Source organism: Vicugna pacos, chromosome 27 (genome assembly GCF_048564905.1).
Source record: "Vicugna pacos chromosome 27, VicPac4, whole genome shotgun sequence".
Classification (NCBI taxonomy): domain Eukaryota; kingdom Metazoa; phylum Chordata; class Mammalia; order Artiodactyla; family Camelidae; genus Vicugna; species Vicugna pacos.
In genome coordinates, this window is record NC_133013.1 from 25705007 (window position 1) to 25841230 (window position 136224).

The 136224-nt window shown below is 53.4% G+C and overlaps 2 protein-coding genes across 13 annotated transcripts; one reads left to right on the forward strand and one right to left on the reverse strand.

The window, feature by feature from the left end:
• Positions 1–10218: 10218 nt before the first annotated feature.
• On the forward strand, positions 10219–22480 carry CYP11A1 (cytochrome P450 family 11 subfamily A member 1). The gene is made up of 9 exons (XM_006213724.4): positions 10219–10548; positions 13448–13603; positions 15446–15645; positions 16622–16825; positions 17596–17753; positions 20512–20678; positions 20950–21028; positions 21530–21727; positions 22087–22480. Exons 1-9 carry the CDS (start codon positions 10280–10282, stop codon positions 22216–22218), a joined length of 1563 nt encoding a protein of 520 aa, XP_006213786.1. The 5' UTR covers positions 10219–10279; the 3' UTR covers positions 22219–22480.
• On the reverse strand, positions 19347–111270 carry CCDC33 (coiled-coil domain containing 33). 12 transcript variants are annotated; one of them, XM_072951014.1, is made up of 21 exons: positions 110871–111270; positions 104968–105131; positions 90890–91023; positions 87287–87396; positions 86259–86375; positions 85528–85619; positions 84066–84186; positions 78677–78806; positions 77885–78018; positions 76758–76829; positions 64317–64511; positions 29881–30046; positions 29522–29628; positions 29191–29322; positions 29005–29095; positions 27823–27989; positions 27334–27429; positions 26693–26779; positions 25152–25265; positions 24472–24569; positions 19347–19748 (listed from the first exon to the last, which is right to left on the reverse strand). In XM_072951014.1, the coding sequence occupies exons 1-20, from the start codon at positions 110889–110891 to the stop codon at positions 24498–24500; spliced, it is 2322 nt and encodes a 773-aa protein (XP_072807115.1). In that variant the 5' UTR covers positions 110892–111270; the 3' UTR covers positions 19347–19748; positions 24472–24497. The 12 variants fall into 12 exon arrangements, with proteins under 12 accessions (XP_072807115.1, XP_072807114.1, XP_072807119.1 ...); XM_072951013.1 differs by having other exon boundaries at positions 19347–19751; XM_072951015.1 differs by lacking the exon at positions 19347–19748 and adding an exon at positions 24089–24107.
• Positions 111271–136224: the final 24954 nt, after the last annotated feature.

Genomic DNA, 136224 nt, shown 5'->3' on the forward strand with positions numbered 1-136224 from the left:
TGGGGGGTTGGACCACGTGATTCTGCACCGTTTTCTTCATTCTTACAAGGGGATCAGGAGACATTTGATTCTAGGCCACAGAAATCCCAGCCCAAAGTAGCTGAAAGTATAAAGAGGCTTCATCTGCTCATGTAACTGTAAAGTCTCAGAGTAGACCTGGTTTAGAGCTGGTTTAATCTAGCATTTCTGTAGTGGCATCAAGGGCCTGGTTTCTTTGTGTTTTTCTAAAACTGGCTCCCCTTTGCTACTGCAAAGACAGTTGCCCAGAATCTTTGGAACTGCAGGCTTCCTCAGTGCAGACTGGAATATGTCCACAGCTGCTCTCCCTTCTGAGTAGTGTGGGCTGCCTCGTGTCTATGGAATGTGGATCTCCTGGGCCCCTCTGTCGCTCTCTCTTGCCTTCGGAGACGGCCCACCCTCTGTCTATGGAGCATGTTTCTCTTGAAATAAATCTACCTTCACTCTAAAAACAAACAAGCAAAAATGTCTACAGATTCCTTGACACTGCCTTTAAAAGGTGGAGCCTAATTCCCTTCTCCTTCAGTGGGGCTAGACTGAGTGACTTGCTTTGAACAAATGAAAGAAGCTGAAATGACAGCATGAAACTTCAGAGATTAGGGCATAAAAAGAGAATGCAGTTTTCTGCTTGCTCTCACTCAGGTCACTAGCTCTGGGGAAAGCCAGTGGCCGGGACACTCAGGCAGCCCTGGAAGAGGCCCATGAGGTGAAAAATTGGGACCTCTGACCAATAGCCAAGGAGAACTGAGTCCCCCTGCCAACAGCCACTGAAAGGTCTTGAAGTAGTGCCAGTTTCACCCAGGGAGCCTGGGAGCTGATCCTCGGTCTTGGACGGCCCTCAGGTGGCAGCAGCCCCTCCAGAGACACCCTGAGCTAGAAGCCGTCCAGCAAGGTTGCTGCCTGGCTCCTGGCCCACAGGAATGTGAGGTGAGCATTTGCTGTTTCAAGCCACTAAGGTTTGGAGGGGTTTAAGCAGCAGTAGATAACTAACACCTTCAGCCTTGTCCAGGGAGAAAGACAGGCTTCTAGGAGCTCTTTCAGAAAAGTGAAGATGCCTCCCTCCCAGAAGCCGCCCGCAGACACTTCCTCTCGCCTCATCGGTCTGGACCAATCACAGGCCTGCTCTTCCACCAGTGACTGGCCAGCGGGTGGGCGGAGGCCCGCAGCCTGCAGCCTGGGCCACCCCTGGGGGCCAGTGCCCCAGACACACGGGCTGAGGGGAGCGGTGGAGGCCTGTGCTGAGCTGGGGCGCTGCCCACGAGAGGACCTGAGGCTTTCACTCCATGCCAGCTAGGACTCTTCCGGGGAGGGCTGTGCGGCCACTTAAAACAAGGAGATTGGCTTTCAGTTGGAAATTTCTGAATTTCCCCCTGGTTCTGAGAGTCTGTGAACAAAAACAAGTTGACTGCTTTTCTTTGTGAAAACTCACTGCCCCGATGCTGCCCGTGAGACCCGGCCTTTCCGGCTGATGTCATTCCAGGCTCAAGGTCATTGGTGAGGCAAAGCAGGCTCCCTCCAGACTCTTTATCAGAAAATCATGCCTGGGTGGGGCAGCTGTCACTCCCCCAGGAGAACAACCACCACTCTTAATAAGTGCAAGTTAGAAAAAAATGTAAATATAAAATATAATACATATGAATATAAAATACGTATAAATATTAAAATTAAAAAATAGATATAATTTCCTGAAAAACTTCTGCTCCAAGTTTGTTGGAGGTGGCCCTACACTGTTGGAATCCTGGGTCAAGTGGCTGTGTAGGAACAACTTTCACTGTCCCAGGGGGTCTGTGGGCTGATAAACAAAACAGAATGGTTAGGAGGATGTCAGCTTGTGAGCCTGTGTGTATGGTAACAGCTTTGTTGAGATGTAATTCGTATGCTACACAACCCACCCACTTAAAGTGTACAATTCAGTGTTTTTAGTGTATTTGAAGAGTTGTACAGCCAGCACCATAGTCAAGTTTAGAACATTTTTATGTTCATCACCCCCAGAAGAAACTCCATCCCCTTTAGCTATCATCTCCTCAGCCCAAAGCAACTGCAGTTCTGTTTTCTGTCTGTTATATGTGTGTTTTAAATATAGCCTTTATTTGCCAGCAGGTAAAATTTTGGAAAAAAAAAAAAGAGAAAAATCGTATCATCCGACGTAAAATGTAAGGTGTGGTGTAGATTGTAGTCATGAACCGTGCTGCATGGCGTGTGAATGCTTCTTGACATACACACTTTTATCAGCTGGGCTGTAGTTTTGTTGAAACCCTATTATGATTGATCCTTGTTGTCTGGGGAGGTGGTGGGGAAAGGGAGGGGGCATGTAGAGGGGCTGGGATGGGTCTGAGGGTCTGGTATGGTGGAGAGGGTTTGTGGAGGCAGATTACGGAGGAAACAACAGAGCCTGTGTGTGGACAGGAGGCGGCATCCTAGATTCGGGTGGTGACCTTATTTGCCAAGATCTTGGAGTGAGTCCAGGGTGGCTTGGCCACAGACCTCAGCTCAAGGGCCCTGGGACTCCTTCTGATTAAGCTATGCTGAGTCACGACCCCAGATCAGGGCCAGCTGAGGAGGGATGACAAAGAATGGGGTTCAAGGTGAAATTCCTTTGCTTTTTCAAATTCTTCCAAAGCCTGAGGGATTAAGGCCTTCTCATCACCTCTTCTTCTTGCTCTGGCCACCCCCACCCGACCCCGTCATCAGCCAGGCACCTACTCTGCGGAAGTCTGCAGTGACTGCCCAGCTGGCCTCACACGGGGCAGGCTGCGGGGAGGTGCCAGCCATGCCTCTCCAAATGACCGCTCTTGTCTTGGGCCCCTGTGGCTCTTCGAGGATCTCGAGGCCTGGCTTCAGGCCTATCTCTGGTCTTGATTTGCTCAAGTGACCCAGGGTAGGTCTCTTTCCCTCTTTGGACGTCAGTCTTCTCATCTGTACAATGTCTAAGACCAAAGAAATGACGCCTAAGTGCCCTTCTGGGTCTCTCAGCCTGTGAGACCTAGTTCAGCTAGGGTGACGTGGTCACCGTTCCACAGTTTGCAGGGTTTCGTCACGTTGCCCTCTTTTAGTGTCCTCAGGGCCACTTCTCAACTGCACCACAACAGGATCTGAGAGCCCAGGCCAGGGAGAGGGACTGCCAGGGCTGAATCGGCTCTGTAGCTGGTTAGTGCTGTGTCTTTGGGCAAATACCCATCCTGTCTACACCTCAGTTTCCTTATCTGTAAAGCAAGGACAGTGCTAACCTACCTCGTAAGGGTGGGTGTGAAGGTGAAGTGGAATAACGCGTGTAACGTGCCCTGCACGTGGTGAACATTCACTACATTCCAGCGGTACAGACTGGGAAAGTTCGGGGCTTGTCCGGGTGTGGAAGTGGAAAACCAGGCTCTTCTTGATTTTTCGTGAATCCAGATGCTTGAGGGGCAGGCAGCCTGGGAGCACAGCTCTCTGCTTGTGCTGAGGCTGGTCTGGTTGGCCCCCACCGGCAGCGTGTTGAAGAGGGCCGTGGAGGATTCTGGAGCCACGGGCCAGGAGGCCAGGGTGAGACAGGGATACCAGAGGCCTGTGGGGTGAGCGTCAGGCAGCTGAACAAGGCTGTGTTCTGCTCACTGGGGGCCGAGTTCTTCCCTCTTGTGGGGTGCCGTGTGGTGCGGGCAGGGCCCCAGGTGCAGATACAATCCCCAGGGAGTCATTTCCTTTCTTGCAATTCATTTCTCTCCTCCCTCATGCCGAGACCTTCTCGTCACTGCCGGGCATGATGTGACTCAGAAAAACTTTCCCTAGAGCTGATCTTCTTGACCCCACTGGCCTTGCCCCAACTCCCTCAATCCCCCTCTGCCTGGGCTCCAGGCCCTGCCGCCCCCTGGCCTCTCCTTTTCTCTCTGCTCCTCTATGTACACAGGTTTCCCTTATTTTACCCCAAAGAAGAAAAGAGAAAGGCACCGTGATTGGACCTTTCTGCCCCATCCAGGAACTGTCCAGTTTCCTTCCCCCATCACCTCACTCCTCCAAGGTCCACACCCATGATTCTTGGAGTCCAAGGCCTCTGCAGAGGGTTCTGAGGACAGTGTTCACCGACTTCCGATGACCCTGTCGGGAACTCATTTGACAGAGACGGACACCCACTCTCACTGTCTCGGGGCCCCAGCTGGTGAGAGGCAGAGACGTAGCTGACCTGGTCAGCTTGATTCCGAGCTGTGATGTAACTCCTCCCTGTTTCATCCTCTCCCACTCCCTTCTCGTTTGTTTCCTGGAATTGATCCTTCAGTTGTTGCTTTGGACAGGAGGAAATTGGCATTAAACCAGCAAGCAGTAGAAGGTCATTCTTCATTCAGGCAAACTCCGCCCTGATCTAGCCCATACTGCAAAACAGCTCAGCATCAGGGCACAAATGGCACAAAAACTCACAGGACGAAAAATGCCGACACCGAACAGCCCAGACCCACGGCCCCTCCCTCAGTAGGGTTTGACAGACATTCCACTCTCCTCTGGAAACTTGGACCTGTGGCTCTCTCCTGGCTCTCTCCTGCCTTCTCTGTGTGCTTCTCCTGTCTCTTTTCCTGATTCTCACTTGGGGGTCCATGAGCCACCAAACATCAGCCCGCAAATCCCGCTCATACCTGTCCTTGGAGGCCGGAGTTCTTGTCTTCCCCACCTCATGGCTTTCTCGCTGCCTCTCCTAACTGTGCCCTCCCTGAGGCTGGGGCCTGCACGGCCCTTGGGCCCGTCCTCCCCTCCTCTAAGCCATCACCTGGCCCAGTGTCTCTTACAGAGCTGTCGAATGCTGTGCGTGTGGGAATAAAGAAATACACCTGTCCCCTCCCCTTGGTTGTTACCTGACACAATCTGGCCCTACCTAATCTCCCAGTTCAGCCGACCTCTGACCCTCAGAGTTTTGTGCTTAAAAGAATTAGGCACGGATAACCTCATTCACAGAATATGATGCAGCTTTTCCAAGAGATAGCTCGGGTGCATTTAATAAAAAATGAGACATGCTTATGACAGTTTTGGTGACAACGCAGCACACACAGAACCGTATGAGCATGATGATCACAGCTGTATGCACAGAACGCCCAGAGCGTGTTGAGGTTTACTCCCTGGATTCATTGAACCATGAAGGCTCCGGGCCTGGGGACAGCGGCCACAGTACGGCAAGTGAGAGGTCTCACGCTGAACGTGTACAAGACTCTTCCTCAGGGAAACGATCAGCCTGAGTGCGAAGTCTCATAGCTGCTGACACTGGGGCCTGTCGGCGTCCTCCCTGATGACCTTGCCCTAAAGCCACAGCGGGGCAAGCCCAGATCACCTGCTCCAAACTGGTCTGTCTTTTGGGTCCTGACTATTAAATTTAGAGTCTAGGCAGGACTCCTCAGGAACTGCCAACAGTCAGTGGACATTTGAGGAAACTTCTAACATGAAAGGTAGGGACCAGAACAAACAGAGAAAGGAACTCAGAGGAAACAGAGATAATACAGAGAACCAAGGAAAACTGAAAACAAAATCAAGAAACTCTAAAAACAGCCCTTCAGAGATCTGGGAAGCTGTCAGGGCCATATCGTGTCCACAGCCAGATACAGGAAGGGGCCCTAGAGGACTGAAAGATGGATGGTGGGAATGAAAATTGCAAAAGAGGGGTTCATATCTGAAGTAGGTGGGATGAAAAGACAAAGAAATGTAATATGGGAGTGAAAAGAAAATATATATATAAATCCAGGAGGCTTACATATAACTAGTAGGAGTTCCAGAAACAGAGAAAAGAGGAAATAAAGGGGAGAAATAAATTATGAAATAAAATATAGAAGAAAATGTCCAGGAATTTGAGGAGATGAGTTTCCAGATTTAAAGGGTTTCTCAAGTATCCAGCCCAAGAACTAATGTGACAAGACACATTGCGTTAATCAAAGCAGCCAAAATAAAGAGAAGACCCTGTGAGCAACCAGAGTGGAGAAAAGGGACAAACGGAAGGGTTCAGGAATCAGAATGGCTTTGGACTTCTCAATAGCAGCTCCAGAATTCTATGCCCAGCTAAAGTCTCAATCAAGGGTGAGAGAAGAATTAAGACATTGTCAGATGAGCAAGAGCTCAACATTTTCCCGTTCATGCACTTTCTAAGGAAGCTACTGAGAATGGGAGAGACATGTTGTCCAGGAAGCAAGGACTAGAAGGAAATACATCAAAATGTTTTTAGCAGGTGGAAAACAAAGAATGTTGCCCACTATCCAGTCCTATCTACAGTACACCCTGAAAGGAATTCATGGCAAAGATCAAGAATGAGTCACACTATGCTCTGGGGAAATCGTAAAAACAGGCCCTCAGAAGTTAGATATTTTCAGGAGAAAAGTGTATGAGCACAGATCCTTGCAGCTTCTCATACTTAGCAAAGCACTAAAATCATTAACTGAGGGATCTGTTCTTCATGACTAACTGTAACCTTCTACCAAGCTGTGTGTTTGCATGTAACCCCTTCTCCAAAATCGCGTGTATACTGACCACCCCCACCCCACCTCTTTGGAGCAGTTCCTTAGAGCTGTCTCAGAGGCTGTCTCCTGGGCTATAGTCCTCTGTAAGTCCCCAAATAAAACTGAAACTCAGCTCTCACGTTGTGCATCCCCCCACCAGTGGACATGGGGTTTATGTTTATCTCAGGGTGATGGAATCACAGGTATTACGATGGCAGTCCCCATAACAAACCTGTGGCCCTCTGTTTCCTTCAAACACCACTTTGTTATGAGACTTTCTCTCTTTGGTTCTCAGACTGTCCCCTTAATGAGTCTATAGGGCATACATTAAAAGTGGAATGGTACAAAATGATGCAATGTAGCTGTATTAATTTAGGTGCAAACAATGTTTATCATGTAGGAGTGTGACGGACTTTTAGCAATATAATTAATTGTTTACTGTGGATTCATTTAGAGTTCTTAGTTGTTAAGAATGAATTCACTCTAGCTAATATTTCTCAGGAAAGGAATTTATCAAAGGATACTGTATAGTTCTTAAAATCTCCAAGAGGGTAGATAATCAGGCTTGGATGCCAGGAACATCAGCTGAATCCCATCCCATGGCTGCCTTGGTGGCCACCCACTGACCCCTACAGTGTTCACATGCTGCAGCTGGCCCAGGCCAGAGGTCTCTGCCACCCTACGTGCCAGCTATGTCCACGTGTTGCCTGCCTCTGCATGTCACTGCATTCTCAACCAAAATTTCACAAGAAGGGCATCTGATTGGTGAAGCCCAAGGCATCACCAGCCTGTGTACCAGGTACAAGGGATGCTGAGAAAGTGAGCTTCTGGCTTCTGCTTCCAGAGGGTGTGTGGAGGAGAATCTCCCAAAAGAAAGCAATGTGTAGGCATTTGTGCCTGGACAGCCCAGCCCTGGATGCCCAACCATTTTCGATAAAAGCCAGTTTTTAATTTGTCACCCCATAAACTGTGAGTCTGATGGCTGCTTTCTGGGCCAGCAGGATAGACGTTCAGGTGTGGCAATGCTGTCATCCTCGCTGGGACCCACTGAGCAAATCACCATCCCTTCCCTGCCAGATGGCAGTGCCATGCAGAGCTGCTCAGGGCCAGGGCTTCCCTGTTCTCTGTGCTCTGCCCGCAGTGACTATTTGATCACTTTCAAGCCAAGGACATCCTTCTTTCTACTGTATCTACGGATCGGGGAGCTGCACCAAAGCTTGATTTGGGTTTAACTCCTGCTTAGTGAGGCAGTGTCCACTTTGTAAAAGCCCATTGTTTTTATTTTTATAGGGAAAGGAATCTGTTCGAAAAAGAGAAGTTTTTCTCTTTACATTTTAATTGTGGCGTATTCCATAAAATGCAAATATCACAGGTTTGTGGCTCAGGTGAATTTTTCATCCATAAACACACAGATTAAGACAGAGAATATTTCCAGCACCCCAGGAAGTTCCCTCTTGCCCTCTCCCAGGTATTATCCCTCAAAAGAACCACTTCTGACACCATAAATTCATTTTGCCCCTTCTTGAAACTTGTCAAAGCGGAATCCAATAGTATATATGCTCTTTTGTGTCTGGCTTCTTTCACTCAACATGAAAGACTCAAGAGATTTTAATTTTTCTTGTTTGTCCTTTTCCTTAGTGTTCTGCAGTGAGTAAATATGACTGTAATTCAGTTTTTAAAATAGATAATAGTATCTTTAAAAGTAATAGTAGCAATACCTATCGATTACAACATTTTCAGAAAATATGGTTTTCCTGTGTGCAGAAAAAGTAGAAAAATTTAAATATTATGAAACGATACAAGAACAGTTTATAGTCATATATATACAAATAACAGGGCCACAACTAAGATGTATATTGCCCCAAAGCTGCAAGGTGGCTCTGACTTCCTCTTGGGCCCCTCAGACCCCCGACCCCAGGCTATCAGCACATCCTCATGGATGTCTGCCAGCAGCTCGTGTTACGGATCCAAATTTGGTTCCGCTTGCTGATGTGGGACAAAGCCAGCCTGCTATGCTGGGTTGTGGTGAAGGAAAGCACAGTATCTATGACAAGACGCCAAGCAAGGGAGTGGGAGACAAACCTCAGATCCACTCCCACCTGGTCTTTGAGTTATGGTTTTGTCTTTCTAAAGTGTAAGAACAAAAAGGCTGGAATGACTCCTGGCCTTGCAACACTTCTGTGACATTTCTTAATAATAGTTTTGGGAGTCAATTCTGTGGCCAAGTGGTCTATGGCTTGGGGGTCTGTTAGCTTATCTTGACGTGGGGAAGCAACTTGAGCTTGCACATTAATGATGATATCTACAACAGCAATTTTGGTACATTAATGATGTTATCAACAACAAGAATTTCAGCCATCTGACTCTGATTAGCACATTTAGCACAAGATTGAGATCAGAGGGGAGGAGGAAGGGAATGAAGTTTTGAATAGAGAGATTAATCATAAATTCGGTAAGGGAACTCAGTTTTAGGGGAACTCAGTTTCAGTGGGTCCCACAGCAAGGGTCAGCAGGAGGCCACAGCAGAAGACAGGCACAAATCTATAATATTTCTGTACCATTTCCAGGGCCCACTGGGGCTGGCGCTGGGGAATGACAGGCGTCTCCTTGTGCTTTGGGGAGCCTCTCCGACTGCAGGAATTCCAGACGAAGCCTTGGTGCTATCAACTGAAAAAAATATACAACGTGAGGGCAGCGGGTCTCAGGTTTATTTGGGAACTTGACGAGGATTGTTGGGAGGAAGGAATTTTTCTCTACCCGTCTAGCTTCTTCTGGCTGGTGTAAGAATGACGCTAACGCGAGACAGAATAACAGAAGAAAAACAAACAAAGTTTAATAACATACGTACATGGCAGAGACCAGAAAAACCGAGTAACTTGCCAAAATGACCAAAAACTTCACCTTGAATACCATCTTCAACCGAAGACAAAAGAGGATGTTGGAGGTGGGGGTTTAGGACTTCAAAGAGGGGAAAGACAATTGACCTGGAGATGCAAAAGTAAGTGTGTGGTCGGTAAATGTTTGCTGGTCCATGCAGAGACAATGGAATACGGAGAGGTCTCTGATCACCGAGAGTCTTCCTGACCACACTTAGCCCATATTCCTTGCAGGTATCTGTGGTGACAGGTCCATTCCTGAAACAGGCCCTCTACCTCAGTTCTTGAGACAGGCAGGGAGGTTAGTTTCTTCCAGAGTCTCCTGGCCTTGGTGTTTTCAGCTTGAAATTATCAGCATGCCAAAAAGACATTTTGGAATGGAAAGTTTCAGGACTATGGCCTAGGAGAGCCTCTCAGGTAGCTCTGAGGAGAGGTCAGGGAAAAGTCAGGATTTACAAGAATTTTTGGCTGGGAAAAACATGTATTTAAACATAAAAAGATTCCTGCTTATCACAAACAACAGATATCTCAAATTAATGATTTTAGTGTTTTTTTATGTGTGGAAAGATGCAGGAATCTGGGGTCTTTGAAATTTTTCCTTAGATGTACATCTGAACTATCTAGGGGGCACTATATCTAACTGCTTCCTGTTTTTCTCCATCCTGAAGTCCTGAGGGTTCCCCTCAGGTGGGCAACAGCTGCGGCCGGCCGATGAGCTGACCTTTGTAGAACTGGTGTGGTAGGCAACATTCTTTTCTTTACAGTCCCCTGAATCGGGGAGGGGCCGCGCGGGCTGGAACCAGCAGCAGGAGGAGGGAGGCTTCATCAGCTGCTCGCTTAGCCTTGAGCTGGCATTTATAAGCTGGGCCCAGGGGCCCAGGGCCAGAGTCACCCTGTTGAGCCCTGTGCCGTGGGAGCAGGGACAGTGGCAGCTGTGAGAGCAGCATGCTGGCCAGGGGGCTTCCCCTCCGCTCAGTTCTGGTCAAAGGCTACCAGCCCCTCCTGAGCACCCCGCGGGAGAGCCTGGGGCATCTCAGGGTGCCCACTGACGAGGGAGCTGGCATCTCCACTAAAACCCCTCGCCCCTTCAATGAGATCCCCTCCCCTGGTGACAATGGCTGGCTTAACCTGTACCGTTTCTGGAGGGAGAACGGCCCACAGAAAATACACTTTCACCAAGCCCAGAACTTCCAGAAGTATGGCCCCATTTACAGGTAAGCCTGGCAGAGGGTGGGGCTGGCAGGAAAGGGAAGGAGGGGGCCTGGGCGGCCCTGCTGTGCTCCCTGCTCCCCAGATGGTCTGCTCTCCCCTTCCAGGCTCTGGTCTTATTTCTTCCTGCCTGGGGGTGACAGGAAGAGGAATAAGACTTCCCAGACAGTGGGTTCAGTTCCCGGCCCTGAGGGCTCGACACCCGCTGCCTCGGTCCTCGGTCCTGCACCCTTTGAGAGTTTAGGGATGTGGGGGTGCTCTTAGTATCCCCTGACAAGTGAGCAAGTCAACAAACCTTGACAACGTCCTCACTAACTCCGTTGTCCACCTTGGAAGGTAAGTTTATCATCCCTATTGTCAGAGGAGACCCAAGTTCGGAGAGGTTAGGATTTTTGCTCTGGTCACCGAGCTAGATCGCTGTCCTGCTGGGGTGCTGGCCCCACCCCTCAATCCAGAGCAGCTCTGGAGCAGCTGAGTTTGTCCCTTCCTCTAGGAGTGGCTAGAGCCCCTCTTTGACAAGCATCTGCCTGGCTTCCTGCCAGGAGGAAGGGCTTTTGGTCTTTTGCCCTCTGAGCATCCCACCTTCTCGCCCTGGAATAGAGGTGGGGTCTGGGGGCTGCCATGGGTGGGAAGCCTCACTTGTTCTGGTTTAGCTGTTTCTAAGGGGGGTTGGCTTCAAGTTACACCTGGGAGCTTTTCTGAGCGAACAGATGAGGGGGATGGGAACTGGGGGATGGGATGGGCAGGGATGGAGCTCCAGAAGAGACAGTACATTTTACTTTACTTTTACTTGAAGTGAAAGGGATAAGATAGGGAAAGGGTATCGTATGGCATGTTAGCTGGCTGGGTAGGGGGGCTGAAGGGACACAGGCTTGTCTGTGTAGGGCGCCAGCTGCTTGCTTGTCAGGGCTGCTTCTTCCCTCTCCCAGGACCCCTTCTGAAGTCGTCAGTGCCTTTTTTATAGCTGGCTGGAGGCAGGGAGCCCCCCCTACCCGACTGAGCGTCGACCTGGGAGAAGGTTACTCCTGAGTGTCTCTTTCTTGTCTCTCTCTCCCTCTGTCTCTCTCTCTGCTAGGCCTGTCACTGCCTCTGTCCCCAGCCTGACTTCACGGCACTCTCTCTCACTCCCTGCTTCCTCCCCCCACCGCTTCCCGGCTCCCATCCCTGGTAGGAACTCCTTATTTTATAAAGCCTCTTCCTGTTTTCTGAGTCACTTTCATCTGAACCTTGCAACATGTCCTTAAAGTTGCTGTTATCATCCCCATTTTACAGATGGGGAAACTGGGGCCCAGGGTGGAGAAGGGTCTTGCCAAGGTCACACAGCTCATCAGGGCAAAGCCAGGTCTGGAACCCCAGCTGTCTAATTTCTAGCTCAGCATGTCACTGTTCTAACAATAGCTTTGAAATGATGATAAACTCCTAAATAAACACGAGAAATTTAAAATACAAGTTTCATGGTTTTATTTTTTCTTAATGCAAGGCTGTTCTTTATAGAACAATTTAGAAAAATCAAAATCAGGTACAACCTCAATTTTGATAATATTTCTCTACCATTCAGAATGTGAAGATATTTAGACGCTGTGTGGTGCTGTCCCTCAACATATCAAAGACCTCATTTCTCTTTTCTCTATTTAGCATGACTTTAAAAGGCAGCAGAGCAGCCCATAGTGTGGCTAGGCCATATTTTTTTAGCTAGTTCTTTTAAGTGGACAGCTAGCCCACTCTAAGTGTTTCTGCTACTAGACATCCTCATCCATCAGGCATCTTTGTCTGCTGTCAGGTTACTGCCTTGGGCTAAATTCCCAGAGGTGGAATTGATAATAACAATAGTCGTTCAAGGACTTTGCAGAGCTTTTTTTCTTATTCTTTTTTTCTAATGGAGTCAGTGGTGTGAGGATGTGAGGCAGCTGGAAAAACACGGAGGGGATTTTCTGGGAGGCTTAGGAAGTTAGGCTCAAGCTTTATGTTCAGCATTTAAAGCAGTGCCCTCCTCACTCCTGTCCTTCCCTGCCCCCTCCCACCCTTCTCTCCTCTCCATCAGAGGGAGGAGAGAGAAGAGAGAGAGGGGGAGGGAGAGAATTTGGCTTGTACCTGTATGTTTATATGATGTTTTGTCCTAAAGTGTATCTTGAATTATCTTTCTTATGCAAAAGGCAAATGCAAGTGAGAACTGGAATTTTCTGTTTTTTCCCAACAGTTGTATTTTAATACTATCTGCAAAGTGCTTTATGAGGTATATTTATACCTGGGGCCTGATGTCTTAATAGAGACACGTTACTTTGTCCAGCATCTGATTCTTGGAGGCAGGGTGGCCATGCCCAGAATTCCAGTCCTAGAGCCTAGAAGGGATTGGCTGGCCCGGTGTGTGGCCTGCCTAGCGGGCTGCATGAAGTCATGGAGCTAAGCCAGTAGAGGATCACTTCAAGGTGACCTGAAGGTGTCGTGTTTCTGAGCTCTGCATGGGTGAGAGGGTGGAGGGTGCTGAGTGTGGACACACAGGAAGAGTGAGCATGGAGGACCTGATGGTCCATGGAAGGCCCTGCGTGGGGGTGGGCCTGGTCCCAGGGATATGCTGGGGTAGGCAGGAGCCACTGTGATGAGGAGCACAAAGGTGTCACGTATAGAATGTCTCACAGGAGTCACACCCATAGACCGCATATCATCTTATCCATGGCAATCCTGTGAGAATGGCCCAGTGTTCGTGTCCATTTTATAAAAGAGGAAACTGAGACTCAGAGGGGTGAGAGCCTTGCCTCAGGTCACATGGCGAGGAGGCCTGTTTGCTCTGTGCTGTCAGCCACAAGGGGGTTAACAGACAAGCCGTGCCCTGTGTCCTGATTGCCCAGGGTCTGCATGACTCCCCTCAAATCCTTACATCACAGCGCCTCTCCTCCTCTCCTCCAGGGAGAAGCTCGGCAATGTGGAGTCAGTTTACATCATTGACCCTGAGGACGTGGCCCTTGTCTTCAAGTTTGAGGGTCCCAACCCAGAACGCTACGACATCCCGCCCTGGGTCGCCTATCACCAGCATTACCAGAAACCCATTGGGGTCCTGTTTAAGTGAGTCGTGGGCCACCTCCCAGGGGCTGGAGGGAGATGATGGGCAACTGTGGTGGGGGCAGAGGCTGGGGATGAGGGGCTGGGGCCTCGCTTACCCTGCACCTTCTAGCTGGGGCCTCTAGACAAGTCACGGTCATCTTCCTGATGCCATAAAACAGATGATGGTGAGGGTGAACAGCCCTGCCAACCTTCAGGGAGATGGTCAGGTCAAAGATCTTAATGAGTTATTAAAGACCTTAAGTTTTCACTTATTGGTTCATTCATAAAGTCCCATTTTATTGAGCACCTACTACGTGCCAGTTCTTATGCTGGGCTTGAGGTAACAGTATGGCAGGGCTCTGCCACTGTGAGTCCCTGATTGTCTAAATATACGGTGAGAAAGATGACCAAAGTAGTGTATTTAAATGTAATAAATGCCATTTTCCACCAAGTTGCTCATCAAAAATTTAAAACTGTGACCATAGCAAGTGTTACTATGGGGAAACTAAAATGTTCATAGCTTGCGTAGTGGGGCTGAAAACGGATGCCACCACTTTGGGAAATGGTTGGACATTACTTCCTGTGGTTGGATATTCACACACTTACAACGCAGCCGTTCTGCTCTCAGGGACATACTCCAAAGGACATCCCCACCCTCTGAGGGGGACATGGACTAGAATGTCTGCAACGTGGTTGTTCATAACACCAAAACCCAGGAAACCAGCCAAGTGCCTAACAGGCGCGTGAATGAGTGCACAGTGGTGTAGCCCAGTCGGAGAGGACAGACTCGGTGACCCACAGCAATACAGATGACACTTAGAAATACAAACTGGAGTGAAAAAAGCAAATCCTGACAGCTTTTATAAGAAGTTGAAAACAAGTAGACTTTTTTAAAAAGTATGTTTTAGAAATATATGTCAATCAGATAAAACTAGGGGGGAGGGTATAGCTCAAGTGGTAGAGCACATGCTTAGCACGCACGAGGTCCTGGGTTCAATCCCCAGTACCTCCTCTAAAAGTAAATAAACCTAATTGCCACCCCCCACACCAAAATAAAATAGTTAAATAATACAATAATAAAAAATCAATAAAATATTTTTCATAAAAAATCAGATAAAACTAAATACAAAAGCAAACCAGGGAGTCAGGTTGGCGGTCCCGGTCCCCTTAGCTGAGGAGGCAGGATGTGGGAGGACTAGAAGGGCACCTGTCAGTTACTGTCAAGTTCCTGGTTTCCGTGTTGGGCAGTGAGTTTGTAATAACATTCCTGTAAACATACAAAGCCCCCAGAGGACAAAGAGGGCGTTGCACCGAGCTCTTTTCAAGACTGGGCCACAGGCTGAGAATAAGAACAGGCATTAACCCAGCTCTGAGCATCTGAGATTCCCCACCAGTGTGAGTAATGGGGCGTGCTGGGGGTGCAGAAGAGGAAAGATTGGTCATTGTGTCTGTGCAGGGGTCAGAAAAAGGACGTAGAGGGACGCCTGAATGGCAGGAGGGGAGATGGTCCAGGAGGAAGGGGAAGTGGTGGAGAGGGCAGGCCTGTAGCAGAGGCAAAGACTAGAGGGTTTGAAAGTTACTTAAAGGCTCTAAGAATATGAATTCCTGGCTCACAGCAGTGGCAGCAGAGGGAGCAGAGAAGGGCAGGGGTTTTGTCCTCCTTCCACCTTTCTTCCTGTCCCCTCCGCTCCTTGCCAGGCCACACAGAAGGTGGGAGGAGGTGAGGGCAGGGGTGGATGTGGACGTGAGTGCCGGACGTGAGAGCTATGGTCCAGCCTCCTGGGAGAGCCAAGTCAGTCCCCTCTGTGTTTGCCAGGCCTGAGGTTTGTGACCATGAGGGCCTGAGGGCCCGTGTTTTCTCAGGAAGTCAGAAGCCTGGAAGAAAGACCGACTGGTCCTGAATGCGGAGGTGATGTCTCCAGAGGCCATAAAGAACTTCATTCCCCTGATGGACACAGTGTCTCAGGACTTCGTGAGCGTCCTGCACAGGCGCATCAAGCAGCAGGGCTCTGGAGAGTTCTCAGGGGACATCAAGGAAGACCTGTTTCGCTTTGCCTTTGAGTGTAAGGGACTTGTACCTACCTGGCCACAGTCCTGGGGGTAGGAGAACCCAGTGTCCCAACATAGACCCTGAAGAAGTGTTGGGACTGGCGTTTGGGATGAGCTGCTGAACACATTCTCCTCCATTAGCTACCTGGGAGAGCTGCAGGCTCTCATCTGATTCACGCTATGGGGGGAAGGATCACCAAAATGTAGGTACCTATTGCCACTTTCCTCCAAAAGCCAGAGCTTGGCTCATCCCTTCATTCTCCAAATCACCTTCTCCTGGGACAAAGACCTTAGAGGGCTGGGAGGGGAGGGGAGTGTTGGGTGGTTAATCTGAACTGGGTATGGGAGGATGTGTAGGAGTTATACAGATGGGATAAGGAAGTTGGGCAGTATAGGTAAAGGGAACAGCACATGCAAAGGCCCTGTGGCTTGATGGGGATCATCTGATCACTGCAGGAGATTTGGGGTGCCCAGGTTGGCCTGAAATCAGCATTCAAATTCCTAACCCAGGAGGTGGGAAAACCTTGGGGTTGTTGTAACTTCTTATGTCCGGCCAGGGTGGGCTCTGGATGGCCAGTTACCAGGGAATGATGTCCCCTAGTTGTCCATCTGACCTGTTTGAGAAAGTATTCAGCTGCTGTGGTCAGTTGTGGATGAGAAATCCAGGAGGAGAGCCCAGAGGCTGCTGGGAGTGCTGGTGGAAGGAGGCAGGGCAGTTACATCCCAGCCTGGCCTTCTCCCAGCTCTGCTTCCCACTCAAGTGATCCCTTTTCAGGGTCTGCCACAGGACCCTCTAAAGGAACTGAGAGGCTGCCAGAAAGGCAGTTTTCTTCAGCCTTGCAATTTCAGCCCCTTGGGACTCAGGCCTGTTTCTTTACTAAAGGACGCTTAGGCTGGGTGCAGAGGCTCCTATGTGTTGCGGGGGTGGAATGGTTTCCTGGGAGCTGAGGCTCTTAGATGGTCAGAAGGGGTTCCCTGCCTCCTCTGCAGCCATCACCCATGTCTTATTTGGGGAGCGCCTGGGGATGCTGGAGGAGACAGTGGACCCTGAGGCCCAGAAGTTCATTGATGCTGTCTACAAGATGTTCCACACCAGCGTCCCCCTGCTCAACCTCCCCCCAGACCTGTTCCGTCTGCTCAGGACTAAGACCTGGAGGGACCACGTGGCTGCATGGGATGTAATTTTCAATAAAGGTGAGGGCTGTAACCTGGGCAGCCGAGTCTGGGGGCCAGGAGAGCCCTGTCTACCCCTGGAGGTGGGAAACCTAGGTCTAGGTTTAGGGGTTGGGGAAGTGGGGAGAAAGAGGGGAGAGAAAAAGCCAGCTGGAAGCCTCAGGCCTCAGCCTGCCTTTTCCCCAAGTTATCAGTGGGCACTGACTTGCTATGCAGGAAACTCACCCTCTGGTGGGCAAGGATGGGCATCGGGAAGGCCTTGAAAACCCTAGAAATGTGGGCTGAAGGCCAGCTATGGGGATAATTAGATTTTTCTAGAAGAGGGTCAAAGGCATTCATCATATTCTTCCAGACAGCTCATGATCCCCAACATGGGTGAAGGATCAGTGTTTCAGACATGGCTGTGCTTGGTGACAGAGTAGGACTTTGGTGAGAGAGATCGGTAAATTAGGGTGGGGAAGAGTGACTGGGATGTGCCAGACCTGGAGTCAAATCCTGCCTCTGCCCCGACCTTGATCTTGTGATCTTGAGCAAATCTTCACATCAAGCAGCTTGTTTCCTTATCTGTAAAATGGGGGTGAGAGCACTGACCCCCAAGGAGCTTTGGTCAATAATTAAACAAAAAAACAGATATGAAGGGCTTAACAGACTGATGCTCAGGAAAACAGCAGCCTGGAAAGCACAGGGCTCCAGAATCCCCAAGCCCCTGTACCACCTCTCGCCACTGATCATGCTCCTTCCTGCCCTACTGTGGAGAGCCTCACTCTTTTTTCTTTCTTCCTGCCTCACAGCTGAAAAATACACCCAGAAATTCTATGGGGACCTGAGATTAAAAACAGAGTTCACCGATTATCCAGGCATCCTCTACCGTCTCTTGGGAAATGACAAGCTTCTCTCAGATGATGTCAAGGGCAACGTTACGGAGATGCTGGCAGGGGGCGTGGACACGGTGAGGACGCGGTGAGGTGGCTGAGGTGGCTTTAGGAGCACATCCTGTCCCTTCCTGCACCCCCGGACCCTTTCCACCAGCCTGCCTCATTGTTTAAAACCCTGCCTTGTGGGGTGAGTCTGCCTCTCTGACTCCATTTCCCAAATACTAATCTCCTAGGAGGGTGAGGTCAAGTCAGTCCCCCATGGAACATGCCTGGAGGCTGATCCACAATTTTTTCTTTGCCTGTGAGGAGGGAGTGCTTAGGCACAGGTGGGTGACACAGCTCACTCGGAGTCAGGAAAGCAGGCAGGTCCTTAGAAAAGCTGGGAGCCAGTGGAATTTGCCCTGGGCTCTGTCCTCCAAGTCCTTTTGTTGTCTTCCATCCTCCTCTTTCACCACCTCAGTCCCACCCCCAACCGCTCGGATGCCTGAAGGTGTCATCTGTGGTAGCTCCCTGAGGCCCTCTCCACAGGCAGAACAACACCCTAGAAACTTCTGTTTTTGAATATCAAAACTCTGTCCTGTGGGCCATCCCTTTTTTTTTCCCCAGTACCTTAAACTTCCTCACGCTAATATGATGTTGAGGGTTAGTTCTTTAGTGTCTCTTGATTGTTAGTTATGATTCAGGCACTGAGATTTTAGAGATGAACACAGCAGACCTCAAACTTCCCCAGTGGCTCAGAGAGGAAGAGTGTATTAATTTTTTGGTTGCCATGACCAAGTACCGCAGACGGGGGCGCTTAAACCAGAGACACGCATTGTCTCACAGTTCGGGACCAAGGTGTCAGCAGTGTTGCCTTCTTCTGAGGCCCCTCTGCTTGCCTTGTGGATGGCTGTCTTCCTCCTGTTTTCACATGTTCTTCCTTCTCTCCTCCTTCCTTCTCTTTTTACACGAACACCAGCCCCAGCTGATTAGGGCCCACCCACGTGACCTCATCTTACCGTATCTTTTTAAAGGCGCTGTCTCTGGGTACAGTCACATCGTGAGGTACAGGGGGTTAGGACTTCAGCATGTGACTCTGGGCGGGGAAGACATAGTTCAGCCTGTGACAGGCAGGCAGCGCAGACTGCCTACCACGCGGTGTTACAGGGCCGGGGACTAGGCACGTGCCAGGTACCTACGACACTAAGTGGGGGGAGGGGAGAGACGAACGTGGCCTTGCAGGACAGGGGGCGCACTCCATAGAGCCGAAACCAACTTGTCTTTCCTCCTGTTGCCAGGAGGAGAGGGAGGAGCAGTAGCATTTCAGGACGGGAAGAGGCCTGTGTCAGAGCCTCCGGTGAAGGACTTGGTTTCTTAGGTACCACATTTACATTGCGCTTTCATAGGGGAGTTTGGGTCCGTGGGCTGCAGATGGAACTTTTGAGCATATTTTAAACATAGTTCATTGTCAGTCACGCAGGAGAGACCTCCAATAGCTGCACCAGAGCAGCTAGTATTCTTAGGAAACATTTACGAAGCAGGCTCTGCATGGCAGGCAGGCTCCTAAGCTTTTCATGTGTGCTAACGCATTCACTACTCACAAACACCACTGTGAGGGATGTTACTGTTCTCGTCCTTTTTTAGATGAGGAAACGGGGGCGCAGACAGTTTAAGGAACTTAGTCAAGGTCACATAGTTAGCAGCTTAGCTGACTATCTTATTAAACAAGTATCTCCTGAGTCCCCACCTTGTGTCAGGCCTTAGAGGTAGTGAGACAAGTAACACACATTTGATCTGAGCCTTGAGGAAGGAATACACACTTGATTCCCAGGTTGGGGAAGGGAACTGTAGGGGAAAGGGAACAGCATGAGGAAGATGCCTGGGCTTCAGGAGCTGCGTGTAGCTCAGTGTGACTAGAGCATAAGGAGCATGATGGAGAGAGGTGGCGGCGGGGCTGGGAGCAGCAGGCCGGTGTCGGAGGGCGCCCATGGGTCAGGCCAGGGCCTCTGGACTTGATCTGGGGACTCCAGGGAGCCAGGCAAGGATTTCAAGCTGGGAAGTGACTGGATGGCATTTTTTCACAATTGCGTCTGCTGGGAGGAAGAAGGAGCATGTTCAAATCTCGTGGACCAAAATATGATCCTTGGTAAGACAATGTTCCAACAACCTGTGTCCTAACCCAGGAGGGAGGGCTGCTCCAGCCCAGGGTCCTACCCCATGGAATCCGGACTACAGGGCTCGATGAGGATCACTCATACCTTCAGTGAAAGCTAATGGTTGCTACCTCAGGCTAATACTGAGATTACCTGGTTAATATCAGTATGTACCATATGATAATTGCAACACTGACAGAAAACAGGTCTGGTTGTGCCGATTTCAGCATTTCTGAGCCTCACTTTATCGTATGCTGCTACAGGCAGATGCTAAGTCTAGGGGGAAGTTCTACTGGGGAGAGGGATGGCCATTTAACAGGCACTTCAAGAAGAATGGCAGTCATTCAGGAGTACAACCATTACAGAAGTAGGATTGGGCCTCTTAGGGCTACTGGAGTCCTTTGGAAGAAGGTATTAGCTGTGTGGATGGCCTTCTACTGGCTTGGGAGATGGGTGGGCTCTGGTGACATGAGGGAGGAGGGCAGAGACAAGAGCTGCCCCAAACATTCCTGCCAGGGCCATGAGAAAGCCTTCTTGGGTATTTGCCTTTTGAATTGTTTTGCTTTTTTTTGGATGGTGGTTTCTGGATATTGGGATGAGAGTGGGGAGAGATGTTTGGCAATGAAAATTTAGCATGGGTCTGTGTGCCCCAGGAGTGACCAGCCCTCTTGGTTTTCCGCACCTCCACACTCCCTGCCAGACATCCATGACGCTGCAGTGGCACTTGTACGAGATGGCACGCAGCCTGAAAGTGCAGGAGATGCTACGGGAGGAGGTCCTGGCTGCCCGGCGCCAGGCCCAGGGAGACATAAACACGATGCTGCAGTTGGTCCCGCTCCTCAAAGCTAGCATCAAGGAGACTCTGAGGCAAGCCCACCCTCACTGTGCCTGCCCCTCCCACCTCAAATCCCTGGGCAGGGCCAGGGTGGTGCCTGACTCAGGGTTACAAGCATGGGCTGGAAGAGGAGATTGGTAGTAGGAAGTGAGAAGCCTGTGGGGGACAGCTGGGAATGGGGAGAAGGGTCCTGCCCCCCAAGATCTTTCCAGGGTGCTGCAGCTGGGACTGAGGTGCCATGCTGGGTGCAGAGGCTTTGTCCGGGCATTGGGGCATCAACTTCTGAATGCCTTCCACTGGCAGACTGCATCCCATCTCCGTGACCCTGCAGAGATACCTTGCAAATGACTTGGTTCTTCGAGGTTACATGATTCCTGCCAAGGTAGGTGCAGCAGGAGGGCTGCAGGCTCTGTCAGGCAGACAGACGAGGCCAGGGATAGACTGTAGTTGTGTACGGATGGTGGGAGTGGGGCTTCTGTCCTGCCTTTCTTCCTGGAGCTGGTGGGGCCCTTGGCAGCAGTGGTCCAAGTGTGAACAAAGGGCAGAGGTGGTGGACACAGTGGGCAATGTCTTTGGAATGTTGCTGGACCCAAGGGTTAGGAGGGAGATCTCACAGGCTGTCTGGATCTCTGGGGGCCCTCTGGGGCTAGGGGAAGGGTCAGGACAATCCTTGGGCCACCCCTGGCTTAGTGTCTTCGGTCATGCCCATTTGATGGATGAGGCTCAGGGAGGGGTTGGGGCCTTGTTCAAGATCACACAGTGGGCAGTGTCCTGTGCTGCATAGCTGGGTAGCCAGGCTGGGGCCCAGGAGTGGGGATGCTGGGTAATTGTCTGGTCTGTGAGGAGGTGAAGCCTACTTAGACCTTTGCTACTTTGTCCCCAGACATTGGTGCAAGTGGCCATCTACGCCATGGGCCGAGATCCCAACTACTTCTCAAAACCAAGCAAGTTTGACCCAACCCGGTGGCTGGGTAAAGACAGGGACCTCATCCACTTCCGGAACCTGGGCTTTGGCTGGGGTCTGCGGCAGTGCGTGGGCCGGCGGATCGCTGAGCTCGAGATGACCGTCTTCCTTATCCACGTGAGTCTAGCCTGGGGACGTCTGTCTGTCATTACTTGGCCTTCCCTCCCGGACAGTTCCCTGCTGCCTCCTCTTCTGGGCCCTCATCATCTTTAGTGGATACTCATCACCCACTGGTGCTCCCTGACCATCTGTTCCCCTACAGTGGTGATGGGATAGGGGTGCGGTCAGATAAGGTTTTGTAGAACCAAACCGAAAGCCTGAACCAAGGGTCTGGGCAGGGTTTGACAGCAGCTGGTGGTAGACCCCTTGGAGCGTCTCAGATCCCACTCAGCAGGCACTGCCTACAGGTGAACGAGCCTGGCCTAGAGGAGACAGACCCCCCCACCTCTCCTGAGCCCACCATCTCTCTGTCACAGATTCTGGAGAACTTCAAGATTGAAATGCAGTATCTCAATGATGTGGACAGCATCTTCAGCCTCATCCTGATCCCCGACAAACCCATCTTCCTCATCTTCCGGCCCTTCAACCAGGACTCACACACGGCGTGATCTGAGAGGGTGGCCACTGCTCTTCCTGTCATCCAGGCTGGCAGGCATGTGGGAGGGCGGCCCGAGGGGGTGGGGCCCATGGGAGTGTCTGCACCTCCAGTGCTCCATCCCCACCCCTGCTCCCTTCTGGCCAGCTCTGACCAAATGGAGTTGGCACCCAGTGGTCAGCTGCTTCAGCTCAGCTGAGGCGCCCCTCTCTTCCCCCACCTCTTCCCCCTCATTGTCCACCCCATGAAGGCAATAAATGGCTGAACTACGTGAAGTGTTTTCATTTCCATCTGACCCCTGAGTTATCCATCACTCCTGTGGAGATGCTCCCTGACACTGGTCAGCAGACAGATCTGAGCATGAATGGGGGACTAAGGCAGCTGCAATCGAAGCCATTTCTGCTGCGACCCACCCACCTACAGCAGCTCAGGAGCCAGCAGGATCAACTTCCCTGCTGTCAGGGCTGGGGGCAAGGCAGAGCAGGCGGCGGGCTATCGCCCCTGCGCCAGAAGCTACTGGAGCAGCAGGCAGAGGGACAAAGAACTTGGCGGAGTTCTGCTGAGCGAACAGGGTAGCCTGAGCAGTGTGGGCCAATCTTGGCTTCTGGGGCTGGCCTACCTGTTAGGGGTGAGGCTTGTACAGGACTCTGCTTGGCTGAGCCCTGGGTGGGAATTCCCTGAAGGGTCATGAGGACTTCCAGCCATAGTCCAGCCAGAGGCTTGGGCATGGCCAGGGACAGTGTAGTGGAGGAGCTGTGGGTGAGGGGCTGGTGTGAGGTGGCTGACCCTGGAAATGTGAGGGCAGCATGCTTCCTCCACCCCACTGGACTCTTTTCTGGGCTTTCCTAGGCCTTAACTTCTTCTTCCAGTGGACGTGCCCACTTGTCTAAGCTCTGGGTATAGGTCAGGGACACTGGGGTAGAGTCTTTGGTGCATTATTTGGATTGCCTGATAGTGGTCCCAATTTCAGCCTCCTTAACCCCCTCCCAACTTGAACAGGTGCCTGATCCTTCCTGGTTCTTGGCTATCCGAGGCTAAGTCCTGCAGGCAGACAGGGTAGTCCCACTCAGGACAGAGCCCAGCCGTCTTGGCCTCTTCTACCAGGACCTGCGGGTTCTGAATCCACTCTTGGAGCCTTTCTGCTTTTCCTATCACAATCTTCTTCCTTGTTGTCTTTCTCTCTCCTTCCTCCTTACTTTCCTTCCTCTGGGCCTGAGTCATCTTTGATTGAGAAATATTAGAGCTGGAAGGGGCCTTACTGTCAAAGAGGTTAAGCTCTTTGGGGATAGATGGGGAAACTGAAGCCCAGAGAGGTTGCTTGAGTCACCCAAGGTCACACAGTATGCTTGTAACTAGAAGGCAGGCCTCCTAACTCTCAGTAGAGGGCTCCTTCCTCTGGCTCCATCTGCTTTTCTGTCCCTGGCTACATTTGGACACAACACTGCCAGCTCAGCCTAGCCCTGGTGAATGGGGTATTTCATACTAACATGTAACTGTTGTCACAAGCAGGCTTCATTTCAAGTCTTTCCCTTCCCAAGAAACAGATAAACCAAACTTGAAAGAAGGGATTTCAGATATGTAAGATGTTTGGGGGCAGGTAGAAAGTCCCAACATCCCTCACACCTCCCGACAAAGCTGGCCTCTGGCAGTCTCAGTCCTTCTGGGGACCTCGACAGGGCTGTCTCCCTGGTTCCTGCTTTGGGAGGCCTCTTCTACCCGCCCCACCCCGCCTTTCCTGGATCCACTGTGGCCTTTGGCTCTCCGAAGACGGTAGCTTCTGAGACAGGCAGGATGCTATTGGGCTACAGCAGAGGGCCCGGGCCCTGTGAGTGGGGTCTGGAAGGAGGAAGCTTCAGCCCCCCAGGTTGTTCTGCTCCAGGAAAGAGGTGACTGCTCACTGACCTACAGCATTTAATAAAGTCTTTTTTAGGGGATAGGGTGAGACTCCCCAGCACACAGGGAGGGAGGCCTGCTCCAGGCCTCAGGTCTCCTGGGGCTCAGTCTGCTGGGACTTTGAGAGCCTGTTGAGCTTAGTCTCTGAGCTGGGCATCAAGGGGTCCAGCTTGGAGGGTCGCCTTTGGTCCTTAGAGAGGGTAGAGGGGTTCTGTGGTGGGCAAAGCAAGGTGAAGTGAGTATGCCCCTGTCCCTGGGGGATGACCCATTAAAATGCATCTTGCTTGGCAAACCATGACTCAGAGGATCAAAAACCCAGTAGGTCATGACTTCTCAAGGATTCCCAAACCCATTTAACCACAGCAGGTCATACCCAAATTCCCCCAGAGTCTCCGGGGCTCAGTGGGTGAGTTTGCGAAGGCAGCCCTGTGCTCCCCTCAGTCCCCCGTCCTTTTCAGGCCTTTCCAGGAGCTTGGAAATGAGAAGAGCACTGATCATTCAAGGGCAGGAGACATCAGGGCTTTCGCTTTGGGGCCTGGGTGGCCCAGTGCTGCGGGGCAGCTGTAAACTGGCCTATTCGTTCTTGGGAAGCCAGCAGTGTTTCTCTCTGGCAGCGTGCTCCCACCCCTGGCAGGGCTGCAGCACTGCAGTTGCCCAAGAAGGGTGTGTTCCTGCGAGAATCTCAGGCACCGTGGAGTGGGGCGGGGCTACAGCTACTCTGCCCATGAGCAGATCCAGCCCTAAAGGACACAGTGCCAGAGCATGGGGCGCCCTACCGACCACAGCGGTCTTGTCTTTGACTCTCACCACCACCTGAAGGGGAGGTGGTGGTCTTGGCAGGGCTTTCTATTCCCCTGAGACAGGTGAGGGGTTGAGACGGGGCAAGGGCTCTGGCTGGTAGCCGAGCAGAAGTGGAGCCCAGGTCTTCTGACTACTAGTCAGGGAGCAGGACCCCCTGGGTACTTTCTCACAAGGCCCAGTGACTCTGGGAGTGGGGTGGCTGCCAGTCCCGCCACCCAAACACCAAGGAACTCCTCCAGAGGGATCGCTCACGGGCAGGTCTGCGGTGATGGTGTTTGAGGGGTGCCTCAAGCCGTATTCTTGCTCCTGCAGCCGTGTGGCCAAGTCCTGCTTCTCTCGTCCCCAGCGCCGAGCTGATTCCTCTAACTACAGACATGGAGAGAGAGAGGTGGAGAACCACTGGCAGCAAGGCCCATCCCAGAGAGTTGGGACAGCCAGAGCCTGAGCCTGCTCTCTGGGCAAAAACCAAAACCCTGGGCAATATGGGCTTGCTGTCTTTCCAAGAGACCATGGGGGTGGCAGGGGTGGGTGGAGACGGACCAGGTGACAGTTCAACCAAGACTGATGGAACATCTCTGAGTTCCACCAACATCCCGAGCCCCAACACTAGTCAAATGAGCCCAGAACCTCCTCACATGCTGAGCCCCATCCCTCCTCACACAGAGTCCAACTCTCCTCCAGAAGAGAGCCCCAACCTCCTCACACAGAGAGCCCAGACCCTGAACACAGACTGAGCCCTGACCTGCCTGAAACATAGAGCCCCGACCGTCTTCACATGCTGAGCCTCGGCACCGGTCATACATGGAGCCCTGACTCCCCTCTCACAATGAGCCCTGATTTTCTGACACAAAAGCCCTGACCCTCCTCACAAACGGAATTGCAGAACTGGCCACACAATTGAGCCCAGGCTCTGGTCATACCAGGAGCCCCAACCTTGGTCGCACACGGAGCCCTGACTCCTCACACAGTGAGCCCCAACTTGCTGACGCAGGAGCTCTGACCCTTCTCACAAAGGGAGCCCTGACCCTGTAAAAGTGGAGCCCTGACTTCCTGGCACTAGAGTCCCAACCTTGGTCACACACTGAGCCCCGACCCTGGACACGCATGGCCCCGAAGCTCCTCACACATGGGGCTCCGACCCTCCTCACGTGGGGAGCCCCCAACCTGGTCACAAACAGGTCCCTGACCTTCCTCACAAATGGAACCCCAAGACTGGCTACACACTCAGCCCTGACTCTGGTCACATGTGGAACCCAGACCATGGTCACAGAAGTAGCCTGACCCTCCTCACACACAGATACCCAGCCAGGGTCTCATGTGGAGCCCCAACCTTCCTCACACAGGGAGTCCCCACCCTCGTCACACACGGAGCCCTGACCCTCCTCAGACACTGAGCTCAGACCCTCCTCACAGATGGAGCCCCAAATCTTGTCACACACTGAGCCCACGCTCTTCTCACACTTGGAGCCCCGACCCAGTCACACACGAAGCCCTGACGTTCCTCACACACTGAGCCCCTATCCTGGACACACACTGAACCACGACCCTCTTCACCCACTGAGCCCGGCCCCTTCTCACACAGAATGCAACCATGGACTCACCCAGAGCCCAGACATCGGTCACACATGGAACCCGACCCTTGTCACACACACAGTCTTCACCCTCCTCACACAGGAAGTCCTGGCCCTGTTCACGCAGAGAGCCTCGACCCTAGGCGAACATGGAGTCCCAACCCTGGTCTCAGGCTGAGTGGTGAGGCTATCTGAATTGTGTGACCCCTGTACCTCACCTACCTGGCTTTCCAGGGAAATAATCCGGCTCTGAGCGCGTTCCAGCTTGGCCAGGAGGTTAAACTTGTCTGAATTATTGGCAAGGAGATCCTGTGGACAAAGGAGAAAGTCACACGTGGTCCCAGCTGGGGACTAAGTGTGAGCTCAGGAGGCCAGGTGACACTGAGGGAGAAATTAGCCAGGTCTGAGTTCCCAATTCAGCTCCCCAGTGCAGAGCCTCAGACCCAGAGCCAAATCCCCTTCCCAGAGATTCAGGCCTGGTACAGCATGTGCCTTTTTCACAGCTGTTCTCCTCACAGATTCTTAGTGTATGATTTTTTTTGCACAATTTTTAAATGCAAAATGCACTAGGGAGCGCTAGGTTAGTGCCCAGAAAGGAATCGTGAGCTGAGGGTCTTTTTGTAAAGTGAAGGCTCTGTCTGTAAAGCAGGGCTTCCCCAACCTCCGCACTTTACCTGGATGTCCATGCATCAGGTGTGCTTTCAAAAAGAACTCACCTCCTGCAAGTCCCGGGATGAAGAGAAAAGCTCTCCTGTGCCCAGCTCACCCCTCTTTTGTGATTCCTAAGGTCCTGTCTTCGAGTTTGCATAAAGCAGGGGGACCTGTAACAGCCTTGGAAGTAGAGGGGGGCCAGGGACACCCACCTGTGCGGGCAGGCTGCCCTTGGAGTGGCCTGGGCCATCTGTCTCTTGCAGCCTCTCTGCCAGGTCTCCTCTTGGTCCCAACTCCCCAGGGTCCACCTGGGATGGGGGAAAAGGGCTCTCCAAGGCTGTATGAATCCCAGGAAATGCTCCAGAACAGAGTTCTGAGAGGCCTGTGTGGAGCCCAACTGCAGGCCAGCCAGGTGGCACATGGGGCCAGGGGTCAAGGGTCAGCTAGGGGCTCGCTTTCCCTCCCGGGGTACCAGGCGAGGGGAAGGGTGACAGTTTCAGACTTGCGTGTGCTCCCCAGGGAAACAGAGTCAAGGCCCGAGAGCTGGAGGCTCTCCAGGAGACTCCAGGCATATTGGAGACCCTGGGAAATCAAGCTCCTGGTCTTGGGCTTCAGCGGATTGTGCCATAGGTGATCTCTGGGCACCTGGTAGGTAACCTGTGCAGACAGGCCCGTGCCAAGCTTGTGCTGCTGGCTCTTACCGGCAGGGCCTGCTGCTGCAGAATGATGGGTGCTGACTGGTGGCGGTTCTTGTCCAGCTCTGCCCGCAGCCTCGAGTTTTCCGCCAGCAGCATTGAATAAAGATCAACAGGCAGATTCTCTCCCGTAGGAGCCGGGGGAAGGCCAGGGGCTGAGAGCATGGGGAAGGCTGTGAATGTGGCCACACGTGTTCATGAGGTGGGCTTTCCTGCCTCCATGTCCCTGGCCCCATCTGCCTCAGCATTTTACTTCATTCTGCCGCCTCTGCTCCCAAGCCTTCAATGGCTCCCTACTGCTGGTGGAATCAGGTCCACATTCCTTGGGCCATTGTTCTAGGCTCTTCAGAATCTGACCCCAGTGTTCTCCCTAATCACTCTCCCACCATTTGTCCTGGGTCTGCTTCAGCTCTTCACCTCTGTCTTTCCTCCGTTCTCTGCTCCTGGCATCATCAGTCCCTGGGCCAGCACCTGGCCGTTTCCCTTCCCTAGGTTACCTTCTCATCTCTCACCTCAACCTCAGGGTTCCTGAAAGGCAGGCCCAGCTTTCATGGCTTCCTAAAGGCCTTCAAACTGCCCCCACCTCCGCAATGACACCCTCATGCAATGAAGGCTGACACAGGGCTGGGCTCACAGGGGTCCTGGGTGAGGTGGCACAGATGGGCTGCAGGAAATCCTCTGCTTAGGCTAGCCTGCTGTGCTGTGCCTGCTTACCAGCGCCACCTCTGACTGGCAGTTCTAGGTGGCTTTGTTTAACATCAATGGAGAAAACAAATCATTGATTTAACCAAAATATTTTTTGTTCGTTTTGTAGAAGCAGACGCTTTGAAGATACAGGGAAATGAGCAAACCATCTGAAGGGTCCTGAAGTTAAGAAGTTGGGAGCTACTGCCCCAGACAGCCCTCCTTTGCGGGGCAGCCCATCTTTGCCTGCTCTAGTCCCAGGGACTCTCCTGGAAGTTCTGGGGCCCTTTCTAGCCTGGTTCATTCACTGTGTCCCCATGCGCCCTGAGGGGCTCCCTGGCAGGAGAAGGGAGCTTAGGAGACCTCTGGAAGCACTCAGTGCCTGGATGAGCATGAGCAGGAGACCAGCACTTTGGGCTACAATTTGAAGGTGCTCCTGAAACGGACTGGCTCCAGGAAGGTGGGGCCTCCAGGAAAGGGGCAAAAGCCGGGGAGCCGACTCACCCACGCTGGGCTTTCCCTGCAGCCTGTTCTGCAGGGGCTCATTCCTGTCCCGCAGCTTGTCCTCCAGCACCCGCTCCATCTTCTCGATCACCTGGAGGGCAGAGCACAGAGGCTGGGCTGGCCAGGGGGCCCCACACCTTCCTGTCTGGGGCTGGGCCCAGACAGCCTGGCCCTTCCGGCACCTGCCTTCTCCTGGTGCCGTACGGTCTCCTCCAGCGCCTTCATCTTCTGCAGCTTGTCCTGGTACCTCTTCAGCAACGCCGCCTGTGGCTGTTGAGCCTGGTGCAGGAGGAGCAGCTCCTTTTCTCTATCATTCTTCTGATGGTGGGGGAGGGAGGAGGAAGAAGGGAAAGCAGGGGTGTCCTTGGCCCCAAGGGTCAACCCTAGGACCCTCTGTCCAGTCCTCTGCTGCGCTTGCCCCCATCCTCCTATGTCCCTCTTCCTTCTGCCACCAGACACTTCTTCAGACTCTCCCTCCCGAGCCCCCTTCCCCTCTGCCCCCCATGCCCCAGCTCACTCGAATCAGCTCATTCTGCAGATGCTGCACCTTGTCCCTCAGCTTCTTCATTTCCAGCTCACTCAGGAGCAGTTTCTGCTTCATGGACGCTGGTGGTGGTGGAGGAGCTGGTTCAGGGAGGAGGCAGCTCCTAACTCAAATTGGCACAGTTAGGGGGTGGTGGGCAGGTGTCTCTCAGCCCTGGGACTTGAGGCAGAACTGAATTTTCCATTTCCCATCCCAGAAGGACAGCCAGGCTCCTACCAGCCTGAGTCCAGCAGCATGCATGCCTGGGAAAGGCTCCCACCACCCTGTCCTGCAATCCAGATCCTGGGCTCTGGCGGGCACCCAGATGCCCTCAGTGGCCTGTACGCCCTCACCTGGGTTCCGGGCCCTCTCCGTGTTGTTCGGCTCCTCTTCCACCTCCTCCTGGGTCAGCTGACTCCTCAGCATGTGGTTCTCTGCCTCCAGGATACTGGTCTGTTTCCGCAGCGACAGGATGTCCTCTGCCATCTTCTGCATGGCCCGCCGGTAGTTGTTCATCTCCTGTGGACCCCAAGCTCAGAGCTGAGCCCCCAGCCCCACTGTAGCCCCCATCTGACACCTGTACCCACATTTGGAAGTCAGCGGGTCACTCCCAAGTCCAAAGAACAGAGTGAACCCCAAGCAGCGCCCTCAGGTCTTAGCAACTTCTTGGAGGGGTGGTTATGTCAGGGTCTTCCCCCTCCCTGACCTCATGAGAGCAGCCATGCTAGTGGGCTTTTCCAGGGGCCACATCTCCTCCTGGGATGCCAACTAGGGGGGACCCTGCACACAGACACCAGCTGAGGAAGTCCATGAGCCACAGAGATTTGAAATGCTCTGGGCCCAGGTTTCCAGGGCCTGGCTAAATCGGAGCCATTTCTCTGCCTGCTCCTTTCTCCTTTCCCCCTTCTCTAACCCCTCTTCTTCCTCATATCACTGAGAAACCAGAGAAGAATCTCTCAGAAGTCCCACTGAAGGCCACTTGGGAGCTGACCCCCAGCACCAGTCCCTAAGCCAGCCCAGGGGTCACGAAGGGACACAGGGTAGGCCTGGGAGACCCAGATAAGGACTCGGAGTCACAGCTGGGATCCAGGTACAGGACCTAGGATGTGAGGTGAGGCCAGGATATGGGGCTCTGTCATTAGGATAGTCCTAGTATCTGGTGTTCAGTGAGCATTTACTGTGGTCCAGGTGAGGCCCGCCTCCCTCGTTCAGCCTACGAGGGTGGGTACTATTAGCCTCACTTGATGGACACAGAAGACAAGGCCCAGAGAAGTGAGTAACTTGCTCTGTCACAAAACTAACCAGCGGCAGAGCCAAGGGCTGAAATCCCGTCCTGCTGGCACTTGAGTCTGTGTTCTTAAGGGCTGTGCGGTCCTGCCACGATGACCATACGTGGGAACTTCACAAATACGTTGGGACGTAATGAAAGCAGGCTACTGAAAAGAATGAGCAGTATGATCTCAATTTGGGGGAAAAAAATCACGTCTGCCCTTCTCTGTGCGTAGGAGAATTAATAGGCTATACTTACATGCATTTGTTTTATAAACAGATGTTCCTTTCTGTTATTTTAAAAAGGTTTTGTAAAGGGAGTTTCTTAAATCTAAACAGTGCAAAATACAAAAAAGGGACCCAAAATGCAAAGCCAGAAAAGTCTGTAGGAGGGGAGGAGATGGCAGCTAGGTGGGGTGTGGTAGCAGAGAGGGAGGAGGGAAGCAAGACCAGTAGGAGTTTGCTAAGCCCTGGGGGCTTGTGGCCTTCCTTAGGCTGTGGGGGCCTTGCATGTGGGGTATGGGGACTCCTAGGCCCAGCCAGGAATGGTCTCCCAAATCCTCAGGAAGCAGAGCTCTGTCCCCAGCTCCCACCTGGGCCCCATGCTGACTGGGGATGTGACCTGGCTCCTAGCCACTGCCTCCAACCTGTTGCACGGTGGGCCACTGGCTTCCTGGGGAGGGGTTTCCAGACAGCAGGGGCTCATCAGACACCATTTGTCATCTGCTGCTGTCTACTCTTCTGGCTGAACTCCCTCTAAATGGTGCCAGTGCTGGGCCCGTCTCCCCAGCACCTTCCCCAGTGAAGCTTCAGGTCTTGGCTCCTCCAGATCTGCCCATCTGGTGTCCTCAGACAGCATCGTGTGTGCCCAGAGACCACGCACACAGGGCTTTGTGGTCAGGCCCCAGGAAAGGGGCAAAAACCATGGAGCTGACTCACCCACGTTGGGTGAGAAACCCAGCTGGGCCACTGACTCAGTGAGCGAGCTTGGACAGGCCCCTTCGCCTTTCTGAGCCTCAGATTCGTCTTACAGGAGAAGTACGGAACCACTGGAAGCTCAGAGTCAGTGTGTGTGCAGCGGCTGGTGCAGGGCCCTGCCCAGGGCAGGCAGGGCTTGGGGGCAGCGGTTCTCATGCCACCCCGTTTCTGTTCTAGCGGCTGCTTTAATCAACAGGCCCGAGCCCCTCTTCCTCCTTTCTGCCCTCATCCTGGGCTCCCTTGTTTCCACCCCTGCTGTGCTCTTAACCTTTGAATTATAGCAGCCCCATGACAGACAGTGGTCTGCGAGGCCCGGCAGACTGTCAAGAGGAAGTACGCGATACTTTGGAAAAGGAAATTCACCCCTCCTTTCCCTCCCCAGCCTAGTTCTGCCTCTAATCCTGTCTTCTCTGAACAAGTACAGCAGTGTCCCAGTGGGGTTCTTTGCTTTAGGGTTCGCTTTTAGAGGAAAACACACTCATCCAAGAAGACATGTGCAGGGATGCTCCCTGTAGTGCAGTTTGCAGTCTCATTCGACAGCACGCTCGGCCTCTGGGTACAAGCAGTGTTTACAAAGAACGGCCTAGATTCAATTGTTCTGACACAGAGATGCCTGCATTCTATTGTCAAGTGAAAAAAAGGTGGCAAATTAACATGAACCCGTCCATAACTGGCGTGTGTGCGTGCACACGTGCCTGCATACAGATGTATAGTAACTGTGGCTACTGCTCAGTTTGGGAAGAGAAAGGAACACTTGTTTCATCTCTATTTTTTGCATTTTTACTAATGTATCCATATATTATTCATCCACTTAAAAATAATTTAAACCTAAGTACATTGAGGGCCATACCATGTTCATGAATTGAGAGACACATAATTTAAAGAGTTAGTTGTTCCCTAAATTGATTTATAGATTCAGTGCATTTCCAATTAAAATCATAGTGCTCTGTGTATATGTGCAGACATAGACGGGCTGATTTTATGACAAATAAAAGGAGCAAGTGTAGCCAAAAGATTTTTGATGAGGAACAGGTGGGAAGGCTTGCTCCATCAGCTATCAAGACTTGAGGCCACAGTAATTAGGACAGGGTAAAGACTGATCAGCAGCCCCAAAGAAAACAAGAGGGAGCCCTAAGCAGAGCCACACACATATGGGCCCTTAATTTATGGCAAAGATGGTGTTACAGGGTGGCAGGGAAAGGACTGTCATTTCAACACCTGGTGTTGCATCATTTTGGTATCTATAGGAACAAAAAGAAAGGACTCCTATTACATATCACAATCAAAAATAAAACAGATGGATTAAAGATCTAAAAGCAGAAGGTAAGGCAACAGAGCTTCTGGAAGACAAGGATAAGAATATCTTCATGAACTTGAGGTATGGAAAGGTTTTTCAAAACAAGACACACGTATACTAACAAAGTAGAATTGAATTGAAAGGATTGATAAGTTGGGTACATTTAAATTAAGAAATTTTATTCATGAAAAGACATCAGTAAGGGGGTGAAATGGGCAGGAAAAGTGGAGAGGATATTTGCAACAAACACCACAATGGACTTGTGTTCAGATATAAAAGTAACTCCTACAAATTGATAAGAGAAAGATAGTCAATGAATTTTTAACAAAGGAGGCAAGAACATTCAATGGAGAGAAGACAGCTTCTTCAGCAAGTGGTTGGGAAAGCTGGACAGCTGCATGTAAATCAGTGAAGTTAGACTACCCACACCATACACAAAAATAAACTCAAAATGGCTTAAAACTTAAACACAAGACAGGACACTATAGACCTCCTAGAAGAAAACACAGGCAAAACATTCTCTGAGATCAATCTTAGCAATGTTCTCCTAGGGTGGTCTACCCAGCCAATAGAAATAAAAGCAAAAGGAAACACATGAGACCTAAACAAACTTACAGGCTTTTGTACAGCAAAGGAAACTATAAACAAAACAAAAAGACAACCTATCAGAATTGGAGAAAATATTTCAAATGATATGACAGACAAGGGCTTAATTTCCAGAATATACAAACAGCTCATACAACAAAACTAAACAAGCATTTCTCCAGTGAAGGCATACAAATGGCCAACTGGCGTATGAAAACTGATCGATATCGCTAATTATCAGAGAAATGCAAGTCAAAACTACAATGAAGTATCATCTCACACCAGCCAGAATGGCCGTCATGAAAACGTTCACAAGTGATAAATGCTGGAGACAGTGTGGAGAAAAGGGGCCCTCCTACAGTGCTGGTGGGAATGTAATTTGGTGCAGCTATTATGGAAAACAGTATGGAGATTCCTTAAAAAACTAAAAATAGACTTACCATATGATCCAGCAATCCCATTCCTGCTCCTGGGTATACATCTTGAAGAAATTCTAATTCCAAAAGACACCTGCACCCCAAAGTTCACAGCAGCACTATTTACAACAGTCAAGACATGGAAGCAACCTAAATGTCCATCAACGATGATTAGATAAAGAAGTTGTGGTATGTATATATACAATGGACTACTACTCAGCCATAAAAAAGAATAAAATAATGCCATTTGCAGCAACATGGATGGACCTGGAGGTTGTCATATTAAGCGAAGTAAACCAGAAAGAGAAAGAAAAATACCCTATGATATCGTTTATATGTGGAATCTAAAAAAATGACACAAATGAACTTATTTACAAAACAGAAATAGACTCACAGACATAGAAAACAAACTTATGGTTACCAGGGAGAAAGGAGAGGACAGAGGAATAAATTGAGAGTTTGAGATTTGCAGATACACACCACTATATATAAAGTAGGTAAACAACAAGGTCCTATTTTCTAGGACAGGGAACTATATTCAATATCTTGTAATAGAAAAAGAATATGAAAAGGAATATATATATATATACATAAAACTGAACCACTGTGCTGTATACCAGAAATTAAAACAACATTATAAACTATACTTCAATTGAAAAGAAAAGGAAAAGATTATGCAATAGAATAATGGACAAGATATTTGAACTGGCCTTCAACAAAATAAGCCAATAAGGATCTGAATTGGTGGCCACCCTCATTAGTCATTTAAAACCACAAGCAAATACTACCATGCAGCCACCACAATGACCAAACAAAAACAAAACAAACCTGACCACATCAAATGTTGGTGATGACGCAGAGCAAGGGGAACATTTAATCGCTGCGGGGGGGAACATGAAGTTTCACCATCCTTTCGGAGAACTGCTTGGACAACTGGGTGCTAAGCCTACAATCTAGCAATTAGGCACCTGAGTATATTACCCAGCAAAAAACGCAAGTGTAAATGCCTCAAGAAGCTGGTATAAGAACATTCATAGCAGCATTATTCGCAACAATCCCAAACTGGAAATAACACAGGTGCCCATCACAGTAGGACGGTGTGACAATCATGTGATGAGATGGATACTCACAGCAACGCAAATGGATGAATGACAGCCACGTGAAACCACGTGGAGCAATCTCTCAAAGTAACTGTGAACAAAATAAATCAGACACACAACACCTACTCTACAATTCCACACAGATTTTCTTCAAAAATAGGCAAACTTAAGAGAGCTAGAGATCGGGGTATTAGATCCCCTGGTGGGGGGTGGAATGAGGGAGCTTCTGGGGTGCTGGCAATGCCGCCCCCCTGGACCTGTGGGCCTTGTGGGGGTTATGTGTGTGTTCACCTTGTGACGATTCATCACTGTGGATACATTTATGTTTGAGCATTTGTCTGAATGGGTGCTATACTTCACATAAAAAGTTAAAAACATTTATGGAATTAAAACATAAATGAAATCCTGGCTCAAGTTTGGTTAAGTACAGGAAGCCTCCGCAGTGCCACTCCTTCGGGGACCCTCCCAGCTCTCAGTAGTAGTAGGTTCCTTCCCAGCCCTGAGCTTTGGAGGCTCCCCTCAGGCCCTGCTCCTGGGCCCTGACCTTAGCCTCTTCATTCACCTTTGAGGTCTCATCCAGTCCTGTCCTGGAGGGCTGGGCAGATCTGCTCCGCCTCCAGGGCAGGGCCCTCTGAAAATGCGCAAACACACACACTGATTCTTGTTGAAGGCCTCCATGACGCGTCAGAACACCCTGTGAGACTCAGATTAGTTCAGGTCACACCACCTGCAAACGTGAAGCTAGCCTTTGAACCCAGACTCCATGCTAAAACCTGTGCTCTTTGCTCCTGCTGGATTGAGGAAGGCTGGGGCTTCGCCCAGAGGAAAGAAGAACAAGATCCTGGCTTGACTTTGACCTGAATCTATTTACAGAAATTGAGGGGCACTGATGGGGGAGGGGGCCTGCCCTTCCTCCTCAGCTCCACCCACACCCACAGCTGAGCAGTGATTCTAGAATGAAGCCCTGACCTCTCCCCACAGCCTGGGCTGGGCTCCCCGCTCAGGGCCATGCTCTGCGTCACAGCCCAGCCTTGAGAACATGCAGGACACCGTGACCCAGATCCCTGTTGTGGTGCTGCCCATCCCTCTGCTCGCCCCTCCCCCTAGTTCCCAGCCTGTTCCCGGTGTAGAGTGTGGGTGGGACATCAGCCCCTTCCCTGTCTCCTCTCTGGGCGAGCACATCCTCTAGGGACACTGATTCACCTGTGCCTGACCCTGAGTGCCCACTGCATCCCTCACCCACTGACACCCCCCCCAGGACCCCAGCTCTCAGAGCCGGCTGAGGTGAGAAGCATCAGGTGGCCCTGGTTTGCATCACTCCCCTGCTACTGGGCACTGGTGGCCTTTGCTGCACTGACACCTCCTCTCTGGCTCTGGAAAGGTGGTAACTGTGCTTCGAGCCCCAGTGTCCCCATCTGTGGAGTGGGAAAGTAACCCCGCCTCGAGGGGTGGCTGCGGAGTCAGGGAGTATGAGGAGCGCCAGCCCAGCCCTGGCATATAGGGTGCCTGGAGATGCCACCCCTGTCTCCGCATCAGCTTTGGAGTGCTTTACAAAAAATTATTTGTACAATAGCCCTGAGTACCAAGCCCAGAAGGTATGATTATCTGGCTGCTCCCATTGTACAGAAGCTGAGGCCCAGCACCCTCCTTGCCCCTCTGACCTTTAATTAAGGAAGAGGGGTGGTGGTTACCTTTCACAAAAGCCTGAAGAGGGCAATGCTTCCCTCTCCCCTCCACAAATAAGAAGTTCTCATAGTGGAATTGGAGGCACCTCATCCAAGTGGGGATGTTCAAATATACCTGTGGCCCCTACCAACTATATTGACCAGAAAGGTCCTTATACCTTCGTTGTTCAGATGGGGAAACTGAGGTTAGAAGGCAGCAGTGTGCCCAAGCTCACAGAAACTCAGTTCTAAAGCCTTGACTGGAAGCAGCTCAGCAGATAGGAAGGGAAGGGTGGAGGGGGACAGCGCGGTTGAGAAGGGACAGAGGTAGCTGAGGACACGGGGAGGAGGAAAGGTGGGGGTTGGAGGGATGGTTTTCTTCAGGAGCCAGTCAGGGAGAGGTATATGGGGGGTGGGGGCTGGAGCAGGGGGCGGGCTGAGGGGCTGGGCGGGGCCTTGTGCTCCGAGGGGAAGAAAGAATCCTGGGGTGGGGGAGGGGTGGGGGAGTGTCTGGATCAGAGGGACTGCGGGCGGCAGGGTTCTGCAGTGGGTGGAGTGGGTGAAGAGGGTGGGTGGAGAGGCCCAGCCTGGGTGGCGGGTTTGCTGGGCCAGGAACGCACCCTTCCCTTCCCCACTTTGCCACTCCCTGGGCAGCCACCCAAACTCTGGGTCCCCACACCCCAGGGATCCCTGGCTGGCAGGCCAGTTACCTGCCATGTGGTTTGCCTTTGCGGCCAACAGAGGGCACCCGCCTCCCACAGATGCTCTGGCTTCAGGGGCATGAGGCCTGAGCAGGCCCCACAGCTCTTGGGGGCATGCTTAGGGTGCTGCCTTACTGTCCAGCCCTGGGCACACATATCCCTCCTCCAGGCCAGCCTGCCTTCCAACACCTCCTGCCTCGGAACTCTTATCTCGTAGATACTGCTGGGTGCCCTCTGCTGAGAACCACTCATGGAGGCCAGAGGGGTACAGTGACCCCTTCGGGCCTGGCTAGACCTGCTTCCTAGTGATCCTGGGCCCCTACACAAAGACGGGCCACTTCTACTCCCTCATGACCTCCCTCTGCCCCTGAGAAGCCAGCTAATAATGCAGTGTATCCACCCTCCCCCAGGGCTTTCCTCTGCCCAGAAGGGCACAAGGGTGGGGCAGCCCCTCCCACTGTTCCAGACTGTCTGATCGCTGTAGCCTCCTTCAGGCAGGCCTCCTGGATCTCTGCTTCCCTATGGTTGGACTTTACACAGCCTACCTCTCTGGTAGATGGAAGATGGCTGAAAATGCTGTGCGACTCCTCTCATTGAGAGGTGGGGTCTAATTTCCCTCCTCTTATAACCGGACCAGCCTGAGAGACTTTGCAGAACGCAGCATTGCAAGGTTCCGGGACTTCTCAGTCCAGGTCATCAGAAGCCTTGCAGCTTCCGCCCTCTCTCCTGCAGCACTTGCTGTCCTCCTGGGGAAGAAGCCCCACTACCCTGAGACGGCCATGCTGGGAGGAAGCCCAAGGCAAGCATGCAGGAGAGCGATGTCCACGCAACCCCAGCTGCTCCGGCCTGCTGCCCTGTACTCATCTCAGCTGGGGAGCCAGACGTCATGGACTGAGACCAGCCCTCCCTGCTATGCCTCCGCCCAGCTCCTGACTCACAGAACTGAGATACAGTAATAAAAGAAAAAGTTACTGCCTTAAGTCACGAAGTTCTGGGGTGGTTTTTTATGCAGCAACATTCTCCCTGGCCTCTGGAGCCTACAATGGCTCCCATGTGTCCCCATAATAAACTTCCAACTCTGAATTTCAAGGTGGTCTGTCTCAGCACAACTAGACCACCTTTCAGAAATTAGCCCTGGCCACTCTGCCCTTGGACCAGCCTTCCTGGGCTCCTCTCTATCTTCGAAGTCTTACTACTTCCATCAAGAAACCACCCCTGACCTCCCACCCCAACTCCAGCCTGGCACTCCTTATCCCACCAGGGGACAGGGATGTCTGGAAGGACACGTCCTCCCCTCTGCAGCCTCTGGCCGCCGTCCTGAGCTGGGGAAGTAGGGCCAGGCAGACCCCCCGGGACTGGCCAAGGACCGTGCCAGACTTGCCATCATGTGATGGACAGAGCTCCTGCAGTTCCCCTCAGGGTGTCTGAGAGGCCACTCTTGGCCAATCTAAGTTCTCTAATACCTTTAAGGGGAATTAGCCACATTTCTTTAAAACAAAATGGAAATATTCAGCTTGTACAAATTAGCGCTGGCTTCTGCAGTTCCTGAGATCAGAACTCTGAGCAAGAGCTCAGTTTGGGGAGGCTGTCTCAGGGAGGTGTGGAGAGGACAGACGTACCTGAAGACCCGCTGAAAGGGGACAGTGCTTTCCCAGGAGTCAGGGCTCACCGTGGCTAAGTAGCCCCTTACACACAGGTGTACCCAGGCCAGTGCCTCTGGACCCAAGGTCCCTCTGCCCTTGGCCACTGCCACTCACCTGAGCTCCCTTTCATCCTGTCTGGGACAGTGTGACAATGGAAGCCTGTGGGCATGTAAACAAGCTGCTTCCTTTCCTCCGTTATCTCTTACACTTCATCACCACCAGAGGGTGGGCCAGGGAGGTCCGTGAGCCCCACCCGGGAGTGAGGATAGGAGACCCAGAGCAGGTCCACCTGAGGTCAGGCCGCCAGGGCACGCCTGGATGGGAGAGGCTACACTCCAGGCTGCACTGGGCCAGACATGGCAGAGGGCAGAGCTGTCTCTGTGGTGAAGCCTTGTCCCTGGGCGTGGGGGTCTGGAGGAAGCGTGACCCTGGAAGATCACATCTCCACCTGCCACCAGTCTTGAGGTCAAGCCCAGGAGCTCTGCTTCTGAACACAGGGCTCTCTGAAGCCACAGAAGGTCTTAGAGCCAGGGCCCTGCTCACCCCGGATCCCTGCTCCTGCTTTCCTTCTGTAAAACAAAGGCTGTTGCTCCCCATCACCCTGAAAGGAATTCAGGGCAAAGATCAGGAATGAGGCCCTCTGTGCTCCGGGAAAACTGGCAGAACAGGCCTTCAGATAGAAGTTTTCAGGAGAAAATTTTATCAGGCCAGATTCTTGCATCTTCTCATACTTAGAAAAGCACTAAAATCATTACCTGAGATACCTGTTCCTCACGACTAACAGTGACTTTCCACCACGATGTGGACTTGCTTACAAGTCCCCCTTCTCCAAAGCCACATATATACTAACCTCTCCCACCTCATCTTTTCAGAGCAGATCCTGAGAGCTATCTGGGAGGCTGTCTCCTGGGCTATAGTCCTCAGTTAAGTCCCCAGATAAAACTGAAACTCACAGCTCTCACATTGTGCATTTTCCTTTCAGTCAACAGTTCTGGCAACCATGTAGGGACCCAGAGCAGACTTCTGTCCTTCACTGAACTCTATGAGCATCCAGGGTCTTGGTATCAGCAAGGGCCCCTTGTTCCCATCTCCCTCCTCAGTGAGTTCAGGCAAATTTGGCTGTTTCTCCTGGCCTTGGACATCCCAAATATTGGTTGATGATCTTGAGTTTTATTTGTTGGTGTTTAATATGTACTTGTCCCCTTAGCTGAAAGGCACTGGGCTGGGGGGGGCTGCCCCCGAGTTGAAAGGAACTAGAGGTGCCCAGTTGATAGGCACTGGGATTTGCTCAGTTGAAAGGCCCTGAGCGATCTGGACTGAGTGATTAGGTAGGAGGTTGTTCTAACATCTTTCCTCACTTAGGCTACCTTAACAGAATTCTCTGGGTTAAAAGTCAAGATTCCACATGAGAGCTCTCTGCTCTGAAGGAAAGGGACACAGCTCTTTCCAGCCAGTTAAGGCTTTCTCAGGCAACTGAGAAACTTACGAGAGTGGTGGAGACAGAGTCCTCATACTGTGCCGCGGTCTCATAGGGAAACCCATTCGTTATTTAAAAACTTGCTCATCTGGAGACACATGAGATAAGGGTTAGCCACCTCTTGTTCCAAGCACCCACGGCAGTTTTAGGTTGCCAGGGGAGAAACTGAGACACAGAGAAGAGCTGAAATGACCCTAGAGTGACACCTAGAGGAGTTAAGCACACAAGCCGTACACAGCCCAGTACACAGCCTCATTAGCAAATTTTATCCTGACAAATTCAACTCCAAAATGGGAAATAAAGTTTCTCAAAGAAATGAGGGACATCAGGAAGCCAGTCTCCAACTCACACCTCAACCAGATTCAGGTACAATACACAGGGACTTATACTTGCAAGTATTTACTTAATTGGGAACTGAAGGAAACCTTGTCCTGAAAATGGCCAGGATGGGACTCTTTTGACATTCCAAAACTAGTTTTGCAAACTCAGAGGAAGCCAGCTTGATAAAACATCTTTTCAGAATTCTGGCCCTAAGGGAACAAGTCGTTCTAGGAGGAACTTGCATTTTTTCTTCCTGTGACTTTGAGACATAAATGTTCCACCAGGGCTCTCAGAAACTCTTGTCTAGACCACCTCTAATTCCTCAGACTGAGGGGAAAAAAAGAGGAAAGAGGCCTTTCTAAACTCGGGAAGAATTAACTTATTCCAACTGTCATTTACAAACTAGTGAGTTTTATACCATTACACATAATTCATAGTTGTTTTAAAATGAAGCCATGAGATTTCTAATTGTGTCTCTGTATGTCTATGTGTACCTTATAGATATGTCTCTACCTTCGAATGCTATTACCAGTTAATTTGTAAATGATCGCTATTTCATTGGCTTAAAGGGCATTAAACACTTACATAAATTCTCAGAAATACAAAAGAAACTAACTCAAATGAATTTCAAATTCATGTGACCTGGAAAATACTCAATATTAAATTAATATTGGGTATCAAAGCTAGTTTGTTTGCTGGTTTAACACATACAGATATCTTTAGAGTCATCAACATCAAATATAATATTTTTATTGTACCTAGGTTTACTAGAAGTCAAATAATATCTCATGATTTCTGTTACAAAATTTGTCAGCAAGAAAAATTACTTGATATGATAAAATTTTTATAAGTAAGTTAAATGTAAATGAGATATGAGTTTTACGGTGAACTCTTTAGAAATAATTACTATGTTTTAGACTGTCTACTTAAAAATAGTTTCTCTAGATTTTTGGTGACTTGAAACTTCAGAGTTTTGCTAAATTAATTTAAGTGATGAAATTTTATTAAATATCTAGCTCATTCCCCTCCAAATAAGATAAATAAATAAAACATTAATTACTGAATATAGGATTCCTTTTACAGAGAAACTAAAGATATTTAGGGCAATGAGTAAATGTTTGATGCCACACTGAGACATTTCCTATAAGAGAGCACGTGTTTGTAGAAATTATAAATAGTACATATAAGTCTGCCAATCTACAGAATGCTAATGTAAAAGACAGTTCCTAATTGCTTACTTCTTAGTGTTTACTAGGAATTAAGGTTTTTAAAGGTTAAAAATTCTAAATAAAATGTGTAATTAAAACCACTAAAATTAATAAGGAAAACATCTTTTTATGCAAGGAAAAAGAAGGTATAAAGAATGGAAATGCACTTAAGGGAAGAGAAAGTAATTTTGTTCTAAAGAAAAGTTCAAAATAGAAAGAGAAAGGGAAAAGATAGAATAAAAACCTGAAGGTAAAAAAGGGGAGTTATAGAAGGTCTGTGGAAAAGAAACCCTGAGGAAAAAGTTCTGTATGTGATTAGGACTGAATAAGTGTAATTGAGTAGATGAATTTTAATATTAAAGGGAAGGTGGCATGTAACCTAAATTTGGTTTTCTCTCTGTTGAAGAGGATAGTTTTCTTAGACTATTGATCTGCTTTTGATAACAGATTGTAAAATTTATTTACCTTTTAAGTAATCTGTTATAACTTTATTTGCCTTTGAAATCTTTTATTGTCACTTGGTTAAGTGAATAAGTATTATTTCACAGTGACCTATGATCCTGTTTGACCAAATGTTTGAAAATGTTTTTGATAATTTTGACAAGCTTCTCCAAAATCCAGCTCTGAATGGGGTTCTTTTGACCACGAGCTAACTTTGAGGTGTTCCAGAGGGCCTCTGGAATACCTCGAGAGATTTGTTTTCTCTCCTGTCAATGAAAGATATTAAGCTAATTAAGCATATTTGGTATGCTAAATCACATGGGAAACATTGTCAAATGAGCAGTGATAAACCTTGGGTTATACTACATGGATAAATGTTATTAATATAGATATTCTAAAAATGATATGGAATTCCTAAAAATCTGGTTTGTCTTGATATCCTGTTATCAGTCATAATCCTAGTTATTATCTTGGTATGTTGCATGTTACAGCAGTAATCAAGTTTCTTTGTCAATTGCATTATAATCAGATCTTTAGCCATGCCTTTTTTAAGTCTTTTGTCATTTATAGACAGTTATTGTTGTACTCTAATGCTTTTGTAAAAAAGGCTTCATCTTCAAGGAAAGTCACAGAAAGGACTCTTTGACAAGTGCAGGTTTCTGATAACTTTCAGATCATACCGCTGAACTTTGTGAGAAATTAAAGAATTCTAATGAAAAACCTGATGGCTTTGTAAACTGCTAACAAAAGATGAATAAGAATTAGTTACATAGGGCTGTTCAGTCTTTGTTTTCCACATATAAGGAAGCCTCTCCCCTTATGCTAATTACAACTTACAGCAATTGGGTGAATTATGCAATTGTAAGAAGAATTGAACCAATTATATTTTCTCTCTACCTGATCCCTCCAGAAATTGACAACTTTTAGATTCCCAGCAGCTTTATCAGGTGAATAAGAAAGGGTACCTTCTGGCAGGTACAGGAATCTCAAGACATTTTGGAAACCTCAAGGAAAGAGGAACCACTCAAATTTGTAGATATTGTAGGCAGAATCCTATGCAGGGTTTAAAAATTAATCCAATTTTTGGGTTTATGGTCAATTACTATGACCAGTCCTTCTTGGTGGATTTCTCCTCTCTAAGGCTCTTAGGAAATTTATTCGAGAAGAAAGAAGTTGTAGTTCTGTTACTTATATTTTGCTATTTACCAGGTTATTGTTTCTTGCATTACCTAATGTGTGACTGAGCCTCTGATAGAAATGATGATTAAGTGACTTGAAATGATTGGCCAGATACATAGTTCTATATATGATCAATGGTTCTAAGAGCGTAATTCGAGATACGGGAAGAAGCAACAAGAGGGAATCTTTTCCTGGACTGTAACAGACTAGTAAGACACGGGTCCAGAGACTTTCGGCTACTGTTAACAGAGCCTAGTGGTAACACAGTGAGTGACCTATCAACGAAATCCCCAGGTGACCTAGGAATGAGCATTCCGAGTGCTGCGGAACAAACTGGTCATGAAATGCCTCCCAAATCTTGGTCAAATTTATGACCAAAATGGGGGAACTGTAAAACAAAGAACGTTGCCCCCGTCCAATTCTATCTAGAGTCCACCCTGAAAGAAATTCAGGGCAAAGATCAGGAATGAGGCACTCTGTGCTCTGGGAAAACTGGCAGAACAGGCCTTCAGGCAGTTAGATATTTTCAGGAGAAAATTTTTTATCTATCCAGATTCTTGCATCTTCCCATACTTGGGAAAGCACTGCAGCCATTAACCGAGATACCTGCTCCTCGTGACTAGCCGTAACCTTCTGCCAAGATGTGTGCTTGATTGCAAGTCCGCCTTCTCCAGAATCACATATAGACTGACCTCCCCCACTGCCTCTTCGGAGCAGTTCCTCAGAGCTATTTGAGAGGCTGTGTCCTAGGCTATAGTCCTTGGTTAAGTCCCCCCAAAAAGCCAAATCTCACAGCTCTCACGTTGCGTGTTTTTTTTCAGTCGAGACCTCTGAAGGGAAGTCAGCTGAGACCCCCAATCACAAGCAAATCTGCAAATTGCTGTTTAAAACAGGGTCCCTGAGAGGAAGGCAGTTGCTTCTTTGTTCAGCCCAAGGTTACAGCAAAGAAACAAAAGGAGTGAATTCTCCCTTTCTTCTGTTCTCTTTTTCCTTTCCTGCTGCAGCAGAGGTGGTGTCTGGAAAGCTTTTGTGCTTAGCACACTGAAGCTCGGAGGGTGGTGGAGGGGTGGTGAGGTCTTGGCTGCTGACCCCAGCCCCTGCCTAATTGGCCCCTGCAGGAGCCAGTCGGGCTAATTGAGCAGGGCCAGGACAATGGGGCTGGGGGTGGGGCTGGCTTGGGGGAGCGGCATCCTGGAGAATGCTTGGTCTTTCCATTCCCAAATCCCTTTCCAGGCCTCCCAGAAACCTGTTGACCTTCAAGGCTCCACTCTGGGACCTCCTCCTCCAAGAAGATCCCCGGGGCCACTTCAGCTTAGCTGTCAGTCACTCCTCCTCAGGTCTGTGGCCCAGAGTCCTGCCTCTGCTGGACTCAGCTTGAGGTTGGCCCTTGATTCCGGCACAGGGAAGTACAGGGCGTGAGGCCAGGGGCTTAGTAAGAGAACAGACCCCAGCCCTGGCCTCACAGGCCCTGCTTACTCTCCCATAAAAGAACCCCTTCCCCAGTGGTCACCTCCTGCTAGAATTCTCCCTGGTTAGAGCTCTGCTGCCTCTGAAAGCCCCACACTGGGTACAAGGAGACCCCTGGCTGGAGTCCAGAATCTTGGGTTTTAATCCTGCCTCTGCCCACATCTGCTGTATGACTTGAAGCAAAGCCTTCGCCTTCTCTGGGCCTCCTCCTCTGCAGGCTGGGGCGATGATCCCTGTGAGGTGTGCTCTGGGTTCTTGCCACAAAGAACAAATACTTTGGCTACTGGGGTCTGAATGAGAAATCTGTTGTCACTAACCCAGGCAACGCAGGCCCCCTGGCCTGAGGCTGACTCACTTCCTCTTGGAAGCCTGCATCTGCCTCACCCATCACAGCCCCGTGAGCTCTGCCCTCCCAGCAAGCCTTCCTGGCCCGACTGCCCAGGCTAGCCTAGGCCCCTCCACTTTCTAGGGCTGGGGCTGGACTGCCAAGAGGCCAGAGCCAGGGCCCGGATTAGCGGGAAACAATGATCACTTTAAGGGGTTTTTCCAGAAGTCCTTCTCTCTTCCCTTTCTGGATTCCTGGGTGTGAGCTCAGGTGGCCTGGGCTGGGGCTGGAGCCCCACGGAAGGCTCTTGTGACCACAGGCATCTAGGGGCTGGTGTCTGTAGGCCTGATCCTTTTGTCCTCCCTCCATCGGGCCCTGGGAACACCTTTAATGCTGCCAGGCGATACACCTCAAATGCCTGGCTGCTGGGTGAGCCAACCCGTCCTCCCCGACCTGGCGGGCGTGGGGGCAGACTTACAGAGCAGCTGTCAAGGAGGCCTGGGGCAGCCTTGGGGGCTGGAAGGGATGGGGACTCTGGCTCCCTCATCTTTCCTGCTAGTAGTTCTGCTCCCCAGGATGGGTCCCCGGGGATTGTTGCCACAACAAGTGCCTGCCTGGTGACCGAGCCCAGCCCTGAGCTGGAAGCAGGCAGGCCCAAGGGGCCACTTCCCCTTAGTTGAATGGTAGGGGCATCTGGGTGAGATGGCTGGAACCAGGTTAGGCTCATTCCTCGGCCTGGGCACTGCAAGGAGATGGCAGGCCTGGGAGGGCTGTGGGGCCGGGAGGGCTGTGGGGCCATGAGGCCAGGAAAAGGACAGGGCCCTGAAGGGCTCTGGCTTTCTGTCTCCCCAACTCCAGTCCCAGCAACCCTCGCCCTGCCCTGCCCTGCCCTCTAGCTAGACCTCAGTCTCCCCCTTGGTCTCCCCCCTCCACCCCTACTGTCTCTGCCCTTTGGTTACCCTGTACCCTCGGTCTCCTCCTTCCTCTCCCCCTCCCCCTCCTCCTGCTTCTGGCCCTCGGTTGCCCCCTTCTCTGGCCCTTGCACCCTCAGCAATCCCTCCACAGCCACCCAGGCTGGGCTCACGCTTCTGCAGCTGCACAGCAAGGCCTGGGGCCCCACGCCTGCCCCCAGGGCCTTCCCACCTCTGCTTTCCTGATAGTCTGGACAAATTCCTTTCCCTTTAGTTCAGCGGAGACAACATGGGTGGATGTTTTTAAAAGGAACTCACTGGGAAGCAAAAGGAAAACAAACCCAAACAAGGCAGCCCACCACCTAGAAACGGCCTTGGTCGCTAAGGCAGAACCGGCTGCTCTGACCGCCCTTGGCCCGGGTTGCTGAGAGGGGCGTGGAGGGGTCTGTCGGGCTTCTCCCCAGCTGAGCTGGGCTCAGCCTGTCTGTCCCAGGCAAGCTTGGTCCCCAAGCCTTTCCTGATGGCCCCACCCCCACAGCTGCACTAGGAAGTTGCTTGCACAATGCTTGGACTTCATAAATATTTGTTCACCTGTTTAATGAATGGATGAAGGAAAGTCGGGGTCCCTGGGGTTTCGGCGGTGGCACAAGAATCTTCCCTGACCGGACAGTCCAAGACAGCTTGACCTGCTTCAAAAGCCCCAGCCCTGCCTAAGGCACCGCTACCCCTGACTACTGGGTGCTGGCTCAGAGCTCCGCAAGGGTGGGGGCCTCTGGCCCTTGTCAGTGTTGTAGGGAAGCTCTTTCTCTTCTCCTGGGCAGGCCTCACTTTTCATTTAATTTGCTTTAAGATCCCGGAGAACTCACTTTTTCTTGGTGGGGTTTTTCTCCTGTGTAATAGGGATGGGGTTGGGGAGCTGAACAGGACAAGCCTCACACGGCATTGGGGCTCATATCTAAGATGGCTGGGGGCAGAGGGAAGTCAGCGAGCTTTGGATTTGCTCAGTGCTGTGTTCAAGTCCCGCTCTGAACCGCAGTCTCCTCCTCTGTGAGATGGAGAGTGTGACTGTGCCCATCTCCTGGAGCCACTGGGGATGTACTGAGGTTGCTAGGGGTAAAGCTCCAAGCAGAATGCCTGGCATGTGAGTAGCTCCTCTGTGGGACTCATGGGGACTCATGAGGCTCTAATACTTCCCTAGGGAAATGAAAATGAGGCTTGTGATGGAAATGGCCATCCTCTCTGGGCAGCACCAGTCACCCAGATGGCATCCCAGATGTGGTCCTAGACCTTCCTGGTCCTGCCGTCAGCCTCCCTGCAGGGGAAATGGCTGCTGCCTTCTGCTGTGTGTGCCCCTCCTCTCCCCAGACCCTGGGACCAGAAGCCTGAGATAAAGGCAAAGGCAGACTGATACCCCTTCCCAGCCCAGCCTCCAGCCGCCCCCCCACTGAGAGGGGCCCAGGGCTCCCGCACCCGCTGCGCTGCCAATCGATTGAATCTGCTCCCATCCTCGGGCGCGCCATGAATTTTTCATCAAAGGCCTATAGACTTTGGGAAACGCACAATTAGAAGCCCCATCAATAATGCACCAAGCGGAGGCGTTGCTGCTCAGCCAGGCCCTAGGCCCGGCTGTCTTCCAGCGCTGCGCTGGCGGGAGGCAGGAGGGGCACCGCCCTGTGGAGCCCTCAGGGGTCTGTCACTGGACACAGAGCAAGTGTGGGATGCTGGGAGGGAGGGGAAGCCGCACCCGAAGAGCTGAGCCTGCCCCTTGAAGCCCAGGGGGACGTGCCTGGTCTCAGGCTCTTCATCCATACAATGGGTGCTAAGGAGCACCCTGACTCCTTAAAGTGGTGAAGTAAGACACAGCAGAGAGTTGCTATGTGAAGGTCAGGGTTCTCTGTGGGGCTGGGGGATGTCCTTCCTCCATGGAGCCCAGGAAGCAGGGTAGACTCGGGGCTAAGGTGGGGAGGAGGCAGGGGGAGAATGGAGAAGCACTGGAGCTTCCGGTGGCATTGGAGCAGGGTTATTCACTCAGCTTTGCAGTCAAGGTCCAATGTGATCCCAACCCCACCCCCTCTAGCCTCATAGCGCAGCTCCCCTTCCACAAGTGCCCCCCCACATCCACTTCCTGCAGCCCCAGAACTGCTGGGGGAAGGACAGAGGTTCTGTTCTGTCCTGCCTCTGTGCCTTTGTGGTTCCTTCACCAACAGGATGGAGGCGCCTTCACCCTGACTCTGCAGAGCCGTTCTTAAAGAGTCAACCTCCTGACAAAAGCCTTTCTCACTCTCCTTAGCTAGAAGGGATGGCAGCTCTCTTTTCTGAGTTTCTAGAGCCTGAGCCAGATCAGAAGTGCTCACCATGGGCAGGCACTGTTCTGAATACTTACAGATCAATTCAGTTTCATCCCTCCGGTAACCCAGTGAGGCAGCTGCCATCACACCTATTCAACAGAGTGGGGAAGTGAGGCAGGAGGGGGTCAGGAAGCTTGTCCCACTGCGGGAGCTGGTACTGTTAAACATCTGCCCATACCCTGGGGCTGGCTCTCCTGTCCTCAGTAGGCCTTCAGCTCCACCAGGGCAAGGTCATGTTCCCTGCCTCCTCCCTCACTCACTAGGGCTGGGATCTCACCTCTGCAGGGCCCCGGGCATCCCTGCCCCCAGTTCAGGGGAAGTCAGAGCTGGGTATGCAGGCCCTGCTCCCTCCCACGCCCACAGGCCCTGGGTCTGGCTCCTATATGCTGAGGCTGTCCTGAATGCCATCCCTCCCTGCAATAAAGCCACCACACTGACATACAGAAGAGACTGGAGCAGAGGTGGTTTGTACCATTGCTTCTGGTATGTTGCTGGACTTCTTTGGACCCTGCCAAGCTGCAGGCCTCTGCTCCAGTCTGGAAGGGGACTTGTGGGCACCCAAAGCTCTGTGTCTCTGCACATGGGCTGTGTGGGGCCTCAGACACCAGCACCTGGAAGCTCAGCATACTCCAAGCAAGGGCGGGTCCCCACTTCTAGAGCCCTCTCCTGGCAGAAACGCCACCAGTGGGCCTGAAACACACATGGAAGCCGGGAATCACACGTCCCCCCTTCCACCCCCCAGGCAGATCCCAGCTTCAGGCTCCTAGGCCCGATACAGCTTGGAGCTGTTTGCGGCCGGCCGAGGACTCACCACATTCCGACAGTAATATTCACACAGGGGCCCTGCACTGGGCCGGGGCGGGGACGGGTTGGGGGAGGGTGGGCAGGGAGCTGGGTAAAGCCCCTTCCTTGGCTGCCTCCCCGGCTGTGCACTGCGTTGGCCCTACTGAATCCACTGCCCACCCCTGAGACCTCCATGACTACTGGTGGGCAGCCAGGGTGGCAGGAGGAGCACCACCCTCCGTCGACGGGGGAGGGTGAGTACTGCCCTTCCCCCAACCCAGGCTCAGGACACCGGAGTCCATCTATTCAACACACACTGCCTGGCAGCCCCATTTGGCCAGACTCGTACTGGTACACACCGGGTGCACAGATGTGACCAAGACTGGGACCTTTTATTGTCCCTGAGGAGCTTGTCCGGTAGAGGATGTGGCAGCAAGCACAGTGTGATGTGATACATCAGTGTGGTCAGTGCACTAGTGGGGGAGCCCCTCAGCCAGGCCCTTCCCCACCCTGGGGTGCAGGCAGAGGAGTAAGGGAGGGCATCCCAGAGCTGGAATGAGTTTTGAAGGGTGCATAGGACTGCGTCAGGTGATAAAGGACTAAGGAAGGGGTGGGTTCCTGGCAGAGGGAACAGCAGGAACAAAGGGGTGAGGGTGAGAAGCAGCCAGGCACACGGGATGAAGTGCACATAGTCAAGATGTGTGGGGAGGAGGGGCGGTGGGAAATGAGGCCGATGTGGCTGCAGGGCCCAGTCACGGGGTCTTGAAGGCCAGGCCAAGGCCTAAGCGTGGTGCCTGTTAGGGTCGGGCGAGGCGTGCTGGGCTGGAGCGAGAGGCTGGCACCGAGCCTGACTATGAATTTCCCAAGACCTTCCCAGGATAAGGCCTGGTTGCCTTATCAACGTGCCTCGTGTGCTGCAGAGGGCACCAGAGCCCGGAGAGGGCAAGACGTTGCCCAGCCTCCCACAGCAGAGGCAGCTAAGCATTCACAGCCCTTCAGGGCCAGGAAAGCCGGGCCATCTCAGGGATCTGTGTGGAGGGCTGGAAGCACAGTCTATCAGAGTCGGAAAGGGCTGAGACCGGGAAGAAAGAGCGGCCCTGAGAGGAGCAGGGTTGAGATGTTGGCCGCCAAGAACCTGGGAACGGGGAACCAGTCCCAGGCAGGCAAACTTAGGATGCTGCCCTTTCTCAGTTCTCCGGGCGGGCCCCCTGCCCTGGCAGACGGGAGCTTCCAGGCCATGTGCCACCTCGCTCTGAGGGCTGTGCAAGCCAAGGCCCTGTACCACCCTTGACCCATGCTGCTCACAGGAAACAGACTCGGCTACAACTTCTCAGCCCCCTTTCACCCTGTGACTCAGTGATGTCCCTGTTCTTGGAGCAGGGACCTGAAAACCTTGGGCTGCGGGAGCCAGAGCTAGGACCAGGACTGGAGCCCTGCCACTTAGCCCCCAGGGACAGCCAGCCATTTAGGGGATGGCTTCCTTGGGACTAGAGGGCTTCCTCTGAAGGGTCGAGGCCCTGCCTGGCAGAGTCAGGCTCAGAGGCGGCCTGCAAGGGCTTCGGGTCAGGCATGGCTCACCAGGGTGAGAGGCTAGAGGTGGGGAGGGAGATGAAGGCAGAGGAGGACTTGGCCCCACTTTCAGGAGTCCTAGACTGATGGGGGTGCCATGTCCCTGCTCTGGAGCACATCTGAGGAGGAGGCAGGACCCACACACTCCTGATCAGGACATATGAAAAGAACAGATGGTGCCAACAAGTGCAAATTAATTGAGCGAAGCCTGTGTACATAAGGCACTGTGAACAGGCAGGCTGACAGGCCGGGGAGGGGATGGGGTGGGGGGACAGGGCAGGAAGCAGGGAGAAGCTGTAACGAGCACTTATCGATGTCTCGCTGGATCTGCAGTCAGGAGCGCAGTTATTGACAAAGCCTGTCTATAAATCTCCCGGCCATGTCTCCAGAAACCTTAATTATGGGGCCTCATTACCCCTCACACCTTTAGGCACAGGGGACCAGCCTGAGCCAGAGCGACTGCTGACACTATGGCTGGCTTGTGACAGCCAGGCTGAGCCCCTGCAGTAAGAGATGTCCAGCTGGGATGCCTGGGGGACACAATTTAGGGTCCTGAGTGGGCGGAGGTTCAGCCTCCGGGCCAAGGGCAAGGAAGTGGAAAAGACTTTGGTGCCAGAGCTCCGTTTTGGTTTTGCCAGTTACTTTGACTCTGCCAAGCACTTGACCTCTCTGAGCATCAGTTTCATCATCCGTGTAACAGGGAGAGGGCTGGGGTGAAGACTGAGTGGGCAGTGTCTGTCCAGTGTCGTGGGCAGTGCCTGGCACCGGTGTGTGTGTAATATACGCCCCTTCCCTCTCTCCTCTGTCACTCGGCCTGAAGCCACTGAGAAGGAGAGAAGCAGCCCCGCATGTGCCAGGACCCGGCCTGGTACACACAGCTAGACCTTGATGTTCTCCTGTTGAACCTAATTTCACAGGATCATACAAGGGTGCTCTCTGACCAGCAAGACATAAAGACCACTCCGTAATCATGTCTGAACACAGATGTAACATGAACATTGTCCAAACCACGAAAAAGACAAGACAGCAGTCTTTCCTGGCTAATACCAGTGCCTGCTGCTTCTTTACTAAGGACAGTGTAGCCTCATACATTCCCCTGCCCCTGGAAAAGAATCACTAAAACCCCACTCAGAATTATCCTCCTCCTGAGAGCACCCAACCAGAGCAAAGCCCCATGTCCTTCAACTCTCCCCTGAATCACTTAAGAGGGCCTGGGTCCTTTATTTCCTCCTCCAATGCACCTTCCTGATGCTTCCACCCACCTTCTTGGTGATCTTTGGCCAGAGGGAATTGCGATTATCAGCAGAGCATCGTCTTTTTAGATTATCAGGTGCCCTAGGACTAAATTCTAGGCTCTCATTTTCACCCTTCCCCATCCCATCAGATCTGCGAAGGTGTGTGCCCACTGCTTCCTATTCAATGTCCCCTCCCCAGGCCAGGAGGAAAAAGCCCTGGAGCAGGGCTGTGGTGGGGAGAGGTCCGGGGGCCACCTGCCCAGCCTCTGGTGTGGGGCAAGGAGCCCCAGGCTGGACAGCTGGGTCTTTTGGGGGATCCAAGGGGGCTGCGACAATCTGAAGCTGAAGGAGGGACAGTGAAGGGGGAGGGACTAGAGTCAGAGAGGAGCTAGAGGTGGGGCCTCTTCCTTCTCTCAGGACTCACCTTTGCCCCTGGAATGCCAGCACTGGGAGGGATCCTCTGCTCCACGTGCCGAGGCCTGGTGAGCCAGAAGGGGCAGACTCCCAGGGGCTTTCTTGGGGAGGCTGGCATGGCTGGGCAATGCCTCAGGGTACTTGGGGATGGGTCAGATGTAGGTCCCTATCCCTGGAGCTCACAGACCTTGTCTCTGCCTCTCTGGCCCCATCTAGGTTCACCTCAAGAGCCTGTTATGTCCTCTGCCCCCAGCCCGGCGGCTGGACCCTTGCTGACTGGTGCACCCCTCCTGCCTCCATCCCAGCCCTGCGTTGCTGGGAACCGAACTCCACTTCCGCCAGGCTCCAGGCTCACCCCACAGCTTCACAGTGTTTCTACTTTCAAACTCCCTGGTGATGCTTCTGGAAATCCATGTTACACTCTGCCTTTGGAGCCACAAGGCAGTAGGTCCCTTCAGATCCCCTTTTCACCTGGCTGGAGACCGACCACTTTGCCTTCACGAGTCACCCTTCCCAGCCCTGGAAATCCTCCTGGGCCCTGGCCCTCACAGATGCAGGCAGCAAAGATGGGAGGGTCTTCCCTGGGTCGGGGTGTTCCCATTGCCTGGAGGCTTCCTCTGCACCCAGCCTTTCGAGATCCCGTGCCCCTGTCTACATCAGGCCCAGGGTTCAGTCTCAGAATGCAAATCCTGATTAGCCAGACCTTCTTCCCCAAGCACATCTCCAGTCCTGCTTCAGGGCCAGTCCCCTCACACTTTTTATTTGTTTGCCCTCACACTTTTAAGGTCCAGGACCCAAGCCCCTCCTGCTGAGATGGCAGTAATATCACGCACTTTGTAGAGGACTTGGGGAGGCCTGGGATGGGTAGGGCAGAGACCCACACACAGTAGAGGAATGGATTCCCCAAGGGAGTGGCTGATGGTTGTCTGAAATGAGGATCTTGGAGCATCTGAGAGAGATGGAATCTGGTCTCTTCCCTGCTCCCCGCAAACTCTCCTACACTGTCCTCCTCACCTCCTGCTATGAATGATAAGCCACCAGAGGCCCTTCACAGCTCACAGAACCCTTTCCAGGCACCATGGGCATTTTGCAGTCAGCCTGTGGGGTAAGTGTTACCACTGTCCCCATTTCACAGCTGAGAAGACTGAGTTACCTATAGGTGCTGGCTGGGAGCTGAGTGGGAAGCAAACTTCCCATCCCTGACCCAGACCTGTCTTCTCCCCTGGGTCATGTGGTGGCTTAGGAAGGGGTATTTTATGCATCTGTGGACCCATTTACTGAATTCCTACTGTGTGCCAGGCCCCAAGAGTGGAGGCAGGGCAGGGGATATAAGGCAGAGAAAGCAGAGGCGCAAAGGCCTGGTGCTCTGGGCAAGTACCATCACGGTTGGATGTGAGTAGAATATTCTGGGCTGGGGCACAGGCTTCAGAGGTCACAGGGGCCATCAGGCTGAGGGGCTCGTGCTGCAGGTGAGGGAACCATGGAAGGGTTTAGGGCAGGGGCAACACGCCTGGTGGCTGTGTCTTAGGGTGGAGGGGTTCACGTGGGCAAGAGGGTTCCATCTGGACTGTAGACTCCCAGACCCTGAGCCAGCTTCCTGAGGGAGCCCCTCTGGCACTCCAACGGAGTCCCACCTCTTAAAGGAGGTGGGAGGGAGGGGGCCTTCATCTTGGCTTCTACAAGTCTCCCCCCTACTGGCGAAGCAGAGCTCAGAGTGGGCTCCCCATCCAGCCAGAGGAGGGCGTGAGAGATGCCTCCAGCTTCCCAAAGCAGTCCTCTGAGGGGGTCCAGCCACCAGGCCCTCGCCCTTGCTGGCCTTTCCACATCCCTGAGCCGCTATCCAGTCATCCCCTGGGCCCACCGCACAGAGGCCAATTTGCATATCTGAGAGCGGAAAAAACTGCCGCTGAAGCTTAGAGCCATCAGGGCTGCCGAGCCCCCTTTTGTCTGTTTGAGTAAGAGCTGGCTAGAGGCTGAAGGATAATTAGTCTCCTGTGGGCAACGCTGTCGCCCCCCCACCTTGAAGATTTAAAGGCACAGCCCACCTATTCAACCCGCTTCTTACCCACAGTTCCCGCTGGCGTCTCAGCCCTTCTCCCGCGGTCCCTCCCGCCTATCCGCTCAGTCCTGGCTGCGCTGAGGAGGGGGTGTCTGCCGCTGGAGGAGCGATGAATGGGCGTTTTATCTGATTAAACTGGGAGTGAACTGGCCCTTCTCTATTATCTCTGGACCTGATTGGATATTTAACACCAAATGTCTGTGTGTGTGTGTGTGTGTGTGTGTGTGTGTGTGTGTGTGTGTGTGTGTGTGCATGTGCGCGCGCGCACGTAAGCACATGGACTGAGCTTTTCTCGTCCACATCAGGAGGAAACTGGATTGTACTCAAAAGCATTTACTCTAAGCTCAGGAGTCCACCCGAATAGAGTCACTGAGCTGGGGGAGGGACAGTTCTGCCCTTGGCCCTGAACAAGAAGGGCCCCATCCTGGGCCCTGTGTGTAGAGGGCTGCCACCCTCCCCTTGGGGTGAGGAGTAGGTGGGGCCAGGGGATGTGCCCATTCAGAGCCTGAGCACCCTTCTAGACCACACCCTGGTGCCGGGGGTCCCGGAGTCCCCTCCTGCTTCCAGGGCCTGTCCTCCTGAAGGTAATGGTGTACCCTTACACAGGCAAAAGGTCTCACGTGGTCACTGGGTCATTAGGTTGTGGTAGTGAAACTGAGCTGGGTAAGAAGGAAAGGGGACATCTCCTGGGGGAGATGGGGGGGGGACCAAGGGCAGAGGGGTGGGAGCTCCTCTCCCCATGTCACCAGAATCCAGTGTGGAATCTGAGAATTCTCAGGTTGTTTCCAAGTTGTATTTGTCAAGGCAGAAGAGCAAAATGTATTTTGGGCTACACCTTGATTTAGAACTTTTCATTATTTGGGGCATAGGTAACACGGTGTGTAGGCCTCCGCAAGTACCCTCAAAGATTTGGGGGGCCCTGCTGCCTCAGAGCTCTGCTTGGGTGTTTACTGGCAGCCCCCTCACCCAGACAGGCTGGGGAGATGGTGAGTCAGTCTCCGGGCTCTTGACTTCTGTCACAACGCTTGGCCAAGGCGGCTGCGGGAGCAGGCACCGGGCTGAGGCCTCAGACCTGTGATGCCCCAGAGAATGCTCTCCCTCAGTCTTGCCTGGGCCCTGGGAGGGTTACCGAGCTACCAGCAGTTTCCCCAAGTGCAAAATGGGGGTGATCATTGTACGTCCATCAGATTGGTGTAAGGATAAAACAAGATTATGACAAAGTTCTGGGAGAAGAGTAAGAGCTCATTAAAGCTATAATCAGTACTGTTAAAAGGAGGGCTGAGCCGGCAGTTTGCAGAAGGGATGGGCCCCATTTCCCAGGTTAGCAAGTCTCTCCCAGCCACCCCTGCTTCTGTAGTCCTCTCCCACCCTCACCAAACGATGATTTGAGCCCTCAGCAATTTATGGCCTCATCATGGCTTTATTTACAGAGAGAGCTGCACTCCTGCCCCACCCACCCACCGTTTAAGCAAGGAACTGAGCTGGACAGTGACACAGGGCGGCACCAGCCATCTGGCGAAAGAGCAGAGTCGGGAGGCTGTCCTCCCTCCGCTTGCCTTGTTTGCCAGGACGAAAGAGGAAATCATGCAGACCAGGCCCTCACTCCACAGAGGGGGAGGCTGAGACCCAGAGACGGAAGGGGGTCAGCCAGGGTGAGTCCCCAAGTCAGTGGCGGAATAGAAGCTAAACCCCTGGTCTCTGGATGCCGCTCCCATCCAGTGGTCTCCCCCAGCAGTGAATTTTCTCTCCTCCTGAGCAGGGGCTCTGCCCCAGTGGGCCTCTCATCCACACCTTCTCGGACCCCAATCTTTGGCTGCTTGGGGCTAGACCCTAACTTGGCTAATCCAATATTCCATCTACCCCCTCAGTCCTCTCCTCCTCACCCCTAGGACCTTCTCATCCCTCAGAGGAGGGAGGTGTTCTCCCATTTTACAGGCAAGGAAACTGAAGTCCAGAGAGCGAAGGGACTAGCCTGAGGGCCCCAAAGTGCCTCTTGGTGAGACTGCAGGCCAGAGTCCCGCCTGGGAGACACGGAGATACACACAAACACGCAGGTAATCTCCACTCAGGAGATGCCTCTTGCAGGAACAAGTTCACCCACCTACACTTGTACCAGCAAATGAAGGATCTAGCACGGTTTTCACACTAACAACCATCGACAACAGTGCCATCTGTGGACCCCACTCGGCATTCTGTATACGTGTGTCCTGCCAGGGGTGGGGCGGGCTTAGGTACACTCCCCTCTGTGCTCCCACACTCCCCCGAGCAGACCACACCTCAGTCCTGGCCACAGCCTCCTGCTGTGTGAGTGTGTGTCTCCCGCTGAACGGGGTGGGGGCGGCTCCTGAGGACAGGGACGTTTGGAGGGAGTTATCTTCATGTTACTGTAGCTAAGCCTGGAGACAAGTTTCTGGAGAGGAATCAGAGAGAAGGCCGGGGGAAGCTGTGCCGCCCCCTCTGTCCTCCCTCCTTCTCCAAAGGCCCCACGAATGCAGTGACTACTAAGAAGCCTCCTGCAAAGCCGACAGCCCTTCACAGTTTCCAGGGCACTGCCATCCGCTCTTGTGTTAATCCTCTCAAAAGCCTCAAAAGAGTATTCCCTCTTCTTAACTGAGGAAGAGGTCCAGAGAGGTGGAGTGATTCATCCAAGGTCACACAGCTCCTGAGAGGTGGAGACAGGACTCAAACCTCCTATGGCTGCACAGATAAGCAGATGGGTCTGCAGGGGGAGATAAGAGGGCTTGGCACGTAGTAGATGCTCAAAAAGCTGCTCGGATGAATGAATGAATGAATGAACAAGTGAGTACATGAGCCTGACTACAGAGTCAACAGGGAAGGGGACGGGATCAGGGTGTGTGGGGGTGGGGGAGCACTTGGCATTTTTGCTCCCTGTGCTCACAGGCCCCCTTCTTGGCTCCTCAAGCACTGCCCAGACTTGGGGCGCAGCTCTTTCCCCTTCCCAGCCCCTGGGGCGGCGCCCCTTTCTCACCCGCCTCCCCAGGCTGGCTCACTTCCTTTGGCCTCTGCAGGCCCCTCCCCAGTTAGCCTGGGGGCTTTCTCCCTGGAAGTGTGCCTCCCATCTCCAGATCTGCTCCTGACATCTGTGAGGACCAGGACAAGGGCATAAATGGAGGCTCTCAGCAGGTGACCACCCTCCCCGCCAAACAGCCATCCTTTGGGCCTAGGAGCATCCCTCTCAGATCCCTGAAAGCATCCGACCCGCGGGAGTATGGACTTTGGGAAGAGGCCTGCTCGGTCCTCAGAAGCAGGTCCAGTTCCATTTGAGAAGGGAATTCTGGGGTCTTGGATACCCAAACAGCGGTCTAGATTGGGCTCTAGGGAGCATTTACCTGGCCCCATGGATCCCTTGCTCTGGGGAGAGATGAGGCTGGAGAAGGCCCAGAAAGGGCCCTCTAAGTCATCTGAGGATGGTATGCCTCGCTCATCCTGTCCAACACCCCGTTCCATGGGCCCGGGCCCTCTCCCAGGGCCAGGCCACTTGCCCCTCTGGCCAAATTGGTCAGAAAAACAAGCCCACTTCAGTGGCCAGTGGCTTTCCCGGCTGGTCAGCACCAGGCTCGCCACCGACTCCAAGGACCCAGAGGGGTGGGAGATGGTGGGGTGGCAAGTGAGCCCACAAGTGAGAGTATGTGGAGTCGGGGAGGGGGAGCTGCCTGCAGGGGGCCGCGCGCACGCACACACACCGAGACAATAAATCGACAAACACTTAATCTCTCTGCAAATTGAAACGGAGCCGTAAATATCTGCTGCATCCCGGCAGCTGAGTTATGAGCCTCGTTTATTAATCTCTTTAGTCCCAGGTGATGGATGGAGGAGGAGAATGGCCCACTGGGGAGATTCCAGGGATGAGGGGAAGGAGAAGTGGGTCAGGGCTCTGGGAACGGCCCTTCTGGAGAAGGGGTCAGAGCAGGGAGGCCTGAGGGATTTGTGCTCCCCCTCCTCCTTTTATTCTCCATCTCAAAAAGCCTCGTCAACACAGTGACTATTAATAAGCCTCCTGCAAAGTGGACAGCCCTTTACAGTTTCCAACGCACTGTCATGCACTCTCTTGTTAATCCTCCCCACAGCCTCAAGAGGTGGGGGTGGGGGTATTTCCTCGACTTAATAATGAGGAGACAGCCCAGAGAGGTGGAGTGATTTATCCAAGGTCACACAGCTCTTTGAGTGGCTGCACAGATGAAAGGAGGGGGGAAGGGGTCTGCAGGGGGAGATAACAGTGATTTGCATAGAATGGGATCTTATTTCCTCCTTTCCATCTTTCTCCCCACCCTTCCTTCCTCAAATCCTTGGCGCTGTGTATGTGTGTGTGTGTGTGTGTGTGTGTGTTTGTCTCTCTCTCTCTCTCCCTCTCTCTCTCTCCCTCTCTCTCTTTCTCTCTCTCTGTCTGTCTGTGTCTCTCTCTCTAGGAACTGGAGGAGGAAGAGAAGGACCGAGCTGGGAGAGGAAGAGGAGGGGAGCTGGTGAGGGCTCTCAGCCAAGCCTAGGAGCTGTGACTGTTGCACCCTCACAAGATTTATTTTTAGAACGCCCCGGAATGCCAGCACACAGGGCTCACCACTTGGGGGCTGCAGGAGTGCAGGGGAGGAGCTAAGGAGGCTGGAGCCCCGGAGGACACTTCCTGCCTGCAGTAGTGGGGCTTGGGACCTGGTGCCTGTATGTCTTTAGATGGGCCTGGAGGCCAGGAGGACAGAACAGGGATGCTTATGGCGTGACAGAGACAGAAGACTGAGCTGGCACATGGGGCCACGAGCACTGGGCAGTGGAGTTGGGACTACTGAGAGGCAGGTGTTGGAGCAGGAGGGACAGTGGGGTGACAGTGATGTTTCGAGAATGCACCTGGTGGCCTGTAGGGGGCACTGAGTCAGGGGCATCTGATACGAGGCTGTCGAAGTGGGCACTAGAGGGCTGTGCTTTCTTTGTCTTCGTCTCTGTTTCTCCTGTATTTTCTCTGCCCCTTGTGGTCCATAGGATCTGGATGGGGCGCAGACTCTAATGTCCCGGGCAATCTGCCTCCCAGGCTGGGTTCGGTGTCACTCTAGCTTATGGGGGCCAACTCCAGGCTCCCGGGCTTTGTGATGCCATCACCCTGGGCTGGTGTTTCTGCTGTTAGGTGCCACTGCCATGAGTAGTGTCCATACCCCAGAGACCATGCTGGCAGCTGCCTCCTGCTCAGGACCTATCACTGGCCGCCAGGGGGTGCCTGGGGAGCCGAGGCTGGGCCCTCCGCCTCTCAGCTTCACTAGTCTGCAGACCTCATCCTGGGTGGGGGCCTGGGGGCAGGACCAAGGCTCCAGTCACAGCCCAGAAGCCCAGGGGACTTTGGAACATCTGTTCCAACCTCCTTTGCTGACAGAGGAGGGACTGGGGCCCAGAAAAGGGGAGTTCAAGGTCACTTCAAGGAGATGGTAAGAGCGCTGTGAGTGCAGGGGACAGTGCAGAGCTGGGCTGACAGGCAGAGGGTGTGTGCCTGGTGGCTGTGGGGTGTGGAGGGGGTGGAGGGTGCAGCCCCCTTGAAAGGAGCAGGGCTGGGGCAGGGGAGGGCCCATGTCAGTACCCCAACCCAACCTGTCTGGGACTATCTCATGTTTAGCGATGCAAGTTCCAAGCCCTGGAACCCTTTGGTCTGGGGCAGAAAGGGATGGTTGGTCACTGTAGGGCCATGCCAGGCAGACTCTCAGGACCAGGCTCATAGGTGTCTCTGCCACACTGCCAGCCCTTTCTGAAGGCCCCTCGCCTGTTCCACTTGACCCTGAGAGGCAGGTGAGGCACGGTAAGCAGCTCTCCTGTATTACAGATGGAAAAATCAAGGCTCAGGGACACACAGTGTTCCACACCACCCTGGGAAGGCATGGCAGAGCTGGCACCCCTCCGCCTGGCTGGGAGGGAAGCAGCCCCTGGGCTGGGGGGACTGCCTTCCTGTCACCTGCGTCCCCACCTCCGCTGCTGTGTGACTAGGGAGGAGCCACAGCTTCTCTGGCCTTCCTTCCTCTCCTCGCCTTTGAAATGGGTCCCTTTTCCTTGAGGAAATGGTGTCCAGGGGAACTGAAGTCAACCTACCAGGTTAAATGGGGTGGGAGTTGCTGGGGAAGGGGACACAAAGAAACGGAGGGATCAAGGGATCATTCTTGAGTTCAACAGACTCAAGAGGGGATGAGAAACGAAAGTGTTGTGCTCAGAGCAGGGTGGGCATGTGGGGACCAGGAAGGGGAGAGACGAAGGGAGGGGGTCAGGCTTTCAAACAGAGAATGAAAGAAATGAGTTATTCCAATGTGTGAGGTTGGAAAAACTCCACTGAATCTTTAAACAACCCTTGTCAATTATTCATCTGCTGGTACGAGGGCCCTCTGGTCTGCCACAAATCTCCTCTGAGCAGCGAAGGAAAGGGGGAGGGAGGAAACAGGGCCGTGGGGGGGGGTACGGGAGGGAGAGAGAGGAGGACATATATTATGGTGCACCTACTCCATCACCCCCTGCCTGCGGGGGGACTCCCAGAGAGCAAGGCCTTGGCCTTGGCGTTGTCCCACCCCCCAGCCTCCACCCCCTGCACAGCTGGGCACAGAGCTGGGTAGTGGCAGGGGTGGGGAGTTCTGGTTCCTGGTTGTTGAAGGAACTGCAGATGGAGCTGCTGGGGAACAAGAATTCCATCAATGGAAGGGGCTTTATAAGCCCCTGTGAAGGAGCCGGCCCGTCTGGAGGCTGCACAGAGCCTCTCATCTCACTGACTTTCTGGTGTCAGAAGACATTGCCTGGTTCAGCATGAGGTGGGTTCAGGGCATCTAGAGGGTGAACAGGGAACACCCACAAGTGTTGAGTGTTTGGAGAGTTACTATGTTTGGGAAGACTCTTAACGTCTCACTCTTCACCCTCACTTAAAAGCCCACTTCTTCCAAAAAAGACTCTCTGGGCTACGCAGAAGGCAGGTGGAGGCTTCCTCTAGCTCTGCCCAGGTCCTACACTTGACCCAAGATCACACCCAGGGGACGCTGACCCCGCCGGGTCCACTGAGGACTGGAGCTTTACACCACATTGACAGAATAGCACTTGAAAGGCCTGTGTCAAAACCAGATGTCCCAGATGAAGGGAGCCCGAGATGGCACTCCAGGAAGGAGGCGGATCCAAGGGCACGCTAAGGGGAAGGCGCCCCCAGGGGAAGCTGTAGGGGTGGGCGGGCAGGCCCCAGGGCAGCAGGGAGCAGCCGTGGCATCCTCTCCGCAGAGAGGGGACAGATCCTGCCTCCCTTCCACTCCCTTCTCTGTTCCCAGGGTGCTCCTTTCTCCAGAAGATGTTCAATCTCCTCCTAAGCCGCAGTGGGCTCTGGAGGGAAGCAGCAGCAGACTTTTCCCCAGGGCTCTGGGGGGAGTGCTACCAGACCAGGTACAGACTGCGTGCTCCGGAATCAGGTGACACCGAGAGGCTCACAGCCTGATACCGCGGCTGAGAGCTGAGGGACGCACTTAATCGCCTGCTTGCTGCACAACCACTGCCATGTCCTCGGGCCCACTGCCACACCCCCAGGCTCTGCTGCTCATGACCACTGCTTGGCTGCATGTCCAGGATTCACACGCCTTGTGACGGTGCCACTGCTGCCCAGATGTGTTCCAGTGCCAGTCACATACCTTTCACTGTTCTGAGACCCTATGTGAATGCCCCGTGCCCTCTGGCTGCCTCTTCCTGTGACGCAGTGCTGTGTGAGACGGTTTGAGCCTACTGCTATGCGACGGCATCCCACTGCCCCCTGACCATGTCCTACAGCTCATCCTGGTGTCTCTCGGTCATGGGAGCTTGCCCATTGCTATGTAATTTTGTTTGGTTGCTATGGAACAATGACCCACTGCTACGTGCTACCTGTGACTGTCATGGAGCTGTACGCCGTTGCTACCCACCCACATTCTATTGCTTGTGACTGGGCTCTACTGGCTGCACGAACGCTTGCCTGGGACCCACCCTGGTCCTTCTGAGCTCTCATTAGGGAGTAGGAGCTGGAGCTGAGGCTTGGGTCTCCAGGACTCAACTTGGGCAAAGTGTCAGAAGTGGGAATAACCAGCATGGTAAATCTGAGGACAGAGAGAGGAATGATGACTGGCTGGCCCCATCCCTGGGAGGGCCCCTGGAGCTGGAGGGGTGGAGGAAGGACTGTGACCAAGAAGGGAACGCCTTTGCCTCTCTCCTTCCTCCCAGTCTGCTCTTCCCCTTCTTGGCACCTTCCTTTTTCCTCTCCTCCCTGGCCTTTCCAGCTCCTCCTGTCTTCCCTGCACCACCTATGCTCAGAGGCACAGGAAGGGGCTGTCATGAGACCAGGCTGTGGGAGCAGCAGGCATTGGTTTATTCATGATGCCTGAAGTCTCCAAAATCAGGTCTGAATCTTTATTTTTAACCCAACTGATGGCTGAGCCAGCAGGTCAGGCCTGAGAGCCGCTTTCCCAAAGGGCAGAGGTGTAGACAAAGACGGCTTGTGAGTGCTCGGGCACTGGCCAGGGAGGGCCCTGCTCAGGGTGGGCAGGGGTGCTCCACATGGGAGCACCCTGGGCACACCCAGCAGAGAGCACTCCTTCCTATCCGCCTGATGGGATATGTCCCAGGAAGGTGCAGAAGTGCCAGGGGAAGACACGAAGGCTGTCAGTGGAAAGAGGCAGGTCCTGGGAGGAGGAGGCCCAGGGCTTCCCTATGGGCTGGTGGCTTTGGCTCGGGCCTTTTTTCAGGATCTTCCTGAGCAGCGTTCCCCATGGGATCCGCTGTGGAAGAAGGGAGGAAGCCACACATGAATTTAACCATGGTCACTGGGGCAAGACCTCACCTGGGGGCTTGGGTCAGACTGTCTTTCTGGTGGCTTGTCCTGGAGCTTTCTGCATCAAGGGGCTAGGACTCGGCACTGAGCCCTCACCAAGTTAAGGCACTACTACCTCAGCCGCCTTCACCATCCCTTTCCCAGCATCCGTCAACTGGCTTCAGGAAGCCATACCAACTCCCACGATCAAGGGCACAGACTCTGTGACCAAAGACGGTGTCCTCTTTACTTTGAGCCCCAATTTCCTCTTTTGCAAGTTGAAACTAATCTCTCAGGGGGCTTCCCATCACCTAGAGGACACGCTCCCAAGGAAGTTCTGAGCTGACGACTACTTGAGTCAGAGGAATCTGGTCTTACAAGTGTTGCAGGGGTTTGTTTTGAAAGAAATCACATGGGAGTTCATTCAAAAAGTGAAGAAACTCTGTAAAACGAAGAATCCACACTTTTCACCAGTTTAGGGTGACTCATGTAAGAGTGTGCCTAAAGGGGGAGTTTACTCGCCACCCAAGGAATGAACCGGCCCACAGGTGGCAGGCAAGGCCCCTCCCCATGCCCCATCCCTGTCCTGGGTGGCAGGGTGGGGAGACACTCACCGTTTCATGGGACATCCTGGGCAGCTGAGGCTCTTCCTCTGCTTCCTGAGAGGTGGATGTGCTGGAGCCAATCGTGGAGCTCACCGTGGCCTTGGACCAGGACTCACGGATGGTACCCAGCTTCTCATCTAAGATCTTGGGGTCCAGGATGGGCAGAACCTTGCTGTTGTTTGGTGTCAAGAAGTTTTCTGGCCTCTGGGAAGAGAAAGTGCAGAGAAATTGTTCTGTGCCTTTCTATCATCAGCGTGCCCATACCCCCAAGCCTCTCCTCCGCATGGCTTAGGAGGTCCAGCATGCCTGGCCTTCCTCCCCCCTGCCCCCCTTGCTCACTGCACCCTAACCACACTGTCCTTGCCTTTCTTCCAACAAGCCAAGCTCTTTCCTGCCTCAGGACCTTTGCAACTTCTGTTCTCTCTGTTCGGAGAGCCTCAGGGCGGTCCCCTTCTCATCATTCAGGTCTCAGCCCAGATGTGATCATCTCAGAGAGGCCCATACATCTAAAGTAATCCTTCCTCCAATATACTCTAGTCACATGATCCCATTTTATTGTGTTCACAGTAATTACCAGAAAATTCATTTTCAAAAAATGGATTTACCTGTTTACTGCCTGCCTCCCTCCTCCAATCCCCACACTAGAATATAAGTTACCTGTAAGCAGAGACCTTGTTTACCACTAGAGTCTGCCTCATTGTAGGTGCTCAAGACATGTTTGTTTAAAAAGTAAGTTATCTATGCCATCCATGACTCCCAAACTGGGTGCAGTAACAATGGGTGCGATCATCTCCAGTGCCTTTGGCACCCTTGGCTGTGTAGGCTTGCTTTCCATTCCATCTCCTTCATCACCTTCTCACCCATCAAACAGAGTCTCTTCCCTCTCTACCCTGATGGGCCTCTTTCTCCTTCCTTGTTCTTCTTCCTGTTCTCTTCTTCCACGCCTGACTTGACTGCTGCGCTCATCTCTGCTTGTTCAGAATTCAACCCTCCTTAAACACCAGCTACTCCAGGAAGCCTTGATGGCCTCCACCCACGCTTGCTTAAAGTTTTCCTGGTTTCTTCCGTTCTAGCAGCTGACTCTCTCTGCTCTCACACTGTCCTCCAACTGCAGGTTTATTTTGCCAGTTTTTCTGACAAAACGTCAGTTCCTCAGGCTTAGGGACATGTTGTATACTCCTTTTAGGGAGAGGTTTCTTGAAAGCTCTGTTGGAAATCCGTAGTTAGCCTCCAAAGGCTAAGTTCATCGTTCAAAGAATCATGCAGTCTCAAGTTTGTAGGAACCTCAAAGGTGACCTGCTTCCGCCCAGCATTGGCTGTTGGAATCCTGTCTTGGCCACACAGCAGACAAATACTCCGCTGTCTAGAGTGTTGTTCCAGAAGCAAATGGAACAAGGGGCACAGCGCCAACCAGGATAGATGCCTGAATGTCTGACCCTGAACAAACAGAGTGAGAATGAGTGCAGGTGGACCTCTCTTTAAGTGGCTGCTCTATACGAAAATCCACACATATGAACCAGATGAACCAGACCAAGACCTTCTGCTTTACCTCTAGGACCCTTTAAATAACTGCCCTTTAAAAATAAAATCTGGTGTGCAGAAATTCATTAACATCCATTACGTCTTTTCAGGCTTGCATCGACAGATTAAGGGACAGTCATACGAGTACAGAAGTATCCAGCCCAGTCTGGGCATCGTCCCCCCGCCCCCCACCAACAAATGGGTGCTAGGAGACAGCAGCCATGTAAGGACTCTTGGAGTGGGCAGAGTAAAGCATTGGGTGACCCTGAAGCTGACTCTGGCACTGACTGCACCCCACAACCAAGACTTCTGGGGCTGTTGTGTCCCTGGGCATTAGGCCTAGCTGTCTCTCTCACCTGCTCCTCTCAGTAACTTTGGTTCAGGGAGGGTAAAATTCATTCAGACCCCCCCCCTACTGAACATAACCTCTGTGCAGCATCTGAGTCAGATGGTTTGGGGTTTCCTGCTTTCTGTGTGTTTTAGATGGGAAACAGCACCCCAGCTGTCTCCTCCTCAGAGCAGCTGAGCGCCAGGTTGGCTGTAGCATGAAACCTGCAGAATGCACACTGGATGGACGAGTGGGTAGACGGATGCAGGAGAGAGGGGAGGAAAGAAAAACTGCAGGGCAAAGACCAATGTCCCATTGACTCGGTGGCCCCTGGGGCTGGGGTGAGATGCTGATTCAGGACCTATAATGACATTTCTCATTTCCAGGCAGAAAGCCAATCATGATGCCCTGGATTTCATAGACTGCCATCTAATCCAGTTAGGGGAGGAAGTAGATGTAATGAAATCAAGGGAGAGGTCTCAAGAGATGCCCCCATCAGTCTTGAAAGCAAAGACACTCTGCTGAGGGAGTCCCTTCCCCCACAGCCTGTCTCCCTGACATCCACCCTGTGTGGCCCCAGCATGAGCCAGGTCAGCTCAGTGACCCAGAGCTGACAGTGGACCCCTGATCAGAGCTGGGCACACACCAGGTTCTACTTTTACATGGATTTTGAAATTTATTAAGTATAATTCATTTAATTTCATCACAAAGATGTAAGAAAAATGAGACAGACCCCTTAGTCCAGACCAGCACTTTTACCCTATCAGTCTCAGGTGGGCAGGGGTGGTGTTCCAAGAAGGAGGGAAGGGAAGGAAAGGCGGAAGACCTGTGGACTTCAGTCTATTCTGCCCATCCCACCCCCTCCTGACCCCCAGCTGCTCTTCCTGTAGCCCCTGCCAGACTCAGTGGCTCTGCTTTGCTCTGCCCTCTCCATGATTGGCCCTGGCCTATATTTGCCTCCACAGCTGCTTCATGCCAGTACTTCCCCACCCCCCACCCCTGCAGGTCACCTGTCTGCATTTCCAATTCCTGCCCCAATCAGCTTTGCCTGGCCTGGGGGTTGGAGGTTAAGGCAGGTGAGTGACTTTTATAGAAAAATCCTTAAACTTTCACATAATACAGGCCCCTCATGGAAAGCCAGAGGCAATTTTTCTTGTCATGTGAGGTAAGGGGCCCCAGGAGGACCACAGTGCCTCATATGTGCTTAAATTCTCCCAAACAGTTCCCTTTCTCTAGGGTCAACGTTGCCTGTCTAGACTCCTAAGCTTCAGTCTGCCCACCTTTTCAGGAAGGATTGTGCCCTTCCCTCCTTGCTCCTCATGGGAGGGGGAGCTTGTTGAAACTACAGGGTGGAACCAGGCTTCAGGTAGGGGTGGGTCAGGGTGGAGGATGGGAAAGGAGTAATGCTAAAATTCAGGTCCAGCCTTGCCTTGCTCTCCAAAACCCCCTCCCCACTTTCCTCCAGGTTGGGGTGGAGGCTTCTGGTGGAGCCTGCTTATTTGCTTTTCTATTTGGCAGGCTCAGCCCTGCTTGCAGAGGCAGCTTGGGGCTGACAAGTGGCCCCTGGCTCTGTGGCTCCGTGGCTGCAGCACGTCCTGCTTCATTAGCGCTGTAATTGGAGACCTACTTTGAAAGCTCAAAGAGATGCACGGCAGTGCACTGACTCAGACTCGGCTCCCAGCCCACCACTCGTGCTTCCGCAGCTGCCCCACACTACGTGAATGCATGATGCATCCTTCTCTGCCCTCGCTGTTGCCTGCAGAGGAGGGTCTGTTGAGACAGACCAGGCCAATAGCAAAACAGGCTTGAGGCTTCTTGGGTCACCTGGTTCCCCCTCCTTCCCGAACATCTTCTGCCTCCCTTCTACCCACTCCATCCCCTAGATCCCTGATCATGCAAAATGCAACAGTTCCAGCCTGCCCTGGCAATTACAGACTAGCCTGGTTGCAGCTGCTGTCCTCGGTGCTGAAAGTGCCCGCCTTGTGGACTGCCAGCCGCTCGCCCCTCCCAGAGCCTTCTTGCTGGAGCACACAGGCTCTTAATTCAATTAGCTGGCCCTGAACCCTCCCCAGGGAGCCTGGAGCGGAAACTGACAAATTCTGTTTAACAAAGACATTTGTCCCCCGCCCCGCTGGCTTTGGGCTCTGCCCGCCTGTATCCTGCTCATTAGGTATCTAACAAAGTGCGTCCCAAGAAATCTGCTTCCAATCGCTAGTAATTCAGGAGGCCTGATGCAATTTTCTCCCTGATAAGGGTGTCTCGCCCGCTGGCAAGCGCTGTAATGAGCCCTGTGCAGTGGATCTCCGATCAGTCGCTGCTTTGTCATTTCCTGTGGCTGCAACATTGTAGGTTCTTATCTCTTCAGCTGAAGGCGAGGCTCAGACAAGGGGCCCCTCCAAGAGGACTTGCTGCCTCCCCTGCATATTGCAAGCCTCATTTATGAAATCCCACGTGGTCTTGCAGCTGCAGTGAGGTTTGAAGCTCTGAGTCTGTCTGCTAGCCAAGAAGGGCCCAGGTGTTAATCCTCACTGGGGCCACGATTCATTCTCCAGAAAATGGTGTCAGAGGGTTAATCTAAAAGCAAGTTGTGAGGTCAAAGGAAGGGAGCCAGTGACAAAGAATTTTTAAAATTCTGGCAGAGATTTTAGTATTAAACAGAGCCCTGCCTATGGCTCAGTGGCTAGGCTATGGGCTCACTCTTGTTAGCCTGAAACTTGGTCTTTCTGCACTAATCCTTCCCTGTGGGTTCCCCTATTCACATCTAGAGAGACCTTTCCAAGGTATAGGTCAGATCACACCCTACTGCTGCTCAAAGACCTTCCTTAGCTTCTCACTACTCTATGACAAAGTCTAAACCCTGTGTCCAGGCATCCAGGCCCTCCACAATCTATGCCCCATCTAACCCTTTAGTCTCACTGCCCACAACAGCCTCCTCATGTCTCGCGCGCTCCAGACACTGTCATGTCTCTGTGGCTTTGCATCTGTGGTTCCCTCTGCCAGAAGCACCCTTGCCTTGCAGATTTCCAAGCAGAGTGTAAACCATCCTTCTCTATGACTCTTCTGACTTTTGTATGCTCACTGCACCCACGTCAACTAGAACTCTTGGCAGGATAGGTGGTGATGGTCTGTTGGGGTGCTTTACTACTTGGCACAGGTTAGGGATCTAATGAGTGGTTGATGCATTTGTGCTTGAATGACCTTGGCTGGACCAAGAGTGCACATGATTTGGCAGACAGGAGGTCTAGGCTGTGGTAGTCTGGCTTTGAGATGGGGAAGAACCCAAGAGCAGCCCCCACTGTCTGAGAAGTCTGGTCTGGAAGCTGCTGCCCTGTCTCACTTCCTCTCCCCCCCAACTTTCTTCAACCCACTAGCTATGCATTGGGCTCATGCAGAGAGCAGAGCAGGCCAGGGGAAGGCCCGAACGCCCAGCTCCTTAGTCATCCTTGCATCCGGACTCAATCCACTCCATCCATGACCAGGAGTCACAGGCTCACATCACATCACAGGACCACCCCGTGGTGGTCGGTGAGGCATTTGGGATGCACCTGCAGTATAATTCTGGGTCCAGCTCTGCTCACACTGGCAGCACTCCGTCTGTGGCCTGGGAGCTCATAGGCCAAGAAACAGGTCTTCATGTTCCCTACCTCCGCCACAGCCTCCAGCTCAGGGCTCTGGCCTCTGGAGAGATGATTGTCTGTCTCTTCTCCATTTCTTCATTCCCTGGAAAATTGCTGTGAGACTAAATGTGGTGCTGGTGATGTTTATCTTCAGCACTTGACAAGGCCTCCTGACGTCCTTATGGATGTGAATCTGGTGGAGCAGCTGTCGTGAGGGGCGGGTGCCGAGTGATGGATTAGCAGGGCTCTGTCGATCCCCTCCCCCAGGAGCCCTGTCCTCATCCCTGACGAGTTCAGCATGTCTGTCAGCAACGTGGGCGAACAATAGTAAGTGCTGCCTTTGCTGAGTGTCTGCAAGGCTGTGCTGGGCACTGACACACGCCCCCTCATTCAATTTCCACTACATTCCTGGCTGCTGGGGATCACAACCATCTCCTATGGATGAGAAAAGTAAACCTCAGGGTGGCTAAGATCAAGTGGAAGATCCAGAATTCAAACCCAGATCTAAGGATGCACACTTTTTAGTGCAAACTGCAGCACTCACAGCGGCATGACCACATCCACAGATGACCCAGAGCTTGAGGCGGGGGTGGAGGTGGGGCTGTGAATGTGACACATGATGAAATCATGGCCCAGAATGATCTCAAGCCCAGACAATAGGCTGAGATGAAGATGGTGAAATATCACAGGGAAGATAAGCCCTGCTTAAGTTCAAAATAGAGCAGCAGTGAAAAAAAAAAACAAAACAAAATAGAGCAGCAGAGATTCACGGTGAAGACGAGCTGTCACACATGCTGCCTGACAGCGGCTCACATGCCAGGCTGGACTCCCAGGCTCTAAATGGAACCTCACAGCCTTGGTTAGTAATAAAATACAGCCAATGATAGACTTTGGCTGCATCAAAAGGGAGAATATGTTTGGAGAATGGGGTGACAGTCCTGCTCCACCCACCAGTGCTAATCTATCTTCACTGTTTTGGGGAACACTTCAAGAGGAGACAACCAGGAGGATGAGAAGCCGAAACCCAGGGCAACAAAGAGCACACAGAGGAAGGAGAGTTGGTCAGGCTGGAGATGACGTAGTGAGTTTGTAAACAACAACAGGGCTGGCACGGGCATGGGAGCTGACTTTTCTGGAGCCAGCCTCAGGAAGGAGAAGGCAGGACTAGGGGAGGAAACTAGAGACAGGCAAGAGGAAGGGCTTTACAAGTAAGCTGTACAGAGGCTACAGAGGGCTTTCTGAGAGGTAATGAGCCACCTGTCATGAGAGGTGAGCAAGTAGAGTCTGTAAAATCTTGTGTATTGGACGGAGTGTCAAATTCCCTCCCTGAGGTAGGCAGTATCAGAGGGAGTTGCATGATAGCCAAGAGACTACAGAGGGAGCAATATTTGTCCCCAAGGCATGCAACACTACTGGGAAGGGTTCAGGCACTGTGACTCAGGCATTGTGAAAAGCAGGCAGGAGCCTCTTATCGTGGGATGGTGAGCCCTGTCCCAATACTGAGCATCTGTGAGCCAAGGGCCAGGCTGGTCCTGGAAGAGCACAGGTTACCACTTCTTAACCACCTGTGCCCAACTTCCTCTGGTTGTACGGGAAGATCTCTGAATTGGTCCTAGAATCTTAGCAGGTGGGGAAAGGAGTACCTGTGAGCTAGGGAGGGAGAGGCCTGTTCCTCTGCCTCCTGCCATGTGGCCTGGGAGAATGAAGGTAGGGAGGGGAGAGGGCTTAGGGTGGGCTTGGGAGCCTGGGGTAGGGTAGGGAAGACAGGTAGGGATGTTGTGAGGTTGAAGGAGAGGAGAGGGTCTTTTTCTCTGGATTCATCATTGTCCATACAGTAGTGTTTCCAGAGCCGGAGTCTTGGGGGTAGAACAGAACCCCTGGGAAGGTAGGAGCAGCGAGGAAGATGCTGGGCTTCCCTGGATGCGGGCCTTCTGGGCAGTTGGGTTTGGTGAGGAAATGGAGGCTAGCATGTGTTGAGGCTTCTCTGAGGACCAGCCCAGGGTTGTCATGTGTGGCTTTCCAAAAAATCCATAAAAATTCATCAAAAGCCAGCATGATCATCTGCCTGTCCCCTACTCTGCATTCCACATTTGCTGAACAGCCACTTGTACCCACTCTGGGCTGGTCTCCAGAGAAAGCTTTGTAAGTGGTTTGAATAAAAACACCAGGGCAGCCCTCTGTCATCAAAGACCCACCCACCTTCCCTGTGAGGGAAACAGGGAGGGGGAAGGTCAGATGGGACTGTGGGAGCTGCCTCTTCCTTCAGTGGAGAGTAGCAGGTGTCACCTCCATTCCTTCAATGCCCCCTCCCGGTGCCAAATCCAAGAGAGCAGTGGGTTTTCAACCCTCTGGCATCTCCCAGGGCTGTGAATTAAGGAGGGGTGGCCACCCATCTGAGAGGCCCTACCTCTTCCTGGTGACCTGGAGCCCTGCCTGGGCAAGACTCTGGATCCCAAATTCCAGCCCCAAGAGGGGACCTTTTGCCAAACACCCAGATGGCAACATGGACTTGTCTCACCTCATGGAGAAGTACATCTCCAGACAAGGAGGTGGCAGCTGACACAGTGAGCACCTACTGTGTGTGTGCCAGGGTTCAGTCCACACAGTCAGCCTGGGAAACCTGGTCAGCTGGGAGCCTCACTTCAAAGAGGCTGTCTGCAAGCTGGAGGGCACCCAGGATGCTGTGGGATCTTGAAACCTGTTCATTAAAAGAGATAGACTGCTTAGCCTGGAGAAGCACTGACTCCCAGGGGACCAGATCGCACTCTTCAAAGAGAAGAGGACAAGATCAGAGAGGGGATGGAGGAGACCAAAGGTTTATTCGTAATGTGGAGTACCGCAGGCTCATGGACTCTCAGAGCCCAGTGGACCTCCAAGGTGAACCCCCACTGAACAAGCACTAAAGGGAAGTTTTCTAAGTATATGCAGGCGTCCATGCTTTTCTAGCTTTTGTGTATCTGTGTGTAGTTATACATCTACTCTACACAACAACTCCAACTTAAGGCAGATCACTCTAAGCACCATGTGTCCACAGAGAAGTCCCTTCAGAGGGAAAAAACTTAACCCATCACCAGCAGAACCTGCTTTAAGCACATCCCAAACCGGAGACCATTCCCTCTTGCCATTCACTGAGACCGCAGGCTTGGCCGGCTTCGTTGGCTAGTCTGCCTGCGGCACTGGATGGCTTGGGAGGAGGCTCGCTGGGGTTGCACCACAGCCCCAGAGGGCAGAGCCAGGAGCCTGGGGCAGCGGGAGGGCCCCTGAAGGCAGGGTGGGCTCAATGTGGGGTGAGGGTTTCTCTCAGCTGTAGCCACTGAGCCATGGGATGGGCTGCTTCTGGAGGTAGTGAGCCCCCTGATGGCAGGGCAAAAGGAGGGGCCGGGATGACCACCCGTGGTGAATGTCAAGGAGATTCCTATCCAGGGTGGGCTGTTGAGAGACACCTCTGTGGTCTCTGCCTATATGGAAATTCCACAGTATTCTTGCTCCTAGAGCTCTGAGAATGGGTGACGTGGAAGCAGTGGGTGTGGGGAGACTGTGCTCACCAAAATGTCAGCTAACCAGGGTGGTCTGTGCCCAAGCCTCCAAGACACGGCAGCTCTCAGGAAAGAGGCTGTGTCCTCAAGTGGTTGGTACCCAAATAGGACACGCATATTCGTTTGTCCTGAAGCACTGCCTCTCCGCAGCACAGCTGACCATGCACAAGGAGTTGCCCCTAAGATGGAGTTGTTAGCCAGGTGGATGAGGGCCCCCGAGAGGCATTATCATAAGCCCCCCTGCAGATAGAGTGTCCTCAGGACTCTCCAGGCTTCAGGAGGCAGCTCATGGAGCTCTGAGCAGTGTTTGATTCAAACAGTGGAAGACTCAGCGGTTCTTGTCCCAGGTCTGCCATGCCTTCCCACAGGCTGTAATACAGAGATGAAGGCCAGGTACTTTCCACCAGAAATTGGTGGACAACACCTTAGGTGGAACAATGAGATGGAAGGAACCCGGTCTCTTTGTTGCAGCAGCTTGACTGGTAACCCTACTCAGATGGCACATCAAATCCGGAGAGCCTGTCGGAGCCGTCCCCATCACAGCACCCCGCCTGGGTTTCATCAGGCCTTGTATCATGCGCTGTTATTTGCTCATGAATTGATGTGCTCATTGTCCGGTCCACACTCCCTGCTCTCTGAGAATGCAAGCTTTATGAAGACAGGGCCTTTTCTCCTCTTCGTCAGCGTAAGATCCCTAAACCCCAGCGAAGACCTGCAGTTGCTCGGAGAACAGTGGTGGTATTACAGCGACGGCAACGGCGAGGAAAGGGGCCAGGGACACGCCCTTTAGACTTAGCCGCAGCGTCATCTGACCTGCTCATCAACACTCTCCCACCGTCCCTTAGGGAGGAGGATGCCAAAGGGGCTCAGACACTGGCAGCGAGCCCCGTCTGCACCAAAGGAGGGTGAATTCAAGGCAGATGGGCTCCACGGCTGCCGGCCCCTCCCTCTGCTCACTGCAATCTGCAAGGGCAGCCGAATTCTAGTCCTCATCAAATACATGTGGATAAAAGAATGAAAGAACATGTGCCATGGCTGCAAGAACCTTATACCAAGTCCATCCACATTAGCTCTTCATACTCAGACCCCCAAACTGGACTTCAAGATTCTAGAATCAAAGCGAGTCAGTTATTGGCCAATTCTCAAATAGTTTCACCAAGAAACAGTTTAACCACAAAAAGATTTTGCTTCCGTGAGTGCCAGCGGGAGTGTGAAAACGTCTGTGTGTCAGTTTGCACGCGTGTGTGAGCATGTATTTATGCGTTAAATGTGTGCACTCTTGCAGACGGGGTTGAGCGTGTGTGTGTGGATGTCGGTGCGTATGTGCTTGTCCATGTGTGGGTACACGCGATCATGTGAGAGTGTGGACGTGAAGAACTAATTGTGTGTATGAATCCTTGGCTGCAGAATTTGAATTTCCTCTAGTACTGTTTTCCTGGCACATACCCAATCTTGATCCCCTTTCTTTTCCTTTCTTCTTGGAAATCCATTACTGAAAGGTTTTTTTAACCGCCTCCAGGGGGAGGGGACTGGGGGAAGGGGAAGCTAAAATCACAAGGCCCAGATCAAAACACTCAGCAGCTAAATGAATTCGGCAGCATTTTCCCGCATGACTTGGAGGGATAATTTAGTGAGGCCGCCAGCTGGAAGGAAAGGGATTAATTCTGCACTTAGCACAGCTCCAGTGAATAATTCATCATTGAGACCTTTGTGGCCAGCCCCTGGGCAACTGGGGAAGTGTCCTGCCCACCTGCCTGTTGCCTGCCTGGGTCCCTCAGCGCCCTGACCAGTGACACTTGACGCTTTCAGTTCTGAGGACACATGTGCCCCAGTGAAGGGGCAGGGGGAGGTGAGGAAGTGGCCACTGGCAGACTCTAGACCCTGAGAAGATTTGTGGAGGGTTGGGCTCCAATCTGGAACATCTGGGACATTTTTCTCCAAGGACCCTGCTTTCCCTTTCTTGGGGTCTTTTGTTGCTTCTGTGTCCTCCTCTCTCAGTAACTCCTCCATCCTGTGCCTGGTTTGGTGGTGGCGGGGTGGGAGGTGTCGATGTCAGGTTATACCTAGCAAACTCTCATCAAGAATCAGACAACTCCCTAGAGGGCAATGCAGAACATTCCACACCAGGGGGTGCTAATGGAAGGTTTTAAGTATTCATCAGAGGCCTTGTGGGGAGACACTTGTGGGCTGGTACCTTCCCAGATAGACCCTCTCAGACCCTCCGTCAAGGAACTCCCTGTGTTCTTCATGGGTAAGGTCACAAGGCCAAGGGCAAGTATTAACCCCAGAGCTGGTGGCTATTTTTCCTGGCATGAGAAGCTAGCAGGAGTGGGCTGATCCAGACATCAGCCCCTGCGAGCATTTCCAGAGTTCACGGTCCTAAAGCACCCAAATCCCAGATTTATGCCTGTCTCAGCACCACAGAGAAAAAAGTCAGGTGCACTAGAGCCAAATGAGCCGGGTGCACGCCAGACGCAGAGCCCAGGTACAGCTGCTAAAGGAAGACATACCCCCTTCAGGCAGGGCTCAGCCCCTGGGGCCTTTCTACGTGGGTCAACTCAGCTGTGGAGGGGAGGATTCCAAAAATGAGCTTCTAAGATTCCACACCCTAATTCCTGAAACCTATGAATATGATGAGCTATCACTCTTGTGATGATGTTACCTGGCACAGCTGACCTTAAGATGGGGACATTATCAGAGTGGGCCTGACCTAATCACAAGAGCCACTTCAAAAGCAGAGAGTTTTCTCTGGCTGCTGACAGAGGAGGAAGTCAGAGAGCTTTGAAGTGTGAGGGGGATGTGACTTGCCTTCTGGCTTAAAGATGGAGGAGGCATTGTGAGAAGGAACGTGGGCGCCCTTCAGGAGCTGAGAGGCCCTCCGGCTGACAGCCAGCAAGGAAACAGGAACCTCAGTCCTGCAACTGCAGGGGACTGGATTCTGATGACAACCTAAGTAGCCCGGAAGCACACCCTTCCCCAGGGCCTCCAGGTAGGAACAGGAACCTGCCCGTGTCCTGGCTTCAGCCTTGCTGTGTTGGGTTGCCTGCCTACAGAAGTGTGAGCTCATAAATCGGGGCAGTTTTAAGCCACTAAGTTTGTGGTGGTCTGTTATGCAGCAACAGAAGCCGAGATGCTAGTTCACCCCTGGAGAACCTTGACCCCAGCGAGCCAGGCTTGGTCTGGGTTGAGGTAGAGGCAATTCCCAGGGCCGAGTGGCCCTCTGCTCTTCCCGGTCGCAGCTTCCCCTCTGGTTTTCTGGAGCCTTAAATCACCCTCAGACATTTCCATCCAAAACAGCACCCCCTCCTTCCAAAAGCCCCTGGCCTGGGCCCCTGAACAAGGCCAACAATTGTGAAAGAGTTTGGAACCCACTGAGGGGCTACAAGAGCTGGCACACGGCTGCCAGGCCCTGACCCTCCCCTGACCTTCCCCTGACCCGTGGCCTTACCTCGGAGGAAAGCAGCTGGAAGGAGAGGTCTACCGTGGGGGCCTCACCGTTTATGGTTTTCAGCTTGGTGTGCTGGGGAGGAGAAGGGGGCAGTCAGCCACACTGGCCAAGGCAGCTTCTGCCTCTGCTGTGCCCACGGTTTCAGATTCCCCTTCCTGGGGAATCTGAAACCGTGCCTGCTAGAGGTGCCGGCTAGAGGCTGTGCCTGCGGAGGGGGAGGGAGGCGGTAGCTGGTCTCCTGCCTCTGCTCGCCCTCACTGCTTCTGTACTACCCTTCCCACCCCCACTGGAGACCTGGCTGGCTCCTCCAGACCTGCCTCCGAGCAGACGGGGGAAACTCCAATTTGTTGAGGTCTGTTATGTCAGCATGGACAGATGTGTTTTAGGGAAAAAGGTGGCATAGAAATAGACAATGCTGATAATAATGTATTAATTCTTACTGAGAACTGATTCTGCTCTAAGTGCTTTTTAGGTATTCCCCCCACCAATCTCATAGCAGCCCTATGAGAAAAGTACTATTGCTATGAACCCATTTTATAGACAGGGAAACTAAGGCACTGAGACCAAGTAATTTTTAGGGATCTTACACTGACGAAGAAGAGAAAAAGGCCCTGTCTTCATAAAGCTTGCATTCTTAGAGAGTAGGGAGTGTGGACCAGACAATGAGCACATCAAAGTGGCAGAAACAGACAGTCTGATTCTAGACTCTCTTGCTATACAGAGAGACCGTGTACAGCATGTTGTCTGTTCCCATTTTAGAGATGGGTGCTCTAAGGTTCAGCGAGGTTAAGTATCTTGCCCCAGGTTCTACTGTGAGGACTAGGGCAAGTCAGGACTTGGACCCAGGTCTGGCTGGTTACACGTCTGGACTCTTGCTGCTATCCTACAGGGCCCCCTTTGCTCCTCCCCCAGTTGCTTGGGGGCAATTTCATCACAAGCCCAGGGGCAAGACTGATGTTTCGTGTTAGGGGTACTCCTCACACCTGACAGTGGTCAGATGCCCTGGTGGGGGCCCTGGTGGAAGCTGCTGGAGAAGCCAGATTCTCCTCTGTTGGTGAAGCAGGTTGGAGACAGGTGGAACCAGGAGGACCTGCCATGGGCCTTGTCTGGGGGTATGGGGGACTCACGGTGATGGGGAGCTTCTCCACGCGCAGCCCATTCAGGCCTTTCCCTGTGAGGATCTTGCGGTACAGACGGCTCTTTAGTGGCAACACGGAGATGCCCAGGGGCTTGTTGAGGGTCCATGGCTCACTGCCTTTCACTGTAGGGGGAGGACCAGCTGGGGCTCCCACCAAAGCCTCCAGCCCAGGCTTCTTGGATCCCAGCATCTGAAGCCCCACCGGGGCCTATCCTTTGGTACCTGACATCTAATTCTCCCATCCCTCACCTCCCACCTGTTTCCTGCCTCTTGGCGTTTCCTTCCACAAATCTCCTCCTCCTCCTCTGCTCTTCAGGGCTTCCTGAGTTCAAGCCTAACTTTAAACAGATTCTGTGTCTCTGGGTATTTATATAGATCTCCCTCGTCTCTGCCCTTCGGGGGCTTCACTCTTATGGTATGGAATTAAGACTGTGGATCAGCTGGCCTCCGAATCCTGGTTCCCCCCAAGACTGTGAGCTCTGAGCTCACCCCCTCCCTCCTCACTGATAGGTTCATGGGGAGGGGGCGGTGGTGCAATAAAATGCATGGGTCTCGTGTGGGAATACGGCCCGCGCGTCCTGACCAGTGCCTTAGTGTTGCCATTTGGACAAGAAAGCCTGCCAGGCCCTCCCCAACCTGTCTACATGCACAGGGAGGCTGCCTTGGAACCAGGACCCCTTCACCCATCCCCACAGGAGGCAGAGGGAGGATGGTCTTAACACCCTTTCATACACACGTCCTGGTACGTGGCTGCCCTGGCGGGGCAACAGGGGTCACTTACTTGTAGACGAGGAATAGTACTCCAGCACCAGGGCTGTGTCCTCTGAGAAGCTGGTGGCTCCGTCTCGGCCTTGGAAGAGGAAGGACTGATTCCACAGGGGCAGCTCTGGGGGCCCCCCAGGCTCGGACAGCTGAGGGAGGAAGGTGGGAACAGGTGGTGAGGCCACAGCTTCTCCCAAACGAAGGGATGTCAGATATTTGGTTGTGTGCATGTCGATCTATGTCACAGATGTTTGTCCCAATTACAAAAGCAGCACACGTTTAATGAATAAATTTTGGAAAAATACAGAAAAGTAGAAAGATGAAAAAAAAAGACCCACCTAAATTCCTAAACTGAAGACAACCGTTCCTAAGACTGTGTGTTTCTTTCCAGTTTTTCCCTTACACCTATTTTGTATATAACTGTCATCCTAACGTCCTGCTTTTTCCATTTACCATTAAAACCTAAGCATATCCAGAGCCCTAAGTAACATAATTCCCCAGTTTTAGTAGCTGCAGGATGTTCTGTCATGTCCAAGTGCCCTGGTTTCTCCCCTCCCATTTGCTTCTATGATAACATTGCACTGAATGTTCCTTGACACGTATCTTTGTATCTCAAATTATTTCTTTGATACAAGTACCCAAAATGGAACTGCTGAGTTAAAGGATGTGCATATTTTAAGGCACCTGATTCATCATTGGTAAACTGTTTTCTTCAAGAGCTGCACCAGTGTTTACATCCATGGCTGGTGGTGACACAGATACCAAATTAGACATGACCTCTACCCTTGTCACCAGCCCCTCTCCCCTCTGAAACCCTCACAGAGGCCACGGCAGGTCTCCCATAGGGCATCTGGCGGACTTGATGGTCTGCTAAGCCAGCAGCTGGGGCACACATGCAGGTAATACTTAAACAATGAAACAAGACAGCGTTAACTATAGCCCCCACACAAGGGGCTGTACGAGACATCCCAGACTTTCCCACGGGTGATCAGAAAGTCATCTTGAAGGAAACAGGACCAGAGGAAGCCTCTGAGGGAAGATCTGGCAGGCTGAAGGGAGGGAGGATGTTACTCTGGGTGGGAAAACAGCCTAACTAAACATGTGGAGGTGGCATGGAGCCTGGCATGTGTGGACACCTGGAATGAGGAGGGACCCCAGGGGAAGGAGGCCCAGCGTCTGTGAAGCTGGAAGGTGGCAAGTGAGGGATGGGACACAGGGGCGTCAGCCTGTCACACCCAGCAGGCAGCCCTGCACAGCCCCAACACAGGGAGGGGTAAAGGTCACTGGCGCAGACTCTCCAAGTGGTTGCTTGCCTCTGCCCCCAGCCAGGGGCTGTCAGCAGCAGTAGCAGCCGCTCCCACCTCCTGCTCCCCTGCGGGAATCAGTCATCACTCGAAAAGGTCAGCACAAATGCACCGCCGGCTCCAGAAGTTATTGATGCAGGAGCGCAAAGTATCAGTGTGGGTCCACTCCCCCAGCCGTGGGGCCCTGACGCCTGTCACACTAATGTGTCTGCTCCTGGTCTCCCAGGCCCAGTCTGAGGCTCAGCTGTGTCTGCCTCTGCCCCTGGGGAGAAGAACTGCAGTCACTTTGGGGCCTGGGGCCAGGGGCCCTGAACACAGGGACAGGGACTGGAATGATGAGAGTGTTCCTGAGAGCAGGCACTGGTGGCAGCTCAGGGACAGCCATTTGGCCACCAGGCCAGGCCAGAGAAGCTGCTCTGGGTTCTGTGGTGCCTGGGAGTGGCCTTTCAGGATTTATCCCCAAGCCATGCCCATCCCACAGCCACCTCACTCTCCTGAGTCCCTAAGGGGCATTCGCATGGCCTAGATCATCTGCCAAACACCAGGGCGGAGCTGTGACAGCCCCCTCTGCCCCACCCCTTGCTCCCACCCAGGAAAAGGGGTGTTTAATGGAAGCTAGCTGTCCTCTCTAGGGCCTATTAATGTGTCTAAATGGAGCCTATAAAGCAAGAAGTGGTGTCTGCCTGCTGAGGAAGGACAGCTCCTTCCCTGAATGGCTTCCCAGATGAGTCCCCCAGGAAAGGTCCCTTCAGACCTAGAATTGGAGAAGGAGGGTCACCCTCTCTCATGTGTGGGTGGGGTGAGGCCAGAAATCAAGGTTAAGCCACCTTCAGAGTCTGATGCCAGGAACCTGGTGAAGGTGCCAGTGGCATGTGGGGGTTGGGGTGGGGAGGGGCACGGTGAGTGGGGAAGCCATTCCCCACAGATGCTAATGGGAGAGCCCTGGCAGGCTGTAGAATTAAGGAATGTGATTAACCTTCAGCTGTGATCTTCAGCAAAGCCATTAACCCCCAGCCACTGAGGTAGACCTGCCTTCCCTGGGGACAGGGCCTTCATTAAAGGGGCCTCTGGTCCCTCCTCTCATTCCCCGGGGGCCCACCACACCCACACCCACGGCTGCAGCTGCCTGCTCTGCCCGGACACAGTGGTGGCCATCCTGGGAAGAGTAGCTGCAGGGCCAGATGATGCTGGGTGGCTAGAACACCTTGGCTCTGGGCCCAGGTCTGCCTCTTCTTTGCTGTGTGACCTTCAGCAAGTCCCTTTCTCTCTCTGGAACCTGGTTTTGTCATTGCCCAGTGAGAAAACATCTTAGGCTCCATTCTTTGAAAGGCTGATGTGAGGGTTGAAGAAGACAGTGGCTATTTTGCTGCGAAGGTAAAAGTTCAATTAAACTGAGCTGAACAAATACTGACTGGGGGCTTCTCCATGCTAGTGGCCTTGGGGTGCAGCAGGGCACATGGGGAGAGCCCTCTGGAGGGCATTGTCTCCCACGGGGATAGGACATACAGACACCCTATGCTGGGTCCCACAGGCTGGGCCAGGTCAAGCCCAGCGGCCCAGCTGTCCCTTAAGTCATCAGAGCTCAGGTTTCGCCATCATCACCTGGCTCCAAGAGGAGTTAAACAGATACAAAGGGCCATCTACCCTCAACCACTCCCCTCCCTTCCTCCTGGCCAGGAATCTGCTTTGGTCCAGGTGACTGTTCTCTACACCTGTTTGCACTTGCTACTGGCAGGGTGATATGCCACATCCCTTTTCAGTGATTGGCTGAGAGAGTGGATGTGACCCAGCTCCAGCCAATAAGATGGAGGGGGCGGTCTGCTGAGGGGCCCCTGGAGGGAGAGTTTCCAGTTCTTCATAAAAATCAGTTGTGGGAAGGGGAGGTTCTTTTTCCCTCTGGTCTTGGTCATGTCTGGACGGAGTGCAGGGAACATTTTGTCCCCATGAGCTGTTAGCCAGCTGAAGATAGCAATCCAGGGGTGCTGGAAAGATCCTGAGTCCTTGAGGATGCTGCTGAGCCCATGAATCAACCAATTCTGGCAGCATCCTACATGGGGTCCACTTGTGATGAGCAACAATAAATAGCCTTAAGTTTAAGTGGATGTGAGTTGGGGTTTATTGCTTGTAGCCAAATGTAACAAGAGCATGGAGAGGCTGGCCTCAGAGGGGACAACGGCACTGGGGGAGGGGCAGCTCTGAAAGGGTCTGAATCCATGTAGCTTCCACTCTGGGCTTGGATGTTTTGCACAGGTTATCCCAGTAAGTTCTCCTAACAGCCTGATAAGGTAGGAGTCAGGAATTGGAGAAATTAAGATACTTGCCAAAGGTCATACAGCCAATAAGTCACAGAAGAGGGGTCAGATCCAGGTCTGTCAGGCACTCAAATCCTTGCCCATGGTGTTTTGGCATGGTGGGCAATTGGTGGGACATCACAGTACCCCAAGATGTCAGAGAGGCAAGTCCTAGAAATTGCCTAAGTCCAACGCCCATCCCCTCAACTGAGATGAGGGGACTGATGCTCAGAGAGGGGACAGGGCGGGGGTCTGTGTGAGCTGCAGACTGCTGCCCCTTCCAGGTAGGGCCCTGCTTACTCCTGCCATCCCCCCACTGTGCCACAGAAGCCTGCCCGTGTCCTGTCGCTGCTGGCACCTGGGTACATCTGGCCCAGTACTCAACCTGGCCCGATTCTCAGGGTGCTGGGTGACCTTCAACAAGTGTCCTGCCATCCTGGGACCTCTAGCCTTGAGTCCCGCACATGCAGTAGGCACTGGGGGCACCTCCCCTACCCAGACTAGTTAGGCAGCAAAGGCAGCCAGAGAGGCCCCCGGGTAGGGAGGGAACTCACTCATTAAATCAGCCAGCATCTCCTTCCCCTCGGGACAGCCTGCTGATTGGTTCATAATTTTCCAGGCAAATGCAGGGCCATGTGTGAGATGGCTCTGGGGAAATCAGGCCGAGGATTGGTTTGGGTTTGAAGCCTCTGTCCCCAGAGTCCCCCTTTGTCCCACCCCTCTTCACCACCATCACTCTTGTTCGTGTCTAGGCCTTCTTCAAACGTCTTTGCCTTTAATTGAAGGCTGGGGCTCTGAAGGGGTACCTCATTCTATATTTGCCATGCCAGACATGAACACTGGCTGGCAGACAACAGAAGGAACTTCCCAGGCACTCCTGTCTTCTTCAAGACCCCTAGGAATGTTGGGACCATACTGTGGGGCAAGCTCCCATTGAAGTGTAGACTATGGGGAGAGATCAGTGAGGCCATTTCCCTGGACCCAGCCACGCTCTGCATACCCCTCCCCAACATAACTCAACCCACACCGTCCTCCCCAACCCTGACGTGTCTCACGCCCCGTGCACCCCATCTCCATGCCTGTGCTCTTGTTCTCAATTGCCCTGCACCAACCCTCCCCTATTGAAAACTCAAGGGTCCTATGTCTGGACGGCTGCCCTAATCATCCAGGCTTCCCATCCCTGTCACCTCTGATTAAAAAAAATTATTTTATTGTAGTAAAATATACATAAATTTTTTTATCATTTTAGCCATTTTTAAGTGTATAATTTATTGGCATTAAGTACATACACAATGTTGTGTAGCCATCACTACCATCTATTTCCAGAACTTTTCATTATCCCAAACAGAAACTCTGTACCCATTAAATAATACTAACTCCCCATTCTCTCCTCACCTCCAGTCCCTGGCAACCACCATTCTACTTTCTGTCTCTATGAATCTGCCTACTCTACGTACCACATGTTAAGTGGAATCATACAATATTTTTCCTTTTGTGCCTTCTCTCCTCTGATTTTCACGACTCTGACCATCCCTCTGGTTTATTATTCATTATACATTATCTTGTGTTGATAGTTAACCTTTTCTGTGTGTGACTCCTGTTTTCACCAGACCGAGAGCTCCCTGAGGGTAGCTTCTTTCTCCACAGCACAGACAGGGCTTGGCCCCGGGTACAGGGTGGGATTCAGCCCACTCTTTCTCAATAGTCAGGTGAACAGCTGATTGGCTGGCTGGCTGAGTGAGTGAGTGAATGAACAGTGGGTGAGTTACTAGAGGTATGAGCCAGTGAGAGGGCGAAGGAGGGAAGCGCATACCTGAGGGAACCCATTCTGGCTGACCTGAGGAACATCGAAGTTCATCACAGACGGGCTAGGGAAGGCGAGTGGGGTGATGGGCAGCCCCAGGGAGGCCGGGTCCTGCTTTACCCAGTTGACTCTGAGGAGGCAAGGAGACAGGGGTCAGCACAGGGTTGCAATGGGGGCCCAGCACTGCTGGCTTTGTGCCCAAGCCTGGCGGCCAAGGGCTCCCGCGTGGGCTCTGGATTGATGTGAGAGAGGAAGGTTGCAGTGGCTCACTTAGTCAGGTCTGGACACCTGGACAGGTGGAGGACCCTGGTCCTTCGTTGAGAAAACTCATCTTGGTTGGGAGATGGGCTGCAGCTCCCAGGTTCCCTTCCCCATGACTCACTGTGGCCTTGGCCACACCTGAGTGCCTCAGCTGTCCTTTTTCTTTAGATTTTTTTTTTTTATGTTGAGGGGAAGTAATTAGGTTTATTTATTTATTTCTTAATGGAGGTACTGGGGATTGAACCCAGGACCTTGTACATGCTAAGCATGTGCTTTACCACTGAGCTATACCCTCCCAAGCTGTCATAGTTTTAAAATGGGCTTTGCATCCCTGCTTCATCTTTGGAGAACTTAACACAATGATCCGCTCCCATGGTGGGAATCCTGGCTTAGGCTTGGGGAGCATGGAGGCTGCAGAGGCAGGATTCAGGGTGTGGGGTGGGTGTGTGTGTGCATGCAGGCATGAGCTCAAAGGAGGGCTGGGGGTGTGTCTGCCATCTTCATTTCCCCAACCAGCTAGGAGGGGTTACAGGTCATCAGAATTCAACAGGTGGTACAGATGAGCTAGGGAGCCCTCTCAGGCCATCAGAGACAGTGGAAGTGACAGAGGCAGACAGCTGACCACCAGGAGATGGTACTGTCAACAGAGGGCACATGTTCACTGCAGAACTCCCTGCGTTGGGTGGCATACAGCCTACATCCTCTCCTGAGGACTGTGAATCCACCAAACCCCAAATGAGGTCAGGGAGGAAGGGGATGAGCTGGGGCCGGGGCCAGGGAGACCTCCGGGAGGAGCTGGGGCCGGGGCCAGGGAGACCTCCGGGAGGGTGAGGGAGCAGACTCCCAGGCAGAGCTAAAGGTCATGAAGTTCTGAGGTGATCCTAAGGCTGCCTCCTTTAGGGACAAACATCAGATGGTGCCTTGGTCCTGAACTAGAGTGGGAGGGGGTCCTGTGCATGCAGCAGTCATGAGATGGGGAAGCAGGTTTAGAAAGGCTGAGGACCCCCTCTCCTCTACATGCTGGCCAGCCCCACTTCAATCTACTCTTGGGAAGGGTCTGAGCTGCCCCTTTCCAGAGCTATGGCAGCTTCCTGGGACCTCAGTCCTAGTAGGGAAGTCTGAAGTGCCTTGTAGGGAGGGAAGGTTTCTATCCCTGCTTCCCTATCCTCCACCCCCACCTGCTACCCACACCCGCCTGAGCTCCACTCACTGAAACTCCTTGTAGTTGGGAACCACTCGGGCAATGACCACCAAGGGGCCATGGTTGTTGACCAGGGGCTCGTTGACACCCCGGAGAAAGACCTGGGGAAGAGAGGAAGCAGGTGAGGCCAGGTGGCCTTGGGTCTTCTCAGGGACACGGCCAACCCCCACCATCTTTTTCCCCAACATGAGATCATCCCTGCATCCACACTTCTGCACCTGCTCCCGCCTGCTTTTGCCTCACTTGGTTCTTGAACAGAAGCTCAGGGCTGCCCTCCTTGGGGCCCTGGGCCAGAAATTGGACTGGCAGCAGGAGAAGACATTGATTCTGTCCCCACATACCTTCCCTGCCATCCCATCAACTCCTGACCTGGCTCCTGGTCCTCACATCTGTCCACCAATGGACTTAGTCTCCTCTCAGCCCTCACCCTGGCCCCATCCACCCCAGCAGTGACTCCTATGGTTCCTTTTACTTCTCTGACCCTTACCGGCCTCTGCTTCTACGCTTGCCCCAAGTCCATTCCCTTCCCAGGTAATCTGATACACAGTGGCAAAAGCTGCCTTCTCAAAAATGAATTGGGTATTGTCACTCCCCTGCCCACCCCGACTGGTCTTGGAATGTATTCCATAATTCTTACCATGATAGCCAAAGCCTGCGTGTGTTGGCCTGCCTGCCCCCAGTCCACATCTCCCGGCACACTTCCCACCCCATCCCGCCCCTAAGGGTCCCAGTCCCAGCACCTCCAGAGCTGTGTGGTTGTGGCCAATGTAGCGGGGGATGAAGCTGCCCTTCCGAATGACTGTTGCGTAGAGCTGGGTCTTGCCAGTGGCTTCATCAGCTTTCTCAGACTCTGTGGGCTGGGGCAGGGTCGAGGAAGAAGACACACAAGGAGGAGAGTGACTATGGGGCAGACCCCAGCCATAAATCCAGCCCTTTGCAGACAATCATTTGGCATTGCTCCGTTGGGGCTCTGAGCTGATAATTAAAGCTCATGGTCCCTGCGAGCCCTTCCAAGGAGATCAATATAATAAATCTTCCCTTTTCCATTTGAATATTTCATCACCCTCACAAGGACCACTGCCTGTCTGTTCTCTTTATAAAGATGTGATAACAAGGTCTGGGTTGTAAGTGGACAGAGAGCCAGGAGGTCTGGCTGATGCTCCCAGAATTATAGCTGAAGTGCTGGGTCTCCCAGGTGAGTCACTAAGCTCTCTGGGCCTTCACTTCCCTGCCTGCCACTGGTGCCTCATCCTGAGGCCCTGGGCTTGGGGCTTTTCTTAGAGCCTAGGGAAGGTAAAGATCCCTGAGGCCACTGTTGAGGAGTTACTTGGAAAGAAAGTCAGTGCCAGGGCCTGGGAGAGGGAGGGAGGAGGGGAACTCTTCTGAAATGAGCACCTTCTATGTGCCAGGCATCTTGCTAGGTGCTTTATGCCTATCATTGCACTTGACCCTCCAAATGGCCATGCTAGGAGGGATGTTGTCTCAATATTGCTGATGAGGAATGGAGGCCTGGGGGATTAAGTGGCTTCCTCTGGATACACAGTTAGCAAGCAGCAGACCTGGGTTAGGAACCCACACAAACTAACTTCACATTGTTCTTTACTCTAAACAACCAGAGGGGTCTGGAATGCACATAGAAGGAGGGAAAAGGGATGGAATGCCCAGGGTTGCTCTGAGGGAACAGCTGGGGACATCAAAGTGGTCCCCACCCACTTGCCCCTACTTGTCCCAGGTCCCCATGGGCCCGGAGCCCAGGGCTCTGACTCACTTTCACCAGCTCAAAATGGTAGGGGTGGAAGACACGCAAGTATTTGATGGGGATTTGGTAGGACAACAGCTCCTCTTTCTTATTATTGTCTACCACTTTGAGGATCACATCTAGAGAGAGAGAAAATGAACACTGGGTCAAGACAGGCCTTAGCTGACCACTGTCCCTCCAGTCCCACCAGTGAGGTTAGACAGTGAGAGGTGAGAGACATTGCTGAGAGCAAGGGAGCAGGACTCACATTGAAGAATCAACATGCATGCACATGTGTGGAACACATACATGCACACAACTTCACAAGCACTGTCTGAGCCCCTGCATAGGACAAGGCTCCATGCTAGGTGCTGTTAGGACACAAAGATGCAAGAAAAACACAGAACTGAGCCCAGCCCCCTTAGCAACAAACACACACACAGACACAGAGACACACACATAAGCAGGAACAGTACCCTTTCTCGTGGCCACAGACCCTCTCACTACCTCCTCAGGCAGGAAGGGGAGGGCTTACCTGCCATACGTTGTAGGGGGGAAACTGAGGCTCAGTAAGGAAAAGTGATCTGCTCAAGAAATCTTTCTATGCAAACATCAATAAAAGTCAACTCCAAGTAATTAAAAACTAGTCTGAACACTAAGAATAATGCATCACTTAGGAAACTCCTTCCAGAGAGACTACATTTTGTCATAAAATACATGAATTCTGGGATATACTCTGAGGATAACACCAATGACCTGAAAATAATCATGGTGGTCCTACTTTATGAGCAGCTACTGTGTACCAGGCATGGGGAAGGGCTCTCTGGAGCCATTATTCCAGCAAATCCCCACCAAAGCCCAGGTAGGAATCACTATCTCTGCCTTGTAAATGTGGGCAATGGAGCTCAGAGAGGTTATAGTAACTTGATAAACATCACACAGCTAGTAAATGGCTGATGGAAAAGGCTGGATTTAGCGACCCTGAAGGCATCTTCCCACTCTGAAAGTTTAGGATTTGAGGAAGATGAGGAGATGGGGAAGGAGGAAATGAAGACCTGGATGGAGGAGAGAGGAAGGAAGAATGAGGGAGATGGAGAGGGGAAGGAGATAAAAGAGAGATCTAGAGAAGAACGGGAAAGGGAGAATAGGGCGGACGGGTGTACCTGAGGGAAACTCTTGGGTAGCCCCTTGCCCTCTGCCTCCCTTCTTAAGACAAGGACATTTCAGCACCAGGGACAGCTGCCGACACTGCAGGCTCACTGGGAGCACAGTGCCGCTGGGTCGCTTGGAGCTGGGTGGGTCATTTGGATGAGGGGGTGGAGGAGGAATCTGAGTCTTTGCTGATTACTCTTCCTTTCCTCCTTCCCTTCCCCCCACTTGCCAAAGTCCCTCAAGTACTGGCCATATGGGATTTATGCTCAAAGAGGAAAATGGGCACCAGAAGTAACTGAGGCTGCCTTGAAGAAACTAGAGGAAGGCAAGAGATTTGAAGTCTGAGAAGACCTGGTTTCTAGTACCAACACACCAACTTGCTTTGTGATCTTTAGCCAGTCACTTAACCTCTCTGAGCATCATGTTCCAGCTCTGCAAAATGTTAATATTTGAAAGAAGAAAAACTCTGTCCGTCTCCTAATAGTTGCTGTAGGGAGGGGAATATACTTTTCAACCTATAGAATTCTAAACAAATGCTCCTCGTAGCTGTCACCATTTTCCTTCTCATAAACCATCTGTAGTGCTTCATTCACTCACCCAGCCCTGAGCAGACTGAAAACACTCAGCTGGGGGATGCCAGTGCTTCCAGCCAAAGCTACAGCAGTAGCTGTGGAGGCTGCAGTCCCTCATGGCCACTACCCAAGGGCCCTGCGTCCCCAAATCCAGTTGGAATTTGCTGAGGGGAAATGCAAGAGGTGAGTGCCCTGCATTTTTCCCCTACCGCAATCTCTGGAGCTCTGTGTGGGCTCCAGCAGATGAGCTGTAACTGGGGGAGTGGACAGCCAGCCCTCCCTGTTCCTGTCTCCTTGCTACAAACACGCTTCATCAGCTTCTTCTCTGGGCACTGTGCCCCTCCGGCCTCCCACAGCTCCCTTTGTGTGGCCAACAAACCATTTCTGCCGCCAGCCTGCTTTGGCCCTGACACAGGACCCGGAACTCCCCTTTGCTTTTCATTAACACATCCTTGAGCTACCTCCCGCCCTTCCCCCACCTCTTGGCCTGGCCCTCATCTCCCCACCCCCACCGCAGACATCACCACAGCAACCGGTTCCAACCAGGTTCCAACCAGCATCCAGCTACTTCAATCTGCAAAGAGGCACCTGCCAATATTCCCTGCCTACCCATGAGGCCTCCCCACCCTCCTGTCCCGCCTGCAGTGAGTCCTGCTTCCCTCTCTGCTGCACAGATGGGCCCCAAGGCCACTGACTCATCACACCCTTTCCTGTAATCACTCCAGATGTGTAGAACCCAGGGCAGGATCACAGCCCAGGTCCACTCACCACAACCCCTAACTTCCTGTCAGCCACATAAATGTATACACACACACACATTCATGCATCGCCAGGCACACACCAGCTTCCAGATTAATCTGGATGCGCACATAACACAGTGTTGCAGCAAGACATGTACCTGCACACACACACGCGCACACACGCACACACAAACATGTATGCCTATAGGCAGTCACAAGCATGTACTCACGCACACAATGTTCACACACGTACATGAACCAGCACGCAGGTATTCACAAAGACATGCACACACAGGCGCACACGTGCATTTGCATGAAGTCCTAGGTCAATTTCTCCTGCTCTTTCATAGTTTCTCAACAGCTCCACCTATCCTTTTACAGGGGGAAAAAAATGAATCCTCGGGCTTGACCTAGAACTAGCCTCTCCTTTTACTGATGCTCCTCTTCACCCTTCAGTCTCTCCCCTTCCACTGTCTTTAGCAGCTGGCTTTCTGCTCTTAAATTGCCTTCAGTGTCAGAATTTGCCGAAACACGATGACTGGAAAGGCTTTTCATGGGTGGAGGAGTGAGAGCTGTAAGGCAGTTCCTGTGAGAGTGGCCCCCACCTCGGAAGCACGGAGACACTGCCGTCTGACAGTGGGCTGTGTCCGGGGGGACTAGGCAGGATAAGAAGCCGTTCCAGGGAAGCAGCTAGGGCTCAGGGGCTAAGGAATGAGAGCGTGGAATGCTGACCCTAGGTCCTCCACTTACGGATCACTTGAGTTTGAGCCTGTGGTTTAAGTTCCCCAAGCCTCGGTTTTCTCATTTAAGCAATGGGAGTAGCATTGTTCCTCCTGGAAGGGATGATCCAATGAGCAATGTGTGGGGATGTGCCAGGAAGCTATGATGTGCCGTTTCCGTGGGAGACGGTGGTAATAACAACCATGAAAATAATAACAACGGCCATAAAAACGATAAGCTTTCATTGTCTGGAAAATTCGTTTATGTGAAACAACCATTTTTCGAGCAGGCTGGGGAGATGAGGCGTGACGGCATTGCAATTTTTCCTTTGAAAGTGCTTTTAACTGAGCCCAAGGAGGTGCTCAGGTGGCTCCCAGCTGTGTCGAGAGGGCGGCTGGCTCCGCCCTGCACCCCACCCATGCACGCCAGCCCCATCTGCACCCCCTCACCTTCATGCCCCGAATCCTCAGCCTGGATCTCCACTTCGACTGTGTCTCCCCAGATGGGGGCTCTGGTGGGCTCTGAGGGCACAGATGTGACCGCCTTGGAGCTCTGGTTCTTCGCTTCCTCAGATGTGGTTTTCCTGGGAGGGGGAGGGGCAGGCTGAGTCAGCAGGAGGGTGCCCGGCCTGCTGCTCCTCCACCTCGGACTCCATTGTCCATAAATCTGAGCAAAGGGTGGACAAAGCGTGAAAAGCTGTCTCCCAGGCAGAGACAGGCAGGCCGTCCCACACCCAGAGGACACCAGGACTCTCTCCTCAGCTGCCCTGCCTGCCCAGGTGGCCACACTGTCTTGCTGGCCGCTGCTGAGGCCTTTGTGCGGGCTCAGGCCCCAGAGGCTGAGGTTGGGGGTAGGAGTGGACGTGGACGCCTTGCCTGTCTGACTTCCTGCCCCCGCCAGGTCAGGGCTCCCCAGCAGGCACCTGAGTGCAGAGACTCCCTGTCCTGACCCCCTTCTTGAGGTACCGTTCGGTGGGAGGAAACCTCTGGGCAGGGCAGCTGTGTGGAGCCCATCTGGCTGGTCTCTCCTGCAACCTTCATTTCCCTAAGCTTCTGGCCCAGCTCCCCTGGCTCTGAACCTTTTCAGTGGTGCACACGTGTGCCACTGCCTTCTGCAGCACCTGCTGTGTGCAGGCCCCAGGCTGGGCAGGGGCAGGGCAGGGGGTAGTGAGGGGTTTCCCGCCCGCGAGCCCTCAAGGTCGTGCCAGGCCAGGCTGTCTGAGGTGAGGTGGGAGCTTGGACCTTTTGCATCCCAGCACATCCCACAGGTATCTGGAATTAGCGTCCCTGAGATCCTAAGCCATCAAACAGTTCAGTGAGAGAGTTAGTATGTCTTCTGCTGAGAAGATTATTATCTCGGGGCTGTAAATGGCGCTGCTACTTTGACTGCAGCAATCACAGGTGGGAATCAGCTCGGAGAGCCTTTGTTGGGGGAGCCACGCCACACACTCGGTAGGGAGGCATTGTGCACAAATGGTATCCCAGGGTGGGAAGCATAGATGGCACTGTCACCAGCCCTTGGGCCCCATGACCAGATGTGCCCGAAGGGAGTGTAGGGCAGGCCGGCTGGCCCGGAAGCTCAGAGCCAGTGTGCTCCCTGTGTCAGGAGCCCCAGCCTGTGGTCCTTCCCAGCCTGGCCTCTCCCTCTTCTCCAGGAAGCCCTCTGGGACTCCCTGGCCTTCCCCGCTCCCTGTGTCCTCTCAACGTGAGTGACACAGTGGCCTGGATCTTTGCTTCCTAATTGTTACAGCCTGTGGACACCTGTTCTTGTAGGAGTCCTGCATCCATGCTCCAGGAGTCGACTAAAGACTCTCCCTCTGCTTCAGCAGAGAGGTTGTGTGGCGTGAGGGTGACAACAGGGTCCCTGGAGTCAGGAACCCTGAGTTCCAAACCCCAGCTCTGCCTGGTAAGTAGCTGAAAGATTCTGGACAAGGTACCTACCCTCACTGTACTTTACCTCCTTTGTCTGTGAAACAGGGATGGTGATGCAGGGTGTTGTGGGCAGGAAACGAATTAATGCGTAAATACTTGACACATTGTCAAGTACAAAGTGTTAATAGTAGCAGTAGTAGTAGTAGTAGTAATAACTTTAATTGCCCCTGGCCTAGTGTCTCCCTATCTTGACCTCAACTCTGGTCTGCAGCGGTGGGGGGGGGGGGCGTGCCTCTGGCACCTGTGACCAAAGCATGGAATGAGTGTAGGCTTTGGAGCCATGCCGAACGGGTTTTGCACCCACAGTTCTCTCCTGACCAGGTCACTGCCCCTCTCAGAGCCTCAGTTTCCTCTTCTCTAAGTCGTACCTCCCTCTGAGGGTGGTTATAAAGCTGGGAAGAAAGTATGTCCAATTCTGGCACACTGAAGGCCCCCATTCACGTTATTCCCTCATTTTTGATACAAAACAACCTGGGTGTCTCTCAGCATGAAGGGGAAAGGGGCACACAGAGGGAGGGCTGAGATGAGAAAGGGTGGGTCACCTGGAGAGATGAAGCCCCCCAGACTTGGTACCCATCCAGACAGCCGCTGCCTCCCCATGCCTGCGAAGTGGGCCCCTCTGGTCCAGGGGTGCGTGGGAGGGAGCCAGGCTGGAGAGAAGGCAGCAAGGCTGGCGGGGTAGTGGAGCCCAGCCTGCCCGCGCCTCCTCCGGTCCCTTCCTCCAGGCTCTGTGACCTCTGCTAACTGAGGGGTGCAACCTGGGTCCCTCCTCCTGCCACTCTGTGCTGTGGGTCTCCCTCCAACAGCGGCTCCTAAGGTCAGAGTCCTCAGAGCTCTCAGCAGCCTCCCACCAGCTCCCACCCCACCTGCTCTGTTTGCTCCCCTCGCCTCCCTTTCTCCAGGGCGTCAGGCTCCACAGAGCACCAGGGCAGGGCGGAGTGCAGCAGAGAGGCAGGCGGATGCATCACGTGGGGAGTGTTGCAGGGATGCATGTAAGGAGGAAGGAAGGCCTGCTACACCCAGACAGCAAACCTGCTCCTACAGGGCACACGGTGTTTGCATCCCTGGTGCACGGAGAGGACAGAACCAAGCTGTGAGCAATGGGCTTCAGTTGCAGCAGTGCAGGGACACAATTCAGGTGGGAACTCATGACCCAAGTTTGCCAGCCTCTCTTCCATCCTCCTGACATCTTTGGCTTCTTGTCCCCTCCCCTTCTCTACACAAGCTCCTGGGCACCTGGCGGGAGGAATTCCAAGTGGAAAGAGATGGGAAGGGCGGCGGACAAGGCCAAGGGAGCCTGCTGGTGCTCACTGTGCTCAAGCACAGTAAGAGTTAAGCAAGCACCTTTCTATCTCCCTCTCTCTCCACCCACCACCCACCCTCCTCCCCTCAGCACTCACCACAGAGGTTGGGCAGGGCTAGGTGACCCGAGAAGAAATAATTCCAGAGGGGTGAGGCCCCAGGGGAAGGAGGAAGGCTTTTAGCAAGTGGAGGGAGGCTGTCAGGGTAATGGCTTTTCCTGGCACGGCTGACTCCTCCGGGCCTCGACACTGTTCTAAATAAATGAGAGCTAGAAGGGTCCCTGATTCCTCACAGAACTGGAGAAGGGGACCAGCTCACTCCCTGTTCTCAGCCCTCCTTCTGTGCCCCTAGCTGGCACAGGAGAAGCTGAGTTCCGGGACCTCTCAGGCCCGATGGAGCTTAGGTCTCCCAGCGCAGTCTCGGAGCCCAGGGGGCCTCTCCAAGACCCGCCTCCTTACAGCCTCCTGAAAGCCTGAGATCCTGCCTCCCTGCCCCTAAAGCCCCGGCCTGGCTCTAGCAGCTGGGGCCTGTGGGGAGCTGCCTGCTCTCCTGGGGCTCACACTTAATCCAGCCAGGGAGGCAGGGCAGCCCCCCCACCCAGGGAGCCGTGGCTGGGCTCAGGGGCCCAGTGCAGTAGTCCTGGGTCCCACATGCAGGAAAGGCAAACGCCTCAATCTGGCCCGCCCCCCAGGGCGTCGAAGGGATGCGTGTGTTTGACAGGCTCCCGCCCGGCCCAGCACAACTGTGAGTGGGAGGGAAGAAGGACATAGCTTTCCTTCTGTGAGGTCAGAACTAAGAACGTGTTGTCTGGTTCCCAGAGGCCGCAGCTGTGAGTGGAGGTGAGCAGGGGAAAAGCACAGAATGTGGACGGAGGGAGAGAACAAGCCCCCGAGGTTCTCCCCGCCCGCCACCGTCCTCCGAATGCCCTCTAGGGCACACGCTTCCAGGGTGGAACCTGTGTGCCACTGTCCCTGTGACAGAAGTCTCCCCTGACCAGCCCCTCTCCTCTGGTTTCCCTCTCCCAGCACAAGGATGTGCATGCATGCGTGGGCACCTGCGCATGTGTGCGCACACGTGCACACACACACGCACGTGCACAGGCTGTCCCAGAGAGGCTTGTGTGCCACACTATACCCGGTCTCGGTACTCACCCCCCAGTCTACCAGCCGTCAAGCTGCCTCCATGGCCCCTAACCCCACCTCCTACACCTGCCTGCCCTCTCAGTCTTCCACATTCCTCAAAGCAGCAGAGCATGAACAACTGTCAAGGTCTGGTCTCCACCTGCGCAGGGCTTTGGAAGGATGCAGCCACCTGATTTGTCCTGAGTACCGATCCTAGGCCAGCCCCTGGGAGGGGAAAGGGGAGCACCCAAATTTGGGTCTATTCTGGCTGGGCAGACTTCTGAATCCTGAAAGACCAGAGGGATGTTCCCAGAAGCCCTGGGGGAGGAGGTGGTTGGGTAAATGGAGGGGGACATGACAGAGGGCAGAACCTTTAGGTGGAAGGGTGGTGGAACAAGGTCTTATGACCTTTGGACATGTCCCCCATAGCCCTGCTGCTCTCTCGCAGGGAGTTGGGGAAACAAGATTAAGATTCCTGCGAGCAGATGCCAGGTATGTCGTGACTGAGCCTTATTCTGTCCCGAGAAAGCAGGGCAGTTCCCCTCTGCCTGCACCCCCGTGCTGGTCTCTGAGCCGGGAAGGCCAGCCCTCCCCATCCTCCAGGCTTCCTGCTGCCCTGAAGGCCCAGTCCTGTGCCACAGGGACAGGAGAGGTAGCCTCTGCAGGCACGGTTGTCTGAACGGGCTGGTCAAAGGCTGGATTCTTGTGTTTCTGACACTGCCTGGGCTGGACAAGGGAGGGAAAGTTTCCTGGAGGAGTCAGGGCTTAAGTAGATGAAAAGGAGGTCCCTCCCAGCTGGAGGACAGGGCTTGAGGCTCTGAGGGGCCAGGAGCTCCTAGGAAGGTCTGGGGAGGGGCTGGCTGGCCGCCCCAGGGGTTGGGAGGAGGGGCTGGGGTAGTGAGGGAGGAGAGCACAGCTTGTGCTCCTTGACCTCCTTCCCTCTCCAGCCCTCTTCTCTCCACGCCCACGTGATCATCCTCTGAGGCCAGACAGGCAGGAGGGAAAAGCCCTTGTCCTCACATCTCTGGCCTTGGCCAAGCTCCCCTGGGATAGCTGGGCAAGAAGATGGGACCAGAGGCTCCACGAAGGAGCTGAGATCCAAGGCGGGAAACGTCTGGTCTGCAGCTCCCTTCTCTCGCCTCTCCCCCCTCACCAGGCAGCGGCCCATCCACAACACCCCCCACTCCACACTTGCCTCTCCCGCAGCCCCCGGTACACCTGGTCCTTGTGGGTTCTGAGCTCTTGGGAGGCTGCCACTTGAGGCATGAGCAGGGCTGTTATTCTCAGCAGAGTGATAGGCTCTCATCCTGAATTTCGTTTATTAATGGGATTCTAATGAACTATCACTAATCGCTGATGGGGCTACACCACCACAGGTGGGCCTCAATTTAGAGAACTGAGGGCATAAGGCGGGTGTGAACTGGAGGCCAGCCAGCTCCCCATCCACGTGGGCGTGGCTCCTCCCCTGCACTTTCCTGCCCGAGCAGGGACCACTTTGGAAATCAGGAACGGCACATTCCATGGACTCTGAGATGAGCTCTCTGGCAGAGGAAAAAAGTCTCCCCGTAAAACGAGAGTGCTGCTCCCCACATGCCCACCCACACCTCACCTGAGATAGCCCCACTGTTCTCGGGGGGCCCCTCATGGTCCACATGCACTCCCCCACCCAAGGGAGCGCAGGGAGGCGGCAGAGCAGGGGTAGCCTTTCCATATGGCCCAGTGGAAAACCACAGCCCACAGGGCTTTGTGACTGCAAAGTCAGACTCAGGCCCCAGTCTTTCAGCCACCGTCACACCCTCTGTCCTCTCCTCGGGGAAATGTCCTTGTTTTCAGAGAACACTTTTTTCTCTGTGGAGGAAGACGATGGTACAGGACCAAGAAGGAGCCCCATCCCGTGCCATCTGCCAGGCTTTGGAGGGTCCAGCCAAGGCCTACCCTGTGGCCTAGCTAGGAGCCACCTTCTTAGGCAAAGGAGAGAGGGCCCAGCTGTCAGTCAACACCATGGCCGTAGCAGATGGAATGACAGTCTCTATGGCAAGGGACAGGCCTGCGTGAGATAAATTCCACCCTGACTTGGGATCCTTCTCAGTGAGTTGCTCTGAACATCCCCTCTTCTGAGTACCCCGTTTCTCACGGATGCAGCCTTAGAGCAGGAGGAACGCGGGCAGACATACAGGTGAACTTCCCAACCTCAGAAGAACGATTTGAATCCTCTGACTCTGGTTCCTGGCCTAACTCGCAGGGCATTCAGTCCAAGTTCCGAGGTCTGGGGCATCTCAGGCACAGAGCCCTACCTCCTGCCCACTTCCCAAGACACAGCCTCCCTGAAGGGGCCTGGTACCCAGGTGCTCAGCCGCCTTCTGCCTTGGGAGACTGTGGGCACAGGACGAGTGAGTGAGTAGCGTGCATTCTCACCACTCCTCCTCCCCAGACTGTGAGCTCCTGGAGGACAGGGATCTATCTGCCTGTCACTGCTGCAGCTGCTCCCAGCTCCCAGCGTGGGCACAGTGGGGCCCAGCAAATGTTTGCTGAGTGAAGGAAGGACTGACAGATCCTTGGAAAATCATGTGGAGACAGAGCAGTCCTCCTCCCCAGCTCTGCTAGGCCAGCCCCCAGCCCGGACTGCTGGGACCCCATTTTAAACTGGCAGTTCCTCTGCACTGCCCTGGAAACAGCCCTCGGGCTGGGAGGAGGGTGCAGATTCCAAGTCCTAGCCCCAAAGCATCTCCTCAGTGGGAATGCGCCCCCTTGAGGCTCTGGGGACGTGAATCCTGGCCTCTCTGCCCAGCCAGGGGCCCTGTGGCTGGATCCTAGGTCTCCGTCTTCTGGCCACACTGACTGCCCCCAGCTGTAGTCATGGTCTGGCCCCCTCCAGGTCCTGCTTTTCTGACAACCACAGAACACCCTAGCATGCTCACGCCACCTCCCACAGGCCCTGGAACTGCCTGGGCAGTCAGAAAATGAGAGCCGGGGAGGGAGAGGGAGGGGACCGCCAGCCCCTCCCCTGCTCAGGGCCTGCTGCCTCTCTGTCCCCTTAGTTTGGGAGCAGGGAAGGGGGAGGCCAGAGCCTGTCCTCCCCATGGATAAAACCCCTCGGCCTTCTGAGCTTTCCCACGCCAGTCCCACTGAAGGCCAGAGAGACTGAATCAGCGTTCGGGCTCACGGGTTGTGGGTTTGAGTCCTGGCTCCACTGCCTACTGACTGTGTAGGCTAGTCCTTTGAACAACTCTGAGTTCGGCTCCTCCTGATAATGGCTCTCTGTAACTCACAGGTTCCTGGGTGGACATAAGCCCCAGAGGAGGGGATAAGGCCAGCTGAGGAAAGGCTGAGTCTGGGGTGGAGTGTACACTGACTGGTGGGTCCAGGGGCTGGAGCTCAGGAGAAAGGCCTGAGCTGGATGCAGACATTCTGTGGCTTTCAGGTTGGGGGTGGAGTCGGGTAACCCGGGGTGAGGGAGATCTCCTGGGAGAGCAGAGAGGCAGGGGGCAGTAGAGGACTGAGCAGGGAGCATGGACATTCCCAGGGCACAGGGAGGAAGGATCCCACAGAGGAGCGGGCAGAGAGAGACGAGGGAATCAGGGGAGGGGGTCCTGGAAGTGAAGAAAGGAGGGGCTTCAAGAAGGGGGGATGCCTCTAAGATTCGTACAAAGGACGTGCGGCCTTGGGGAGGTCACTGGCCCCTGGGGGACGAGCGCAGTCAGCGAAGCTGGACGCAGAGGTTGAGTCTGAGTGGGCTGAGGGTTCGGGAGGGGAAGACAACGAGGTGAGACCCAGACGTCCACCGGGTCAGAGGTGCCTGTTCTGCCTGCACAAGCTGATTTTTTTAGATTTCACACAGCAATCTGGATTTCTGACTTCTCTTGAAAAATTGAGAGAGCCGTCAACCTAAGTGTGCATTCCTCCCTCCGTGGCAGAATCAGCGGGAGGTGGCTGGGGGCTGGTCTCGAAGAGCCAGGGCCCTTGATTTTGCCGCAGTCCCTTCTGCTCTCTATTGCCTCAATGCCTACTGACTTCAGCGTTTATGTAACTGGCTTGGGCCCTGAAGGACTGACTGTGCCGTCGCTGGTGCCGTCCCTTCCGGAGGCTGTGTGTGTGTGTAGGAATGGCAGAGGACAGACACGGGGCAGAGCACAGAGGCAGTAGGAGCTGAATTGGAACCCGAGCCCCGGCTCCTTGCCCAGTGGCCTCCCTCCCTCTTTAACAGCTGCTTGACCATGGGGCCTGTGACTCTGAAGCTGGTGGGGTCCAGGCAAGGGGAGAGGGAAATCAGACCACGCCTGGAGCGGGTACCAAGCCTCCTGGCTGCTCATGATATCCTGGGAGGGACAAACAGCCCCATCAGCAGCTTTGTCCATGCTCAGAAATGGGTAGACCCGACAGCCTGTGTCTAATGCAGCGAGGACACCAGGAAGGCTTCCGCGGCCCGCCTCGCTGCCTGAAATCTCCCCATTCTCATGTGCTTCTCCAGGTTAGCGCTGCCCTCCGGGGCTGCTCTTCCAAGATTCCAGCACTCCTTGGGGAGAGCTCAGGCTTTCGGAGTCTGAATAAGTGTTCCAGGCAGGAGAAGGCCTCAGGGGCCCTGGGGTGGTGGTGATGGGGGAACATCTGGAAAGAATCCTGTGGCTTCAGTCTGCCTGGGGCTCTCAGGCCAACCTCCTTTTAAGCACTGAGGGCAGCTGTGTTTACAGCCCTGGGATATAGCTTTTGTTTTCACTGAACAAAAATTCTGAGGTTCTGAGCCTCGAGAGACTGACGTCATTTGGAGCAGGTGCGGGTAGGTCAGGCCACGCCGTAGGCTGGGGACCCTGTAGAGAAGATAAGACCCAGGATTCCCAGGGCCTTCTCTTCTACCACATCCCTCTCCCACCGGCTGGGAAGCAAGGAGCCATGGGCTCTGCTACAGCAAGTGGCCAGTGGCCGGATGGGGACAGTCATCTTCATCTGCTCCACTCCCACTGGCCAGCCATGCGATCTCAGTCAAGTCCCCTCACTGCCCTGGGCCTTGGCTTCCTTGGCTAGCAGGTGGGGCTGAAAGCTGCTTCCCACGGCTGCTGTGTGAGAGCCAGAGAGCGTGGAGGGCCGAGCTCTGCGCGAGCTCAGCCTGGGCCCTCATCAGGAAACAGGGGCTGCTTTGCTCCTGGGGCTGTCCCTCGACCACTGTCACTGGGAGTATCTATGTTCAGTGCAGCCCTCTGGCTGCTGAGACAAGCTCACAGGTCACCTGTGAGTCATGCGGGGCATCTACCCACTCCACCCAAATTCCTGCCTTCTGGGTCCCTTGGCCAAGGCCCACAGCCAGGCAGGGAAGGGGTGGGCAGTCGGGTCCCAGATGGGTATTCAGATTGGTCTCTGGATCTTCTCTGCAAGTCTGGGTTAGGACCCGGAGGCCAACTTCTCCTTCCAAGGGCAACAGCTGCATGAAGACTGAGGCAGGGAGTGAGGTGGAAAGAGCTTTTGGGTTCTGGAATCCTCGATCCTGGCTTAGGTACCCACTAGCTCTGTGACTTTGGGCAAGTCACAGAAATGCTCTGAGCCTCAGTAGCCTCATGTGTAAAATGGGCACAGAATGTTACCTAGCTCACAGGACCAAGGGATGATTAAGTGATGTGAAACACACACACATATATTCCTAGCACATTTGACAGGTATATGGTAGACACTTGAAAAACATAGCCTTCTTTAATCTTCCTCTCTTACTAGAACCTTAGACAATTGTCCTATTTTCAGTACCTTTAGTTACTCACCAGGGTCAGTCTGAGACTACGGTCAGGGTCAGGGATCAGTGTGTGACCAGGGTCAGTCTCAGTCTGGGGCCAGGGTAAGGGCTCTCAGACTCATCCAAGAACACCAAAGATCCCCTGAGCATGACTTAACTGGCCTGATATGTGCCCTGCCCCCTTCCCCCACCTGGGCCAAGCCTGCCCTATGTGCAGAGGAAGCAGCCCTTCCCGTCCCAGCACTGACTCTGTCCCTGCTCATTAGCTCTGGGCAGCAGGCGGTCAGAGAAGCAGCTGCCAACTGGCAGCCCAGCCACCCAGCCTTGGCCAAGGGTCAGAACCTCACAGGCCACCTCCTGGCTGGCCCCTTCCCCACGCTCACCTGCTGGGGTACTCCCCACCTGTCAGGGCCACTGCCTTCCTGGTCCCCGCTGTGCTCTGACTGGCAGGTCTCTCTGTGCCAAGCTGGGAGGCAGGTGCTGGGCACTGCTCAGGCCCCAGAGCCTTGAGCCAGGCCCAGACTGGCAGGAAAGACCTTACGCTTGGCCACTGGCCCAGCAGACCTCGGTGTGGGATCTGTTAGGCAGTACAACTGGGGTTCTCAATGCCTCTAAAGACTAAGACTTTCCCAGGCCAGAGCACAAACCAGCCCAGCAAGCCTGAAACAGCATGGAGGCCAAGCCTTACATCCTGGCCATGGGAAAGCCAGGACTCAGAAAGGGGGCAGAGACTGGCCTGAGGTCACACAGGGAATCAGGGACCACGGGCTAGCTCTGGGTCTTTTCCTGATCCCATATTGGCTGCTCTCCACTGCCCCGCGGCTTTCTTCTGCTAGATGGACTCACGTGCCCACTGTGACCGCTTCTCAGGATCCCCCCTCTCCTCGTGTCATGCCTGAGGCCTGCCAGCACCTCCCACTGCCTTGGCGCCACCATGTCTTCAGCCTTGTGGGGCAGGTTCCCAGGTGAGGTATTCAGGCATTGAGAGGCAAAGTAACTTTCCTAAAGTCAGAGCACACTCAAAACAGGACCAGATTCATTCATTCAACTATTATTTATGGAGAGCTTCGTATGTTTCAGAGACTGCGCTGGAAGTAGGGAGAGAATGCTGAGGGAACTGGACCCAGTGATTGCTTGCACAACTAGTGGGGCACGATGGGGAGAGGCACTGATGAGGAATAAGCCAAGAGTCACATAAAAGCCCATAAAACACAAAAAACTGCAGCTGCAACACTGGAGAAGGACACAATCCCGTGGGGGCATAGAATGGGGGAAGATTTGGTCTGGTCTGGGAGGTCAGGGAGGGCTTCCTTGAGGAGGTGATGGCTGAGCTGAGATCCAAAGTGGGAGGGAAGAGGGTCTGCTCAGAGAATTGAGAAATGTTTGTCCATCTGGTGTGGCTGGAACAGAGAGGGAGGTGGGGGGTCATGCTGCTGGGGAGTGGGAGGGGGCGACAAAGACCCAACCATGTTGGGCCTAGAATCCTCTACTCTGGGAGCAATTAGAAGCCATTGGAGGGTTCAAAGAACGTGCTCCTTTAGTACTATGGCACCAAGGTATCGAATGGTAATCTGCCTTTGAAGGGGGCTTGAAGGGGGGCAATATTAGATGCACCAAGAGCAGAATAGCGCAGGAACTTAAGGCAGCAGAGCTGGCAGACAGAAGCAGCCAAACTCAAGACAGAGGAATTGGTACAACTTGGCAATGGACTGGACTGGGGCGAAAGAGTGTGATTACTGACGTCAGGATGGTAATGAGATCACATGAAGAGAGACTGCAGAGAAACAAGAGGGACCTAGGGTTGACACCTGGGACTGGCCAACATGTAATGCCGGGTAGAGGAGATAAAGAGGAGATAAAGATGAAAGAAAGTAAGAGTAGGGCATCCTGGAAGCCAAGAAACGAAAAGGTTTCCAACAGAACAAGTGGTCATGAGGGGCTGATGCCACTGAGGGATCACAAAAGATGAGATATGCATCGGACAGAGAGCTAGCCATGGTGATCACTGGTGACTTTAAAGAAAGCTATTTCAGTGGAGAAGTGGGGTCAGATTGGAAGCAAGTCAATGCCTCAGATGGAAAGAGGCAGAACCAACCACAAGATGAGCCAAGCAGACCTGCTGGTCTGGCACAGTAGCCACTGAAGGACACACTCTGCAGCTAGACTGGCTCAAGGCTAATGGTGGAGGGAAGTGGATACGCCCCAAACTAGGGAGGCCCCGTCTTTGGACCTGACCATCTTCTGCTTTTCCCTAATGGGTTGAGTGAGTGAATGGCTTTGGGGCACTCTCAGGCTGCCCCTCCCCATGGGCCTGTCTTCTGGGGGTGAAACAACCCAGAGAGGAGGGTGGAGCTAGGCAGAGACTGGAATCTCCGGGATCCCACCCCAATCCTAGGTGAAACAATGCGGATGGCAGAGAGTCGGCCACCGCGCCAGGGGACCGAGCTGAGGGCACCAGAAAACAGAGGCAACAGAAAGATGAGAAGACATGTTTTGAAAGAATATGAAATTATCTATATATATGTTCTTTAATATAAGAGTTAATATTATTTAATATATATTAAATATATAATATACTTTTTAAGCATTGAAGTAGCCGCGGTGAGAAAAGCGAGGACGGGGGCAGGCTTGCTGACGCCTGCTGTGTGCTTTGCTGCCCTGTATTTGGAATCAGACATGGGGGTGGGTATCATGTCATATTCTTTCCAGGGTTTAGGGCTTCTGAGGGTCTCGGTCCTCCCTCTGGGGTTCCTGCCTGGGGCTGGGGGCTCGCACTGAAAGCCCCTTTCAGGTCCCGACAGCTGGGTCGTCTTTCTCAGAAGCCTCCCTTCTGCTTTCATTTGCATCTCATTAGCACCTCCAAGAGCTGGTGGCATTCAGCCGCCTGGAGCCCCAGAACGCAGGCTGCAGGCTCGCCCAGGCCCTGCTCCCTGCCCCCTCCCTGGGTGGAGATGGGTGCAGTGATGTGCTCCCCACCCCAACCCTGCACCTCCCACACCCCTCACCCTGGCTCAGCAGCTTGGCTCCTGCTGCGCGTTTCCATGGCAACCGGGTGATGGCGCAGGTCGCGGTGCCTGTTGAGGAGCCACAGCCGCCCAACTCCCCGCCCCACGGCCCAGGCTGGATTGGTGATAGGCAGGGCCTCAATCTCCCGAGATGATCGGCGATAATTGGTTTATGGAAATAAGTGAGGGGAGAAGGCGAGCTCCCTACCAAGCCTGCTCTCTGCCACCTGTCCTTCCTCACCAAGGAAATGGAGCTGGGGGAGGGGAGGGCCGGGAAGCTGGGCACTGGAAATGGGGCAAGTGTTTCACCTGTTGGGCTCCAGCACACCATCTATCCCCCTTTCACTGTGTGGGTATGCGTTTGGGGGAGAGTGTTATCATGGTAACCCAGGGTGTTTGCCTCAGTGCTCCTTGACCCCTAAGCCTGTACTCAGGCCTATATTGGGCACATTGCTGAGGAAATGGAGGAGACATGGGATCTGTCCTCAGGAGCCCCAGTCTGGGGGGCACAGGAGCAGCACATACTTTATTTATATTAAGTATGTCAGACCAGTGTTGCCACTGCTGTGAGGCTCAACTCGGGTGGCTGCCTGGAGGAGGAGGCTCATGAGCGAGGCCTTAAAGGTGGGATTTCAGTAGATATTGGCGCAGGCACTCCCCAAAAGGAAATGCGGGCAAAGCCTGCAGGGAGGCACTGAATGTTGCTGGTATTGGTGAAGAAAGGGAGGTGCAGGTAGCTTGGGGTGAGGCCCTAATGGCTCCCGATGCCTACAGGAGGGGCTGAGGGATGGCAAGCTTGTGCACAGTGCTTTATAATCAAGACTGAGCAGATGTCCAACATCCATACAGAAGGTTGGCTGGATGGAGACTCTGTCACCCCTTGATGCTCTTCCAGAAGAAGTGGGCAGAGGACACGGCTTGGCAGGCCTGGCTTGGACACTCGGCTGTGAGAAGTGTATACACTGACTACAGCTGGCTGGAGGGCTCAGAGGATCAGAACTAGGGAAGCCCCCATGGTGGAAGTGACTGGAGAAGTGGTGGGGGCCAAGGAGGAGGATGGTTGTGAGGATCCTGCCCCAGGATTGGGCATGATAAGATGGGGCACCCAGAGGCTAGCAGAGGCCTTCTCCTTCCTTTGACCATCACCCCGCACTGAGCCCAGCCCAGGCCTCTGCATCCGGGGGCTCTGCCCCTCTGAGGTCCGTTCATGGCCAAGCCCGGTCAGCTAGCTGTGGGATAGAGTGGCTCTTCTCTCCTTCCCCAGCCCTTGCAGCAGGGAGGCCTCACATCCGCAGGGCCCACAGCTCCCGTGTGGTTCACATTTGGCTTTCCCCTCTGCGTATCACAGTCCCAGCCCCGAACCTCTGGCTACTCATATTCCAAATGTCCATACTCTGGTTTCTGCTCCATCCTGGACACCAACCCTGCCTCCATTCCCAGCCAGCTACTTACACTATCACATAGGGCCACGGCTCAGAGCCATCCTTGCAGGCAGGCAGATTGGTGGCTCCATGGAGAGTAACCGTGATGACCTCCTTATTAGAGGGAGCCAGGTGGCTGACAACAGAGTCCACATTCTGGGAGGTATTCTGGGCTTCCTCTGGGCCCTCGGTCACCTGTGGAGAAAATCAGGGCTGAGTGGCCTCTTACAGTGTGGTCACCTCTCTTTACAGCCTTCCTGTAACTCTAGCCCCATCACAGCTCCCCTCCAAGTGGCTGTCTCCCCCTGTCATCCCATACCTAGTCTGGAACTACAGGGGCAGTCGCCTTTGACCCCATTTTCTCCCCACCTGGGCCCCATACTCCACATCTCACCATCTCCCTCTTGCCTCCCCTAGCCCTGGGTCATCACTTCCTGCGGAACAAGACAGGCCATCTCACCTTTCAAGTCCTGTCCCGCCTCTAAGCCTTGCCTTTGCTGGGTAGCCTTGCCTGTAATTTCTGTAATGCCTGCTTCTGAGGTTCTAGCAATCGGCCCTCTTTGCTCTCTCCTGTAACCGTAGCCCAGTCTATCTGTCACATCAGGTTCCTCCTGTGCACAGCACTTTATAGTTTACAAAGCTTATATCCACATCCATGGAGTCACCCAAAGCATTAATTGAGATGAATGAATGTCTCTGTCCCAAATGCTTCATCCATCTTCAACCCAGAGAACCCTGCGGACCAGGGAGGAGGAGGAGAGGTGCCTGCCTGCGCACCGGCCTCCCACACTGGTTGCCCCAAGCAGACACGTGCAGGGGCTCAACAGCTCAGCAGCTCCTGGATTCACAAGCCAAGACGGCAAGCAGAAGCCTGAGCCCACGCAGCAAAGTGGAAGGGGACGGAGCGAGCTCCCCGAGGCCCGGGTCAGGCTGACTCCGGAGGCAGTGGAGAGTCGGGGGGGTGGCAGAATCCGGCCTTTGGTGGTAAGGCAGGGAGGGGTGTGGACAGGGGTTTGCTGTGGTTAGGGCGTTCTGTCTTCCTCCTGCACTGGCTGGCTGGCTCTCACTCACTCTCAGAGCCTGGAATTGACACAGTTGACCCAGTTTAAGCCTCAGCTGGCAGAAGGCCACCCCCACCTTTTGTTCCTCCTGCTGATTAATCAGGACTACGTGAGAGGCCACAGAGGGGCTCTCCTGGCCCTGAGAGAGGAGCAGTGGGCCTCCTCCCTGAGGGGGCCACTGGGGGCTCACCCTCTTATCCGGAAGCTTGGCCTGTCAGATCCTGCATTCCAGGGCAGGCCCCGGAAGAGGTGAGACAGTCCTCAGAGGCCCAGAGAAGAGTGAGGGCCTGGTCCTCGGCAGGCTTTGTGCTGGTGGCAGCCCAAGCGGGTTGGGTCCCCTAGCTCTGTCCTGATGAGCACTGAGTGTCAGGAGGGCTGGGTTTAAACCAGCTCTGCCTTTCACCACACAGGACCCAAAGCCAGCTGTGTTCTGAGAGTCAGTGTCCCCAGTGGGACAGTGGGTACTTGGGCCAGCCTGTCTGGAACTTGCCCTGCTTCCTGTGTGAGGGCCCAGATTCCCAGTACATTGCTCGCCCTGTAAGTCTGGGGGGTCCTGGCTCCTAGAAGCCTCTGAGCAGGGGGAAAGGGAAAGGCTTTTTCTGGCTATCACTTTATTTAGCTCTCATGACAGAAGTGTGGGGTGACCATGAGTATGAGCCCCATGCTACTCCAACCTGTCAGCTTTACCTTCAGACCACATCTAGACGCCTTACACCATCTCCACTCGGGTCCAAGACACGAGATTTCTGGACTTGCTCCTCATCGCTTTCTTGTTTCCACCCTGGCCCTCCCCCCGCCCCGCCCCATCTCACAGAACAGCCAGCGTGATCCTCTACAGACTTCAGTCAGACCAGATCCCTTCCTGCAGTCGCTCCCCGTCTCGCTCAGAGCGTCACCGTGGCCTATAAGGACGACACGCTCTGACCCAGCAAACCGACCTCGTTCCATCCCTGGGCCCCTGGTCCACTAGCGGGCCTTCTCGTGGTTTCTCGCGCCCACCAGGCTGGCTCTTGCCCCCGGGCTCTGCCCTGGCTCTCTGCCCTGGCGTCCCTTCTGCCTGGACTGCTCTTCCCTCCACACCCACCGCTGGGGCTCCCTCACTTCCTGCACATCCGCTCTATCAGAAAGGCCCTCCTGGTACGGGTTGTGGTCTTTGCCTAACAAGATGACTACCTAGGGGGTGAGAGAGAACATCACCCCCTTCCCCAGCCCCAGAAGTGCCAGCCCTACAGAGACACTCCTTCCCTTCCTCTGAATGAAGAGCCCCTTCCTGCAGGACCCAGCAGGAGCTGCCACCATCTGCAGTGGTGTTGAGAGTTACCCCTCCCCCCTCCCCTATTCCTCTGCCAGCCCAGGCAGGGTGGGAGGAGGCGGGGGGAGGTCAGTACTCAGAAGGAAGCCCTGTCAAGTAGAGGAGGGAAGGAAGAAAAATAGCCGCAGAGCCACCCCTACCCTCACAGATCAGAGATGCTGCCTTCCCAGTGTTCCACCCTCACTGTACACCCCATAACCCACTCATTCCCCAGCAGGTCTGATCTCCTGGTTTGGTGATACAGGAGCAAGACCAACAGACTAGGGGTCGAGAGATCTAGGTTTCGGCCCAGCTCTGCCCCCCAACCCTCTGAGCCTTAATTTTCCCACCTGGTCAATGAGGATATTTGGAACAGATTGTAATTCAATCTTCCCAATAATTGGCCTGAGTTTCCTGCAGTGAGGTCAGGAGAGGTGACTAATGTTCCTCCCACTCCCAGATTCCCAAAAGCCACCTAAGATGGTAGCCCCAACCCCCTGGCTGCTGTCACGAACTCCCTAGAGCCCCAGGAGTGAGGAGCCAGCAGCATGGCAGTTGCCCAAAGACTCCCACTGACTCCCTGGCAGCCCCAGAGTCTAACCAGGCACCTCTCAGGCCAGGCCATGAGTGTGCCTCCTCTAGGTCCTCGACATCCTCTGTATCCTCCCTGTCCTCTGGGCCTCCCCTCCGGGACAGCCTTCCTGGAAACAAGGCTTGCAGAGGGGTTGGCAGGAACTGCTCGTGCTTCACTTTTGGGCGTGAGGCCAGCTGCCAGGCTGGTGCCTCCTGGCGAGGCCTGCAGGCATGTGCCTGCTGGGCAGGCTGGGCCCAGGGCCAGGGAGGCCTGAGGCCAAGTAGGAGGCCTGGAGAGGGGACAGCGGGCCAACCTTTCTGCCTTTCCCTCTTTTCTGTCTATGTCTTGAAGGGAATCTGCAGGCTTTTCTCAGACATGTGCCTGCATCAGGACCAATGTCCTCCCAACTGCCAGCCCTTCCTGGGCCTACACTGGAGACTCTGTCAGGGAATAGAAAATGCACATGCTGGGTTCCGTGTGGGGAAGCGAACTGTGAGTGATGACGAAACTAAGTCTCAGGTCCTGCAAACCTATCTGTGGGGATGAGATGAGTCCTAGGGAGGGAATTCACTTCCCCTCAGTACACTGCCTGTAGGCCAGGAGCAGAGCTGGATTCTTACTCACCATGGGCTTGCTCCCTGTTAACTTGCCCAATGCTGCCAGGGTGCAGAAACCAGAGGGCAGCATTTCCAGGCAGGGGTCTGGCTGGTTGACTACTGCCAAAGACCACGCTGCCGGTGCTGGGGGCCGGGTTGTGAGAACCCAAGCTTGCCTGATTCCACAGCACAGCTCTCAGCTGCTCCACTGGGGCCTGGCATGTGGGCAGGCTCAGAAGTGGCTAATTCCAATGTCTTACCGTCCAGACAGTCTGCCTCCCCTCAGTAAGCCAGGATTAGTTGGCAGATGTCCCGAGGGACCTGTGACTGCCCATCACTTAGGGCATTTGGGGATGTGTTTGGTGGGGGGAGGGGACAGGGCAGGGGTAGGAAGATTGCACCGCAGTGAAGGAGTTAATGGCCTGTTCCATTCAGCTCCCAGGGCAGGGGCTTAACTTGGTTCCCGTGGAGAGAGAGACGGAAGGAGACGACTGCTCCGCGTGCCCTGGCCACTCTGCCCCAGCAATCTGGGAGGCCATGGGAAGCAAGGAAGCCCAGTTCCACCCTCCAGAATGTCCCTGGATCTGCAAGTGATGCCAGCCAGAGAGGCTCTGCTGGGGCCAGAGGAGGGGGCACTGGGCTGGGAGGAATGGGGTCTGGCTGCCCCTCATCAGTCATTTGGGCTGATTCACTCCAGGGGCCTCTGTTTCCCGCTGTATCACTGAGTTTTAACTAGTCCCTCATGTTCCTTCTTGTTTCAGCATCTAAACTTACCTGGGAGCTACGACAGCCATGGCGAGGCCCTTTTCTAGGCGAGGAAGCAGGCTCAGGGACACATAGCCCTCACACCAAAGCACACAGCTGAGCTGGCGGGGCCTGGGCCCGAAATGGAACCAGGGCCACCCGCCTCCACTTCCTGCTGAGTCTGCTCTGTTCTCACCAGCCGTTCTCTGGGTGTGACATGCTTTCTCTAGGTCACAACGTATACACTCCTGGGCTCATAACCCAAGGGGCCGGGACCAGCAGATGGTACCAGTAACAGGAATTGTGGTGTTTGGAGCAGAAGAGGTTTCTCAGAAGGACATAGAAATCAAAAATCATGAAGAAAAGGACTGATAGATTTGATTACATCAAAATCCATACCAACTTCCATAATGGTCCAAAATTCACCACAACACACAGAAAAGACAAACGGGAGGAAATGTTTGCAGTATATAGAAAAGGACAGATATCCCTAATACACAAAGAGCACTGAAGCCGATGAACATTACCATAACACAAAAAGATGTGATTGGAGGATTCACAAATGAAAAAATACTATGTAATATTAATATGTAATACGTAATTAAGTACATTATGAGCATCCTTATAGAAGATTCTACCCAGCTACCAAAAATGTTTCCCAAAGCTATGAATCAAATAAAACAAATCTAGCTCCTCAGGGAGTCCATGCACACTCCTTGGATCCCCAAATCCAGCTAGGGTGGGCATGTGGGAAGGAGCTTTGGGGATCAGTTGACAGCTTAAGGCCCCCAAGTCTGGTCCCTGCTCACCCTGTGTGTGACAGAGTGTCTGGCATTCCAGGAGGCTTAAAGGGGGAAGGTGGAGTCAGGAGGAGGAGCCAGATGTGGGTAGACACACCAAAGTCAAAGGTAATCAGGTAGAAACCACACTGGGGCCCGGGTACCCTTAGCTGTTGGGTTTGTTTGACCTAAGAATGTAACCACAAAGAGGGTGTTCCCAAGGCAGCAAGTACCACAGGAGGGCGTGAGCTCAGCCTTGTCAGTCGGCGGAAGCGGGGGTCGTGCTGCTCTGTCACAGCTATGTATTAGGTACATGCTACAGAACAGTGCTAGGCAGCTGGGGATACAGCAGTGATCGAAGCAGACAAAACCCCCTTCTCTCTGGGCATTGGAGCATCTGTGGCCTGAGGCAGAGGGCTGGGCCAGGGCTGGGAGAGGGTGGAACAGCGGGGCGTGGGCACTGCCAGGGCGGCAGCCTGGGAATCTCCTGGCAGATCTTGGAGGAGGATGGTAGGCCATCGTGGTGGGCTCTCTGAGCCTCGTGACCCCCAGCAACAAGAAGGCAAAAACTCCTTTCCAGGCTGGGTGGCGGTGCTATCCCCAGATCAAGCTTCATTTCTCTCTGGGTCACAGGGATATGGGCAGAAATCACCAGGTTGAGCTGATCACACCTGCGAGCATGCTGCATCTCAGACCCTACGTGGCCCAGGAGTGTAGGACACCTCACTAGGAAGAGCTACAGAGACCACCTTCTTCCCCATTTCACAGCTGTGAAAACTGAGGCCCAGAGAAAGGAAGCTTCTGTCATGATTCAGGAGCAAACAAAACAAGGGACTTCGAAGGAGAGATGAGCTCACGCAAGTGCATGGCATATGCCCCCAGGCCTCACCTTTTTCTTTTTCCGTCCCATCCTCTTGGAGGCAGGAATGTTTGGCCTTGTTAAACAATCCTGGGGGCCAGTACCTGGTATTGATGGATGATCAGTCCTGCCCAAACAGCTGGCCTGGGTGCCTTGGAGTCTTTGAGGGTGACTGGCAGTATGGAGTGTCAATGTGGTCTCAGAGGTGCCAGACACTGGCTCTGGGACCTGGACAGGGGAAACTGGAGGGGCGGGGGATGTGCAGGGGTCTGGAGCTTTCTCAGCAGGGAGACATTCTGTGAGAGGAGGTGCCTTGGGGGCTCTGGGCCATGGCCAGCTGGGCAGGAGTCAGCAGCTGGGCAATTGGCTCTTGGCACCCCTGGAAGGTAAAGATGGGGTAGCCCTCTCTCTGCCCAGACCTGGAAAAGCAGTGAGCTTTTCCACCCAGTTGGGTCACCTGGGAAACACTGTGTGACATCACAGGGCAGGACAGAAGCCACACAGATACAGTGTCAGGTGCAGCATGGGGGGTCAGAAGCCCTTCCCCCATTCCTGGAGTTCTCCAGCATTCAGTCCTCATCCTTCCTGCTCTTGGTACCCCAAACTGGTGAAAAGATTCACCAGCTGCCCTCTGCGTTCAGCCACATGCTGACCACTGCAGGAAAGGAGGAGCCCCAGAGGCTGCCTGCAAGGAAGTTGCAACTTGGTTGGTAAAACAGCAATTTCTATTAATGACTCTGCAAGCATCCTGCCCTGGATGTCGGCAGTCTTTTGTTCGCTTAATAATAATAAACACAAAGTTCAGGAGAATGGTTTCCTCTTTGAGGGTGGGTGGGAAGATGGAAGAGAATGGGGAGTAGGTAGGTGTGTTATTGTAATGTTGTGTCTTAGACTGGGTGGTCAGTTAACGGCTGTTCATTATATTATTAAAAATAATATTGATAAATAACTAAAGAGGGCAACAATGTATGGGTCAACAATGGTCCTAGGGTATGGACCAAAGATTATGACTAATCCAATTCTGAGCTCCATAAGCAATTATTATAGAGATAGCAATTCTTTTTACTGAGCACCTATTACATGCCAGGCATGGTTCTAAGTGCTTTTATGTGTGGTGAGGTGGCAGAATGAGGAGCGACTGGCCCCTGACCTGGGGTGTGGTCTGCTTCATGGGGAGCTGAGGTCTAAACTGGCCTCAAAGGTTGGATAGGAATCCTGAGCTAGCAAAGGTGAGATGTGGGGTACTGGGTGGAGCTGAGAGGTGTCTGGAAGACCCTTGCAGTCTGCCTCATTCCTCTCCCAGCTGTTTTAGACCCCATTCTGAGGGTTCTCCCCAATTTCCTTGGTTCGGGGACCAAGAGGAGAGCCATCCTAGCAACAGGGGACAGGAGTCTATTGCTCTGCCGAGGCCTCCTCGTCCCGTGACCCCTGAGTCCAGAGACAGAGGGGCAGGGACGACGTGCTTCTCCCCAGTTTCAAGACAGAAAAAGTGAGGACTCACTTGTGATTAGAACTGAAAGGACCAGCCAAGGTCACCCAGATGGTTGGAGGTGGAAGCCGTGAGTCTCAATGTCAGTTTTCTCCCCTCCCCGGCCTGGGCTAGCACTGTCACAATCCAGCACACGTGGAGGAGGTCTCAGTGGATGGCTCCCAGTCTCCCTCGGGCACCACTCCTTCCACTCAGTCCCAAAGGCTTCAAGGCAAGTTGTGATGGGGGGAGGGGACCAGCACTACTCCAGTGCCCACAGGGGCCATTTGTGGCTCAGGTCAGGGACCTGCAGCAGGGCTGGGAGAGGACAGAAGGGCTCTTAGAGAGCAAACATTTGGGAGGCACTGGCTCTCATGGCTATGCTCTTGCCACAACACCTTCTAAAATTCTGCACTCAAGCCACTTTTCCTGCCTCACTCTGGCCCCTACCCTTCCCTGCAGCCACTCCCAGTGCCCACGCAGCCTCCCTAGGGCTGCCCCTGGTCTCTGGGCTCTCACCTAGCTGCCCTACTAGCAGCTGAGCTTGCTGCTGCTGCAGCCCCCAGCCCGTTGGCCTTCCGGCCTGGGAAGAAGATAATGCAATTGGACGCTGGTTCCAGGCCGTCTGGCTCCAGAGCGCTAGTGAACCCTGAGCCCTGCATGCTCAGCAGCCCCCAGAAGGAGGGCCTTCCCACCGCCTCACTAGCTGGCTGCCCAGCCCCCTGGACCGAGGGCCCCTGGGACACGCACTCCTGGGCTACACTAACCCCCGCCCCAACAGCTTACTCCTCAGCAGCCTGGGAATGGGTGTGGCCTTCTGATTTAACAGCACCAAGAGCCGCCCCCAAGTCCCCAACCCAGCTACTCTCCCTGCCTCCCAGCTGCTCTACCTGCCTCATTCTCCTTTCCCAGCAAGGGGAGCTCCAAGCCCCCAGCCAAGGGAAATGAGCCTACTCCCCGACTGTCCAGAGGGCCTTCTGCCCCCCTGCCCAGGGGCCAGCCCCAAGCTTTAATGACTCAGGGAGATTCCACTGTGAGGGGAAGCAGGTAATGACTGATCTCACAGCTAATAGGTAACCTTACCCCGCCCGCTCCCCCCAGGAGAGAACACTTAGAGCTGCATCATTTGGTGGGTCCAGGGGTTAAACACAGCCATTAAGGGAGCCCACAACCGCTGAGCTGCATCTGAGGCTGGCTCTTGGGGAAGGAGGGCTCTGTTTCCTCCCCTGGCTTTGCGCTGGGCTTGCTGGGCAGCAGGAAGAGTCTGGACAGACATGTGGTTCCTGCCGGCCATACTTCACGCAGTGCCCTAGGCGGCCCTTTAGGCTCAACTATCCCCGCAGCAAGTCTCAGAGAAGTGAGTCTCCCAGAGCCCTCAGACTTGGCCTTCCTTCCTCCCTAGCCCTGTCTCACACCTCTTAGCCCCCAATACCTGCCCCCACCGTCTCCCTCACTCTCCCATCACCACTATCCACCACCCCATCACTTTTTCTCCATTTCCTTTGGGCAGCTGAGTTGGGCTTTTGGGAAAGGGAAGCAATGGATGAGGTGAGAAACTTAGTGTGGTTTTTGTAGCAAATGGCAGCTGATAGCTGTGTGATCTTGGTTCAAATACTAACCCTCTCTGAGCTTTTGGTTTCTCTCCTTAGGCAGTGGGGAAATCTAGACAGCTATGAGGACTGACTGAGACAGTGCAGGTAAAGCACTTAGCGCCGACATTCAGTTAAGTGTTCCAAAAATGCTTGTTCTCTTCTCTACGAAACAACCTTGCACTTGGCAGGAAGAACTGGGCCAGAGAAGTGAAAAATATCTTCAGGGTGCAGGCTGCATGTTCCTCCCCAGCGCTTGAGCCTTCACCCCCACCCCACATATTCCAGCCCCTCTCTCTTCTTCCCCAGACCCACTCTGTTCCTGGCTTCCAGGCCTACGTCCACAGCCACCTCTCCCCAGGCAGCCCCCACACCAGAAATCTAGCCTCCCCTCCTACCTAAATCCAATTGATTCCTCAGGGTCCAGCCCCAGACAATTCATCCAGGAAACCTTCCCAACCCCCTTCACCTCCTGCTCTCAACGGTCATCTGTCCATGGTACCACCTGCCTGTGTCTGTGCTGCTGAGTTCCTTCCCCGCAGGAAATACGCTTAAGGTCAAGCTCCTGCCCCTCCCTGAGTTGTTGACAGTTGTCAACCGAGCCAGTTCCCTTAGAGGGTCTCTATGCTCCGAATGCCACTTTTCCTCAGCCCCAGCAGTGTATACAGCGGGTGCTCACTTGTTGGCCAAAGGATGACAGAGTCCACTAAGGACCCCTCCTCTGATTCCAGTGGTGAATCCACAGTCCGTAGGTCAGGACCTTCGGGGACTGCTCTGACCTCACATTAGCTGAGGCTCAACCTGGAAGTTTCTGCAGAGAGCCCTGGGGGCCAGTGTGGCAGGGGGGACTAGCTCTGCCTCGTGCCTCATCTACAGCACCCACTGAGGCCCCTGGGGGCCAGTTCACACCCCACCCCTTAAGACGCTGGGCTCAGTTTGAGCTTAAGTCACTGCAGCCAGAGCTCTGCTGGGGGAACCCAGAAGCCCCTCTCTCTGCGGTTTTGCCCCTCCAGCTGTCCTCCTTCCTGTCCTCAGTCCCTCCCACAGCAAAGAAGCAGCCCAAGGACAGGGCCACCTGCTTCCTCTGAGAGTTAAAATTGGAAGAGCAGGTGAGCATGGCTGGAGGTACAGCTAAGTCTCCTGTCACGCACGGGGCGGGGTGTATCCCATTTGCACCGCAGATCCATACTCCCTCTTCTCCACCCTGTGCTGTGCCCCCAGGGGCTGACCCATGTGGCCACATCGATGGATCTGGTTGTCTTGGGTTTATGGGAGGGCCATCAGGGAGCTAGGAAGCTCCCTCCTGGCTGGTTCTCTGGGTTGGCTGGTCCCTCTCCCCAGGGCCATCCTGTGCGGCGGGCAGCACTCTCCACACGGCTGGTCATCATCCCTCCTCTTGCCTGTTCAGGCCTAAGGGGCAGAAGGCTCCTCTCACTAGCCCCCCGGGGACTATACTGTCTCTCTTGTGTTTTCTAAACATCACCTTCAACTTCGCATATAGTCCTTCTATTAAACTCTCCTCAAATGACCAAATTTGAATGCCTTCTTTTTCCTACCAGGCCCCTGACTGGTGCACCTCTGTGTGAGCCCCTCTTTGTGGGCCTGAGCGCTCATCGGATACCCTGGTGCTGCCGCCATCACCAGCACCCCACCTGCACGCCCACCTGCACAGTGAGCTCTTACTATGTGTCAGGCGTGGTGCCTGGCGGCGTTTACCTCACTGTCGCATTTAATCCTCACGTTCACACCCCCTAGGAGGTACTGTTGTTACTCCATTTTTAAGAAGAGGAAACAGATGCTCTGAGAAATGAAGGGACTTGTCCAAACTTCGAAGCAGCAGAGCTGGGGTTTGAATGCAGATCTGCCGGCTCCAAAGCCTGTGATCACGGACACCAGAGCATACTGCCTTTTCCTTTATTCCCACGGAAAGGGGTCACATCTCTCTGTCCTTCACTCCTGAAACTGGGACAACATGAAAAAGTCAAGTTCAGAGATGAAAACACCTGGCCTTTTGAATGGGGCCAGAGAGTCGCTCTGTGACAGTGCTGCCCACAAAGTCAAGGGAGGGAGAGGTGGAGCACCCTGGAGGCTCAGCCGGGCACAGCTGGGCCAGGCCTCCACAAGCCAGGGCAGAAGTTGGGGTGTCCAGAGGAGACCATTCTATCCAGCATAAATGGGTGGCAGGGTCCCCCTGTGCCCGGGGCTACGCCTGGGCTCACTAATGGGAACTTGCTCTCAGTTCCAGCTACGGCCCTTGGAGGCAGCCTGTCTGCTGGCTGAGTGGGACCCTTCTGACCTTCCTCTAGGGCCTTACCGTGCAGAGATGACTTGGATCAGCTCAGTCACACGGCTGCTGGGCCTAACACACGTGCCTCCACATTTTGTCACAGCATACTTGATAGTCCCATCCCTGTTACTGCTTGTTCTTGTCCACCGGGACTGACCAGCCTGGCCCAGCACCACCGCCACCACACCAGGCAGCGAAAAGCACGACCAAGCGGCCTGGAACCTGCCAGTCCCTGCTTTTCACTCCTGGCTCCTCCAGGCCCTGCAGTGAGCATGTGGGCAGGTCCTTTGACTCCCTTGGGCCTCAATTCCTCATCTGCAAAGCAGTGAGGATAATCTGACCTTGCAGGGGTGCAGTGAGGATCAGGTGGGAGAACGGACACCTGGCGCTTGGCAGGCGGCTGGAAACGAGCTCCCCCCACGTTTACACCAGTCGTTGCCAGTCTGGAGCCCTGCGGCCCCGGCTCTGCAGCGGGAGACTTGGGGTGGTTGCTACGGTGTGCCGTTCTCCTTGCTGGCTGACACCGTGCCCCTGAGCTCAGCAGGCACGTTTATTGATGGCTGCACCGAAGGAGTCCTCTCAGTGTCTGGTAACCAGAGCTCTCGTTCGGGGCAGCCCAGGTCTCAACGTCATGCCATGAATCACTTTGCCAAAGATGCAACGTGGCTTTTGGGCATTTTTCTTCTGAAAAATCAATAACTCGTTAACAAGGGATTGAATAAAGGGGGAAGCAGTAAAGGCCACCTGCCATTGCATTCATCAGGAAGGGGCGGAAGAAGGACCCCGCCAAGGTAGAGTCGGGGTCCACTCAGGGCAGAGAGGCCTGGGGGGCAGCAGGCCCAACCTAGGTTCCTTCACCCCGGGTGTCCCAACCCACAAGTCCGACCAAGTCCCTCCTCTGCCTCGGTAACCCTTCAGCAGAGCCCGCTACTCTCAGGAGAGAAGCTGACCCTCAGGAGGCCCCTGCAGCCTCATGGTCGGCTCGCCCCAGCCCCTGCCGCCTCACGGCAGCCTCACACACTCTCCAGCCACGCTGCACACCTGCAGTTCCCTGAGTGGGCTCTGGCCCCTCCAGCCTTCTGGCCTTCACACATGCTGTTCCACCTGCCTAGACTGTCCTTCCCCCTCTACCAGACTGAATAACTCACGGTGTTTCTTCAAGACACAAACAGAACAACCTCTAGCAAATCTTCCCTGAAATCTTCTCCCATGGTCCCCACCCCCACCCAGGGGCATCACATCCACAGCCCCTGGGCTGCCCCCTGCCCTGGCTCATGACCCACTATTGACTCTTCTGGGAGAGAGCGTCTCTCCTCTGAGGGCAGGGGCTGTGCCTGGTGATGATGCCCCGTGCTCAGGGCCCAGGCTATTGCCTAGTACAGAGCTGGTGCCAGGTGGGTGCTCACTGAATGAGTGAGGGATGGTGTAGGCATCAGACGCTTTCGTCCTCCCTGCTAGTTCCCCAGATGCATCCCCAACTTCAGCAGGGCACAGTGAGGTCTGCTCTCCAAATAGCACTCCCTTTTCCAGAGTCCAAGCCCTCTACTGGGGCATGAATATTTGGTGTGTGATCCTCATAAGAAGAGCTAACAATTAACAAGCACTTGTTATGTGCCAGGTACTATTCCATGTATTTTACATATGTTAATTCATTCTCACAACTGGGTATGAATGAGGCAGGTACTACTGTAGCCCCCATTTTGCAGATGAGAAAACAGAGGCAGAACCAAGAGCCGAGAGTTAAGCTCAGACCCAGGCCATCTGGCTGCAGAACCTGCGTTTGTCATCACAGCCCTCTCCCTTACTGAGGTGCTGTGGGGAGTGGGGGTGGAGGAGACAGCAGGGAGCACCCCAGCCCCAGGACAGGACGTGGGCCCACTCGGTCCACAGCTTGGATGAGCCAGCAGGTCCGAGGAGCTCCAGTTACAAGAAACTGCTTATTCAGGCCTCATCCGCTGGGGTCCCTCGATTCCCTCCCTCTCAGATTCCCTGCTCAGCACCGGCCCCTCACCGCCCACTGTCTCTACTGGAGAGCAGAGCCCCTGGCCCTAATCTCATTTGCGGCCATGAAATCGCATTTGCAGTGTATTAATGCGGCACGGAGCTGGCCGGGCCCTGCCTATCTCCTGCAGGAGAGGAGCCTGGAAAGCAATCTTGTGGGGAGTCGCTCCCCGGAACACCCGCCGACAAAAAGCAATTATGCTGTAAGAGGAAGATTAAAATAATATCTCCTGCCCCCAGTGCCCACCCAAGAGCCTCAGCTTCACTTGGGCCCCACCCCCTCCTGACAGCTATTCAAGCACAGGCTTCCTGCTGGGGTGCAGGGCGGGGCAGACGCAGCTCTCCCTCCCACGTGTGCCCCCAAGGCCTGGCCCCTCACCTGCCCCCACACTCACCAGCCATTACCTCCCAGACTTCCCCAAAGGAACCATGCCCTCTCAAGCCTCTGCGCCTTTGCCTGGACTGTTGCCTTGGCCTCGAGTGCAGCCCCCCCAGCCCCTGTCTGTCTGGCAAGCTGCCAGTCACCCAGCTTAATAATCACAGGTTACATTTTCTGAGCATTTAGTATATTCTTTAAATGTATTACATATTCAATCCAACAATTCTGTAGGGGGACTCCTGTCATTAGCCCCATTTTATAAAGAAAGGAGGACACAGAGAAGCTAAGCCCCATAGCTGGAAGGTGGCAGAGCAGGGATTTAAAGGAGAACTTTCCCCCTTTCACCCAGGGGGGTCCAGCTGCTTCCCTACCCACATCCATGACTGCGGTGGTCTCACTGCGGTGTCTTGTCTCCCCGAGAGCTCTGAGAGGCCAGGCCTGGAGCAAAATCAGGGGGTAACAAATACTTCTTGTGTAGAAGAATCAGAAAAATCGATATACCTCCTCGTAGGGAGAGTAGGGGTGCATATGTGCGTCCCACTCCCACCTCTGAGGCTGAATCCTTCCAGTGGTGCCTTCCAGTCTATCTGTATACTGGAAATCTTTGGAATTCCCTCTCCTCCAGGAAGGGCTCCTGGACTACACTCAGGGTAGCATATTATTTAATCCTCACAATCATGCTGCACAGTAGGCATCATTATCCCCAAAATACAGAGGAGAAAACAGAGGGTCAGAGAAGTAAAGTGACTGGACTAGGAACACTCAGTACAAGGCAGGGCAGGGGTCTGAATTCACGCCTGAGTCTAAATCCGATGTCTAAATCCTTCTTGGCTGTAACTCACTCTCACGCCACAGGAAGGGTGGGTGAGGACTTAATTCTGTGCTGGGGTTATTTAACACTTTTTTCTAAATGTCATCAGCCAACTCCAGTGGGCCAGGGGGTCTGCCTAGGGATTCCGAGCCATTGACAGCCCCAGCCCCATTCCCAGTCCTTCTCCCAAACCACCCAGCACAATGAGCACTCACTGTTGGGGCCAGCTTAGCACAGAGTAATCTGTCTTGGCTGGATTTGATGTGATTTGGGGCCACCACAAAGAAATCTGTTCCCCCAAATGCCTGCCCATGATCCTCTCACATTGCCTCAAAAACCCACTGCAGTATGAGTCTCCCTGAAGTCATTCCCACCTCTGTGCTGATTACTGCATCAGAAAAAAAAAAAAAAACCCAAAATACATAGACAAGACCCAGATTCCTTGCTACTGACTCAGTAGGAAACCTTGGGCAAGATGTTTACTTCCCAAGGGCTCAGTTTCTTGCTCCAGAAAATGGACATCATTAAGTCTGCACTGCCCACCTCCCAAGATCCATGCAATGCTGCAGTGGGCTCTGTAGCTTTCCCCCTTGCCAGCCTGGCTCTGAGAAGCCTGGGCAATCAGGGGATAGCAGAGGGCTCAGAGCCTCGGAGCTGGCACCGACCCTCCATTCCCTTGGCATCACTGCAACTCCCATCCCACAAACATCTCTCTCCACTTCATCCTTTCTTTCTGCCTGCTGTTTCTTCACACACCTCCACATTCTGAATCCCACACCTTTGCTCACCCTGTCCTCTGCACTTGAACGTGGCTCTCTTCAATCCCTTCTGGAATCCTACCCCGTCTTTGAGCCAGGGATAAGATGTCCCTCTGACATCTAAGAGGTGGGTTTAATGAGCCAAGCAATTTCCCACCCTCTTCTTCTTCACCTGAGCCTCACAACCTCCCTGTCAGTGGGCACTGCTCTACCCATTGCACAGATGAGGAACTTGAGGCCCAGGAAGGTAAGTGATTTGCTCCAAGTCCTACAGCTCTTACGAACTGCAAAATGGGGTCCTAAAACAAGGTTTTTTGATTGCTGGTCAGAACCAGTTTTCCTACAGCAGACTGAGTCCCTGATGACCACCCAACTCACGCTCATCACTTCCTCCTCAAGCCCCAGAAGTCCTCACAGTCCAGCTTGTAAAAGTCATTATCTTCCAACTCCTCCTGTTTCCTCTCCCCACCTAGCGTGGCAGTTCCCCAAGGGCTGGGAGATACAGTGCATGGATGGATGGATGGACAGATGACTACTGTGGGCCAAAGGAGATTGGATCATTAGACCCAAGGGCAGGCTGTCAGATCCAGATGGAGAAAGGGTATCCCCGACTTATCTTCCATCCATCCTGGAAAGAGGCTGGTCCCTGCTGGCTTCTGCTGCTCCTGAGCCCAGGACCCAGAACCAGCCCAGGACCCAGACTGGAGTGTCTCAGCTGACTCTTGATGAGCCAAACCCTCACCAGGGCCAGGGCAGGCCGACTGGGCGCTATCAGCTTTCTTTCCATGCTGCCCTCCCCCATCCACCGTGTTATTAAAGATTGCTTTCGTATGGGGTTTTAATTTCACCTCATATATCACACGTCATGTCCCAAAGCCTCTTTGCCCCCTGGTAGAGGCTGCACTTGTGGGGTTTGTACAGCGATAAAGCCAGGAGGGTCCCAAGGAGGTGTGGGTCTGTGTGTGGGAGGCTGTGTGCCCCATGTGTGTCCATCAGTGAGTTGATGTGAATCTGTCCTTGTGGTGGTGGTGGTGGTGGGGTCTCTGTGTGTCCAGGATGTGGTGGGTTTGTGTATATCCAACATTGTGTGTCTGCATTGTGTGTCCAGAGTGTCTGTTGGGGGCACATCCACTTTCCAAGGGTGTAAGCAAGGGAGAAAGGAGGAAGATGGCCCTAGAAGCACGGTAAGCAGGCCCTCCTGCCCACCCTCCCTCCTCCTCTCACGCGAAGGTCATTTCTAGTGATGAGGTGACTTCGGTTCCCTCTCCTGGAGCCCCTCAGCTGCTGGGCCTGGGCTGGCTGGGAGGACATCAGAGCCGGGCACCCCTCCCATCTCCATCTCCCCTTCACCACATATCACACATTCACACCCGCGCCCTCTAGGAGGTGTGAGTCAGTGGCAGCTCCTGGCTGGGGTGGGGGAAGGCGGCGACGGGGGAGGGGCTGCAGGGCCATCTGGTGAGCCCAGATACAGCGGTCTGCTAACGGAGCTTCTTCCCAGACCAGCACCCAGGCTGAGCTGGCCTTCTCCACTCTACAACCTGGTACCCGGGTCCCAGGGACGGTGGGGTTCACAGGTTCCCAACACCCTTCTCGTGGGAAGCCAGTTAGGCAAGAAGGAGCTACCCTGTTTTCTAGGCGTAGAAACTGAGGCCCAGACCCAGCTGCTTTGCCCAATACAGACATCCCAAGTCATTACTTAGAAGAGGAAGCATTTATTAAACCCTTCCTGCAGGGCAGGGTTAACGGTATACCAGCTCATTTAATTTTTCCAGCAGTAGAGCCCACAGGAATTGGCCTCTCCCATTTTACAGATGTGAAAATGGAGACTGAGGGAAATTATGTAACCTGCACAAGGTCACACAGCTATTAAATAAATGCCAGAGACTGATCTGAACCCAGAACCACCTGACCCCAGTGCACCTGTCTCTCACTGCTCATTGGCTGATCCCCCAAACCTCTCCTGAACCCCACCCCACTGAGCTCCAGGCACCGACTCCAAAGGCGTATATACAGACTTGGAAATCAGGCAGGGTGGGGTGAAGATACCGGCTTGGGCAAAGGCATAAATATGGGACCTCCCCCAATTTACATGTTTTCAGGTCTTATCCACTATCTCTGGGAACTCTGAGGCTTTTCAGAGGTTCCTATGGGCAGAAAGTCAGTGCCACCCAGGAGGAAGAGGGGACAGCAGGTGGCCTGCAGGGTCATTGTGGTACAAATGATAGTCGAAAGTCTTTCTCTTCCTGAGAGGGGCTGGCCTTGTCCCTTACCCCAGCCCTCCCTGGGGGCCAGCCCAGCCAGCCCCACCTCTCCTGCCAGCCTCAGCCTTCCATCACAGCGGCAGGTCTGCACCCCTCCCTGTGTGGGTGACAGCACTCTCTGGGAACGCCTTGACAGCGCCTTTGTTCCCCAGAAATAAAAGAAAATCGAGCTACAAAGGGAAACCTCAGGTAGCTTTTAACGGAGCTCAGCTGCCTGGGGCAGAGTGTGTTTAAGCTGGAGGCAGTTGTCACAGGAGCAGAAGGGGGAGCCACCCGCAGTCCCCTCCTGTCCCCCTCACCCCCGAGATCCAGTTTACACAAGAAAAAGCTTCTTCCAAATAGCAGCAAAGGAGAAAATCAGTGAGAATTGATAGAGAAATGTAAAGCAGCCATGTGTGTGTTTGTGTGTGTGTGTGTGTTAGGCACAGCAGAAGTATGCTGCCTGGACCCAGGCTGACCTGCTCGGGAGCCCCAGACCAGGGAAGCGTGGGGTGGGGGGGCGGGCGGGCAGCTGGGAGTCACTCCCCAGGCTGGCATGTGCCTGCTGTAGAGGGAGTCTGGTGACTGGGGGAGGGGTGGCAGCCAAGTCTCAAGTTAAGAGAGAGATTAATACATTCAATCTGCTCAGGGTAATTGAGGGAACAATTGGAGTGTTTTTCTAAAGCCCATAAAACTGCCTCATTTGCAAGGAGGAGCTGACCTACTCGCATCCTCTGTACGTGATGGAACACAGGAATGGAGGAGGAAGGGCGACACTGGAGTCCTCCTACAGAGGGACTAGGGCATTAGCTTGCAAGGGGGCTAGCGGTCCCGACCTAACCCGTTCTCACCTTTCCCACCTTGTAGTGGCAGTCTAAGCACTGCACTCCAGAACCTCTGTTCCCCCACCAGGTAAATGGGCTATAGCCACCCACTTCCACTAGGAGATCGGATACAGGAGGGAAGCCACCACCGATCCTGAAAATCTGGCACTGAGGTGGAGGGGTGAGCAAAGAAGTGCCTGGCTCCCCCTGCCCGGCCAGCTTCCCGCTCCCACCCTAGACGAACCCGGGCAGTACTGTTAAAACCGTTAACAAAATCCGCAGTGTGGGCCTTTTCTCTTCTTGAACCAATCCCGTCTCCAGGGCACTAGAAATAGGGCAATAACAAGCAAAAAAGGGCAGAATGAATTGAAAAGTGGGGCAGAAAGGGGGAGAAAGGGAGGACCTGGAGTGCATTGGCTGGAAGGCAGAAAGCTGCCTGGGGCTGGAAGAGTGCTGGCCTGGAGCTCCAGCCAGAACTGGGACCTAAGGAGGATGGAGAGAATCGGAGAGGGGCGTGGGGGAGGAGAGGATGTAAGGGGGAAAAAGGGAGAGGGGCTGGGGGAGGGGAGGGGAGGGAACAAAGGGAGACGGATGCAGAGCCGAGTTTCGGGACAGCAGGGCTCTGGGCAAGCCAGTGACTGTTCCCCTCCAGTTCTCCTTAATGAAGACCCCCCCGCCCAGCCTGTTGGTGCCAAAGCCACAATCAGAAACCACAGGCTTAGAGCCAGGTGCTCAGCGTTTGGTGATTGCTTTATTAGCTTTTTCTTTTTTTTCCCTCCAGGGCAAAAAAAAATATTTTAAATGGAAAGAAAAAAAACACCCTTGAAAGCGTCATTTAAAAGGCTCCACAGGAACAGAATCGTTTCCATGAAACAAAACTGCGATTGTTTGCAAGAGGTAAATGCCGGGGAAGGAGGGAGTGGGGGGTGGAGGAGGCAGCCCCCCCAACTGCTCCCGTTCCTGCTCCCGCACTGCTCCCAATCCCGTGTGGAAGGAAGCTCCGGGGTCTACAGCAAAGCAGCCCCCGGGATGGCTGGCAGAGCTACAAGCAAGGAATTTTTCAGCTGATGTTTCCCGAAATGTCATCACTGGGAATTTCCAGCCCACGGTTTCCCTCTTAAATTCCCTCTTAAATTCCAGCTCTGCCCCGCAGGGGAGGTTGCCCTTATACCTTCAGGATCTCTTAGAGAGGTGAGTGAGGTGTAAGGAGGGGTTGTGGCCCCTGAGGGCCCGGCTCCAAGCCCGAGGCTTTTGTGGCCTCCCCCTGCCCTGCAGTTCTCCAGGAGGCCTCCTTTGCCTTTAAAAAGAGTTGAGCTAGGAGTCATCCCCATAGCCTGAACAGCCAGATTTGGCCTGCACCCTGCTGCTTCCTGCATCCTGGGGACCTACTGCCGGGGCACTGGACAGGCCACCCTCGTTCTGCTCAGATAAACTCCCTCTCACTCTGGGGAAGGAGGGCATTGTGGGTGCTGGGGTGGTGCAGCCACGTGGTCTCAAACCTGCAGTGTCAAGGGACAGGATGAGTCTGGTGGAATTCTGCCCGGAAAGGAAGCTGCCAGAGCACCTTGTGCAGCTGGCAGGAAACCTGGAGCTGGTTCCCTCCCACTCATGGTAAACTTCCCTCTGCAGCCACTGCCTGCACCCCACGTCCCCCCACCACCACACACATGCGGAGGCGGGGGAAGGGAAGATGTCAGTTCAGGGGAATTGATTGTCCCACTAGAGTCTCCAGGATTTCTGGAATGCTGTGACCAGCACTGTGGGCCAGGCCGAGAAGCAAAGTGATTCAGATTCAGAATCAGTCACTAAAGCTTCCACTGAGCCCTGCCTTCTGCTCCCTACTCATTCTCTTTCTCTTTTTTTGTTTTATATAGATATATATTTTTTATTGAAGTACAGTCAATTTACAATGTTGTGTCAATTTCTGGTGTGCAGTGTAATGCTTCAGTCATACATGATATACTCGTTTTCACATTATTTTTCACTGTAAGTTACTACAAGATATTGAATATAGTTCCCTGTGCTGTACCGTATGAACTTGTTGTTCATCTATTTTATATATAGTAGTTAGTATCTGCAGATCTGGAACTCCTGATTTATCCCTTCCTACTTATTCCTGATTGCTACATTCCTAATCCTCCTGCCTTCTGACCCCTGCTCCACCCTTACCCCCCCATCCCTCAGCCCATGACCATCATCAGTTCTGGCTTAAAAAACAGACACACAAGTTGGAGAACAACTTGTGAGCTTACAATAAAGTTCTAAACTGAATAGATTCAATGGTGAAATGCTTGACACAGACAGGACTGAGGATGGTTTGGAAGGGACAAAAACAATGCAGGGAAGGCTTCCAGGAGGAGGTGGCCCTGAGTCAATCTATCCATTAGCATCTGGAACCCAGAAATCCATTTCTGACCTTGAACTGAATATTGCTGAAGTTGGGCTGCACTTAAAAATGCAACTTCTTCCTCTCCTCTCCATCTCTCCTGCTCACCGCATTTTCTCCTCACCGCCTTCCCCCTCCAAAAATTGCTTTCTCCTCTTTAGTTGAGAATCAAAGAAACCTGGGTTAAGTCCTTCCCTCCTGGGCTTCATTTTCTCTATCTGCAAGGAGGGAAGGGAGGATGGTTTCCGGGGTCCCTGTGATTCTAGGCCACATCAGCTTCCCTACCCAGGGAGCTGGCCACAGGCCCAGAGGGCAGCCTGCGGGCAGCCCCACCCCTTGCTGAGAGCCCTGTCATGGTCCTTCCCACTGTGGCTTTGAGCCTCCAAAGACATCAGAAAAGAGCCCCCCCTTCCTCAGGCTGAACTGCTAGATGACTTTGCCTGAGCTGAAAGAAACGGCCCCTCTATTCTCTGAAGGACCCCTCTCCGTTGTCTGTTCCCCCACTGGCTTCCTGGCCCTGTTGTCAGGGTTGTGATGGCTGACCCCCCCATCCCACCCCCTGCCCCAGGAGGGAAGCAATTTTCCTCTCCCTTGAAAGCCATTTTCTTGTCTTGGTAGAAGCAGACATCTGACACTTTAAGAGGGAGAATGGCAGGGAGATGATGGCATTAAATAACAGAAATTAGAGCTGCTGCCACCTCCAAGTCCCCCTTCCCTGCAGCAGTCCCACCTCCCTCACAGGCACTCAGAGCTGCAGCCTGCAGAGAACTGTCCACGTGGCCCCCTGGCTCAGGTGGCCAGGGCATGCTGGGACCTAGACAGCCAGGGATCCCTTCTCCCTGAGCTTCTTGTGTATCTATTCCTGTAACAAACTGTAGAACAAAAAGCCAGGCCCTGAAATCAGGGAGCCTGCAGCCTGAGGGGACAGAATGTCATTGAGGAACCCAGGTAGCATCCATCTTACTCACAAGCTCACCACTATATCCTCAGCACCCAGCACAGAGCTGAGCATACAGTAGGTGGTCAAAAGTATCTGTTGGTTAATGACTAATGAATGAATAAACAGAGGCCAAAGTGGTCCATGTGACAGACTGAGACTTAGGCAAGAGAAGTTGGCCTCTGGGTCCCTGGCATATTCTGACAGATCACTCTGTTTAAACCACAGGTCTAATTGTGTCTTTATCCTGCATAAACCCCTCTGGTGGTTTCCCCCATTGTCTCCTGAATTGAATATCCACCTAGTTCTTTTGTCCCCGTTTCCCTAATTCTTTCCACTTTCTCCCATCCTTCGTCCCTCTCCCAGCTGGACTCAGCCTACCACCCTGGGCTCCACTTCAGCCTAGACCAATGTTCTGTGGGATGGAGGCACTGCAGGAGAGCCAGGAGCCTCTGGATGTAATCTTTTGGTTTCAACCTCCGTTCATTTTGCTGCCAGCCAAACCCTTTCCATCTCCTCAGCCAGCTTATTCTGGTCTCTTCCTCCTGGAATTCTCAGGAGTCCTCCTGGAATTCTGGGCTCCTCATAGACCAGAATTGCTATTCTTAAATCTTACCCACCTAGCATGGGGTCTGACACAGCCAACACTTTACAAATGTTTGATGGATGAACAAATTAATGAATGAATGAAAGATTCATCTTAAATGACATCTCTTCTGAAAAGCCTTTCCTAGGCTCCCAAATCAGACCCACATACTTCCTCACCAGAGCTTTCCTTCCAACACATGCCTTACTGGACTGTATGATGCCTACACTGTTCAAGCCAGGTGGCACCTTGAGCCCAGGGTTTGACTTAGCTTTGAATTCTATGCACTAGTGTGCACTAAGGTCCCCAGGAAATGTCGTTGGCATTAAATGTGATCAAGTATCCTTGGGGATGACCCTCAGTTTCTCCATCTGTGAAATGGGCTGCTTGCTCTCCTAGCTTCTACCTATGCTGGTTGTGAGGCCCACCAGACATACAGCCTGGCTGCAGAACACTACCACTTTGGGGAGCCCTCCTGTTGCGGAAAAATGTGTTACAGCTCAGTTGTGACAGCAACCTGGATCCGGGTGAGAGACCAAGCAGCACTCGGGAGAGTTGGAGAACGCAGATTTACTACATGAGCAGGCCCACAGAAGTTAACACTCCAACCTCTGGACCCCGCCTGTAAGTTTACACAGGCCTTTATAGGCTGCCAGTTTTACACTGCAACATCATATACAAATAAGATGTTGACCAACCAGGAAGAAGATTTGTAGAACTAGACCAATCAGGAGTGAGAGAAATAACCAATCAGGAGTGAGGGAAGTGGACCAATCAGAAGTGAGAGTAATAACCAATCAGGAGTGGAGGAAATAACCAATCAGAAGTGAGCTCAACGAACCAATAGAATTTTAGGGGTAAGTAAGCCGTTTCAGAGGCAAAAAGTGAGATAGAGGCTCTGGGCCAGGGAACCAGATGCTGCCTGCATGAGAGTAGGGGCCCTGCTTGGGGGCCCTGCCGGTTTTTTATGGGGCTTCCCGCCTCACTCCTACAGCTCAGACAAGGACTAGACCCTCTCACCTGGGCCTGAGGCTGCCAGCGTCCCGGTTCAGGGCTAAGTCCCTCCTGGCTGTGGTGAGAGCTGGATGCACTTGAGGGTGGGCATGCAGAGCCTTCTATTTCCTGGTCACACCAGGCCTCTCTTGAAACCTGGGGAAAATGTATGAGAGTGAGTTTGAGGACTGAAGGGTCTCAGAGGACACTTAACCACTGGGCAGAGAAACCCCGGCCAGTGATGTCCTTACTTTGTGTGGCCTTTGCTCCATTTTCTGCTGCCCCCTTCAAACTGGGGCTCCCTGTCTCCACCCTTAGACTGCTTGTTCTCCAGAACTGAATGAGGCAACCTTGGGAAGTTCTGCTGCTATGCTCAGTGAAGGACTGTGGGGACAGCCAGGCTTATTAGAGACACAAAGTCTTCTAACTGGGCAAGCAGTGATGCCAGAGCCCGCCGGGGTCCCGGGAACACCCACCAGCAGCCTGGGCGTCTGTGGCTCTGGGCGCGGTGACATTGGTTCTGGCCGGCTGGTGTCGGGAGGGCAGGTGGAGGCAGGAGGCTGAGAGGCCCGGTGCACGTGGAAGGCCACCTTGTAGGCCAGGCCCCCGCACTGGCGGGCCGTGGGGTCTGCGCTGGCCCGGAGCAGAGCCAGGCTGCCGCAGCAGCGGTACCGCTCCCCGCGCTCCCGTGCGCAGAAGTTCACGCGGGGTCGGTCCGGGCGAGGGTAGACGGGGAAGATGGCCTCGCCGGCCCGCTGCGCCGCCCTCCCCGAGGCCCCGCCCAGCCTCAGCGCCTCCACGCGCAGTCGCGTCGTGCTGTCCATCATTCTTGCAGAACCCTGGGTGGGGAATATGGGTCTCAGAGACCGTCTCTGGGGTCTCTCTCTGCCTTCCCCAGGGTGTGAGGAGGACAGGCAGAGCCCTTGGGAAACACGGGCTGCCTGGCCTTTGAGTTGAAGCCAGGCTTGGCTAAGATTTCCCTGTGAATGACCCTCCTCTTAGACTTACCCATGGCCCCCTCCCTTTACTGGTGTGGAGAGGCCAGGGCTCTTAGCTTGCGAGATGGTCCTGGGTCCTACCACCCAGAGGGAAGAGTTTAACCCGACTCCGATCTCTGACCACCTGAAGGCCTGGGACTTAGTTTCACCACTCCTTCAAATGCCTCCTCCTCCAGGAAGCCTGCCTGGATGGTCTCACAGTCTAGGCATGGATCTTCTGCTCCTTCCAGATCACTTAACTATTCTCTGTTTGGGATTCCTGCTGCTCTGCCTGATTGCTGGAATCTTCCTGAAGGCAGAGCCCAGGTCTCAACCTCTCTACCTCACATACCCACAGTCCAGTGCCTTTAAGGCCAATCAATGTGATGCCCAGTGGGACTGGCCCCAAACCTGCTGTGTTCTCAGCTTTTAGAAATTCACAAAGCCATTCCTCACATGTCCTTTCACTTCCTTCTCACCCCACCCTACTGACAAGCATCAGCATCCCCATGTCACACTGAAGGAGGCAGGGGCTCACAGAGGGTCAACATGGGCTGAGTCACACAGGCAGAGCTTTGGGATTCAGTCTAGAGCTTTGCCCCTACCCCTCCCAGTTCCCCAGAGGCTCCCTGGATTCCCTATCTCTCCCCAGCCCCTCTAACTTTATACCTTTGGGCAGAGTAAAGACAGACTTGTTCCTGGTAAGGGTGAGGCTCTGGCCAGGGTCCTGCTGCTCAACGACATCAGTGACAGCAGAGCAGGCAGGGAGGAGGTCCCCATCATCCACCTGCAGCTGCACCCCGGCTCCAGAGCCAGCCTGCAGTGGGGGGTGGTTCTCAGCTGACAGCCGCAGGGCGTATCTGCCCTCCTCGTTAAATCCCACACTCAAGACTTCGAACTCCAAATCCAGTGTCTTCTCCTCGACCTTCAGCCTCTGGCTCAGCAGGGACGCAGGGGCCCAGGATTCAGGACCCCTGAAGGTCCTGGCCACGTCAGGGACTGGCCCAAGGCTGAGCACTGCTCTCCCCACCCACCCACAGTCCCTGTCTGGCCCAGTCTGAAAGCCTACACGCTGGGCGCCGAGGGCCGCACCCCACCTTTCTCTGCTTGTTTGAGGAGAACCCAGGTAACAAGCCAGGAGGCTGGGCGTGTCCCAGGGAACAAAGGCAGCAATGGATTCCTCCCTTTTAGCTTTTGTTCATTCAACAAATATTTATTGAGTGTCTACTGTGTGCCAGGCACTATTTTAGGCATCTCGAATATAGCAATGAACAAAACAAAGATTCCTGCCTTCCTGAAGCCTATCTTCTAGTGGGGGAGGGAGGTGGGGACAGAGAAATATAGACATGCTAAATATAGAAAAAGAGTAAACTAATGTCTGCTAGAAGATGGTAAGTTCTGTGGAAAACTTAGAGCAGGGTCAGGGCTGAGAAGTACTGGTGTGGAGAGCACAAAGGCCTGGGGCAGTCGGGACTTCCCATTTCCAGGAAAGCCGGTCTCCACACGCCTGTTTATTCCCAGGAGTTCTTGAGTTGGGTTGGGGGAAGGTCTCAAGGACAGAAGGACAGAATCTGTTCCCTGGGAGCATGCCCTTAGCACCTGCTTCTGGAACCTTCTTAATCAAAACCCACATTATGGGGCACAGGTTTACTTTACAGAGAGCCCAGATCTTCTCACACCAAAGAACTGTCAAACTGGGATCTCTAATTTGAAAAGACATATGTATCCCAATGTTCATAGCAGCACTATGTACGATAGCCAAGACGTGGAAGCGATCTAAATGTCCATCGAGAGATGTCTGGATAAAGAAGCTGTGGTATATGTATACAATGGAATACTGCTCAGTCATAAAAAGAGTAAAATAATGCCATTTGCAGCAACATGGATGGACATAGAGATTGTCATTCTAAGTGAAGCAAGCCAGAAAGACAAAGTGAAATACCATATGGTATCACTCATATGTGGAATCTGAAAAAAAAGAAAAAAAAAGACACTGAACTAATCTACAAAACAGAAACAGACTCGCAGACCTAGTAAACAATCTCATGGTTACTGAGGAAAGGAGGTGGGAAGGGATAAATTTGGGAGTTTGAGATTTGCAAATATTAACCACTATATATAAAAATAGGTTTTAAAAAAACAAGTTTCTTCTGTATAGTACAGGGAACTATATTCAATATCTTGTAATAACCTTTAATGAAAAAGAATATGAAAATGAGTATATATATGTACCTGCATGACTAGAACATTGTGCTATGCACCAGAAATTGACACATTGTAACTGACTGTACTTCAATTAAATATTTAAAGTGTAAAAAATAAAGAAAGAAAGAATGCTAGAACCCATCCTTCTTGATCCTGGGGTCTTGCTGATACCCAGTGAGAGAGGAGAAATTCTGGACACTCTTCAGTAAGAACCATCACCACCATCATCATCATCATTTATGATATTCTTCATTGAGCAGCTACTGGGTACCAGGCACTCTGTATGGCTCTGTGAGGTAGATATAATAATCCTCATTTTACAGATGAAGACTCTGAGACTGAGAGAAACTCAGATAACACGCTAGTAAGAAGCAGAGCTGAGATCTGAACCTAGAAATTCTAAATATATCTACACTTTCCTCTACTAAATGTGTCCTGGGATTGGCTCAAAGATTTAAATTCAGCCTACTGGAGACCTCGGTACCTTAAAATTATAGAAGTACAATTCTGAGCCTAAGAGTAGATTTATAGACAGCATAGATTTCATTCAGAAGAGTTCATTTGAAGTCACCTTGACTGGAAGGCATCATTTTCAAAAAGGAAAAGATAACCAGTCTGAAGATGGAATTGGCCAGCCTCGCTATGGATCCCAGTGATGTGGTAAGCTTCCTCTGCGATGATTAAAATTCAGTTTCTTCAGGTCCCCCAAGGAGAAACTGAGGCCGAGAGGGTTTAGAAGACCAGAGTTCTCATCACGTGACTTGCAGGTGAACTTGGGCAGTCCTTCCCCTCTCTGGGTATGTCAGCGGCCCCATCTGTGTGATGGGTGGGAGTTGGGTGAGTAAGTCTTCCCAGATAAGCTCTGGCAGTCTAAAACTCTGTGCATCGTATTGGGGAAGGCCACTGTCTGGTCATTTGGGGAAGAAAGGGGGTGGCGGTGGCTCCCTAGAAGCCTTTGCCTCCACAGCTGGGCCTGGCCAGCCAGCCTGTGTCTGGAGGCTGTGGTTTGCCTCTGCCAGGTCTAAGGTCTTGCAGGGTCAGTGATTCAGTAGAAGCGGCTGTTTTCCCTTTTGGGTTTGAAGTGCCCCTCAAAGATGTTAGGAAAAGTGAGTCAGTCCCTCCTGCCCTAGGGCAAACTTCCATGCACTGCACCCAGCACCAGGCCCCTGCAAGCAGGCCCACGCACACCACCGTTTCTTCCCAGTCCTTTATCCTGAGCCCCTTCCTCAGCACTCCCTGCTACCCTCCTTTCCTCCAGTTTCTCCCTTCCTCCAACCTTCTGGAAAGGATCTGAGGTGACTGTTGGCCATAACGTGGTTTGAGGGCCCTCTGCATCTGACACCCCACCCTTCCCCTTTCTGGGCTCCCCTCCCCACTCAGTCTCCGGGGGAGACTTTTTTGGTGTGCATGTGTGTGTGTATATAGCTACTCTTTTTTTCATTGTGGTAAAATATACATACAATAAAACCAATCATCTTAACCGTCTTTAAGCGTGGGAGTTCAGTGACATTCAGTATACTTACGTTGTTGTGCAACTAAGCTCCAGAACTCTTCTCATCTAGTAAAACTGAAACTCTATACTGCTACACAACATCTCCCCAGGCCCCAGCCCTAGCCTCTGGCAACCACCATTCTCCTTTCTGTCTCTATGAATGTGACTACTCTAGGCACCTCCTGTAAGTGGAATCACCTGGTCTTTGTCCTGTGGTGACTGGTTTATTTCACTCAGCCTAATGTCTTGAGGAGTCTCGCTTTTGCCCCAGGCCAGGGCTGCCCTGCCCTGTCTCTCTGCTCTGCCTTTTCTGGCAGTGTATCCTCTGCCTAAACTACCCAGCCTCACCGGAGGTCACCCTACTCATCCACCAGTCTGGCTAAAAGCCTCCTCTGGAACCAGGTTGGTGACTCCCTCCTCTGCCATGCTCTGCACATTCCTCTCCTATCTCAGTGATGACTTGCTCAGACTTGACTGAACGTTCCCTCAGGAATCTGTATGCCCAGGACAGGGCTAGGCAAGGGATAGGTGCCTGGGGGACCATTAAAGCCTTCTAGAATGAGTGAGTGAATGAATGAATGAATGAAAGTGTGAATGAATCGATGGACAAACCCAACCTAGCTTTTGCTTGTGCATCTGGATTTCATCTGTGAGAACTGAAGACTATTCAGGGCTTTTGACCCACACTTGGGCTCAGAGATGTATCTTGGTCCCTGAGTGGGCAGGCTGGTGCCCAGGAGTGAGGGCAGCAGTGTGGTGGGGCAGGCGGCACAGCCAGAGGCTGTGTTCCTAATGCTCAGGTTTCTCTGGACCTGGCCTCAGTTCCGTGGAGAAAGTCTGGATGCCTCAGTGAGTTTTAGCAGGTCAGGACAGGATAGTAGTCCTATTTTACAGACGGAGACACTGAGGAGCAGAGGAGGACCAGGTCCTAGCTCCCTTCCCAGAATACTCTTCCCTCCTAGCTTCTTCCCTGATTCAGCTTCCTGCAGTTTCCAAAGTGTTTGAACCCCAGGCAGAGGCCTGGCTCCCACAGAAAGAGTCAAGAAGGTGCAGAGTGTGGGTTGAGGAGGGGAGGGGACAGTGCTGACTTCCAGGCCGCCTCAGGCAGTCCTAGCATGAAAGGCCTTAATGGGGCCCTCAAGTCTTCTTTCTTCCCCGGGAGAATGGCCACTTAGAGGCTGCTGGCTTTGTCTGCAAGAGCTTGGGCCTGTAATTAGTCTACCCTGAGAGCCCCCTTCCTGCTTCCTACAATGGCTCCTTTCAGAATCCCCCGCTGACACCCCCCATGGCTCCTGTGGGCCCTCAGACCCCCATCCCCAAAGGCCTACCTCCAACTCCCCCCAAAAACCCCCACCTCCGCTTGGAGCTGAGTCCTCCAATCAGGGATGTCTGTGAGCTCACTGATTCTCCCCAGGGCTGGGGGCTGAGACTATCCCCCTTCTACAGACAGGAGACAGGCACAGAGAGAGCAGCGTGGGCAATGAAGGGACAGTCCTGGACCTCAAGCCTCCTGATTCCCAGGCCAGTGAGATCATGTGATCGTCACTGCTCCACATTGGGACTTCAGCCCCCAGCCCCACTCCAGTAGCCTCCCCTTCCCAACAGTGGAACCGGAACCGTCTGAGGCCCAAACCCCACTGCTTTCAAATCCATAGTGCCAGAGGCTCATGGGGTGATGGAATCACAGACTCAGACTGGCAAAGTGAAGTAGCAGTCAGCCTCTCTCCATTGCACAGATGGGGCAGCTGAGGCCCAGAGCTGGAAAGGGCTTCATTTGTGGTCACTCAGCTAGTAAGTGGTAAAGGCTAAATTAGAAGCCTAATTTCTTCCATCTGTTAATTGTGGTGGTTAGGACTGAGGCCTGGCTACCTTGACACTCTCCCCTCTGAGTGGTCGCTGATCCAGTCCCCCACACCTCTGGCCCCATCAGGCTGCGTACCCTGCCGCTCCTGGCCTTTCGCTCCAGGCTTCATCATGGAGCACTGGGGCCAGAGTCTTGGGTCATCCCTGCAGCCCTCTGGCCCTTGCCTTCGGTCGACCAGGAGCGAGGGCTGCTCCCGTGATCCCTGGGCTCGCCCTGACAGCCGCCTCAGCCAGCCTTGGCTCAGAAGGGATAAAGTTCCTGGGATTGCAGCAGGGAGAGGGTGCTGGCCTCTGGCAGCATTGGCGGCATTGACCTTTACCTTCTCTGTGCCCAGCTGCCCAGATGCTCCACTGGCTCAAAGGACTCGAACCCCTGAGAGGGCCTCCAACCTACCTGGGGGTCCTACAGACTCTGGGGGTTCTGGGGGCAGCGCCAGCCCTCCTGCAGACAGAGGCAGGCAGAGCTGATGAGTCGGGGAGAGTGGAGTCAGGGGCTGGCAGGGGCAGCACAAGTCAGCACACAACGTGACTCAAGAAAAAGTACTCCTTTAGAAGGAGAGATGGACTTCACAGGTAGGCTCAGAAGGAGGGAGATAGAAAGAGAAACAATACAAAGAGCAGGAGAGGGAAACAGAAAGAGAAAGACAAGGACGGTAGAGAGACAGAGATCAACAGGGAAAGAAAGAAGCAGAGACAGAGCTTGAAGGGAAGACAGAAAGGCAGCAGACAGGCAGACTGAGTCTGACAGAGGGTGGGACAGAGAGAGACAATAGTAGGGATGAAAGAGACATGGAGGGACTGGGACAGACAGGCAGACAGAAGGACAGAGAGAAAGAAAGAGAGAAAGAGAAAGAGAGGAAGAGAGGAAAGAAGGAAAAGAAGCCAAATAGGAGATTCTGACAGATGGACTTGCGAGTGGGCACCAGCAGGCAGAGGTTCTGTGGTGTTCTCATCAGTGCTGAGAGGTATGTCCCAGGCTGGCCACTTAACCAGCTCTGGGGGCTTCACCCAACCCCAGGACTGGGCCCCAGAGGGTGTCTCCCAGCCACAGAATGGAGCAGCATTAAAGATCTGGGAAAGGGGGTTTTTAGGGAAAGTATCATGAACTCTGTGTGTGTATGTGGGTAGGGTGGGGGTGAGGGGCCTCTGGCAAAACATCTCCTAGCTCAGTCACTGCCCCTGACACGTTATGTGGCCTCTCTGGTCCTCAGTTTCTTCTGGATATGATAGTGAATGTGGGTAGAGCAGGGGTCTCTGAGGTCTCCTCCAGCCCTAAGATCTGGTCTTAGCTCAGACTCTGTCTTTGCAGCTAACTTACTGCTCCATCCTACTTAACCTATAACCTCCACCTCATAGTCCCAGATGGCTGCCTGAGATCCAGCCATCACAAGAGTATTTCAACCAGTTGGAAGGAGGAGGGGCTAAAGAAAACACCTCTCTCTTTACCGTCCCTGGAAACCAATCTCACATCCTAATGCTGCCTGGCTGACTGTGCCCCTTTTCTCCTTTGAGGAGAAAGAAGACATCTCCCCTGCTATCCTTCTCCTAGGAATGTACTGCCCGCTTCTGGTCCCCACCTTTATCC

Excerpts from the sequence above, each read along its gene's own strand:
- CYP11A1 (XM_006213724.4), top strand. The coding sequence starts at position 10,280 with ATGCTGGCCAGGGGGCTTCCCCTCCGCTCAGTTCTGGTCAAAGGCTAC. Across the intron at positions 15,646-16,621 it reads GTTTCGCTTTGCCTTTGAGT|CCATCACCCATGTCTTATTT; the intron begins GTAAGGGACTTG and ends CCTCCTCTGCAG. Across the intron at positions 21,728-22,086 it reads TGACCGTCTTCCTTATCCAC|ATTCTGGAGAACTTCAAGAT; the intron begins GTGAGTCTAGCC and ends TCTCTGTCACAG.
- CCDC33 (XM_072951008.1), bottom strand. The coding sequence starts at position 110,891 with ATGGGACGGAAAAAGAAAAAG. Across the intron at positions 84,187-85,527 it reads CCCAACTACAAGGAGTTTCA|AGTCAACTGGGTAAAGCAGG; the intron begins GTGAGTGGAGCT and ends TTGCCTCCTCAG. Across the intron at positions 78,807-84,065 it reads GCCAGAATGGGTTCCCTCAG|CTGTCCGAGCCTGGGGGGCC; the intron begins GTATGCGCTTCC and ends TTCCTCCCTCAG.